The sequence below is a fragment of the Phocoena sinus genome, chromosome 13 (assembly GCF_008692025.1).
Source record: "Phocoena sinus isolate mPhoSin1 chromosome 13, mPhoSin1.pri, whole genome shotgun sequence".
NCBI lineage: Eukaryota > Metazoa > Chordata > Mammalia > Artiodactyla > Phocoenidae > Phocoena > Phocoena sinus.
This window is the reverse complement of record NC_045775.1, coordinates 51606391-51713194: the sequence shown is the minus strand read 5'-3', so window position 1 is coordinate 51713194 and position 106804 is coordinate 51606391. Positions and strand designations below refer to the sequence as shown.

At 36.7% G+C, this 106804-nt stretch overlaps 2 protein-coding genes across 10 annotated transcripts; one reads left to right on the top strand and one right to left on the bottom strand.

Annotated features, from left to right (window-relative positions):
• Window positions 1–1441: 1441 nt before the first annotated feature.
• On the bottom strand, window positions 1442–37586 carry PEX13 (peroxisomal biogenesis factor 13). The gene is made up of 4 exons (XM_032652786.1): window positions 37337–37586; window positions 20213–20907; window positions 6756–6881; window positions 1442–4408 (listed from the first exon to the last, which is right to left on the bottom strand). Exons 1-4 carry the CDS (start codon window positions 37426–37428, stop codon window positions 4110–4112), a joined length of 1212 nt encoding a protein of 403 aa, XP_032508677.1. The 5' UTR covers window positions 37429–37586; the 3' UTR covers window positions 1442–4109.
• Window positions 37587–37593: 7 nt separating this feature from the next.
• Window positions 37594–106435, top strand: PUS10 (pseudouridine synthase 10). 9 transcript variants are annotated; one of them, XR_004352836.1, is made up of 19 exons: window positions 37794–37953; window positions 40838–40978; window positions 43501–43764; window positions 44509–44595; window positions 75568–75602; window positions 78830–78941; window positions 81371–81432; window positions 81728–81773; window positions 83817–83881; window positions 85393–85478; window positions 86536–86661; window positions 91474–91530; window positions 92403–92479; window positions 92573–92628; window positions 93671–93788; window positions 97318–97460; window positions 100199–100298; window positions 102415–102517; window positions 104242–106435. XR_004352836.1 is itself a non-coding variant. In XM_032652782.1 (18 exons), the coding sequence occupies exons 2-18, from the start codon at window positions 40853–40855 to the stop codon at window positions 102451–102453; spliced, it is 1599 nt and encodes a 532-aa protein (XP_032508673.1). In that variant the 5' UTR covers window positions 37594–37670; window positions 40838–40852; the 3' UTR covers window positions 102454–103308. The 9 variants fall into 9 exon arrangements, 8 of the variants coding, with proteins under 8 accessions (XP_032508673.1, XP_032508669.1, XP_032508675.1 ...); XM_032652782.1 differs by lacking the exons at window positions 37794–37953; window positions 104242–106435 and adding an exon at window positions 37594–37670 and having other exon boundaries at window positions 102415–103308; XM_032652778.1 differs by lacking the exon at window positions 104242–106435 and having other exon boundaries at window positions 102415–103308.
• Window positions 106436–106804: the final 369 nt, after the last annotated feature.

The window sequence follows — 106804 nt, the reverse complement described above, 5'->3', positions numbered from 1 at the left end:
AATCCATAGACTGGAAAACCAGAATGACTAAAAAGCATATGCTTAGACTTATTAGTAATCAGATAATGCAGATTAAACAAAATACAATTTCATACATTATCAGATTAACAACAATCAGAAAATATCAAGTACTGCTGAAGATGTAGAGAAAATGAAATCATCATGTCTTGCTGGTGTAAGTGCAAATTGGTACAACCATTTCCAAGAACAATCCAGCATTACTAACTGAAATTAAATATGCATATACTCAAAACCCCAGCCATTCTACTCTAGGCCATATATACCAAAGAAACTACAAGGCAGAGTCATAGGAAGAAATGTACAAGTTTGTAGAAGTGGGAACAGCTGGAAATAACCTAAGTATCTATGACTAGAGGAAAAGATAATCTATGGTATGTGAATAAAATAGAATAATATGCAGCAGTCAGAAGTATGCTATATACAGTAACATGAATAGTTCTTAAAAACCTAATATTTTATAAAAGTTAGAAGCAAAATGAAATTTATATCATAATATCATTGATATAAAATTTAAAAGTTATACAAAATAAATGTTATTATATATTTTTTCAAAGAAATATATCAAAAATTTGGAAGATGGCTTGGAAGGATAAACATTAAATATAGTAGAGAGTGGGGAGTATGGAATTGCAGCCAGGAGATGAAGAAAAACTATTAAGGTAAAATGAAGCAGAACAAAAGTGTAGGTTTTCTAGACCAATGATACTGCTGTCATTAATAAAGAGTATAATTAATGATTGAGTCAATGCTGAGCACATGAAATCCTTAAAAAAAAGAAACGATTTATATGAGGAGAGAAACACAGTTAAGTCAGACTAAAACATTTCTTCATTAAATGTGAAAAACTATCCATAGGGCATAATATAGTAAGTACCCCACAGGATTTGTGAGTTAGCTGTCTTTAAAAGAAACAGTTCATTCTCCCAAATAAGATAAGCTAAATAAAAACAACATACAATATGAAAGGACACTTAAAGGCAATGCTTAAAAAACAAAATTTCTTTGTGTTGAACAAATATTCCACTGCATTTTTCTAGGCTGTTCTGGTATTCAGCAAAATAATTTAAAATTACATTTTGGGCAAAGTTATAAGTACAAGTGAACTAATTTTAATTATGTGTGAATCTGAAATTTTACATTGATATAAATACCTTGTGACATTTTAACAGGATGTAAGAAGTTTAAATATACATGAAAAAATTACAAATAAGTAGTTGTCATAATCTCTTACTTTTGACTGTGCTTCATATTTTAAAAAAAGCACTCTCATGTGAGGCAGATGTAGTAGCTATCTCCAATGTTATCAATGTGGAAACTGAAAAATAATCTTACAGTAAGTAAGTAGTGGTGTCCAGACTAGAATCTAGGTCTCCCAAAACCTAGACTTGAGGCCTTATTTTTATTTAACTCACCTTCTAGATAATTTTTATATAAATGTAAATTTAATATTTTCTTTAAATCACAAGGAAATAGAGCAGACACATTGGTTTGCAGTAGTTAATATACACAATGATATGAAGACAAATACAGAGACTTTTACATTAATTGCAATCCTGAAAAGAGTTAAGTTTGTCTTCAAAAAATGTCAATCAAGTTTAATATATTTTTATTTGTCCAGTAAAAGCAACTTAACAATCTATTAAAAATAAAATTTTAACTGCATTTAATATCATTCTTTTTTCTATTAAAGAAAGCACAAGATAAAGGACAGCAGTATTCAAGTAAATATATAATTATGACACACTGATAGACTAAATCAAGTACCTAAATGAAATGTTAAAACATGAAAATTTATAGTCCTCCTACCTTTTCCTTTCTACACTGGTAAACTACAATCAGAAAAAATTTTTAATGAAACCTGTTTTATTGTTGTAACTTGTGATTTATTATTTTATTAATTGAAGTGTTTAGTTTCAGTTAGTAATTTCTGTAAAGTAGCAGTCCTTAAATAAGTTCCTAAAAATAACAATATTGGAGCCTTAAACATTACATTTAGTCATCTAAAAAAGGTTACAAAATGTCTCTGCTTGTTCTAGTCCTAAATTCCTTTTCTAGATTCTTAATAGAAAAGGAATTTTCAAACACAAATAGTTACCTGTCAGATAATATACATTGCAATTTAGCATTCTTAACCAAAAACAAACAAACAAAACAAAACCAAAAACACCCTAAGAAAAGTCAATTTTTTTCTTTTTTTGGTCATGCCATGCAGGCATGTGGGATCTTAGTTCCCCGACCACCAGGGATGGAAGCCACGCCCGCTGCATTGGAAGCTCAGAGTCTTAACCACTGGACCACCAGGGATGTCCCAAGTCAAATTATTTTTGTCATTCATTCTGTACTATACTCTTCTCCCTATACATCTTTAATAGCAATCACAAGTACTATCTTAAAGACCCACCTTTTCTAATCTAAACAGCGCCGACTCAACATCTCACCTCTACTTCACTTCTAGTATTCAATTTAGATGTCTCAATGCCAAATTTATTAATTTATGAAAAATTGTTTCAATAACAAAATTTCCATAAATTACTTTCTAACAAACAAAGCAGAACCTCTAGTTGTAGAACACAAATGGAAAATAATATATAAGTAACTTAATCTCCTTAACTTGAAGGTTTGAAGAACCGGGTGTTAGAAAAATATGCCTAAGATAAACAGATTTTACTATCTTACTACTTTTTCTGCACGGGGTCAACATTTGTACTTTAAATGATATATTAGTTATTATATTGTCTCAAAAGAGAGATTCCCAAGAAGCCTTTAGTAAAATTCTATGTTGATTATACACATACTTGGTTCCTAATGTTTTAGTTTGAACTGTTCTAGAATTACTTACTTGTTGAACATAAAGTCTGTAAGAAGAAAGATAAAAATACTAAATCAAAATATCAAATAATTCCAAGTTTTCAACAATATATGTAAATGTATTCTTGTACCCTGTATTTCTGATAGTATTATTTTTGTAGTATGATCACAGCAAGTACATGAATTTTCCAGTTTTGTGGGGAAATATTCAGTGTTCTGAAATTTAACTAGATTTAAAATCATTATTAAACAAAAAACAAGTCGAATAGCACTATCATATTCTAAATGGCAATTCAGCATTGTATTTATAGTCTCAGTGGTAAAAACCACACCTAAAAGAAATGTGTACCCAATGTGACACACTCTCAATGTTTAAAGAACAGCCTGAATATGGAATTTTAAAAAGTTAATTATATTAGGTAGAAGCAGAGAATCTATGAAAAGATTTAAAATCGTTGCTGCTGGAACTGAGTTGGAAACTCAAAGGACTTGAGTCTTGGCTGCTGGAAAACAAAGTAAATCTTTCATATATGTATTCTGATTCACCCAGGATGAAAACTAATCATACTGTAAAGGGATATGATCCTCTGAAGAAATGGAAATAATCTGTAAGAAAGATAAATTATAGCCTCTTTATTAGCAGGGAAAACTAAATTAGGGCTATATGTCACCCTGGAACCATTTCCTTCACAATGCTTCTAGTGACTTTTCCAAGATAAATTTTTAAAAAATACAATAAAAGATAAAAGTATCAATTGTCAGTGGGTGAAAACATTACTACTGCCTAAAAAAACCCAATACTGGATGTAATACACATCAGAAAATTTTTATTATTCTGTTTAAAGTTGTAGAAAAATTAGCCTTTTTGCCTGTTCTGATATTTATATGTTGTCACTCAACTTCTGAGGATTCCAAGTCAATTAATCTAGAATTTTAAAATGCATTAGTGATCCCTACTGTAGCAAACTGTGTATTCTATAGTTCATGAATCGTATTCTTTCAATAAACACAGGGTTTTAAATTAGATGATAATGATAGTCTCCATAATCTTAAAATCTAGGTAAAACAAATATCCTCATAGTCCAATAACAACTTGTAAAATGTAACCAGGTCACTAGACCAACGTACTAGTGTACAACTTTAATAATTTCTAGCAACAAAACATCTGGAATAGCCATTAACAAATGTTTTCATTGGATTGAAGATGAATTTCTTTGTAAGAAGAAACTTTTTAAAAGTACTCTGAAGTATAGTTCAGCTGCAGGTAAACATGAAAGTTATCAAAGATCTTGTTTATCTCCATTTTTCCCAGTGGAATCAAGTGCAACTGGAACCTTATTAGTTTCAACAAAAACAGATTCAAAGGCAGCTTCCTGTTCATCCAAAGAATCAGCAGCTGTTGCTCCTTTAATTAGTGTTGTGTTGGTAAAAGACTGTTGCTGCTTGGAAATTTTACTGGATTCCACTGTTTTTCTACCTCTTCTTTTACCAAGAATTTTGACATAATTAGCAGGTATAAGTCCTGTTGTTTGACCATCAAGACTGGCCAGAAGCCAACCACGCACTCTGGGTTGCTGTTCTGATGGAAGAAAAGACAGCCTTGTAATTATCACATACTTTGAGGGTCCAACAGAATATTGATAATGAAATGTTAAGTAAAATCTCTGTTACACTTATATAATAAAATACATAAACAAATAGTGTACATGAATATTCAAAAAATCAAGATGAGTAGGTTTAAGTCTAGGATCCCTTCTTACAACTTACACTTTTAATTTTATATTTACTAAATATTTTTTCAGCCTTGAAGAACATGAAGTTTACATCAGTTGGTGCATTCATAGAGTAAAACGATTCAGTTCTATCAAAAGATGAAAATTAACATCAATGTCTTTCATATTTTAAATTGAAATTTAAGGAATGAATATCTCATTACTTCTCAATAGGATAAGTTAGGGATAAGTATAGAAAATAAATATATACATTTACATAAGGCAGCTTTCTTTATATATTTTTAGCTGAAATATAAAATTCATTCTATATGATTGTGATGTATAATCCTGAAGGACAGTGAATGTTAATTTTAATCCAAGGTGGGCAAAAATTGAAGACCTCAGTTAACTATAGCCACATAAGAAAAAGTTAAAGGCAATACTCTAAGCTTAAAGTAGGAAAGATTATTTAAATATTCAGTTTTGTATTTTGATATTCTCCCACCTATTTTATCCATGTCTTTAAAAACCTGTTTAACTGTTAAGTTTTAGTTCAACACTATAATTTAGGCACAATATGACATTTTCATGTTTAATACTATTCTATAATAATAATTTTTAAAAAGTTAAATTAACCATGTCTGCGACTGATTTTGTTCTAAATGCCCACACATATTTTAATTGAGCAATGGAGGAAAGCAACAAAGCAAAGCCAAAGTGTTAAAAGGCACTATTAGTTGAAGAATAATCTGATATAAAATTTTTCTGGAATATTATAATTTAGTTGAAAGAAACCACATTTGATCTTTACTCTTTAATTAGATTTATTAAAACGAATTATCTGTATTTTCCTCTAACAATAAATCTTAAAAAGAAATAATTCTTTTGAAATCTAAAATAGTAAGTTACTATTTTCACTAGAAGAGAAACATGAGTATAATACCTAAAAGCCAGGATTTTTGAAAAGTTACATTTTATTTTATTATTTAAAAATTTTTATTGGAAGCCTAGGTTTTGTGTGTGAAGAGATGAGGCAGAGATTTAGCAAGTTTGATCCAAAATTTTCAATTATTTACACATTAAACTAATGATTTGAACATTGAAGGTATTTTTCCCTTATGTAAAGAGTGACTAACACCAATAAAAGGCTAAAGTTTCCATTAATAGATCACATGGAAATCAGCCAAAGTGGTTAAAAATACAGGTTCTGAAGTTAGATAAACCTAGGTTCATAGTCCAGCTCCAACACACAGGACAATTTACTCATTCTGAATCTCGCTTTCCTCATGTGTAAAGCAGGAACAGGATAATAACAGTACTCACTTTACAGCATTATTATAAGGTTTAAACGAAATATGTAAAGTACAGTGTCTAGTACATTTTTTTTCTTTTTTTTTGGCCGCCCCATGGCTTGCGGGATCTTAATTCCCCAACCAGGGATTGAACCTGGGCCCTTGGCAGTGAGAGCGTGGAGTCCTAACCACTGGACCGCCAGGGAATTCCCCCTAGTACATAATAAGCAGTCTATAAATGACAGCTGTTATTATTGTTATTAGTATCTTTACCAACAAAATGTGACTTTTCGTGGCAAACCCGAATCCCAACAAATACACAAAAAATCTTTTTTTTGTAAATCCACAAAAATTCTGATCATTACTGGGGAAAGGTGGAGGAAAAGGCCATTTTGTCTGGAGCCGTTAAAAACTATTAGTGACCTCGTCTGAAAATTAACCTGAATGCCTATAAATTTCTTGCTGAGGTTCTTTAATACGTCATGACAGTAATTCCTAAATATTCATGTTGAAGTTTCTGAAGTAAACATTATTCAAGTAAAAAAGAAAGCAATACTAGTCCCAGCAATAAAAGACCAATAGGGATGCTTAGATGATGCTAGACAATTACTTTGGTTTATTAGATTTGTTACACTTAGCGCTAACCTCATGTTTTGGGGTGGTGATTAAAAGTGTTTTGAGTTCAGAAGAGATTATATAAACAAAATTTTTCCTTATCTCAGTGAAATATTATTGGAACAACACTGTTGGGACATTTTTCTCCCACTCCCCCAGATTTAGAAGGTCTACATTGACAAAAAGAAATCCTAGTAACTACTTCTGAGTTAACTAACGGTGACCAAGATCCTTTAATGCAGTTTTTAATATTACATTTACAAATTCTAAAAATGCAGATAATTCCAATTTATTCATGTTTTGTTACCTTTGAGAGCTAAGTTTAGCATATCACCAGCACGGAAAGAAATTTCTTCTTCGGATACAGCAACAAAATCATATTCTGCTCTAGCAACTACATGGTCATCCTCACCACTTGCCCAGTTGGTATTGTCTATAAACCAAATTAAGAATTAAGATTAGGTTAGTAAAACTTAAAAAAAAAAGATATTTCAGTGGCTATGTTTTGCAAACTGTATAAACTTATTTGCCAAGAGAAAAGTTCCCCTCAAAGTAAATTCCACAATTAACACTACGTAAAATCAACAATATGTTCATTACGATACCTATTATAAACTTTTTCCTATTAAGCTCCAAATTCTAGTTCCCTTACTTTAAGCCAGGGGTCAGCAATTTTCTTGTAGAGTAAAAAGATTTTTGATAGTAAATATTTTAGGCTTTGTAGGCCATGAGGCAAAATTGAACATGTTGTGTAGTTTCTTATATAAAGAGAGAAAAAAATTTTCCATAAATTTTATGAAAAATTCAAAATATAACAATTGAATTCTTTTTTTGTAATATAGGTCTACTACAAAGAACGGAATCTTTTGGGGATAGGATAATATTTCACTTAATTTGGGGTTCAAAGGTAGTGTTTTCTATCATCAGTATCAATTGCAAATATTCATCTGTTAATGCTAATTTGTAATGAGATTTGAGGTATTTCATTTTGAAAATGTTTTTTCACATAGATATGTATTGCCAAATTCTGATATCAATACATTGAACATGTGGTTTTAATTGAGCATATTCATCCTAAGAAGATGAATAGAGTAGAATTCTGTTAAATTCCTTCAATATTAACCTTTTAACATGTCCTTACATTAGATACTAATCACTTCCAAATGAAGACTAAATGGAAACTCCTCAACGGCAGTTAAATGGATTTTGAAATATGGACATTTCCTTCGCACTTGCATGGAGGTCCAAAAACACTTCTGAATTGTAGTTTGAGCTTGAAAAGTCTATCTGCTGCAAATTTATGTGGGAAGGGAAATCTTGTTTCTTTAACTTTTGACAACCTGGGTGGGGGGTGTATAAAGCAGTGTGACATTATTTGTGATTCAAACAATATTAGTTGTTGTCAAAATAACTTCACTCCAATGTAAGTTTCAAAATATAATTGCTATTCTGCCTTACAGTTTTAGGTTGAATTCATTAAGAAGATTACCAAATCTGCAGCAAAAGCTGATTTCCAAAGCCATTAAACGTTTTCTAAGAGTGGCTGATGGCGGTTCTTGTTTTTCAGAAAAATATCAGTCTTGGTCTTGATCCCTCAAAAAGAGTAATAAAACTTAACCACTGACTGCTTAGCCATCTAACTGCTGTGTGGTAGGGCAAGTCAGGATCTTCAGCTTCTACTTCTGACAAAAATTCAGGGAACTTACAATAGTTATGTCCACAAGGGTGACTGAAATTCACCGTTGACATTACTAGTTCAGTAACACATGACAAATTCAAGTATTTTCTGCAATGTACCTGCTGATGAAGAATACAATGAATAACTATAGGCTTTAAAAACCTTATATTTTCAAAACTGTAAATTTTGCCCAACTAAGCCTTTTTCTGTTCCACACAAATTTTTACCACCATCAGTCACAACATATCTTTGCAGATTAGTTTTTTCCAAATTCTTTGAAGATATTCTTGTCTGTAGTTGTTCCATGCAGACTATTCACAGAGGCTACATCTTCAGCCACTTCAAATTCAACACTGACTCTTCCAATAAACCACTGAGCAGTAACCATATCTACTGGGTCATCATGAGCCAAGTAAATCCATTTGAACTCATCTGCCTTGTTTTAAAATGACTATTAAAATGATGTTTCAAATACTCTTTAAGAAACTGTTCTCCCTGAAAGGTTAACAGTCTTAAACAAGTTTACTTTCTCTGACACATTTCCTTGGCTGTTGCAATAACCACTGGTAAACAGATTTCCTTGCTAATCTGACAAATGAGCCTCTCAGAAACTTATTTTGGTTGCAGGCTTATTTTTTCTTCTTTTGCTTATTTATTTGTTTATGGCTGCGTTGAGTCTTCGTTGCTGCGTGCCTGCTTTCTCTAGTTGTGGCGAGCAGGGGCTACTCTTTGTTGCAGTGCACAGGCTTCTCATTGCGGTGGCTGCTCTTGTGGAGCACAGGCTCTGGGCGCACGGGCTTCAGTAGTTGTGGCACACGAGCTCAGTCGTTGTGGCTCGTGGGCTCTAGAGCACAGGCTCAGTAGTTGGGGCACACGGGCTTAGTTGCTCTGTGGCACGTGGGATCTTCGCGGACCAGGGCTTGAACCCATGTACCCTGCATTGGCAGGCGGATTCTTAACCACTGTGCCAACAGGGAAGCCCCTTCTTTTGCTCCCTCCCCTGACCCCTTTTGGGTGAGGAAATTCTGCTATGATGAGCTATTCCATTTTAAATTTTCTAATTTTTCTGACTGTTGACTTCCTGTGAGTTGGGAATATTGTGATGAGTGCTCAGTCTGCTAATGTTGATGTACTGGGTTGGCCAAAGAGTTTATTTTTCTGTAAGATGGCTCCAGTAGTGCTTAGTTGTCTTTAACTTCATTTGAAACAATTTTGTTAGACTGTTTTGTGACAGCTGTTATATTAGCAAAAAAAAAAAAATCAAAATTGGTGAATTTTTGTGTAGCCATTTTAATATTGAAGATGGAAGGAAAAAAGCAACGTTTTCGGCATATTATGCTTTATTATTTCAAGAAAGGTAAAAACACAACTGAAGTGCAAAAAAAGATTTGTGCAGTGTATGGAGAAGGTGCTGTGACTGATCGAATGTGTGTCAAAAGTGGTTTGCAAAGTTTCGTGCTGGCGATTTCTCGCTGGATGATGCTCCACGGTCGGGTAGACCAGTTCAAGTTGATACCCATCAAATTGAGACATTAAGTGAGAACAATCAATGTTACACCACGCGGGAGAGAGCTGACATACTCAAAATACCCAAATCAAACGTTGAAAATCATTTGCACCAGCTTGGTTATGTTAATCGCTTTGATGTTTGGGTTCCACGTAAGTTAAGAGAAAAAAACCTTCTTGACCATATTTCCACATGTGATTCTCTACTTAAACGTAACGAAAGTGTTCCGTTTTTAAAACAAATTATGATGGGCAATGAAAAGTGGATACTATACAATAATGTGGAACGGAAGAGATCGTGGGGCATGTGAAATAAACCACCACCAACCACACCAAAGGCCGGTCTTCATCCAAAGAAGGTGATGTTGGGACCTCTCTGGTGGCGTGGTGGTTAAGACTCCACACTCCCAATGCAGGGGGCCTGGATTTGATCTCTGGTCAGGGAACTAGATCCCACATGCATGCCACAACTAAGAGTTCACATGCCACAACTAAGGACCCCATGTGCTGCAACCAAGGGGTGGGTGAGCCGCAACTAAGGAGCCCGTGAGCTGCAACTAAGAGCTGGTGCAACCAAATAAAAATAAATAAATATTAAAAAAAGAAAAAAAAACCAAAGAAAGTGATGTTGTGCATAAGGTGGGATTGAAAGGGAGTCCTCTATTATGAGCTCCTTGCAGAAAACCAAACGATTAATTCCAACAAGTACTGCTCCCAATTAGACCAACTGAAAGCAGCACTCTACGAAAATCGTCCGGAATTAGTCAACAGAAAACACATAATCATCCATCAGGATAACGCAAGACCACATGTTTCTTTGATGGCCAGGCAAAAGCAGTTAGAGCTTGGCTGGGAAGTTCTGATTTATCCATGGTATTCACCAGACATGGCACCTTCATTCAGATTTCCATTTATTTCAGTCTTTACAAAATTCTCGTAATGGAAAATGTTTCAATTCCCTGGCAGACTGTAAAAGGCACCTGGAACAGTTCTTTGCTCAAAAAGATAAAAAGTTTTGGGAAGATGGAATTATGAAGTTGCCTGAAAAATGGCAGAAGGTAGTGGAACAAAATGGTGAATATGTTGTTCAATAAAGTTCTTGGTGAAAATGAAAAATGTGTCTTTTATTTTTACTTAAAAACCAAAGGAGGACTTCCCTGGTGGCGCAATGGCTGAGAATCCGCCTGCCAATGCAGGGGACACAGGCTCAAGCCCTGGTCCAGGAAGATCCCACATGCCACGGAGCAACTAAGCCCATGTGCCACAACTACTAAGCCTGCGCTCTAGAGCCCACAAGCCACAACTACTGAGCCCATGTGCCACAACTACTGAAGCCCATGTGCCTAGAGCCTGTGCTCCTCAATGAGAAGCTACCGCAGTGAGAAACACGTGCACCACAATGAAGAGTAGCCTCCGCTCACCGCAACTAGAGAAAGCCTGCATGCAGCAACAAAGACCCAATGCGGCCAAAATAAATAAATAAAATTAAAAAAAAACACAACAAAAACCAAAGGAACTTTTTGGCCAACGCAATATATTGTAATCCTTTAACACAGCTATGTTGTCACTGCATAATAAATGTAATAATGGTTTACCACCTAATTCAGTAACAAAATAATCCAGACTATACTGTGCCTTAAAAGTGTGACTTTCAAAGTCCACTTCACTCTTCTTTTCTTGTGTGGCATGTACGTACTCATAATAAAAATATATATTGGAGTATAACAGTACATGTGGCACTCAACACATTGCCAAGTTATGTTACTGAGATCTGCAGTGTGCAGAACAAGTGCAAAGCAATGAGAGTGCCAACATAGATAGGATCTCTATGTTACAAACTACTCAACTCTGGTCTTTCAGTACAAAAGTAGCCATAACAATACATACATGAATGAATGTGGTTGTGTTCTAATAAAACTTTACTAATGGACACAGATATTTGAATTACATATAATTTTAACATGTCACAAATAGTACTCTTTTGGATTTTACTGTAAAAACCATTCTTAGTTTGTGGGCTGTACAAAGACAGGAGCAAGGCAGATCTTGCTGACAGGTTATCGTTTGCTGACCCCTGTCCTAAGCAGCTAAGAAGTCATAGGGCCTAAGCTTCCTCAGTTCCGCTTTTCCTCAAAAATCTCTTAGTATCATTACCCATTGCTCCCTCTTTGGCCTCAGATAAAAAAATCGCCCCTCCTTTTCACCTGCCTTGGATCGTATCTTCTCCCACCTCTTACAGGAGGCTTCATCTTTTGACTCCTGTTTCTCCCTCCTCGACAATCAATCCTTCTCTACAGACTCCTTTCTTTCAGCCTAAAAACATTCCCAGATTTCACTTCATAAAAGACAAAGCACAACAAAAAAATGGAAAACTACCACATCAACTTGCTTTTACCCAAGCAGCCTGTTGATTTTTCTTCCTCCATTCATTGTTAATCTTTTCTTTTTTCACACCTTCTGATTTTATATACCCTTTATACTCTTCCATGGTTTCTGTCTCCTCTACTTTACTAAAATTGCTTGCTGGAGCTGATGACCTCCAATTGCCAAATCCGATGACCTTTTTTCAATTCTCGATCTTATCTTACTACAGCATCTGACACCAGGCATCATCCTTCTCCCCCTTCTTGAAATTTCCTCCTTTCACCTTCACTTCTATAACACAGGATTAACATAGTTCTACTTCTGCTCTTCCTGGTTTCCATCTTAGCTCCTCTTTCTCTCTACCACTGTAATATCATCCACTAACACTATTTCAACTCTCACTTTTATGTGGATGACTCTTAAATATTTCATTTTTCACCTCTTTCCTAAGATCCTTTCCTGCCTTTTAAACTGCTTTCTGAAACTTTCTCAAGTTCCATTTGAATGTCCCACTGGCACAACCAAACTCAATATAGCTCTAATGAAATGAATGATATTCACAAACCAGTTGTTCCATGTGATTTCTCTGTATTTATTTTATTGACTTTTACCTTCAAATAAATATCCAGAATGTGACCTACCTCAGAACCTGCATCACTGTGACCCAGAGCCAAGCCACCACCATTTCCCACTTGAATTACTATAACGGCCTCTAGATTCTCCAGACTGGTCTCTGTGGCCCTAGCTCTACCTAAAATTCATTCTCAGGAAAAAGATTTTTTTTTAAACCTAAGTCAAATCATATCACTCCTTTGCTCAAAATTCTGCCATGGCTTCGCATTTCAGAATAAAAGCCAAAGTTCTTTAAAATGTCTACAAGGCTTATACCATCGACACTCTGTACTCTTCCCTCCTTCATCTCCTGGTACTCTGACTTTGCTCCATTCGTACTGGCCTCCTGTCGTTCATGTGACATGCCAGGCACACTGCCACTTATGCAGTTCTGCTGTTCCCTATGCCTCCAGCAGTTCCCTCATTCAGCTTACCCCCTTTATCTCCTTCAGAGAGGCCTTCCCTGTGTGTAGCTCTGTAACCCCATTTCCTACCACTGGCACTCTGCAACACTCTTCCCTGCTTTATTTTCTTCCTATGGCACTTATTACCTTGTGACTTACTATATATTTGACTTAGTTGTTTATTGCTGTCTCTACCCACTAGTCACAAGGGCAGGAATTTTTAAAATCTGTTTTACTCACTGCTATATCCCTAGATCCTAGAACTGTGTCTGGTATGTAGTAGGCACTCAACAAATATTTGTTAACAAATAAAACATTATCCCTCTCATAACTCAATTTAAAAGGTCTAGGGCATTTCAATTACTCCCTTCCCTTTACGAACTCCATCTAGCTAGTAACTAAATCTGTTACGTCTATTATATCTTTGCTGCTTTTCACATACCCTAGTTCAGGTCTTCATTATTTCTCATCCATTCAAATGCAAAAGCATCATAAGTGATGTCCCTAAATTAATAAATATTTATTAAGCACCTTGGATATGCTGGTCAGGTTGTTAGCTTTCGGGAATACAATGGTAAGTATAACCCAAAATTGTTTATTAATCTTACCATCCAATTTCAACCTGTGTTAACCTGCACTGACCTATTTTAAACACTTAAGACAGACTGACCTCTTTACAGCACTGTTTATATGTACGTCACAAGCCTGCTTTAAAAAACAAAACCAAAAGCAGACAACCAAAAAACCATCTTTTCCTTACTAAATGAAGATTAAGTATTGTCATGGAAATTAAGATCTTCCATTACTAGGCTCCAATCTAATTTCTCAGCCTTACTTCTTAATATCCTTCTATTCAATACTATAGGACAGCTGATGAACAAATCTCATATTTCCTACCTATATACTTTTGTTCAAGCTACTCCATCTGCTTCAGTCTTTTTTTTTTTTTCCTATGTAACTGATGGAATGTTACCTATCTTTCAAAAATCTAACTTAGATGCTACTTCTTTCTGGATACGAAGAGCCAAAAAATGTCAGCTTCTCTTCTGAGCTGAGATAATACTCTGTACCAGTTGACAGAGTAGAGGCTTAACAGTCAAATATGCCTGGTTTTGTTTCTGGTCTGGCTTATTAAAGATGTGACCTTAAACAAGAGACTTCTCTGAACCTCAGTTTTATCACTTGTAAAATGAGGATAATTTCTCTTAGAATTGTTGTAAGAATTAAATGAGTAAAATACACAAAATACTTAGCACAGTGTCTTGCATATAAAAAAGGCTCAATAAGAAGGAAGAAGAACTACAGTCCTGCAGCCTGTGAAACAAAAACCACATTCACAAGATGAAAAGGCAGAGGGCTATATACCAGATGAAGGAACAAGATAACACCCTAGAAAAACAACTAAATGAAGTGGAGACAGGCAACTTTCCAGAAAAGAATTCAGAATAACGATAGTGAAGATGATCCAGGACCTTGGAAAAAGAATGGAGGCAAAGATCGAGAAGATGTAAGAAATGTTTAACAAAGACCTAGAAGAATTAAAGAACAAACAGAGATGAACAATACAATAACTGAAATAAAAACTATACTAGAAGGAATCAATAGCAGAATAACTGAGGCAGAAGAATGGATAAGTGATCTGGAAGACAGAATGGTGGAATTCACTGCTGCGGAACAGAATAAAGAAAAAAGAATGAAAAGAAATGAAGACAGCTTAAGAGACCTCTGAGACAACATTAAACGCAATAACATTCCCAGTATAGGGGTCCCAGAAGGAGAAGAGAGAGAGAAAGGACCCGAGAAAATATTTGAAGAGATTATAGTCGAAAACTTCCCTAACATGAGAAAAGAAATAGACACCCAAGTCCAGGAAGCACAGAGAGTCCCATACAGGATAAACCCAAGGAGAAAAACACGGAGACACATAGTAATCAAACTGGCAAAAATTAAAGACATAGAAAAATTATTGAAAGCAGCAAGGGAAAAACAACAAATAACATACAAGGGAACTCCCATAAGGTTAACAGCTGATTTCTCAGCAGAAACTCTACAAGCCAGAAAGGAGTGGCATGATATACTTAAAGTTATGAAAGGGAAGAAACTAAAACCAAGATTACTCTACCCAGCAAGGATCTCATTCAGATTTGATGGAGAAATCAAAAGCTTTACAGACAAGCAAAAGCTAAAAGAATTCAGCACCACCAAACCAGCTCTACAACAAATGCTAAAGGAACTTCTCTAAGTGGGAAACACAAGAGAAGAAAAGGACCTACAAAAACAAAAACAAAACAATTAAGAAAATGGTAATAAGAACATACATATCGATAATTACCTTAAACGTGAATGGATTAAATGCTCCAACCAAAAGACACAGGCTTGCTGAATGGATACAAAAACAATACCCATATATATATATACTGTCTACAAGAGACCCACTTCAGACCTAGGGACACATACAGACTGAAAGTGAGGGGATGGAAAAAGATATTCCATGAAAATGGAAATCAAAAGAAAGCTGGAGTAGCAACACTCATAGCAGATAAAATAGACTTTAAAAAAAAGAATGTTACAAGAGGCAAGGAAGGACACTACATAATGATCAAGGGATCAGTACAAAAAGAAGATAAAACAATTATAAATATATATGCACCCAATGTAGGAGCACCTCAATACATAAGGCAACTGCTAACAGCTCTAAAAGAGGAAATCAACAGTAACACAATAATAGTGGGGGACTTTAACACCTCACTTATACCAATGGACACATCATACAGGCAGAAAATTAATAAGGAAACCCAAGCTTTAAACGACACAATAGACCAGATATATTTAATTGATATTTATAGGGCATTCCATCCAAAAACCGCAGATTACATTTTCTTCTCAAGTGTGCACGGAACATTCTCCATGATAGATCACATCCTGGGGTCACAAATCAAGCCTCAGTAAATTTAAGAAAATTGAAATCATATCAAGCATCTTTTCTGACTACAACGCTATGAGATTAGAAATGAATTACAGGGAAAAAAACGTAAAAAGCACAAACACATGGAGGCTAAACAATACATTACTAAATAACCAAGAGATCACTGAAGAAATCAAAGAGGAAATCAAAAAATACCTAGAGACAAATGACAGTGAAAACACGACAATCCAAACCCTATGGGATGCAGCAAAAGCAGTTCTAAGAGGGAAGTTTATAGCTATACAAGCCTACCTCAAGAAACAAGAAAAATCTCAAATAAACAATCTAACATTACACCTAAAGGAACTAGAGAAAAAAGAACAAACAAAACCCAAAGTTAGCAGAAGGGAAGAAATCATAAAGATCAGAGCAGAAGTAAATGAAATAGAAACAAAGAAAACAATAGCAAAGATCAATAAAACTAAAAGCTGGTTCTTTGAGAAGATAAACAAAATTGATAAACCATTAGCCAGACTCATCAAGAAAAAGAGGGAGACGACTCAAATCAATAAAATTAGATGAAAGAGGAGAAATCACAACTGACACTGCAGAAATACCTAGGATTATAAGAGATTACTACAAGCAACTCTATGCCAATAAAATGGACAACCCGGAAGAAATGGACAAATTCTTAGAAAGGTATAACCTTCCAAGACTGAAACCAGGAAGAAATAGAAAATATGAACAGACCAATCACAAGTAATGAAATTGAAACTGTGATTAAAAATCTTCCAACAAACAAAAGTCCAGGACAGATGGCTTCACAGGTGTATTCTATGAAACATTTAGAGAAGAGCTAACACCCATCCTTCTCACACTCTTCCAAAAAACTGCAGAGGAAGGAACACTCCCAAACTCGTTCTATGAGGCCACCATCACCCTGATCCAAAACCAGACAAAGATACTACAAAAAAAGAAACTTACACACCAATATCACTGATACATATAGATGCAAAAATCCTCAACAAAATAGAATCCAACAACACATTAAAAGGATCATACACCATGATCAAGTGGGATTTATCCCAGGAATGCAAGGATTCTTCAATATATGCAAATCAATCAATGTGATACACCATATTAACAAATTGAAGAAGAAAAACCATATGATCATCTCAATAGATGCAGAAAAAGCTTTTTTTTTTTTTTTTTTTTTTTATTAATTATTTTATTTATTTTTGGCTGTTTTGGGTCTTCGTTTCTGTGCGTGGGCTTTCTCTAGTTGCGGCGAGCAGGGGCCACTCTTCATCGCGGTGCGCGGGCCTCTCACTGTTGAGACCTCTCTTGTTGCAGAGCACAAGCTCCAGACGCGCAGGCTCAGTAGTTGTGGCTCACGGGCTCAGCGGCATGTGGGATCTTCCCAGACCAGGGCTCGAACCCGTGTCCCCTGCATTGGCAGGCGGATTCTCAACCACTGCGCCACCAGGGAAGCCCCAGAAAAAGCTTTTGACAAAATTCAACACCCATTTATGATAAAAACTCTCCAGAAAGTGGGCAAACAGGGAACCTACCTCAACATAATAAAGGCCATTTATGACAAACCCACAGCAAACATCATTCTCAATGGTGAAAAACTGAAAGCATTTCCTCTAAGATCAGGAACAAGACAAGGATGTCCACTCTCACTACTAGTAGTCAACATAGTTTTGGAAGTCCTAGCCATGGCAATCAGAGAAGAAAAAGAAAGAAAAGGAATACAAATTGGAAAAGAAGAAGTAAAACTGTCACTGTTTGCAGATGACATGATACTATACATAGAGAATCCTAAAGACGCCACCAGAAAACTACTAGAGATAATCAATGAATCTGGTAAAGTTGCAGGATACAAAATTAATGCACAGAAATCTCTGGCATTCCTATACACTAATGATGAAAAATCTGAAAGAGAAATTAAGGAAACACTCCCATTTACCATTGCAACAAAAAGAATAAAATACCTAGGAATAAACCTACCTAGGGAGACAAAAGACCTGTATGCAGAAAACTATAAGACACTGATGAAAGAAATTAAAGATGATACCAACAGATGGAGAGATAGTCAATGTTCTTGGATTGGAAGAATCAATATTGTGAAAATGACTATACTACCCAAAGCAATCTACAGATTCAATGCTATCCCTATCAAATTACCAATGGCATTTTTTACAGAACTAGAACAAAAAGTCTTAACATTTGTATGGAGACACAAAAGACCCTGAATAGCCAAAGCAGTCTAGAGGGAAAAAAACGGAGCTGGAGGAATCAGACTCCCTGACTTGAGACTATACTACAAAGCTACAGTAATCAAGACAATACGGTACTGGCACAAAAACAGAAATATAGATCAATGGAACACGATAGAGAGCCCAGAGATAAACCCATACACCTATGGTCAACTAATCTATGACAAAGGAGGCAAGGATATACAATGGAGAAAAGACAGTCTCTTCAATAAGTGGTGCTGGGAAAAGTGGACAGCTACATGTAAAAGAATGAAATTAGAACACTACCGAACACCATACACAAAAATAAACTCAAAACGGATTAGAGACCTAAATGTAAGACCAGACACTATAAAACTCTTAGAGGAAAACATAGGAAGAACACTCTCTGACATAAATCATGGCTAGATCTTTTTTAATACACTTCCTAGAGTAATGGAAATAAAAACAAAAATAAACAAATGGGACGTAATGAAACTTAAAAGCTTTTGCAAAGCAAAGGAAACTACAAACAAGACGAAAAGACTACCCTCAGAATGGGAGAAAATATTTGCAAATGAATCAACGGACAAAGGATTAATCTCCAAAATATATAAACAGCTCATGCAACTCAATATTAAAAGAAAAACAACCCAATTCAAAAATGGGCAGAAGACCTAAATAGACATTTCTCCAAAGAGGACATACAGATGGCCAAGAGGCACATGAAAAGCTGCTCAATATCACTAATTATTACAGAAATGCAAATCAAAACTACAATGAGGTATCACCTCACACCAGTTAGAATGGGCATCATCAGAAAATCTACAAACAACAAATGCTGGAGAGGGTGTGGAGAAAAGGGAACCCTCTTGCACTGTTGGTGGGAATGTAAACTGATACAGCCACTATGGAGAACAGTATGGAGGTTCCTTTAAAAAAGTAAAAATAGAATTACCATATGACCCAGCAATCTCACTAATGGGCCTATACCCAGAGAAAACCATAATTCAAAAAGAAACATGCACCCTAATGTTCATTGCTGTGCTATTTACAATAGCCAGGTCATGGAAGCAACCTAAATGCCCATCGACAGACGAATGGATAAAGAAGATGTGGTACATATATGCAATGGAATATTACTCAGCCATAAAAAGGAACGAAACTGGGTCATTTGTAGAGACGTGGATGAATCTAGAGACTGTCATTCAGAGTGAAGTATGTCCGAAAGAGAAAAACAAATATCGTATATTAACACATATATGTGGAACCTAGAAAAATGGTACAGATGAACCAGTTTGCAGGACAGAAATTGAGACACAGATGTAGAGAACAGAAGTATGGACACCAAGGGGGTAAAGCAGTGGAGGGTGGTGGTGGGGTGGTGGTATGATGGATTGGGAGATTGGGATTGACATGTATACACTGATGTGTATAAAATGTATGAGTAATAAGAACCTGCTGTATAAAAAAATAATTAAAATAAAATTCAAGAAAATAATAATAATAAAAAAAGGCTCGGGCTTCCCTGGTGGCGCAGTGGTTGAGAGTCTGCCTGCTGATGCAGGGGACACGGGTTTGTGCCCCGGTCCGGGAAGATCCCACATGCCGCGGAGCGGCTGGGCCCATGAGCCCGCGTACCGCAAAAAAAAAAAAAAAAAAAAAGGCTCAATAAGTCTTATGTTTCTCCCCAACTGTCGTACTACTTACACTCTTTATGCCTCATTACAATTACCTATTTATGTGTCTCGCCCACCTCTCTCCCAGTAAGTTTTAGAAAGATAAAGGGATTATGCCCTATGTTATCTTTGTATCTTCCACAGAATCAAGTTCAGTGACTTGTGAACAGTAGTTAAGTAATGTGTGCTGTTAAACTGAAGTAACAAAGAATAAATCAAGAAGCCTGTTTTTGCTACATGTTCCTCTTCCAGTTTTGAAGTTCTTAACTGAAAATATAACTGGATCAAAATATTAAATACAAATGCATAAAGAAAGCTAATTTAATCTATTCTTGAAATTGTTATATGGTTTTTGAACCCATTTTATTACTCTTACCTGTTACTTCGTCACTGTGAGTAGACAGCAATTTCCAGATGAGGTAAGGACCACCAAGGATAACAGCAAAGAACAAGAATATTGGCCAAGATTTTGCTGAGTTAGTTCCTCTGTCCTCAGCACCAAGGCAAGCCACAGTTCCTTCACTTTCTGCCCACAGGTCCTCATTCTCAGAGTCTCTTCTTAAACCTATCATCCACTGTAACCGTCTGTAAAGATACCTTATAGTCCTAACTAATGCAAAAGCTGAAAAAACCTTTGTGAAGTGTATTTTTAATCGGGAAAAGTGGTTTGCTACATCCAATACAGCCCTGAAACTGTTATAGACAGCTGAAAAGGTAGCATCCATCATCATGCTGACAGAGGCAAATGCATGCACAATACTTTCAATGGACTGAAATGCACCTCTGCTGCTTTCTTCAGCTTGCTGAACAAATCTACTAGGTGGAAGATCATCTATACGAAGGCGGTTATAGCCCAACCCATTATACCCATAACTATAAGGGCTATAGCTTCCATAAAATGAATTTCCATAGGCACCATATCCAGAAGAAAATGAACTGTAAGCAGGTCTGAAAGTGTTCACGTTACTGCTTCCTGTCTGCTGGGATGGCCTTGGAAGAATAGGCGGTGGCACTCTGGTAAGTGTTGGTTGTCCAGGTCTTGTCAATAAAGTAGGACCCAAATCAGCAGATCTAAAACCAAAAAGGATTCAAAGTTGTAATTTAAGCACACAATAAATTCATTCAAAGTTAACTATTAAACACTTTGTATATACCTAGTGTTATGACAGATCCTACTAAAGATGTCTTAAAGTAAGGAATAGTCTCTAATATCCAGATGCTTAAAATCTGTGTTAAGACAAAATGGATAAGATAAAATAGCTGACTGAACTCTATATTCTTGTTTACTTATGCTGCATTATTAGTAGTATCTTCAACCTTTGGTTTCTTTTTAAGACACATGTCCATTTCCTCAGGGTTAGTTACAACTCGATATCTGTCCACCCTTACACCTAAATGGCACTATCTTAATTACTATAGTTTTATAATAGGTCTTAATATCCAATAAGACAAATCTTCCTACGCTATTCTTCATCTTCAGGAGTGTTTTGGCTATTTGACCCTTTGAATATCCATATATATTTTAGAATCAGAGTTTGAAGTTCTACACTGTTCTCCCCACAAAAGCCCTATTGAGATGCTGGTTTGGGATTACATTAAATTCGTAGATTAATTTGAGGTAGTTGACATCTCCATTATATTGAGAGTTTCAATTCAATATAACATATCCTCCATTTACTTATGTCTTTTAAAGATTTTCCTTAATAATGTTTTTTTAAAATAACCACTGAGGGACTTCCCTGGTGGTGAAGTGGTTAAGAATCCACCTGCCAATGCAGGGGACAGGGGTTCGTGCCCTGGTTCGGGAAGATCCTGCATGCCACAGAGCAGCTAAGCCTGTGAGCCACAACTACTGAGCCTGTGCTCTAGAGGCCGCAAGCCACAACTACTGAGCCCATGCACCACAACTACTGAAGCCCGCGTACCTAGAGTTTATGCTCTGTAATGAGAAGCCACATCAGTGAGAAGCCTGCGTGCACAATGCAACAAAGAATAGCCCCTGCTCACGCAACTAGAGAAAGCCTATGGGCAGCAATCAAGACCTTACACAACCAAAAATAAATAAATTAATTAAAAAAATAAAATAACCACTGAGTCTCAATGTTTTATAGTTTACTGTGAGGTCTTTCTTTAGATTTATTTCTATATATTTGATTTTTTTGATGCTATTGTAAACGGTGTCTTTCTAATATTTCACTTTTTTGCTGTTATATAGAAATAATTGATTAAAAAAATATGGTCCTTATATCTAACAACCTTATTTTGGATTCTTCTTTTGTACTTTCTAGAATCTTAAGGATCTGCAGTCATATTGTATGCAAATAATGATAGGTTATTTCTTCCTTTTTTCAATTCTTACAGCTTTGATTATTAAGGTATTGCATCTAGGACCTGCAGTACAATCTTGAATGGAAGGGATGATAGAAGGTATCCTAGTCTCATTCCTAATCTCAAAGGGAAAATTTTCAAGATGTCACCAATAATTATCATGTTTGTTGTAGGTTTGTTGTAGATTTAGTAGTTCCTTTTCTATTCCTTTTCGATAAAATTTTTTACCACGAATGAATGCTGAATTTTATCAAACGATTCCTTAGCACCTATCAAGATGATTATATGAATTTTTTCATTTACTGTCTATGATGAATTACATTAATTTTCAAATGTTAAAGCCAACCTGCATTCCTGAAGTAGAATCAAGTAGGCCACAATATATTTCTGAATTTGGTTTGCCAATATTTTATTGAAGATTTTTTTATATCTATGTTCATGAATGAGACTGTCCTAATATGCTTTTATTGTAAACGTCTTCGTCAGGTTTGGACATCAAGGTTGAACTGGCCTCTTAAAAAGAGTTGGGGGAGTCTTTCACTCTTTTCTATATTCTAGAAAAGTTAATTATTTCTTCCTTAAAGGTTTCTAGAGTTTACCAGTGAATCATATGGGCTTGGAATTCTCCTACTGGGAAGAATTTTCATTATGAATTTAATTTCTTTAGTATCATGCTACTTAAAATGTGGTCTGTGGACCAGTGCTATTTTATGAACCATTTTATACCAATCTATAGTAAGTACAGAAAACGAGATTGTGTTTAAGTAATTTGACACTGCTATGATATTTTTACTGCATTTTATAAAAAGTATTGGCCATCATCACAAATATTTTGAGAAGCACTGCTTCAAGTGTTAAAGGACTATTTATCTTTTCTATCTGTAAAATATACCTTGCTTCATCCTCTAAATCTCTTCCCTTCCTTTCTGTATTTTCCTGTCCTTTTGTCTCTTTGTACTTCCTTCTAGATATTTTCTTCCCAACTATTCTTTTTTTTTAATTTTAATTTTATTTATTTATTTTTGTCTGCGTTGGGTCTTCATTGCTGCACGCGGGCTTTCTCTAGTTGCTGAGAGCGGGGGCTACTCTTCATTGCAGTGCACGGGCTTCTCATTGCGGTGGCTTCTCTTGTGGAGCACGGGCTCTAGGCACACAGGCTTCAGTAGTTGTGGCACGTGGGTTCAGTAGTTGTGGATCGCGGGCTCTAGAGCTCAGGTTCAGTAGTTGTGGCGCACGGGCTGTTGCTCTGTGGCATGTGGGATCTTCCCGGACCAGGGTTCGAACCTGTGTCCCCTGCATTGGCAGGCGGATTCTTAACCACTGTGCCACCAGGGAAGCCCTCCAACTATTCTTTAAGTCACTGCTACTCAAGGGGCCAATCTGCAAGATAAGGAGCTTGCACTATAATGTAAATCAACAAATTCTTTCTTCACAGAGAAAGTTTTGCTATCAAGAAAATGCCACTTGAGGGCTTCCCTGGTGGCGCAGTGGTTGAGAGTCTGCCTGCCGATGCAGGGGACATGGGTTCGTGCCCCGGTCTGGGAAGATCCCACATGCCGCGGAGCGGCTAGGCCCGTGAGCCATGGCCCACTGAGCCTGCGCGTCCGGAGCCTGTGCTCCGCAACGGGAGAGGCCACAACAGTGAGAGGCCCACGTACCGCAAAAAAAAAAAAAAAAAAAAAAAAAGAAAAAGAAAATGCCACTTGAGTAGTGGAGAGATAAACTGGAAGATTGGGATTGACATATACACACTACTATATATAAAATAGATAACTAATAAGGACCCTACTGTACAGCACAGGGAACTCTATTCAGTACTCTGTAATAGCCTATATGGGAAAAGAATCTAAAAAAGAGTGGATATATTTATATGTATAACTGATTCACTTTGCTGTCCACCTGAAACTAATACAACATTGTAAACAACTATACTCCAATAAAAATTTAAAAGAAAAGAAAAGAAAATGCCAGTTGAACTAAATGGTATGCTCAGGGTCAATTTGTTCTACATTGACACAAATTTCCTATCTTGTTGTGGACTGTTACTACATAGTTCAAAAAATAGCAGCCAGCCCATAGACTCTCAGCAGCTACAGAACACACTTTGAGCAGTACTGCTCTAAGTCACTAATTCTCTATGTAATGGTGTCTAATCTGTTTCTAAATCCAACGAGCTCTCAATTTTGGTTACTGTATTTTTTGTTCTAGAAATTCCTTTCCTCTTTTAATAGTTTCCAATTCTCTGCCAAAATTCTTCAGCTTCTCTTTTATTGCCCTCAACATACTAAAGATAATTTAAAGTCTCTGCTAACTCCAATATCTAGAGTCCCTATGAATTTGTTTATCCAGATGTTAACTTAGCTGTCATTTATGTTACATAATGTCCTTCTGGTTCTGGCTACTTGATTTTGCTGTGCGTCAGCAATTATTATTGTAGCAGTAATTTGAGATTCTGGATGATGTTCTCTTTCTCCAGATGTGTTTCATTCTGGATATTGTTTCTTTTCATTTTTTTAAAAAATTGAAATGTAGTTGATTTACAATGTTGTGTTAGTTGCAGGGGTACAGCAAAGTGATTCAGATATATATATATATATACACACACACACACACACACACATATAAAAGTGAATATGTATATTCTTTTTCAGATTCTTTTCTATTTTAGGTTATTACAAGATATTGAATATAGTTCCCTGTGCTATACATTAGTTCCCTGTGTTATACAATAGGTCCTTGTTGTTTATCTATTTTATATATAGTAATATGTATCTGGATATTGTTTTCTGAACTATTCTCTAATTTGGTTCAGGCAGGCTGCTAAGGCTACTATCAATTCATGATGTCCCTAATTTCAGGAATTGATGATTTGACGCTGGGCTTCTGTTCCTATAAGAGCCTGTCTACTTCTTTTATACCCTTATATCTAGATGTATCTTTTATACCCTTATATCTAGATGTACCTAACATTAGGTATGGGTAATTTATCAGTATCTCGTCTTGGAGGACGTCTGAACTCCAACCATGATTCAAGAGTCTGTCAGAAGTTCTACTCAACTCGCTTCATTATCTAAGCTGCTTCTTCTGAAATCAGCAGAAGCTTCTATGGGAAAAGTGCTTTCAAAGGCAATGCTCACCTTTGTGAATTTTTAACTTTCCTGAATCTGGGCTCCATAAATCTTTATCTTCTTTTTTGCCCTATAATGCCTTCCAGATGTTTTATATTCTGCTTAGCTTTCTACTTGTCCTCAATAGTTTTTTTTCCTAAAGTACTTATTCTGCCATCATCAAAAGTCCTTCCTATAATTCTTTGTCCATATTTTGTACACTATCTTACATTTATTTATACATCTGACTCTTCCTGTAAACGGCAAGCTCCTCAAAGGCACGGGAGCTTTCCTTGTTTCTCCATCACCTAACTATAGTGCTTAGCATATAAATAGGTACTGATACAAACACTATACTGGAGTCTTTCATTAGTAAAATTTAATACACATATATCACACACTATTAATACAGATTTTTCTTTATATATCTTTGTATTATTTCATAAATTATGATGAATATGTAACTTAAAAAATTATAGGGAATTAAATTTAAACATTTGGTAATAAAAAAATAAAGAGCTTTCCTCTTACTCTTGTGTTGTTTTTTTTTAAATTTTGGCCGCCCTGCTCAGCTTGTTGAATTTTAGTTCCCTATCAGGGGCTGAACCCAGGCCTTCGGCAGTGAACATGAGGAGTCCTAACCAGTGGACCACCAAGGAATTCACTCTTCTTTGGTTTTAATGCGGTCTGTTTCTGGCATACACAAGCGCATTCAGTGTGCATGTACAGTCTTGCTTTCTGTTACAACAAGCATAATGAGAGCTAAAGAAGCCTATGACTTAGAAGAACAATGATTTATTCTCATTGCTGAATGTGCAAAATCTCCCCCACCCAATTTTTTATCTTGAAAAGTTTCAAACAGGAAAAAAAAAACTGAAAGAAAAGTACAATGAATATCCACATACCTTCTATCTAGATTCAACAACTGCTATAATTTTGCCACATTTGCTTTCTCTTTATCACTCTCTAGTCTTTTAAAACTTCTTGAACTATTTGAAATTAACTTGTAGACCTAATAAATTACTCCTAAATGCCTCACAGGCATTTCCTAAGAATAAAGATATTTTATACAAAAACATAATACTGTTTTCCCATCTTTGAAAATTAATAATTCCATATCTATTACCCAATTGATATTCAAAACATATCCATTACTCTCAAATATCTTTGTCTAAACAGCTTTATTGAGTTAAAATTCACATACCATAAAATTCACCCATTTAAAGTGTAAAAAGCAACAGTTTTCCATATATTCACAGAGCTGTACAACTATCACCATATGCAACTTCAGCACACTTTCATCATCCCAAATAGAAATCCCGTATTTATTAGCAGTCGCTCCCCATTTCTTACCCTCCTCCAATCCTGGGCAATCACACTAATCTACTGTCTGTCTCTATAGGTTTGCCTACTTTGGACATTTCCTATATAATCGATTCTTGTTATTTGAGATAGTTATGCTCTATAAAACTGCAAACAATGAATCAGCAAATACTGAATCACTGCTCCTGGAGGAAACAAAGAGTTAGGTTCCTTCAAGCCTCTGGTCACAACATTTTCATCTATCTACTGATCAATACATATACTTTTTTATGTATGTTTCTGTTTAAAGATACTTTATCTAATTACATTGTTGACTCATTAACAATGAACTCATGGCCAAAAGCACCACAACTCATGTCTGAACAAAGTTTATCTAATGCTAATATTTTCTCCATAAGGCCTTCTAGGAACACTTCAGCACTATGCTTAGGGGCCATTTAAAGACAGTGAAATCATCAACAAAAATGTGAAAAACGTGGCTGGCACTTAACTGATTTTGAAAAGGACACCTGTTTACAGTATGAGAGCTGAAACAAGCCAGAATGTTGCTTTTTTTTCACCCTTAGCTGAGAGACGACTCACATCTTTCACTGCTCTATGTGTGTCTGAAAAGATCATGAAAATGCTTCAAGTACTGATTTTAGGGTTACAAATAAATTTCATCGAGTAGGAGAGTTTGCAAATACTGAATCTGCAAATAATGAGGATCTACGGTAAATGAAACTTACAATATGTAGTATTTTGTGACTGGCTTCTTTCACTTAATGTTTTAAAGGTTCATCTATGTTGCAGCATGTACCTCATTCTTTTTTATTACTATATTATATTTATCCATACATCAGCTGATAAACATTTGGGTTGTTTCCACTTCTGGGGTATTATGACTAATGCTTCTATGAACATTTATGTACAAATTTTTGTGTGAACATGTGTTTTCATGCTTCTTGGGGATGATACTGCTGGGTCATATCATAACTCTGTTTACCCTTTTGAAGAACTGCCAAATTGTTTTCCAAAGCAACTGTACAATTTTACGTTCCCACCAGCAGTGCATGAGGGTTTCAATTTCTCTACATTTTGTCAACACTTGTTATTATCTGTCTTTTTTACTATAGCCACCCTAGTGGGTGTGAAATGGTACATCACTGTGGGTTTGATTTACATTTCCCTAATGGTTAATGATCTCGAGTATCTTTTCATGTGCTTATTGGCCAGTTTTAGATCTTCCTTGGAGAAATGTCTATTCACATACATTGCCCATTTAAAAAATTAGGTTATTTGTCTTTTTATCATTGAGTTGTAAAAGTCAAAATGTCTTTTTAGGTTTTTTTGAAACAAAAATTCAATTAAGTCTCACATATTGCATTTGGTTGGTTGTGTCCCTATTCTCATCTAAACAGAACAATAATGTCCTGGACTTTTTGAAGAGTCCAGTCAATTTCTTCTAGAGTGTCCCACATTCTGGATTTGTGTTACCCCCAAATGTTGTTTAACTATCCCCTATCCTCTATACTTCCAGTTAAACTGGAAGTATAAACTGGAAGTATGAACTGGAAGTATAAACTGGAAGTATGCATCTAAAGGTTTGATCTAAAGGTTTTGGCAAGCATAAATCATGAGCGAAGTTGTTTACCTCAGATTGTATTACATCATAAAAAAAGGAATAAAACTTTAAAAAGGGTCAGTAGACTACCAAATAGTGTAGTATATTCAGGTTTGGATGAAGCAGCTCTGAGGGTAAGTGCTCCACTCAAATGAAACTAGTTCATTGCTTGAGGCTGGGGACTGGGAAGTGCCACCTTGCCTCATAAAAATTTGCTGACAGTGGTAAAAGAGATTATAAAATTTGCTGACAACACTTTAGGATTTTTAGAAAGTCACAAAACTAAGAATGGGGGAAGACTCTGATAAAGCCTCAAACTCAGAAAATGAAACAAGTTAACAACTGACTCAATGACTTAATCTGCGATATCCTTAATCTAAGCCACTTTATATCAGATTCTTACATGGAGAGTGGATGCTGAGAGGGAGGTACAAGCAACAGGAAGCCTACTAGATAGAAAGAGCTGAATGTAGAAGGAAAAGTGAGACAACAGAACCCCAAAATTCCCACTCAAAATGGACATGTCAAAAATACTACACACAAGAAGAAAAAAAAAACACAAAGAGACCAAAATAACAAAAATTAACAATAAGAATGAAAAGTCATTCAAGGAAAAATTAATTTTATATAATAGCTCATCAAAGATTCTAAATATGTTTAAAATGGTCAAAGAGATAAGCAGAACAAGAATAATATGAGATTGAATGAATGGATTTTAAAAAGTCAAAGAGATAAATGTAGCAGTAACATCTGTGAAATAAAAATTGAAAAAAAACCATGTAAATATGAAAAAAATTTCATTAGAAATCTTATACACAATGCCCACAGCCACAAGGCATCTTATAACTATGAGGCAAAAAGAAAATTAGTTGTTGTACACTAAGGTACAGAGTAGAAATATGGAACTTGTGGAATTCTACTTCAAGTAATGATATTCTAGGTAATCAGACCAACTCCTTCACAGAAAACAATTAGAAAGCTAGAAAAAATATAAAATTATCTGTTTAAAGCATGAGAAGACAAGACACTGAGGAATTAGAGTCAAGATCCAGGAGTAGGAGAAAATCTAGAGAGCCCATTTTAGATGTTTCTCAAGGGAAGAGGGCCAATTCCAGAAGAGATGGCTGACAGGATGAGAAGTTGAGTAGAGCTTTTAATAGACTCTCTGGGCTAAGGAGACAAAAACTAGAATTCAGAAGTCCCAAAAGAGGGACAAGATAAATGCCCACACTTCAGACTGGGACTTTAAACGGCCACATGCTAGGAGTAAGGGGAAAAAGGTTAACAAGAAATAGACTAGCCCTGGGAGAAACTGAAAACCACAATTTCAAGTTAGCTCAAATTTGAAATTATTAAAATGATCTTAGATTGCTAGTGGCCCAAGGTGCCTATCAAAAGTAAAACTCTCTGGAGGAAGAGACCATCCTAGGCCTCAAATCACCTTAAATTATCTATATACAATGCCCAGCTCTCACTGAAAAATAATTGAGCCTCTATGATGACAAAACTACATGTTAAAAAAAAATGAGTGACATTAGCCAATATAAAATGATCCTATGGATCCAGATAATGGAGTTATCAGGTGGAGACTTTAAACAACTATGCTATACATATTCAAGGAAAAAAAGGCAAGATTGAGATTTTCAGCAGAGAAGAGAAACTATAAAGCAGGACCAAATGGAAATTCTGAAAACTAAAAGAATAAAATACCTGAAACTACGAACTCAATGACTGATTCGTTTACTATCAGATTAGACACACTGAAAGAAAAATACCGGTGAACTAGAAGAGTTCAGAAGAAAATACCCAGAATGAACGCATGAGTAACAAAAGGATACATACAAAATGAGTGTAGATACAGAGTGTATAGTGAAATATAGAGCTATATATGTATGGGGTCAGAGAAATGAAAAGAGGATGGGCAGAAGAGATATTTAAAGAAATAATGGTTGAGCCTTTTCTGAAATCAATGAAAGACATCAAGTCAGATTCAAGTATCTCTATGAATCCCACCAAAAATAATATAATGAAAAATACACTGAAGTCCAACAAAGTATAACTGCTGGAAAAAAACAAAAGAGATTCCTTTCGAAGGTGCAAGAGTAAGACAGAGATGACTGAAAATGCCAGAAAGCTGACAGACAAAAAGGAAGCCAAGAAAAATGTAGGTCCCCTGATGACAATGGTGAGTTAGCAGATCTCTAGACTTCTAGTCAACTAAACAATAAATGCCTCTATAGTTGAAAGCACAGAAAGTCAGATATTGTTACTTGGAGCAGACTATTCTGATATGTTTAATAGTAGTTTCCAGAAGAAGAGATGGAAAGAATAGTGCTCAAACAATATTTAAGATAGGATTCGTGAGAGTTTTCCTGAATTAAAGGACAGATGTGAATCCTCGGATTCAACACTGTGGGTACTGAGCATGAACATTGTAGCTGCTGGAGCAGGAGGAAAATATATACATGTACATATGTATATCTGAATATTTGAACCTAGATAGAGTCTAATAAAGCTGTAGAGGACCAAGGTAAGGGAAAATCTTAAAGGCTGCTAAGGAGAACATAGTCTGTAAAGGAATAAAAATTAGACTCAATAGAAAAATTTCTGTAGCTACAAAACTTCTGACACCAAGCCAGAAAGGTATAATACAAAGAAAGAAAATTATAGGCCAATTAGGAACATATATGCAAAGATCCTTAAAATATTAGATTTCAACACTGTATTTTAAAAAAAATCAAAATTTAGCAGAGTTCATCCAGAAACCCAAGGATGATTCAACATTGGACAATTAATTGATGCAATAAACCACATTTTCATATTAAAATAAAAACACATAATATCCCAACAGATGCAGAAAAGTTATTCATAAAATTAAATACCCTTCATAATAAAAATCTGAGCAAGGTAGAGAGATAGAAGTTTGATAGGATATCTATCAAAACAAAAAGCAAACATCATAATTTATAGTGAGACTTCAGAAGCATTCCAATGAAAGCCTGGAACAATACAAGGATGTTGGCAATTTATGCTGGCTTATTTGTAAATGACAGGATTGTCAACATAGGACTCAAAAGAATTTCAACCAAACCATCAGAACAAATTAAGAGTCTGACATTATGCTGGATATAATATTTATATCTTATAAACGATGGGAAAGGACTTCATGGAAACAATTATAAAACACTACTTAAAGCAAAAAAGAATGTCAAAATCTCACCAATTGCACCTTACACAATACTGATGGATAAAAAGGCTTACTTGATCTTTACATAAAAGTTCCAATAAAATATAAAGTTCTAATAAAAATCCCAATAAGTCTTTTTATAAAGGCTAAGTGCAACAAAGGCAATTATGAAGAACAGCAATGTGTGGAGGATCTTGACATACCAAATATCAAAACTTATTATAAAGACAGTGTGGTGTTAGCATAAGAATAGATAAATACAGCAACAGAACATATTATAAAGTCCCCCAAACAGAACCACACATTTAGGAGAACTTGGTGTGATATAGATGGCATTATAAAGTAGTATGGAATAAACTACTTAATAAATGGTGCTGGGATAATAAGTTATCCACATGGAAAAGAATTGAATTCTCTATTTCACACTGATTTTTATACAACAAAGCCAGTTCCAGGTGGATTAAAGATATGAATGGGGGGCTTCCCTGGTGGCACAGTGGTTGAGAGTCCGCCTGCCGGTGCAGGGGACACAGGTTCATGCCCCGGTCCGGGAGGATTCCCACATGCCGCGGAGCGGCTGGGCCCGTGAGCCAAGGCCGCTGAGCCTGCGCGTTCCGAGCCTGTGCTCCGCAGCGGGAGAGGCCACAACAGTGAGAGGGCCTGCGTACCGCAAAAAAAAAAAAAAAAAAAGATATGAATGGGAAATGAACAGTTAAAAGAAGATATAGAGAAAAATTTTCCTGATCTGAGGTAGAAAGGGTTTCTTAACCAAGACAGAAAAAGCACAAATAAAAGATGAAAAATTTGGCTATACTAAAATTAAAATATCTGTACAACAAAAATGAACATGAATGTAAATAAAGCAATAAGACAAGCCAAAGATTGAAAGATAAAAACAAAACAGGATCAGTACAAACAATAAAGTAGTCCTACAAATTGATAAGCAAAGATAAAGCCAACATAAAAGTGGGCAAAAGATTACCAACAGAAAAAATTTCAAATCAACATTCAAAAAGATCCTCAATTTTATTACTGATCAGAGAAGTACAAATTAAATACCATTTCACATCTATTTGATTGGTAAATACAGTACTACAAAATAACATCAAGTGTTGGAAAAAATGTAGAGAAATAGAATACCTTGCTAGTGAAAATGTAAAAATTGGTATACGACCACTTCGAGGAGCACCTTGATGATAGTCAGTACTTGAAGATAAGCATACCCTTCCAACAAGCAACTCTCCTCCCAGAAAACCTCTTGGAAACGTGCACAGGGAGAAAGACACATGAATGTTGACTGCAGTAGCTTTAAATATTTAACAACTAATACTCTAATATCTATAACAGAACAAATAGTTTGCTTTTATATAACAGAATATCCTATGGCAGTTAAAACGAACTACAGGCATACCTCATTTTATGATGCTTTGCTTTACTGCGCTTTGCAGATCGTGTTTTTTACAAATTGAAGGCTTGTTGCAACCCTGTGTCAAGCCCATCTATCTGCACCATTGTTTGAACAGCATTTGCTCACTTTGTCTCTGTGTCGCATTCTGGTAATTCTCACCATATTTCAAACTTTTTCATTACTATTATATTTGTTATGGTGATCAGTGATCTCTTATGTTACTATTCTAGTTGTTTTAGGACACCATGAACTGTGCCCCTATAAGACAGCAAACTCTCAAAATAAATGTGTGTGTTCTGACTGCTCCAGCGACCAGCCTTTCCTCCCAAGTCTCTCTCTCTTCTCGAGATTCCCTTATTCCCTAAGACATAAGAATGTTGAAATTAGGCCAGTTAATAACCCTACAACGGCCTCTAAGTGTTCAAGTGAAAGGAAGAGTCACACGCCTCTAAATCAAAAGCTAGAAATGATTAAGCTTAGAGAGGAAGGCATGTCAAAAGTCAGGAGAGGCCAAAGGCTAGGCCTCTTGCACCAAACCGTTAGCCAAGCTGTGAACGCAAAGGAAAAGTTCTTGAAGGATATTAAAAGTGCTACTCCAGTGAACACGCTATTGATAAAGTGAAACAGCCTTATTGCTGACATGACGAAAGTTTTAGTGGTCTAGCTAAATCAGAGCAGCCATTAACATTCTCTTAAGCCAAAACCTAATCCAGAGCAAGGCCCTAACTCTTTTCAATTCTGTGAAGGCTGAGAGGTGAGGAAGCTGCAGAAGAAAAGTCTGAAGCTAGCAGAGGTTGTTTCAGGAGGTTTAAGGAAAGAAGCCATCTATCATAAGAGTGCAAGGTAAAGCTGCAAGTGCTGGTGTAGAAGCTCCAGCAAGTTATCTAGAAGATCTAGCTAAGATAATTAATGAAGGTGGCTATGCTAAACAACAGATTTTCAATGCGTACAAAATAGCTTTCTATGGGAAGAAGATGCCATCTAGGGCTTTCATGGCTAGAGGGAAGGCAATGCCAGGCTTCAAAGCCTCAAAGGACAAGCTGACTCTCTTGTTAGGGGCTAATGCAGCTGGAACTTGAAGATGAAGCCAATGCTCATTTACCATTCTGAAAATCCTAAGGCCCTTAAGAATTATGCTAAATCTACTCTGCCTGTGCTCTATCAGTGGAACAACAAAGCCTGCATGACAGCACATCTGTTTACAATATGGTTTACTAAATATTTTAAGCCCACTGTTGAGACCTAGTGCTCAGAAGAAAAGATTCCTTTCAAAATATTACTGCTCACTGATAATGCATCTGGTCACCCAAGAGCTGATGGAGGTGTACAATGAGATTAATGTTGTTTTCATGTCTGCTAGCACAATATCCATTCTGTAGCCCATGGATCAAGGAGTCATTTCGACTTTTAAGTCTTATTATCTAAGAAATAAATTTCATAAGGCTATAGCTGCCATAGATAGTGATTTCGCTGATGGACTTGGGCAAAGTAAATTGAAACCCTTTCTAAAAGGATTCACCATTTTTAGATGCCATTAAGAACATCTGTGATACATGGGATGAGTTGAAAATATCAACTTTAACAGGAGTTTGGAAGAAGTTGATTCCAACCCTCACGGATGACTTTAAAGGGGTTCAAGACTTCTGTGAAGCAAGTAACTACAGATGTGGTGGAAATAGCAAGAGAACTAAAAATAAAAGTGAAGCCTAAAGATGTAACTGAATTGCTGTAATCTCATGATAAGACTTTAACAGATGAGGAGCTGCTTCTTATGGGTAAGCAAAGAAAGTGGTTTCTTGAGATGGCATCCACTCCTGGTGAAGAAGATATGAAGACTGTTGAAATGACAAGGGATTTAGACTACTATGTAAATTTAGTTGATAAAGCAGCATCAGGGTTTGAGAAGATTTACTCCAATTTTGAAAGAAGTTCTACTGTGGGTGAAATGCTATCAAACAGTACTGCATGCTACAGAGAAATGTTCGAGAAAGGAAGACTCAACCAATGTGGCAAACTTCATTGTCGTCGTATTTAAAGAAACTGCCACAACCACCCCAGCCTTCAGCAACCACCTCCAATGAGTCAACATCGAGGCAAGACTCTCCACCAACAAAAAGATTACAACTGGCTGAAGGCTCAGATGATGGTCAGCATTTTTTTAGCAATGAAGTATCTTTAAGGTTATATACATTGTTTCTTTAGACATAATGCTATTGCACACTTAATAGACTACAGTAGAGTGTAAACGTAACTTTTATATGCACTGGGAAACCAAAAAACCTCATGTGACTCGCTTTATTGCGATATTCATTCGCTTTATTGCGATATTTGATTTACTGCAGTGGTCTGAATCCAACCTGCAATACCTCCCAAGTATGCCTGTACAGTTACAAGAATGAACAAGATAAATCTCAAAATAAATAATACTTAGTGGAAAAACACTTTGCAAATGATACATACAGTTCGAATATATTTAAAGTCAAAAATATACTGAATAATAATACATACATATATACATATGTAATGTACATACAAAGCTAAATACTGAAGTATAAAAACATTGTGTACAATAAAAACCAAATAGGGACAGTAGTTACCGTAGGAAAGAAGAATGGGAGGGTTTAACTGTTGCTCTAATTTTTATTTTTTTAAAAATCTGAGGCAAATCTGGTAAAATGTTAATATTTCTTAAAGCTGGGAGCTAATACACAAGTATTTATCATCTTACTCTCTACCAGTCTCTAGGTGTTTAAAATACTTCACATTTTCTTAAAAAGTGGGAAAATGGTTAATCTTACATAAACAGAACTTTAACAGATGCAAAAATAAAACGTCTCTCTTCTAAAGAGCAGTCCAAATTTTTAAAGAAGGTCAAACCACTCATAAAAAAAGGTAGCAGATGCTACCTTTATATTAGCAAAAAATGCTAATCTGCCTGCTAATGCAGGGGCCACGGGTTTGAGCCCTGGTCTGGGAAGATCCCACATGCTGAGGATCAACTAAGCCTGTGCACCACAACTACTGAGCCTGTGCTCTAGAGCCCGCGAGCCACAACTACTGAAGCCCATGTGCCTTGAGCCCATGCTCCGCAACAAGAGAAGCCACTGCCATGAGAAGCCCACCCACCGCAACGAAGAGTAACCCCTGCTTGCTGCCAACCAGAGAAAGCCTGTGCGCAGCAACGAAGATCCAACGCAGCCAAAAATAAATAAATTTATTTTTTTTAAAGTAGCATAAAGTGTCATCCTAACTTAATAGCAAAATTAAAGCTTACTACTTATGTACCTTCATTATTAAATAAAGTAGCAATTGTGTTCAAACACCTTAAAAAAACATTACAAGATTTTAGAACATAGCAGAAATACATTCCAGTATGTTGGGGATTTCTATGTAAGTAAACCTACCACAGTAGGCAATATGACATTCGAGTCTCACCATCTGAATTAAAATGCCCAGATCCACAGACTTAGAGAACAGAACTTATGATTACAAGGGCGGAAGGGATAGATTGGGAGTTTGGGATTGACAATGCACACACTGTTATATTTAAAATAGATAACCAACAAGGACCTACTGTATAGTACAGGGAACACTGCTTACTATTCTGTAATAACCTAAATGGGAAACGAATTTGAAAAAGGATACATGTATGTGTATAACTGAATCACTTTGCTGTACACCTGAAACTAACACATTATTAACCAACTCTGCTCCAATATAAAAAATTTTAAAAAAAGGTGTCCAGATCCACCCAACACAAAACACGTTCTTCCTGGCAACAAGAACCCATTCTCTATGTGAAATTCTTCTCTTTTATTCTATTTTAGCCTTTTTTGAGTTGTAGATCCATTTAACACTGATTAAAACCAAACAAAAAACCACAGGCCTTAGAAAAAAATCACACACTATCTAGCACACAAAGGCCACTCGTAGGCCTCAGTTTTTAACTCCCGCTTGTTGCTTTTCCAAATCTTTATCCGAAACATTGCTGAGTTATGCTAGAAAAGAACACAATCTGTACAGGCTTGAGTTCCAGTTGTGTAAAAGTAACCTTTTGGGCTTTCACCAACCTGTCGAGAGATGGTTAAAAGCTTTCGAGAGACTTTGCTCCCTGACGAGCCGGGGCCGGGCAAATGCCTCTCTCACCTGCTACGGACCGAAAGTCTTAACTCTTTAAGGTGGGGGTGGCGGGGGGAAGAGAGTCGTGCAGTTCAGTCAGGGTGTCCCCCAAACAGAAGGGACAGGTGGTACCTGACCCTTTCTTCCAAGCACCGGCACTCAGACAGGAGCCCAGGACTATCGCTACCCACCCCCCCGGAAACGTCGCTGCCGAGAGCCGCCGAGTCAGAAACAGCTGTCTGACACCGAAATTCCCCTTGCAGGCGCCCCGGCGTCACTTCGACCTCCCTTAAGACTAGGAGTGTGGGTGGGGGCTGGTTGAGAGGGGGAGGGGATACTTCACACCCAACAACGGCCTCAACCGCCTCCTGCCAAGTCCCCGCTATGGCCCACAAAACTCGCGGCCTGAAAAATCGCACACTCACTGGAAAGTGGTGCCGGGTCCTGACCCCGGCCCGGCCCCCGGAATCCGGCGGGTCTCCCAGGGTTTCGGGGGAGGCGGCGGCTGGGACGCCATCTCCGCCTCCTCTCAGATCCCGCTCTGCGCTGGGACTCTCCAGGCCCGAGGACACCAGCCGCTTAAGCGCCAGGCACAACACGCAGAGTGCAGAGCCCTCCACCCGGCCCTCCCCTGCAGTCAGGATGTGGTTTGTGGTGCTTTGCTGGCTGGTATTACAGCCTAGGAGGATGCCACTAACCTATGGGAAGAAACGCTTTCTTTTTATTTGCCTTGGAAAAGAACTTCCATTCTAACAGAGGGTAAGAGCTCATCGATATTTCTGGTGGCGTCTATAATGTCCTAGACGTCAGAGTCCCAAGGAGGCTTCCTGGGACAAGTCCTGCAAGCGGCCGAGAGTACTGCCCCACACACCACTCCTCCACCCGCGGGGCAGGCAGGGTGCGTGGCGGCCGGCCAGGTATCTTGACTGGTTTCCCTGCAAACAAGCAGGGGAGAATTCACTCAGTCCTCGCGTGAGGGAGCTGGTACTTTTTGTTCTATAGCTCTCGTTTCCTCGGGGAACAGAATTGCTAGACGCAATAGGTGCGTTGTCTTTAGTCTTCCCCGTTCCCTCTGAGGGCTGGAAGGGGTTAAATCTCTAGCTCCGGCGCCGTGGGAGAAGGTGAGGCAAGGGAGGTCTGAGGAGAGGGGGTGAGGACTGCATGCCGGAGAGGTGTGGTTGGAGGGGATCGTTTCCTTCCAGTGGGAGAGGTTTTGTTAGCAAGGAGGGGTGAGTGGGAAGTGTTTGGGGACCCGACTGAAGGTGAGAAGGGCTTCCTTGGTTGGCCAAAGGAAAGACTGGAGGTTAGACCTGGGGTTGAACTTTCCAGAAATCTAGAGTAGATTCCACTGCTGAGTGTATCGGTAGCGCGATGAAGTTACGAGCGCCTTTCTTTAAAAATCCACACCCCACCCCCACCCCACAAGACGAATGACACCCTTCTGTATGAAAATGAGTTTTAAAAGATCCCGGGATGTGAGACTCAGCCTGGTTTTTTTGCCTGCTCCTGGCCTGTTTGTAATAAATAGTTTCTGTAATCGTCCGAGAAGTGAAAAGAAAAACCATCTTCTCTGGTAAACCAGAGACGGGGCTAGTTACCATTGATTTGTGGAGCAGGGACTGGATCGCCGTAGGATCCTGACACCTGGGAAGAGATTCTGTTGCAATGATATGTTCCAGTTCTTCGGGTAAAGTAAACACGTAAACGAAAAACAAACATCTTAAAGGCAACTGATAATGAAAACCTTACAGTACGGGATGCATTTCTCAGGGCTTGGTTTCAAAGATAATAAATCTAATATGGAACAACTGATTTCTGATGTCTTATGAAATCCTGGCATTTCAGCGCTGTACATCAAGATGAAACAACCAAATTTAAGAACGTATTTTTTCCTAATGTTAACGCGCTTGGGAAGTCGCTAGATTGTTGCTAGGTGAAAGTGATCTTGAGAAATTTGTAATGCCATTCGATTACTGACATAATTACGGAAGAGGGTTTGTAAGACCTCTTCAAATTACTCAAGACAGGAGATTTCCTAATTCTGAACGGGTTTGGAAACTTTAGAGCCAAGAGAGTATAATGTGTCATTTATTGACTAGCGTGATACCTTTGTTCTAGTGAACCTATTGGAGAAACAAACATTGTCTTTAAGCCAACGGGGGGGAAAAGCATACATTTTAATACAACTATTTAACTTAAGTCTCCTGGGAAATCTTTGATACAAAGTGCCCATCTTAAGCACTCAGTCCTGGATTTATTTATTGGACAGGAGGGTTTATTGGTTTCTCTTTCTGAGTTAAAGGTTAATTCTCAATTAAATGAAATCCTTGGCTTTAGCTAATGGAAAGGCGGAGATAAAAAGGACGAAATAGAAACAGTTTCTCTGTGAGGGGAATGCAGTTGGGATACACTTTAAATGCTGATAATCAGCTCCTCAAAGAATCCCAACCCCTTATCAGCATCAAACTATTAGATTAAATAAGCTGGGGGAAGGGATTAAGATCGTTTGTAAATAACAATGGTCACACAGAGCTTCGTTATGCAGAGGTTGTTCTTTACATATTTTGTACTTTCGGAGCTCAAATTTACTTAGGCAATCCTAAATCAGTGTTTCCCAATCTGGGTGTCTGAAAGTTCTCACTGGTGTGTCCAGAGAAGCTTGGTTTTCTTCCCTTTCCCTCCCTGACAACTTACATATTCTGGTACCTGAATTAGAACCCAGCCACAGGCAATCTGGTTTTTGTAGTCCTGCTTGATGACCTTATTTTTATGGTGAAGAGTTCCATAGTCCTATCTGTTTTCTGTCAAGGATCTATTCTTGATAAGTGGCCACAAACATTTAGAAACTTGAAAGTAAGTAGTGGGTTTTAAAGGGTTAGAAAACACTAATTCTAAGAGTCACATCTTTATAGTAAGCAGTTGGTAAGAGCTTCACCCTCCACAAATACTAAGTTCATTTGAATTATGAAAATGAACAAATTAAAGGTGCCACAATCTTTTATCTCTATGACCTCAGTACCATAACCATGCAATCATAGTTTTATAAAATATCACTAGTTCCTCATTTTAAAGTAATGTGAGCTGATTCATTAATCAGAAGACCTTTTTTTCCCTCCAAACAGAATGACTACGAAATTTAATTTTCATTACCCCACTCCTTCCTGGCAACAAGAACCCATTCTCTATGTCGTATTTACTTCCAAGTGAGTTTGTTCAAATTGCAAAAAAGTGGCAACTTGTTTTAGATAATAATTACTCTAAAATATTTTGCACTTTATTTGTTTTTGTTGGAGTTTTTACTTGTGTATGAAAGGAAGATTTTTCTCATTTTGCTAATAGTTGGCTTTTATTTAGTTATTATTTCATCAAAGTAAAATTGATGTTTTTGAATCTGATCAGTTTGCTTTGAATACTTGACTGCTTAACTATCATTAAGGGCAGTCAAGTATTACATAACGTAGACTGATCTGATTATTTTTTCTAGCAAACTCATTTCTTATTTCTAACAGGAAAGTTTATTGAATTTACAACTCTGTGTTCTCAAACAATACTGAATGGTACAAAATAAAAAGCAAAATTACACTCTGTATTCTTGTTTTCATTACCCTCCTTAGAGATAGCCATTTTTTATTAGTTTTTATTTCTTTTGATTGATTTAGTTATGTTGATGCACTTTATCATAATCCAGAATGTTAAAGTCCTTGACAATTAGAAACTTTTACCTGATCCATCTAATAAATTGCCTTCAAGTTTTTGTTTCAATATGGATATAATGAAAGGGACATTATTGGAGAATACCAAATAGTGATTTTCAAATATAAATGTTTTATCTTTAAAGATTTTTATCCTTAAAGGTGACCATATATTTGTCTGTGAAAGTAAAACACAAAAGGTGCTCATTAGTTTTACTTTTTCTTTTTTTCTAGTTGTAGTTATTTAATATGTTTCCACTGACTGTGGAAAACAAGCATGTGGCCCAGTTGTTGCTCAGTACTGGTACCTGTCCAAGATGTATCTTCAGATTCTGTGGTGTGGATTTTCATGCACCATACAAACTTCCCTACAAGGTAAGGGTATTTTCTTTCTTTCTCTCTCTCTTTCTTTCTCTCTTCCTTCCTTCCTTCCTTTTTATTTTAAGTTAAGAAAGGGTCTTAAATCAATACCTGTGTATTTGAGGGCAAGTATCTGTTCATAACTCTTCATTAAATTTTTAAAAAAACTATAATAAAGTAGTTACCGATAATGGTAATTTTGGAATTGCCATTACCATATAAAATGTAAGTTCCTTCTTAAGTGATTATATTTAACATTTAATGTAGTGAGATCTTTGTGAAGCAATTCACTGGTGCATTTAATGTTTGCATAGATCTTTCCTAAAGAATATCTAGACAGAATATCACAAAATAGTGCATCTCACCAGATATTAGTAAAATGTAATGGGGGGGTGGAAGCATGGTGGGTTTGGTTGCCTTTTTTCTTTTTCTGTTTTCTGTATTACCACTTGTATTTACAAATAGGTGTTTGCAACTCTCTAGAAGTAAATGCTTATTATCACTTACCACTATTAATAGCAAAAGTAATATACTGAGGTCTTTGACATTTATGGTAATATACAGAGAGCTTTGACATTTAATAGAATATTTCATATAAAATATATAACATTTTGTGAAATATATTTTATTCTAACAGTGATGTTCTTTTCAGAGGCAGATAGTAATTATATACATATGTGTAAATATGTACTTATAAACAGTACGAATACACCGCACACGCACACGCACACGCACACACACACACACGCACACACACACACACACACATACACATTCAGCTTCCTATAATTTAAAAAAATTGCCCAGGAGTTAGCAATGGCAGTCATTTCTCCTATGTATTAGTTTCTATTATTTTGGAAATAATTATATCCAGTATTCATATAGCATTATTATATGTCAAGCTCTCATATAATCCTCACAATAACCTATTAGGTAAGTACATACTATGATTGTCTCTATTTTCAGATGAAGAAACTGAGGCACAGAGAGGTTAAGCAACCTGCCCAAAGTTACACAGCTATTAAGTGAGCAAGCTAGGATATGAACTGTCTGTCTGAATCCAAAGCCTAGAATTTGGAGCTAGAAGACATGGATTTGAATCCCAGTTTCACCACTTTCCAGCTTCAGTTTTCTTCTCTTAAATGGGCGTGATGATAACATCCACCTCTCAGGATTTTAAGGGACAATATCTAATAAAGTATGTGAAAACACTTTGAAAACTGGAAATGGTACATATGCTATGATGATTAATATACACATCTATATTTCTTTATACGCATAATGACTATGAAGTGATAAGATTGAGTTTGTGTAACTTGCCTTACAATTTTTTTCAGACACACTTATAATCTATTATTTTATACATATGTTGTAAGTTTTAAAATATATATTATAGAAAGACGCTTAGTGTTACCGACTTTTGTATCATTTTATGTAAATAAACATGAAAATATCTGAGGACTTTTCTGGGTAAATATATTTTGATATTTTCTATTCATGTGATATATGTACACATGCATGTATCTATACGATGTTATATTGACATTATAGGTCTTAGGTAATAATAAACATATTTGTGTGGGCCATAATATGCCTGTATGTGTATATGTGTATGTATTTCTCTGTTAAAGATTTAATAGGAGAGCTCATGTCTTAATAAAATGAATTAAATTTGTTTGAGTGAAAGATTTTTCCCTTTAGAGTCAGTAAATTGTAATATGAGTGAATTTCAAAAGGATATTTATTCAACAACTGAATAATAAAACCTGCCCAATTTAGACAAAACAGAAGAAAAGTCCTCTGAGTATTTAGATGAGTGGAATGTCTGAAATATTATAGTGGTTTGAAAGGAATGCCACTTTTTACATTCCAATACAAAGAGTGACAGAAATTAGGCAAACCAGAATGTAGTAGAGGGCTTTTTTCAATTAATGCCTGTAAATGGTTTGTAATTATGATGCCAAATTTCAGCATTGCCAGCATCTGTTTGCCTTTGTTTAGTAAATTGACTAGAAATTATTTTTACTTAATAGACTTCTAATCTATGTAATTTTTCATATTTCATATTAAATATTGTACATATGAAGTTTTAGTGGTTGTGAGATTATTAAATAACCTAGCATAGATGGAAATTCAGTTTGCATTTCTATTTGCTAATAATTAGAGTTGAAGTTGGGTTTTTTTGTTTTTGTTTGTTTGTTTTGCTGAAATTAGCAAGTGAATGACCCTCACAACAGAACTACAGGCCAAATTAATAAATTTGTTAATGGAGCCTTTCCATCTCAGATTTAGGATTTTAGCTTCACTGATGTATGAAACTCTTTTGAAAAAATAGTCACACATATATTATAGGAATTAGGTATTCTCTTTTAAATTCTCCTGAAAGCCAGTGCTGGCTAATAAAACTAACTGCTCCAGAACTGATATAAGTCAGCATTGTATAAGTCTGTGATGTATCATAATTTTCACGCTTCATCTTACCCTTAAGGACATTGTTAAAGGGTCATTACTTTTTTTTTTTTTAATTAACTTTCCAGGAGTTGCTCAATGAACTGCAAAAATTTCTGGAAACTGAAAAAGATGAATTAATTTCAGAAGTTCCAAACCCACCTCCCAAGAAAATTCGACTACAAGAACTAGAAGATGGGATTGATGGGATGGATAATCTGAGTCAAAATGGAGAGGGAAAGATCTTGATTATTGAAGATGGAAGCATTGCTTCCAAGAACTCAAATTTAAATGTATGCAATGTATGCCTAGGAATTCTTCAAGATTTCTGTGAAAAAGAGTTCATTAAAAAGGTAAACTGTTTTTTTATTAATGTGCGATTCGTAAAGATTTTCAGTTCTAAGGCCTAGAATTCTTGTATCCAAAGGAACAATGCCATTCGTTTCAAGTTGTTTCACACAAATGGATCATTAGAACGTTTTCTTAATTTTTTTAAAAAAAGCCTACTATTCTCAAATTACCTTTTTATCAACATGTCTGAAAATTAATGAAATATGTATCCATGTATTTCAGTTATGAGTGCTGTTCAGTTGAACAAAAATGTAGCAGTTTTCCCTTTGCTGTTTAACATAGCTAAGGAGTTAGAGAAAAGTTCTTCTTTAGTCATACCTTTTAGTGTCTAGAAAAGACTAGTGTTACAGCCTTGAGGAAGGTACATGATTGAAGGTGGGATTGCTTTTTGTTTCCAGGTATCAAGAGTGCCTATTTGGCTTTATTTTGTTTAAGATCTTTTCTGAATTACCAGGTGACTTAATAGAAAAGTATTTTGACATTCAACAGGTTGTTCTGCAGGTGAGTCCTGGCTCTTTTGGCACCTTGTGATATCAGTCCTCAGGGTCATAGTTGGCAAATATTTGATTTCAGGATGTTTGTGAGAGTTCCTACTCAAAGGTAAAAGTGTAGAAGTTTTGCAGTGTCATCTCATGGACCAAAAATTCATGTTATGAAGATTAGTGTAAAAATTTGAGCAGTTCCTGGGAATTTATATAATACTTTTTTATGTAATAAAAAATACTTTTTATGTAATACTTTTTTAGGTGTGCCAAAAGGTTGAGGCCTCTGGGTTTGAATTCACCAACTTGGTATTGTCAATCTCCTTCCCACCACAGCTATCTGTAAGAGAGGTAAGGTCATTTACATACATAAAACTATATGTGAAGTACACAATAGAAATTTCTAAAAATATAGGAAAGTATAAATATTCCTTCCCATATTATATTTTCACATTTTATGAATTTATTGAATGACTGAAAGCATTACATTATTATAGTTGCTTAATGATGTTGAGTGAATGGATGAGAAAAGGAATTATTGGTTCAAGTTAGTTTATTCATCACAGTACTGCCATCTTTTTAAAAGGTCCTAATTCAGTAGCAACATTCATTGAGTGGCATGTTGGTCAGAGAAAGATATTTGACCAGGACTTCAGAGATCTTTTGGGGCAGATGTATATGTTTTATAATGGTCCTAGGATAAGATCATTTTAATTTTGATGAGCCTTCTCTTTTCCAGAGTAAAATATAAAAAGACGGCACCTCTTTTAGTCAATGGAAAAAGGGAGAGAAATAGCCTCATACTTATTTTAACTTTTTTCTTTTGGTAAGTGAAAAAAATAATAGTAGTCATTATTGTAATGTTCCTGTGTGTAGAAACTGATGTGAAAACACAAAACTATCTTTGTTAATACTGTTAAATGTAGTATAGAGAGAATGGCCTCTGTAACCTCAAATTATAATGAGCTGTAAACACATCTATTTATATGTATGAGGTATATTTTCCCTAAGAATCCCAAAGCATCACCTTATATCTTATACCATCATTTTCTTTGGGTGAATATATTTATTAGTCCCTAAAAGGCTAAAGATTGACTTAAGACTTGTTGAGGCTAGATAAATGATAGAGAAGAGCTGGGAAGTGAAAAAGAGTAGAGTGATTTTAAGTAGTATCTCTGTTGATGACAAGATAATGGAGCAAATGGAAGAGTAAAGGCAGTGATAATGATAATACTGAGGTTTATAAACACTTAAAGTCATTTTCTAGTCAATCATCAGTACATTTCTCACAGATAGGTCATCTCCAGGGTCCAATTTTGGTGGAGAAAAACAGACTTCCAAAAGCTAAGTGACTCACAAAAGCTTTCAGTGTTTGAGTAACAAAAATAGGAAAAGAAATATATTTTCTAAGTGTGGTTATATATCTTACTACCAATCTTCATCTCAAAGTTTATATTTTTACGTTAAAATTTGTATTGTCCATTTTTACCACATGTGATGATTTTAACAATATTAACTTAATATTTGTTAAATACTTATGAAGTATTTATATTCCATATTAGAAATAGAAGATGCTGTTTTAAAAAATAGAATTATTCTGCATAAACTCTTCTTGCTTTTATTTATTTATTTTTCGCTGCGTTGGGTCTTCATTGCTGCATGAGGGCTTTCTCTAGTTGCGGCGAGCGGGGGCTACTCTTCGTTGCAGTGCGTGGCCTTCTCATTGCGGTGGCTTCTTTTGTTGTGGAGCACAGGCTCTAGGCATGCAGGCTTCAGTAGTTGTGGCTCGCAGGCTCTAGAGCGTGGACTCAGTAGTTGTGGCTCACAGGCTTAGTTGTTCCACGGCATGTGGGAATCTTCCTGGACCAGGGCTCGAACCCATGTACCCTGCATTGGCAGGCAGATTCTTAACCACTGTGTCACTAAGGAAGTCCTTAAACCTACATTCTTATACTTGGGTTTAGAAAAACAACTGCCAAGTAAAGGATGAGGCAGGAGTGGCTTGAGCTATGTTTAATTGGAAGATTGGGATTGACATATACACAGTACTATATATAAAATAGATAATTAATAAGGACCTACTGTATAGCATAGGAAACTCTACTCGATACTCTGTAATGGCCTATATGGGAAAAGAATCTAAAAAAGAGTGGATGTATGTATATGTATAACTGATTCACTTTGCTGTACACCTGAAACTAACACAACATTTTAAATTAACTATACTCCAATAAAAAAAAAAAAAGAGCTGTGTTTATAGTGATGGCTTAGGAGTTTTAGTTAGTAGCCCAATGAGAATTATGGGTGTGATTAGATAAGTTCTCTGGATTTTCATCCAGATACTAGAAGTATAGTATCTGAAAAGATGAAGGTGACAATCCTTTTTTACTCAGTGCTGACCATTCCTAGAGTACCATAGTCAGATGGAATGTTCTACTTTAGGAGGAGCAAATACAAATGGGAAGGCATTTTGTAGTAGTCCCCCAAACTTGTGAATATGTTATTTTGCATTTTTAAAAAAGGGACTTGGCGGAAGTAATTAAGGTTAAGGATGATGAGATACAGAGATTATCCTTAATTATCTAGGTGGGCTCAACCTAATCATGTGAGTCCTTAAAAGTACCCTTCCTGGCTGAGGTGATAGTAAGAGAAAAAGGTGATTGTTTGAGAATGGTCAGAGAGATGCAGTGTTGCTCACTTTGAAGATAGTGGGAGGGAGCCATGAGCCCAGGAAAATGAGTGGAATCTGAAAGCTAGAAAAGGCAAGGAAACAGGTCCTCCTAGCCTAGAGCCTCCAGAGAAGAATATGGCCCTATTGACCCAGTGAGACCAGTGTCAGGCTTCTGACCTAAAGTACTGTAAGATAATAAATTTGTGTTTTAAACCACTAAATTTGTGAGAATTTGTTATAGCAACAATAGAAACAAACACATTTAGATGAGTGCATTTAGAATGTTGGAGACATCTGAACCCTGGTCACAGGAACTGCTGCCAAAGGAACTTGGGTTATTTAATTTGGAGAATAGATGATTTAGTGGGACAAATTTGCCCTGCTTAAATATTTGAGGGGTTTTCTCCTGGAGAGATAGAGTAATTTTCAGCTGTAAGGAGGATTATCCAAAACAGGATAGACTGTTTTCAGGAATGGTGAGTTTTCTGTCACCAGAATGTTTAAGCCAAGACTGGGCAACTACTTGGCAGAGATATATATATAAGGAAGTTGTGAACCTATAGTTAGTTAGACTAGAGACTTTGTTCAGCCTTTACAAACTTTAAGATCCTATATAGTTTTAAGAAAAATATTTATTATAGTAATTTTTAAATGTTACCTTATATTCATGATTGATTCCTCTAAACTCCTACACCACATTACATTACTGCCACACTAAAATTACCATAGAGTGAATAACCCAGACTTATGCTAATATTAGGCTAACCTGGTATTGATGGGAAAAGAGCATTCCAAGTAGGTCCTTTTAAAAGTAAGCACTTTAAAGTCCTGTTCTTCTAGGTTTATCTTTACTAGTACAGTTCAGTAGGGGGCAATATTGTACTATCAGTTTGGCCTACTGGCCCCACCTCAGGAGCAGCGTGTGGGAAACAGTTGTTTACTACTGACTTTTTGGGGTTTTGTTTTTAATTTTTATTGGAGTATAGTTGATTTACAATGTTGTGTTAGTTTCTGCTGTGCAGCAAAGTGAATCAGTTATACATATATCCACTCTTTTTTAGATTCTTTTCCCACATAGGTCATTACAGAGTATTGAGCAGAGTTCCCTGTGCTCTACAGTAGGTCCTTAATTACTATTGACTTTGAATGTTAATTGTCCCTTAAATGTTACTTTGGTCGTTTGAAACACCTACTTCTCTATATGCAACTTGGTATAGTTTGGGTTTTATTTGTCAAATCAAAACCTTTTTTCTCTCATTTGTTATACTTTGTGATATTTCCATGCTTTGCACTAAGTACTATAAGTTATACACAGCCCTAGAAAAGTAGCCAAAAATAAAAGCAGTACCATTTCTGTGGTAGCAGTTTATATTTACAAAGTTGTTCTTTTCTTAAATTCTGACAAATGGGTATTCAAAAGACTTTGGATTTTTACTTAAATCGGTGCGGTCTTAGCCAGTTTGGGACCATCATCTCATTAAGAATCTAAAGAAAGCAATGACTCCCTTGTCCTAAAAATGCATGTATTCAGAATTTTGCATGTATTTATATAGGCCTCTCAAACTCCCAGCCATTAACCTAGGATCTTTCTTAATTGGACACTCCAGTAATTTTCCCCCTCTGTAATTGATTGATGTGCTTACTTTTTCTAAAGGGCAATGCTTTTTCTAATTATGATTAGCTCATAGTACAGAATTTGATGAAATCTCTGACTTCAAGTACAGAGAGCTACACTTTTCAATTTCATATTGTATGTGTAGGCCTGAGCTGGCTATCTTCATTCATTAACCCAACTCTCTAATTTAGCAAGCATATTTTCTACGTTTTATTCATTTTCTGTGACTTCTCAATTTTTATTTTGTATGACAACACCTTGCTTAAATCAGTTTTTGTTCTCTCTTACCCACCATTTAGTACCAACTTAAGGTTCACTTCAATCGATAAACTTTCTCGGCTTACTAAGGCGTTTTCAGACTTTGTAACCCTATTTTTTGGTTAGGTTAGTTAGTTAAGACTTGCTTCAATCTTTATGTGGTCCATTTATCCATGCAAAGCATTTTTACAAGGTTGCTGAATGAGGCACTGAAAAACATGCAAAATTATAGCAATCACTGTCTCGGCCTCTTAGGGAGTTTTCAGTAGATTCTTTATGGATGGGTTGAGGGGATGTAACCTTGCTGATGTTTTGCATATACAGGCTGCAACATTTTAAGCCTTTCAGAGGACATGCAGCAAACCCATCTTCCTTATGAGAGGTGACCCCAATAGCATACCTCTGTGAGCACAACATCAGTATATGGAAGTCTGCATGATCAGAATCACAGAATCATAGATCTGTAGGAGACCTTGGTGACCATCTAGCCTCATTGAAAAATGACATGTATATGGTTGTGATTTGTCAGAGCTCTGCCCATGCCACCATCTCAGGTATAAATCCCTTAAAACCTACTGAGAATCTCTGATGGAGTCCAGGAGTTCCCAACCTTTTAATCTCTGAAAATTTAACGGATCCCCGGTGTCTGTGAATTGGAAAGAAGGTGTGTTTGGATGATTTTTTTCAGCCTCACAGATTGGGATTACTTCACTAATCATCTCACTCATCTCATGTGAAGGGGGGAAGACCAAACCTTGCCCAATGTGTCACATTTATTGGAATTTGGGTTTGTCTCCCTCATTCACGCTCTTTTTTTTTTTTTAAATCCACACCATCTCTTATACTTAGGCATGTTTTATTTACTTAACTATCTTGGCTCTATGGGCATTGCCTTTTCTTAACTACTGCACTTGTTAAGCCATACACTCGAGAAGGATCAGGGGACAAAAGAATGATAAAATCTAGGCAGAGCTGTTGCATCGGGGGAACATGGGACTAGACATGGGAGCAGGTTCAGGATTCTGTTACTCCATCTACAATTGGGACGTGTGTTCCAAGGAAGAAAGGATGAGTGACCTGTGATTAGTCAAGGTCTTTGTAGAACCCAAGTCCTGGTTAGTTTAGGGTGGGCAGTCAGCAGTCCAGCTGTCAGGGAGTCAGAGCAGGTATTGAATAGGTTTAATAACTCACTATTAGAGGGTACAGTTGCAGGGAGACCAACAAATAAAGCAAGAACCCTTTCCTGAAGTCACTGAGCCTTGTAGCAAGGAAGAACAAATCATATTCCCGCGAATGAGATGCCATGGTGAAGTAGGACAAGGAGCAAGGCTAATTCTAAAAACCATCACAATAACGTATACTGGATTCAGGAATGCAGTTGGCGGAGTATTCAGACATATGTTTAAATACTTGAAGGTGCGTATGTTTACTTCCTAGCTTTGCTTTTTTCTTGGCCTGAACCAGCTAAGTATAGGCAGAGGAGGCAGCAAGAAAGAAAAGGTTGCTATGGCTAATCCACCAGTGTGGGTGGTTGAGAGGTAGCAGGGTGTGTTAAGAGCATGAGGCAGCCTTAAAATTTTGAAGTTTATGTTTTAATTTGTATGGTCTTATTCCATGAATTGTCCCATTCTGCATCTTTAAAATTTTTAGTGAGAAATGGTTATATAACAGAGTTAATAGGAATACAAGATGAAGCAAATCCTTTTTCTATTTCCCCATCAAATGCAACATATTATCACATTGCTACTTACCAACTGTTGAGTTCCTTACCAAACTTTCCTTTTTTTCATTCAGTTTTAGGACTGCATGGCCTAGTGGACTAAGTTTCAGAAAAAGGGAGCTTCTAAATTAGACTCTATTTCAGATTTCTTTTGTTACATAGAGAAGTCATCTCAATTACCCTTTTTGCTGAGATCACCACCATGTTTTAGACTTACTAATTCTCAACTACTATTATTTTTGAAAAATCATTCATAATAATTTATATATATAATATATGTATATAAAGTGATAGTTTATATGTGAAACAGCCACACCACCACAATGTGTGCTTATATTTTAGGAGCAGTGAGATACAACCCCTTTCTTGGAAAAAACAAGGGGCAGTGGCTGCCACCATTTATTATTTGTAGGAGAGTGTGCTGCCTGTGCTGTCTCATTTAATCATAACAACCCCTTGAAGTAGGCAGTGTTATTATTTCTGTTTTACAGATGATGAAATTGAAACTCAGGGTTACACTGCTAATAAATAACAGAGCTAGGATTTAAACGCTCATGTATCCAACTCCAAAGTATATGCTTTTGATTATTGCTGTGCCCTACTTACTACCTACACTGTGATTTGGTCAGATAGATATCAGAAGTGGGTTATTGTGTATCTGTGTTTACAGGAGAGGCTTAGTCTAGGTTTTGACCTTTACACTCAAATGGTGTGGTATCTTCAAAGTTAGGGAAAGGATTCTTGGTAAAAGTATATATGTATATATATATATGGAACCAGAGCTCTTGTAATATTTTAACAAGAGTAATAATTTAACAAACATGATGATAAATCACCAATTTATTTGGTGATTCTCTAAAATTACAACTTTGAAAGTAAAATTAAAATTACATTTTTTAGCACTTTCCGACCACACTTGAGGTCAAGTTTTGTTATCAGATAACTGGAATAGGTACAGAAGAGGTTTTAAATCAAATATCTTTTTACAGCAGATGTCTTAAAATAGAGGAATTTCCATTCACTTTTGTGAGGAGCTACTTCTGTTTTTCCTTTAATCTTAGAACGATTGATAGGTGTGTGTGATGATGAATTATTATGTTATTCCCTTAATAATTAGAGGTGGGCATGTCAGGATTTCAGCCATGTCCTTTTGTCATGTGTACTTCCAAATATCCAAAAAGAGGGAGCTGGTGCCACCCTGAAGTCAGACAAATCTAACTTCATTATTGACTTCTCAGAAATCTCTTCCTTGAGAAGTAGTACTGCTACTTTCTTACCTTTAAAAAAAAAAAGAATTAGTAGTATTGATTAATGGTAGTGCTACAGCTGCTCCTGCTTCTTTTTTAAAAAAAAAATTAGGTTGTACTGCTTAAAATATTGGATGTTATCTTTACAAATCTTTCCTTTTATTTTTTAAAATATTTATTTATTTATTTATTATTTTGGCTGCACTGGGTCTTAGTTGCAGCATGTGGGATCTTCATTGTGGCACATGGGCTTCTTAGTTGTGGCATGCGAACTCTTAGTTGCAGCATGCATGTGGGATCTAGTTCCGCGACCAGGGATCGAACGCGGTCCCCCTGCATTGGGAGCACAGAGTCTTACTGACTGGACCATCAAGGAAGTCCCACAAATCTTTCCTTTTAAACGAAACTTTGTTTTTCCTTACCAGTATTAATACAGGATCAGTATTAGTGGAATCTATTTTCTAGAGTAAATACCTTTCAAGGAAATGGTATCTGAGAATTTTTTTTCCTAAGAAAAACTGGGTATCTTTTTCCTTGCCGTTATTTTTTATTATGCAGAGTTATCTGATTTTTTTAATATGATAAATATTTTTCAACCAATTTGGACACTCATCATTTATAAAACTCTCATGTGAAAGGCCTTAGTTTAGCATTGGATTGTCATTTCACAGTGTTACTTCCTTTTTATTGCTTGTAGCTTTGGGTTTAACAGTTAGTGGGTCGGAGATCAGATGGGTGTACAGCTGTCTCTACAACCTTGACAAGAGTGCTCAGAGCAGGTACTGGCAGAAGGAAGAGGGCAAGTTTTTTATTTAAGAGGTATATAATTATATAAATTTTTATTTAAATATTTATATGTATGGCAAATTAAAGAGTCCTATATTATTTTTATTATCATTTAAAAGCTATTCAGAGAATTCCCTGGTGGTCCAGTGGTTATGACTAGGTGGTTTCACTGCCGTGACCCGGGTTCAATCCCTGGTCAGGAAACTAAGATTCCACAGGCTGCGCAGTGCAGCCAGAAAAAAAAAAAGACAAAGAAAGTTATTCATATAAGTAACTGTTGAAGTATTGATGTGATTGAAACTCTTGATTCTTTCCTCTGGTGGAATCTCAGTTTATCTCTGAGGTGGTTGTTAAAATGTTATTGTGAGTATCTGGGCAGGTATAATGTGAGGGGAACTAATTTGTGGGGAAAAATAAAATGGATTTTATTTAGATGTGGTCATGAAGTATAAAAAAGGAAATGAAATAATGAAATAGATGCGTTGGTATCAACACAGGTAGCCCTTTTGTTCTTATATAAAGAATCATGGGCTTCCCTGGTGGCGCAGTGGTTGAGAGTCCGCCTGCCAATGCAGGGGACACGGGTTTGTGCCCCGGTCTGGGAGGATCCCACATGCTGCGGAGCGGCTGAGCCATGGCCACTGAGCCTGCGCGTCCAGAGCCTGTGCTCCGCAGCGGGAGAGGCCACAACAGTAAGAGGCCCACGTACCGCAAAAAAAAAAAAAAAAAAAAAAAAAATCATATCACACCTATTAGAATGGTTATTATAAAAGAGACAAGAAATTGCAGGTGTTGGAGAGAACGTAGAAAAAGGGGAACTCTTGTACACTGTTAGTGAGAATATAAATTGGTGCAGCCACTATTGGAACACAGTATGCGGATTCCTCAAAAAATTAAGACTAGAACTATGATATGATCCAGCTATTCCACTTCTGGGTATTTATCCAAAGAATACAAAATTACTAATTTGAAAAGATATGTGTGCCCCTATGTTCATTCAGCATTATTTACAGTAGCCAAGATATGGAAACAACTTAGATGTTCATTGAAGGATGAATGGATAAAGAAGATGTGGTATATGTATACAGTGGAATATTACTCAGCCATGAAAATAAGGAAATCTTGCCACTTGCAACACTGTGAATGAAACTTGAGGATATTATGCTAAGTGAAATAAGTCAGAGAAAGACAAAACTGTATGATTTCACTCATATGTGGAACTTAAAGAAACAAATGAACAAATAAAGCAAAACAAACTCACAGGGGACTTCCCTGGTGGTCCAGCTGTTGAGAATCTGCCTTCAAATGCAGGGGACATGGGTTCGATCCCTGGTCAGGGAACTAAGATCCCACATACTGCGGGGGAACTAAGCCTGCACACCACAACTAGAGAACCCACGTGCCGCAACTACTGAGCCCACGTGCTCTGAAGCCCATGCGTCGCAACTAGAGAGAAGCCGGCACACCACAACGAAAGGTCCTGTGTGCCACAATGAAAGATCCTGCATGCTGCAACAAAAAGACCCTACACAGCTAAAAATAATAAATAAATATTTTTAAAAAACCCCTCCAAACTCACAGATACAGAGAACAGATTGGTTGTTATCAGAGGGAAAGGGGGTTGCAAGATGGATGAAATGGGTGAGGGGGGTCAATTGTATGGTGAAGGATGGTAACTAGACTATTGGTGCTGATCATTTTGTAGTATATACAGATGTCAAATTATAATGTTGTACACCTGAAACTTATATAATGTTATATACCAATTTTATCTCAATTTAAAAAATCAGGGCTTCCCTGATGACACAGTGGATAAGAATCTGCCTGCCAATGCAGGAGACACAGGTTTGATCCCTGGTCCGGTAAGATCCCACATGCTGTGGAGCAACTAAGCCCACGCACCACAACTACTGAGCCTGCTCTCTAGAGCCCGTGAGCCACAACTACTGAAGCCTGTGTGCCTAGAGCCCGTGCTCTGCAACAAAAGAAGCCACCGCAATGAGAAGCCTGTGCACCATAACGAAGAGTAGCCCCCACTCACTGCAGCTAGAGAAAAGCCCGTGTGCAGCAACGAAGACCCAACACAGCCAAAAATAAATAAATAAAATAAAAATAAATTAAAAAAAACTTAACTCATTAAAAGAATCATAATATAAAATAGTTTCTATTTAGAATTCAGTTCACATCTAGGATTTAAATTTTTTGTGAAGCTGGGGTGTTATGTGTATTGATAATATTTGTTCATTTGGTATTATCACTATAAATTCATATTAGAAACTGAGAGAATGATTTTAGTGAGACTTTGGATCGTATTTCTGAAAGCATTACCTGGTAGAATCTCTCCTTATGAAGAAAGTGGGCATGTACACTCAAGCCCTATTGAATAAATCAGTAACCAGGAACGAATGCTAAATTGGTATTCCAAAAGATTTTTTTAAATGCAGACATGTATTCAGGGCACTTCTTTTGGATACATTTTTATTCATGATGCAACCTGAGTTATTTTGTAAATAAGATTAAGATGCCCCACATGTGTCTTTTGAAGGGCTTTTAATCATACTCACTACAGGTATAGTGTAATGAATCAGAGTGAGTGTTCAGATAAACAATATTCAATTAGCATAGAGACTTTTTTTCTGAGCTTTTGATATAGTACATCTATTGGATAGCTTGTTGGACATCTTAGGTAGTCTTTTTCCAGTTTGTTTTGTCTTTCATGTTTCTCACATTTTAAGTAATTGCCTCATAGGAAACACAGAGATTACATGATGTGAGTCCTTGAAGTTGAAATCTATCCTGGAATAGAAATATTTTCATTTTCTTTTTAGCAATTTATGTTATTATATTCATCAGCATTTAACCCCTTCCTTCTCACAGATAACCATTGTCTTTACTCCGAAAGCTAGAGTTGAAATGGGCCTGATTTTGAACTTTATATAAAATGGAATCATAACATGATAAATCTTTTGTGTATGGCTTCTATCATTTGATGTTATTTTTAAGAGATTCATTCATATTGCTATGTGGAGCTGTAGGTTGTCATTGCTGTACGGTATTCAGTTGCATGAATATACTGCAGTTTATTCATACTACTATTAACGGATATTGAGGACATTTCTAGTTTTTAGCTACTTTCAGCAGTGAAACCATCAACATTCTTGAAGCTTATCCTAGTGCACATATGCAGGAGTTTATGGTATATGCCTATGAGTGGAATTGCTGAGTCATAAGGAATACATTTCTTTGAGTTTATCAGATAATGCCAAACTATTTTCAAAGTGGTTGTACTAGTCTACATTCCCACTTTCATTTATTTTGATCTTTAATTTCTTTCAATAATGGTTTACAGTTTTCAGTGTACAGATTTCACACATATTTAAAATAATTTGTCCCTAAGAATTTCATTGTTTTAGGTGCTCTTGTAAGTGGAATTGGAGTTTTATTGCATTTTCCAATTTTTCATTGCTGATCTGTAGAAATATAGTTGGTTTTTGCAGACTTGTAACCTGCAATCTTGCTAAACTTTTAAAAATAGTTCTAATAGTTTTGTTGTAGATTCCTTAGGATATTTGACCATGTTTTTTTTTATTACAAATTCAGATTCTTCAGTTGATAGTGGGTTATTCAAGTTTCCTATTACTTCTTCTGTCAGATTTGGTAATTTGTATCTTTTGAGGAATTTGTTTCATCTAAGTTGTCAGATTTATTTTCATAAAGTTTTTCATAATGTTCCCCCTTCTTATGGTTTAATGTTTTATTCCATGACAATGGTAATGTGTGTCTTCTCTTTTTTTCCTGTGATCTGTGCAGCTAGAGATTTACTGATATTATTGATCTTTTCAAAGAACCAGTATTTGGTTTCATTGATTAATTCTGTATATGTTTATTTTATATTTCATTGATTTCTGTTCTTTATTATTTTCTTCCTTCTACTTATTATGGCTTTAATTGTTCTTTTTCTGTATTCCTAAAGTTGGGAGCTTAGATAGTTTATTTTGGGTTTTTCTTCTTTTGTGCTACAATAGCAGAGTTGATTAGGTGTGCTAGATGCATATGTCCAGCAGGCTAAGATATGTACTATCTGGTCTTTAACAGAAAAATGTTGCCAAGCTTTGCTCTAGGGGCTATAATAACCATCTTTATCTTAACTCAATCAGGAATATTATAATCTTACAACATTATATTTCTATTTTACTGTTCTTAGTGCAATTGTTGTATATCTGTTATGTCTGTATACGTTTTAAACCTACAATACTGTGTTATAATTTTTGCCCTGAAATACATATCTTTTAAAGATGAGATGAAAACAATATGCCTACCTATTATATTTACCACAAATTTACCATTTCTAGTGCTCCTCATTTTTTCTAGATCCAAGTTGACATCTGGTGTCATTTCCCTTCATGTGACTCATGACCCCCACTGAAAAGACCCTCATTTTACCTTCTCCAAAAAAAATAAATAGTCTTTTAGAGGAGTTAGGGCAGGTCATTCACCTGGCTAAATGAAGTGATGTGGGGGATTTGAAGAGCTGCCTCTTTTTTCAAACAGATTTTCAGTCAAACTTCCTTATTTTGCTCCTTCTATCCCTACTTCCAGAATTCCATGGTGGTGTGTTTACTCCTCAGACTTTTGTTGATTGTGGCGTATCAGTTATGCGTGCTGCCAGTTTAGGTTTCAGCTTTTTGTGTGTGTCTCTGTCCTTTACCATTCCTCTATCTGCTTTCCAACTTCCAGATTTCTAACTACACTCCCACTGTCCCCATCCTGGATTTTATGCTCTTTTAACAAATCTCGTTACTTGTTGTTTTAGAGGATTAGCAAAAGTACATACCTGAATTTGATATTCTCTCTTTACCCAGAAGTCCAAATACATTTGCTTACTTTTAAAATACAATTTTTGCATTTGTCTCATTTTAATATTTATTATAGTTACATTATTTTTATTTACTACATTAAACAAATTACCAAAATCAAAGTATACTGTCTAGTTTCTTTCATCTGTGAGGTTAGAAATACTTTTTTATGTTATAACAACCCTAATGGAAATCTGTCAATTTAGTTTTTATTTTACAAATTAATTATATGGAAAAATATGAAGAAAAAATATTCTTGAAGAAATTTTATATTCTTTTTTGGCAGTTAATAGTAGCGTTCATACCCAATAATGACCTTTACAATGTTTGCATATTTTAAGGTTATATAATGGAGGAGTGGTAGGTGGAAGAAAAGGGTAGAAAAAATTCATTACCAATTAGACTCATGAGTATATTTACTAATCATTTTTGACATCTCATGAACTTAGGCCTTTTTTATTTGTTTAGTTATTTTAGCTTCTATTTTTATATCACATTGTACAAATCAGTGGTAGTATATGAATAACTCATCACACTGCCATTTTCTAGAAATGCACTTGAAATATCCCAGCCACCAAAGCTTTGTCATTAGATCTTGCCATTAGATAGTCTTCACCAAATTATTCGTAGGAATCTGTGGTTCCTTCTTCCTTCTTTTTCTCTCACTGTCTCCATCTCTTTCTCCCCCTTTCCCTCTCCCTTACCTTCCTGCCTTCCCTTGCTCCCTCCCTTCCTTCCAAATACTATATCAAGGTGTCCTAATAAAGATATTGGCAGGATTCAAACTGGACAAAATTTAAGGTCCAAGGGCCCCTGCCTTTCTCCTTTCCCCAGCGTCATACTGCATTTTGTTGTTGGGTATATGGTTTGATCTGCCTTGATCATTTGCCTTTATGTTCTGCACACCCGTTAACTAGCATTCATGGCTAGAAACTGGCCCAGTGCAGATGATGTTCCATTCTCAAATTCACAACAAATCACCTTCCTTAAACTTTTAGACTAAAACTAGAACTGAAAGTTTGGAAGGGGCAAGGCTTGAGGAAATCCCCTTTTTTGTTTAATGTGCATTACTAAACAGAGTTAGGAGACCTGCATTATAAAAAAACAATTAACATTTTGGTATAATATCTCATTTAAACTTCCAATTATGCAAGAAACAGCATTCTCCCTGTTTTACAGACGAGGAAACAAACACCAAAAGGGCATTTAATTGCCCCAAATTACTTGCTGCTAAGTAGGAAGAGAACTTGAACCCAGTTCTTTCTATTTCAGACTCCCATGCTTTTTCCAGGATGCTTTTTGACCTCCTTCCCATCCCACCTCTGACACTACTTAGGCAAGTTCCTGGAAAGAAAAAGTGGTAGGCACACTAAACCTTACCAGATCAGAGGAGTTTGTCATTTATTTGGAAAGATTTTGTTTGAAGTTTTCAGGACATTGTTTTAATAAATTTAGAAAGCCTCCAATATTAATACCTTTACACATAAGCTATTTCTCAAATTATAATAAAATTCATTAACTTGGAGAAAGATTTTTCTCTAAAAATAAGATCATGTTATATGGGGTGGGGGAGGGTGTTGTGTGTACATTTTATAGTTTACAAAACATTCATTCTGTCATCACAGCACTTCTAAAGATAGCTATTGTATTTATGGGGAATGAGGTTTACATTTAAAATGGGCAACTCTTCTCTTTGAATTGATTAAAATTTTGATAAGTATTTCCAAATTGCCCTCCTAAAAGATGTTACCAGTTTACAACAGTGTATTACAACCTTGTACCCTTGCCCAAACTGGGTATATCGTACTCTTTCGTATTCTAAACCACGCAAAAATTATCTTGTTTAATTTACACTTGTTTGATTTTCAAGTGAGGTTTCACATCTCTTTTGCATGTTTATTAACCATTGGGGTTCCTTTTTATTTGGTTATTTAGCTCTTTAAAATTGATTTTTAAGAGCTCTTTGGACATATGGTTATTGATCCTTTGTCTATTTTATTTCTTTCAGCCTGTCATTTGTCATTTATCTTTGTTTATGGTCATTCAAAAAACTTAAATTTCTAATTTTTGTGGAACTTTTCAACTAGGAACAAATTTCTCTACATTTTTTCAATTCTTTGTTTGGGCTTACAATTATTTTACAGTTTTCATCTCACATTTCATAAATTTATTCGTATGTGGGTTTTTTTAACATGTTTTCATTTTTTATTTTAATTGTAATCTGAGTAGGTTTTTTTTTTTAATAACATTTTCTATTTGGTTACTAGGAAAGTAATGTGTGTATGTTTGTGTGTCTTGATATTTATCTTGTAACTGCCCAACTTTCTAGCCTCTATTATTAATTCTAGTGATATTCCTCTAATAATAATTCTATTATTAATTAATTCTGAATTAATTCTAATTCAGTTGGTTATCTAAATATGCTATTACCTTATTTGCAAATAATGATCATTTTTCTACTCTCTTTTCCTACTATTTATGTGTATATTTATTGTATATGTGTGTATGTATGTGTGTGTATTTATCTTATAGACTTGACTAGGACCTCCAAAACATGTTACCTAATGGTAATACTAGTGACCCTTGTCTTGACCCTCAATAATAGGAATGTTTCTAGAGTTTAAATATTAATTACGTTGTTAACTCTTTTCTAATACATACTCTTTATCTATTTAAGGAAGTTTGCTTCCATTCCAAGTATAGGAAGTTTTTTGAATCAGGAACAGATATTTTGTGACGTATTTTTCTCTTTTTAGCTATTATAGTCAAGTAAATGAATTGGTTTTCTTATGTTGAACTTTTGTTGTTTTCCTGAGATAACATTTTTCAGTCATTTTATTTACATAAAAATTTGACTTAGTAATATTTTATATAGGATTTTTACATATATACATAAATATGTATGTATATATATAAATAAGAATAGCCTATTATCTAACATTTTTATGCTACCTTTGGATTGGGTTTTAAATTATGCAATTAGATTACATATTGGATTATGGTTTGAATATTAGATTATGTAAGCTATGTAGATTTAATTATCAGGCTTTCTATCATTTTTTAAAACTTTTTAAATTTAATTTTATTTATTTTTTATACAGCAGGTTCTTATTAGTCATCAATTTTATATACATCAGTGTATACATGTCAATCCCAATCGCCCAATTCATCACACCACCATCCCCACCCCACCCCCGCGGCTTTCCCCCCTTGGTGTCCATATGTTTGTTCTCTACATCTGTGTCTCAACTTCTGCCCTGCAAACCGGTTCATCTGTACCATTTTTCTAGGTTCCACATACATGCGTTAATATACGATATTTGTTTTTCTCTTCCTGACTGACTTCACTCTGTATGACAGTTTCTAGATCCATCCACGTCTCAACAAATGACCCAATTTCGTTCCTTTTTATGGCTGAGTAATATTCCATTGTATATATGTACCACATCTTCTTTATCCATTCGTCTGTCGATGGGCATTTAGGTTGCTTCCATGACCTGGCTATTGTAAATAGTGCTGCAATGAACATTAGGGTGCATGTGTCTTTTTGAATTATGGTTTTCTCTGGATATATGCCCAGTAGTGGGATTGCTGGGTCATATGGTAATTCTATTTTTAGTTTTTTAAGGAACCTGCGTACTGTTCTCCATAGTGGCTGTATCAGTTTACATTCCCACCAACAGTGCAAGAGGGTTCCCTTTTCTCCACACCCTCTCCAGCATTTGTTGTTTGTAGATTTTCTGATGATGCCCATTCTAACTGGTGTGAGGTGATACCTCATTGTACTTTTGATTTGCATTTCTCTAATAATAGGTGATGTTGAGAGCTATCATGTGCTTCTTGGCCATCTGTATGTCTTCTTTGGACAAATGTCTATTTAGGTCTTCTGCCCATTTTTTGGTTGAGTTGTTTGTTTTTTCAATATTGAGCTGCATGAGCTGTTTATATATTTTGGAAATTAATCCTTTGTCTGTTGATTCGTTTGCAAATATTTTCTCCCATTCTGAGGGTTGTCTTTTCGTCTTGTTTATGGTTTCCTTTGCTGTGCAAAAGCTTTGAAGTTTCATTAGGTCCCACTGGTTTTTTTTGTTTTTATTTCCATTACTCTAGGAGATGGATCAAAAGAGATCTCGCTGTGATTTATGTCAAAGAGTGTTCTTCCTAAGTCTTCTTCTAAGAGTTTTATAGTATCCGGTCTTACATTTACATTAAACTCCATTTTGAGTTGTTTTTGTGTATGGTGTTAGGGAGTGTTACTAATTTCATTCTTTTACATGTAGCTGTCCAGTTTTCTCAGCACCACTTATTGAAGAGACTGTCTTTTCTCCATTGTATATCTGTGCCTCCTTTGTCATAGATTAGTTGACCATAGGTGCGTGGGTTTATCTCTGGGCTTTCTATCTTGTTCCATTGATCTATATATCTGTTTTTGTGCCAGTACCGTATTCTCATGATTACTGTAGCTTTGTAGTATAGTCTCAAGTCAGGGAGTCTGATTACCCCAGCTCCGTTTTTTTCCCTCAATACTGCTTTGGCTATTCTGGGTCTTTTGTGTCTCCATACAAATTTTAAGATTTTTTGTTCTAGTTCTGTAAAAAATGCCATTGGTAATTTGGTAGGGATTGCATTGAATCTGTAGGTTGCTTTGGGTAGTATAGTCATTTTCACAATATTGATTCTTTTAATCCAGTAACATGGTATATCTGTCCATCTGTTGGTATCATCTTTAATTTCTTTCATCAGTGTCTTATAATTTTCTGCATACAGGTCTTTTGTCTCCCTAGGTAGGTTTATTCCTAGGTATTTTATTCTTTTTGTTGCAATGGTAAATGGGAGTGTTTCCTTAATTTCTCTTTCAGATTTTTCATCATTAGTGTATAGGAATGCCAGAGATTTCTGTGCATTAATTTTGTATCCTGCAACTTTACCAGATTCATTGATTATCTGTAGTAGTTTTCTGGTGGCATCTTTAGGATTCTCTATGTATAGTATCATGTCATCTGTAAACAGTGACAGTTTTACTTCTTTCCCAATTTGTATTCCTTTTCTTTCTTTTTCTTCTTTGATTGCTCTGGCTAGGACTTCCAAAACTATGTTGAATACTAGTAGTGAGAGTGGACATCCTTGTCTTGTTCCTGGTCCTAGAGGAAATGCTTTCAGTTTTTCACTATTGAGAATGATGTTTGCTGTGGATTTGTCATATATGGCCTTTATTATGTTGAGGTAGGTTCCCTGTATGCCCACTTTCTGGAGAGTTTTTATCATAAATGGGTGTTGAATTTTGTCAAAAGCTTTTTCTGCATCTATTGAGATAATCATATGGTTTTTCTTCTTCAGTTTGTTAATATGGTGTATCACATTGATTGATTTGCATATATTGAAGAATCCTTGCATCCCTGGGATAAATCCCACTTGATCATGGTGTATGATCCTTTTAATGTGTTGTTGGATTCTGTTTGCTAGTATTTTGTTGAGGATTTTTGCATCTATATTCGTCAGTGTTATTGGTGTATAATTTTCTTTTTTTGTAGTATCTTTATCTGGTTTTGGTATCAGGGTGATGGTGGCCTCATAGAATGAGTTTGGGAATGTTCCTTCCTCTGCAATTTTTTGGAAGAGTTTGAGAAGGATGGGTGTTAGCTCTGCTCTAAATGTTTGATAGAATTCACCTGTGAAGCCATCTGGTCCTGGACTTTTGTTTGTTGGAAGATTTTTAATCACAGTTTCAATTTCATTACTTGTGATTGGTCTGTTCGTATTTTCTATTTCTTCCTGATTCAGTCTTGGAAGGTTATACCTTTCGAAGTATTTGTCCATTTCTTCCAGGTTGTCCATTTTATTGGCATAGAGTTGCTTGTAGTAGTCTCTTAGGATGCTTTGTATTTCTGCAGTGTCTGTTGTAGCTTCTCCTTTTTTCATTTCTAATTTTATTGATTTGAGTCGTCTCCCTCTTTTTCTTGATGAGTCTGGCTAAAGGTTTATCAATTTTGTGTATCTTCTCAAAGAACCAGGTTTTAGTTTTATTGATCTTTGCTATTGTTTTCTTTGTTTCTATTTCATTTATTTCTGCTCTGATCTTTATGATTTCTTTCCTTCTGCTAACTTTGGATTTGTTTGTTCTTTTTTCTCTAGTTCCTTTAGGTGTAAGTTTAGATTGTTTATTTGAGATTGTTCTTGTTTCTTGAGGTAGCCTTGTATAGCTATAAACTTCCCTGTTAGAACTGCTTTTGCTGCATCCCATAGGTTTTGGATCATCGTGTTTTCACTGTCATTTGTCCCTAGGTATTTTTTGATTTCCTCTTTGATTTCTTCAGTGATCTCTTGGTTATTTAGTAACGTATTGGTTAGCCTCCATGTGTTTGTGTTTTTTTCGGTTATTTTCCCTGTAATTCATTTCTAATCTCATAGTGTTGTGGTTAGAAAAGATGCTTGATATGATTTTAATTTTCTTAAATTTACTGAGGCTTGATTTGTGACCCAAGATGTGATCTATCCTGGAGAATGTTCCATGTGCACTAGAGAAGAAAGTATAATCTGCTGTTTTTAGATGGAATATCCTCTAAATATCAATTAAATATATCTGGTCTATTGTGTCGTTTAAAGCTTCTGTTTCCTTATTTCCATTAATTGTGGATGATCTGTCCATTGGTATAAGTGAGGTGTTAAAGTCCCCCACTATTATTGTGTTACTGTCTATTTCCTCTTTTAGAGCTGTTAGCAGTTGCCTTATGTACTGAGCTGCTGCTACGTTGGGTGTATGTATATTAATTGTTATATCTTCTTATTGGACTGATTCCTTGATCATTATGTAGTGTCCTTCCTTGTCTCTTGTAACATTATTTATTTTAAAGTCTATTTTATCTGATATGAGTGTTGCTACTCCAGCTTTCTTTTGATTTCCATTTTCATGGAATATCTTTTTCCATCCCCTCACTTTCAGTCTGTATGTGTTCCTAGGTCTGAAGTGGGTCTCTTGTAGACAGCATATAGATGGGTCTTATTTTTGTATCCATTCCGCAAGCCTGTGTCTTTTGGTTGGCGCATTCAATCCATTCATGTTTAAGGTAATTATCGATATGTATGTTCTATGACCATTTTCTTAATTGTTTTGGTTTTGTTTTTGTAGGTCCTTTTCTTCTCTTGTGTTTCCCACTTAGAGAAGTTCCTTTAGCATTTGTTGTGTAGCTGGTTTTGTGGTGCTGAATTCTCTTAGCTTTTGCTTGTCTGTAAAGCTTTTGATTTCTCCATCAAATCTGAATGAGATCCTTGCTGGGTAGAGTAATCTTGGTTTTAGGTTCTTCCCTTTCATAACTTTAAGTATATCATGGCACTCCCTTCTGGCTTGTAGAGTTTCTGCTGAGAAATCAGCTGTTAACCTTACGGGAGTTTCCTTTTATGTTATTTTCATTTTTCCCTTGCTGCTTTCAATAATTTTTCTTTGTCTTTAATTTTTGCCAATTTGATTACTATGTGTCTTGGCGTGTTTCTCCTTGTGTTTATCCTGTATGGGACTCTCTCTGCTTCCTGGACTTGGGTAGCTATTTCCTTTCCCATGTTAGGGAAGTTTTCGACTATAATCTCTTCAAATATTTTCTTGGGTCCTTTCTCTCTCTCTTCTCCTTCTGGGACCCCTATAATGTGAATGTTGTTGCACTTAATGTTGTCCCAGAGGTCTCTTAAGCTGTCTTCATTTCTTTTCATTCTTTTTTTTTTTTTATTCTGTTCCGCAGCAGTGAATTCCACCATTCTGTCTTTCAGGTCACTTATCCATTCTTCTGCCTCAGTTATTCTGCTATTGATTCCTTCTAGTATAGTTTTCATTTCAGTTATTGTATTGTTTATCTCTGTTTGTTTGTTCTTTAATTCTTCTAGGTCTTTGTTAAACATTTCTTGCATCTTCTCGATCTTTGCCTCCATTCTGTTTGCAAGGTCCTGGATCATCTTCACTATCATTATTCTAAATTCTTTTTCTGGAAGGTTGCCTATCTCCACTTCATTTAGTTGTTTTTCTGGGGTTTTATCTTGTTCCTTCGTCTGGTACATAGCCCTCTGCCTTTTCATCTTGTCTACCTTTCTGTGAATGTGGATTTTGTTCCACAGGCTGCAGGATTGTAGTTCTTCTTGCTTCTGCTGTCTGCCCTCTGGTGGATGAGGCTATCTAAGAGGCTTGTGCAAATTTAGGCTTTCTATCTTTTGTCTTTGGAAAATTTTAGCAACAAAGGAGTAATCTGTTTCTGTTTCTTGAAGTTCTGATAGACTACACTTAAGAAAACATTTTAGGGAGTACTAAGGGGAGATCTTTATTACTTTTTCCGTTTATTCTGTTGAAGGTTATTGGTCTATATGTGTTTGTTCATTCATCTTGAGTCAAATTTTAATTATTTGTATGTTTCTTCAAAATTGTTCATTTCAGTCACATCAGTAGTTCTCAGAGTGTTGTGTAGGGACTACTAGGCGTCCTTGCAAGAGATTCATAAGACCAAAAGTATTTTCATAATATATATAATTATTTGCCTTTTTCATTCTCATCCTCTCAAGTGGAGTTTTCCAGAGGCTACATGATATCTACTATTGCAGCAAATTGAATGTAGAAGCAGATATGAAAAGACAGCTATCTTTTTTTAAGATATATACTGAGGAAATTGCAAAAATGTACTGCATTCCCATTCTTCTAAATTATTTTGTTTGAAAAATATAATATTTAAAAAATGTTATTTATGTTAGCATGTAGTAGATTTATTACTTTGTTATCAATTTTAGATGAATTAATATTTTTAAATTTTTTAGTTTTAATTACTAATATTATAAATATTGATAGATATAACCAACATAAACAAAAGCTATATTGGGTTCTCAAAAATGTTTAATACTGTAAAAAGTCGTGAAACCAAACTGTTTGAGAACCACTGATCTAGATTTAATAATTTAATTTTTTTGAAAATACATGTACTTATCAGCTATGTTTCTTAAAATCTTCTTTGAATAGAATATTCTGCCTTCTGCCTTATGGGTATGTTTATATATATATATGTATATATACGCAGACACACACACATACACACACATATATATACATACATATATATATCTGCATCTGTACGTACACATACGTATTTGCTGCATCTTTGTTTTTTACATATTTATTGTGTGTCTCTTCATGTGTGCTTGTGAGCAGAACCCCAATGTAGATAGAAGAACTGGCCCACGTGGTATTTTGGATCTTCTTTGTGGCTGATTTTGTCCACAGGCCAAGTTTACAGAAGTGACTTAGGTATGTGAACTGGCAGACTTCTGATGGTCGGCCTGGATGAAAGGCATGGAGTTCCTGATCTGTAGCAGAAAGAGTGGGAGGCTCTCCCAGGGAAGTTGCTGTCATAGGCCAGCCCTATGCTCTGATGGTTACGTTGGATTTCTTTTTTTGTGGTACGCGGGCCTCTCACTGCTGCGGCCCCTCCCGTTGTGGAGCACAGGCTCCGGACGCACAGGCCCAGCAGCCATGGCTCACGGGCCTAGCCACTCCGCGGCATGCGGGATCCCCCCGGACCGGCGCACGAACCCGTGTCCCCTGCATCGGCAGGCGCGGAGTCTCAACCACTGCGCCACCAGGGAAGCCCTACATTGGATTTCTTGAAACCCATATTGTGTCCAGGGTAGGAATCCAGAAAACTCCCTAGACTGAGTCTGCTATATACAGGATCCTGGCCACTATGAATCCCATGGTCAGAACTTTTCTGGGGCCTGTAGTCTATGCATGCCAGCTGTCTGTCCTCAGTGTACCCTCCTCCCCAGTCCCATCAAGATGGACTATTTGATCTTCTTATCCATGATGACTATCTAGAAGCCTCTGGCTCTGAAGGCCAGTGCCTGTGGAGATGTACTGCAGGGCACAGATGAGATGCCTGGGCCTGGTACCTCCTGCCTGCTACCTGTGCACTGGGAGCTCCTTCTTGGAAGGGAATAATCCAGCACAGTGAGGCATAGGGTTACAAGCCAAGACCTAGGACAGGGTTTTAGCTGTTAAAGCCTCAACTTATTCTTTCAGCAAAAGTGCTGAGGACTGTTGAACAAGGGTTAGTTTGAAGGCATTGAGATCCAAGACTGGAAAAGACCCTAATCCTTCTCCTTGCTGTACCTGTCAAAATCATTTCCTTTATCCAGAGGCAGGTTGAGCAATTGCTTGGATTTTTTCAGTAGCCTCCTAAAAGCTGTCCCTGCTTCCATGCTTGTCCCCTACCACTTTAAAAAGTAAATCAATTCATGTCCTTCCTTTGCTTACCCTCCTATGTCTTCCCATCTCCCTCAGAGTAAAATCAAAGTCCTTTAATTGCCTACAAGGTCCTATACTGGCCCTGCCCTACCACTGCACCTTAGTTCTTTGACTTCATCACTTGATACTTGTTCTCTTTCCTGACTGTTCCAGCCACATTGGACACAACAGGCACACTTCTGCCTCAGGGCCTTTGCATTGCTATTCTCTCTGCCTAAAATATTTCTCCCTCAGATATATGTATCGCTTATTCCCTCACCTCCTTCATATCATTTTTCCTTCTCAGTGAGGCTTTCCCTTACTACCCTGTTTAAAATTGCAAATTGCTCTTCTTCCATTCCTCTTTCCTGTCTGTTACTTTTCTCCACTCTATTTATCATTTCTCATTGCATTTATCACATAAAACAGCATGTGATTTGTTTACTTATTTTGCTTGTTTTCTGTTTGACTATAAATTTTGTAAGGACAGGGATTTGTGTCTGTTTTGTCTACTAATATATGCCTACCACACATGGACACAATGTTATTTGGCATTGACTATAGTCACTCCGGACCATATCCAGCATGTCTTACCCAGGTTCCCAGCAGCAGCAGCAGTGGCAATTTATATCTATCCAATGATCAGAGTAAGAGGAAGAAAGGGGGAATGGGAGGAAGGAGGTTTTTCCTTCTCCTCTGCTCCCCAGGGACCCTCATACTTTTTTTTTTTTTTTTTGCTGAAAAACACAAAACCTTTGAGGTTGAGATAATATCCTTAGAGAAAGAGAGAGAAAATTACGTTCCGCAGTAAATAACAGTTCTATACTTTTTAACATGCTATATAAAAAGAACAGAAAATTAGAAAATGTCTGGCTTCATTTTCGTTTTTCTCAACCCTGTGGAGAAAGAAAATGTAGAGGATTGGGGTGGCTTTTTAATTACGGCTAACAGGACATTTATTTATCAAAAGAGACATCCAGACTCAGTGTGTTAGTTTTACATCACAGGTCTGACATCCGAGATTCTGGGGAAAAGAAGAGTGGCAGGGAGGTGACGGTGGTGAGGAGACATGGGGATAGCTAAGTGGAAGAGTCTAGAGGGGTTCTAGGAGGATATTCTCCCTACCTCTCTTTCTGCCACCATTCCTGACACCAAACCTGACCCAAGGTGAAGAGCAGGCAGATGTTCAAAGTGTTGCAGACTGCAGGGTGGGGAGGAGGAGGAGGAAAGCTCAGGCAGTTTTGCTGGGTAGGAAGAGGGAATAAGAGTTTCTGTTGTTACTAACATCATTATTGAGCCTAGTTCCCAACTGGCTATTTGTATGCAAGAAAAATACATGAGAGAGAGAGAGAGAGAGAGAGAGAGAGAGAGAGAGAGAGTGTGTGTGTGTGTGTGTGTGTGTTGGGAGAAGAAGAAAGAGCAGGGCGTAGTACTTATAGCTGCCCACACAACTATTGTCATTTCCCTGTTGGTGCACGTCTATATTTGCTTTACCCTTGTAATTATAAATGAGTCCAAGAGATGTGTAGGATTCAAAAGACTTCAGAGTTTCAAGGGCATTAGTGGTAATTTAGAAACCCCAACACCACTGTCGATCACCAAGTCCTGCTGGTCTGTGTCTTTATTGTCTCTTACAGCTGCCCCCTCCTCTCCATTCCTACCGCCACTGCCATATGTGTTATTTCTTACTTGAATTACTGCTTTTGTTTACGAAACGTCTTCATTTCCCTTAGTTCCCATCTTCTTCCTCTAGTTCCCACTGCAACCAGAGTGAGCATTCCTGATGACAAATGTGACCATGCTACTCCACTGCTTAAAATCCTTCTGTGGCACCATATTGCCTTAAGTGTAAAATCTAAACCTCTTAGCATGGGTACACTAGTTCTATGACCTTAGTCCTGCTTCCTCCTTCGCACTTCGCAGCCACACATCCTCAGCTCTTTAGGGACCACTAACCTTTAGTTCCCAGAACCTTCCTCATGCTCCGTGACCTTTGCACAACAGTTTCCTCTGTTTGGAATGTACTTTCCCCACTCTTCACCCAGTTAATTCTCAATCCCTGATTTTTCAGAGCTCAGATTAGGTGTCACTTCTTGATAACTCTAATGCCAAGGCTGAGCTGAAGATGCCCTAAGTGTCCACTCAGAATATGTCCTTGTCACAGCCCCTACCATTCTGTATTTTTATTTGTATTAATATTATTAATCATTATTATGGTTTTATTATCATTTTACTTACCTTTATTCTCTCCTAGTTCACGAGTTCCCTTATGGGCAGAAACTAGTCTTTCAGGTCTGTTTTCTCAGTAAAGATATCACCACATAGGAGGTACCCCCCAAATAATGAAGTGTTGAGCCCCTTTATCTTATAGTTGAGAAACCAAGACTCAGAGAGGTAAGCCACCTTGCAAAGTGCTCACACAATATTTAGAGTCTAGTGTTTGTTTCCCTCTGTCAAGAATTACAGATTCAGGTGTCTGTAAGGGCCAGATAGGCAACAAATATGAAAGAAGTGGATTGTCTTTTTTACGGTCATTCTGACATTTTTCTGAACATATGCCTGTTTCACACTGTATTTTCCTATGTGTAATAAAGAAATATTTTTGTACAAGAAATACTTTATTTTTCTCTTAAGCTACCGCATAAGAAAAATGATAGTGTGAAGATGATGGTTATATTGTGACTTGATCAATTATAGAAGATCAAATGTGCTGCCATGGGAATTTGTATACACATAATGTGGCACTTCATGTTATGGTTTCAATCTTTGGATTCATGCCCTAGCTTGGCACTCAAAATCTGCTGACCTTTCCAGTTTCATCTCTAGTCTCTGAACCCCTACTCACATTTATGTACACACATACATACCCCAAGCTCCAACTTTACTGAATTGTAGTTCCCCAACATGCCTTTTTTTCTTTTTATTGAAGTGTAGTTGATTCACAGTGCTGTGCCAATCTCTGCTGTGCACCACAGTGACTCAGTTTTATACACATAGACGTGATTTTCTGTATGCTTTTCCATGATGGTTTATCCCAGGAGATTGGATATAGCTGCCTGTGCTATACAGTAGGACCTTGCTGCTTATCCATTCTAAATGTAATAGTTTGCATCTACCAACCGCAGACTCCCAGTCCATCCCTCTCGGCAACCACAAGTCTGATCTCTATGTCAGTGAGTCTGTTTCTGTTCTGTAGATAGGTTCATTTGTGCCATATTTTAGTTTCCACATGTAAGTGATATCATGTGGCATTTGTCTTTCTCTTTCTGACTTCACTTAGTGTGATAATACTTGCATCCATGTTGCTGCAAATGACATTATTTCATTCGTTTTTTACAACTGAGTAGTATTCCATTGTATATATGTACCACAGCTTCTTTAGCCATTCATCTGTCAATGGACATTTAGGTTGTTTCCATGTTTTGGGTATTGTGAACAGTGCTGTTAATGAGCATAGGGGTGTATGTACCTTTTTGAATTATAGTTTTTTCTGGGTATGTGCCCAGGAGGGGGTTGCTGAATCATATGGTAATTCTAATTTTAGTTTTCTGAAGAACCTCCATACTGTTCTCCAGCAGTACAGCTTACATTCCCACCAACATTGTAGGAGGGTTCCCTTTTCTCCACACCCTCTACAGCATTTGTTATTTGTAGACTTTTTAATGATGGCCATTCTGACCGGTGTGAGGTAGTACCTCATTGTAGTTTTGATTTGCATTTCTCTAATAATTAGTGATGTTGAGCATCTTTTCATGTGCCTATTGGCCATCCATATGACTTCTTTGGAGAAATGTCTATTAAGGACTTCTGCCCATTTTTCAATTGGGTTGTTTGCTTTTTTGTTGTTGAGTTGTATGAGCTGTTTGTATATTTGGGAGGTTAAGCCCTTGTAGGTTGCATCATTTGCAAATAATTTCTCCCATTCTGTAGGTGGTCTTTTCATTCTTTTTATGGTTTCCTTTGCTGTGCAAAAGCTTGTAAGTTTGTTTAGGTCCCATTTGTTTATTTTTGTTTTTGTTTCTATTGCCTTGGGAGACTGACCTAAGAAAATATTGGTACGATTAGAGAATGTTTTGCCTATGCTTTCTTCTAGGAGTTCTGTGGTGTCATGTCTTATGTTTAAGTCTTTAAGCCATTTTGAGTTTATTTTTGTGCATGGTGTGAGGGTGTGTTCTAACTTCATTTATTTACATGCAGCTGTCCAACTTTCCCAGTGCCACTTGCTGAAGAGACTGTCTTTTTCCTGTTTTATATTCTTGTCTCCTTTGTTGAAGATTAATTGATGATAGGTGTGTGGGTTTATTTCTGGGCTCTCTATTCTGTTCCATTGATCCATATGTGACAACATGCCATTTTTAATTCCTCCCCTTCTCTCTCTGTTCTTCCTTCCTTCCACCTCTGCTTGAATCAGCCTCAATCCCTGGCCTTACTGTAACCCACTCTCATAGTTTGGTGCTGGATGCACCCCCAGCTCAGAACTCTAAGCTTAAAAGCCATTCCCTGGACTTCCCTGGTGGCGCAGTGGTTAAGAATACGCCTGCCAATGCAGGGGTCACAGGTTTGATCCCTGGTTCAGGAAGATCCCACATGCTGTGGAGCAACTAAGCCCCTGCGCTGCAACTACTGAGCCTGCACTCTAGAGCCCAGGAGTCACAACTACTGAGCCCATGCACCACAACTGGTGAAGCCCACGTGCTCTAGGGCCCGTGGGCCACAACTACCGAACCTGCTTGCTGCAGTTACTGAAGCCCACACGCCTAGAGCCTATGCTCCGCAACAAGAGAAGCCACCGCAACAAGGAGCCCATGCACTGCAACATAGAGTAGCCCCTGCTCACCACAACTAGAGAAAGCCTGCACACAGCAACAAAGACCCAACGCAGCCAAAAAAAAAAAAAGGAAAAAAAAAATTCCCAGGCATAGAGTTTCCATGATGTGTGTATACAGGTATATGCTTATGTGTGTGTGTGTCTGTATGTCTGTGTATGGCCAGAGTGCACAAGCACTTTTAGCAAGCACGTTATTCAACTGCCCCATTTAACAAAGCTGAGCCCAGGATTAAATTCTGTGGTTTCTGAATTTTCAGGAGGTGACATGCTGCCTTTGGTATCAGATTTGATTAAACTTGATAACTATAATGCCATTTGGTTCTGTTGCGGAGGAAGAATTAAATTGCTTACTCTAGAGAATGAATTTTTTCCACTAAGGAAAAGAACATTTATTAAAATTATCTTGGTGACTGAAAGGGGGAAATGTACTTCTTTTTCCTCATCAGAAGCAGGTCAAGGCATTATTAGCACGTGATAAAAATTGAATAATTGAGCAACACTGACTACTTGGGGATTCAGGTTTCCAGCCCCTGCTGTGTGATTAGTTCAGTCCAACCTGCTGGCGTGCTTAAGCAGGGAGCCTGCAAAGGATTAGGAAGGAAAAACCCTTTAACAAATCTCAGGTACTGAAGACATTTGATTTAATTTTACATGTTACACGTGGTAATCTGGTTTCCCTTGGCAACCTCCAGTTCTACCCTACTTTATAATCAGAGGATGGCAGGTGGATTACAGACTTGATGGCATCATCTGGAAGTGACCATAGGGAACAGAGTTTGCCTCAAAAGAGGAGAGAAAAAGGTCAATATAAAAGGACAGAAGAGTCTGAGTTCCCTTAAAAAAAGGACAGATAGTTCTCTATAGCTCAGATACCCATGAGGGTTTCATTGATGAGGGAGGTTCCAGAACTGCTTATAGCAGAGCAGTTTGGGACGTGAGGGAAAGGGATCAAGCCTTTTAAGTCTTTAAAGGGATAATAATTTTATTACTTGTGAAATACAGATGAGGTTTTAATTCAAAAATGACAGTAAGGGCTTCCCTGGTGGCGCAGTGGTTGAGCGTCCGCCTGCCGATGCAGGGGACACGGGTCGTGCTCCGGTCCGGGAAGATCCCACATGCCGCGGAGCGGCTGGGCCCGTGAGCCATGGCTGCTGAGCCTGAGCGTCCAGAGCCTGTGCTCCGCAACGGGAGAGGCCACAACAGTGAGAGGCCCGCGTACCGCAAAAAAAAAAAAAAAAAAAATGACAGTAATAGTTACCATTTATTAAGTACATGCCAGGAATCTTACTTGGTTCTTTACATATATAATTTCATTAAATCCTTATAATATCTCTGCAAGGGGAGTATTAATATCCCTTTACAGATGAAGAAACAAGTATTTATTGATCTGTTAAATAAAGTATGGAGGCTGAAGGAAGGTGGGGTAACATTGAATACGAGGTTTCAACTTTAGTCGATTTATTTATTTTTTTATTATTTATTTATTTTTTTCTATGATCTCAAAGTCCTATAAGTCTTAATAGCCCCTGTTACAAAACAGTATACTAAGTAATGTCCATTAATGATGACCTTTAGCCATCCAGAAAATTTTAAATTACAATCATCTTAGTCTAACTCTCTTATTTTATACATTAGGAAACAGAGTGCCAGAAATCTGGTAAAGCCTAAAGCCAGGTCTTCTGACAACTCATAATTTGTGTATTACACCATGCCCGTGCACTTTCAGAGAGAGCTTGAGTAAATGGAAGGCAAGAAGGAAGGTGTCTTGCAGTGCTATAAATGGTATTAGTTTGAGCTAGCAAAGTAAACAAACTAACAGATCAGAAGGTACTGATGAGACATTTAGGCATTGGGAACAGTTCTAGTTCTTACCTAGCTAGTGATTAATTTATTCTGCTTGGCTCATGTCTGAACAAAGTAATGCACATAATGTTTCCAAATGATCCTAAGTCTTTAGCAGTCTCTGGTGCCCCACCAGCCACTTGAAGTTTAAAAGGACAGGGTTCTACATATGAACAACAAAAGCTGTCTCTCTCTCTGTCTCTCTTTCTCTTTGTCTTTGTCTCCCTGTCTCTCTCTCTGTGTCTTGCTCTCTCTGTCCCTCTCTTTCTCCAGGTCTTGAAGTGGATGTGACTGGCCATTTTTGTGACATGTAGAAGCAGAGACTACTTATGGCATTTTATTGACTTACACACGTATGCTTCTGTCATGTTCACAGAATGCTGTATATACGAGGCAGGCCATGTATTACCTTTCTTTAAGGTGAAAGCTGTGGGAGTCTAATGGCAAACTGAGAAATCTTACTGTCACACACTTACCATGCAAAGCATTTTATATGAATTTCACTTAATCCTCATAACGACCATGATTGTGAATGTTATTGTTTTCATTTTAGCAACTTTTTCAGTTTTTTATTAATCCTTCCCAGAACATTCTCCCTAGCATTTAATTATGAGAATTTTCAAAACTATATTAAAGTTGAAAGAATTGTACAGTGAACACCCATATACCCACTTAGATTCTATACTTGTTGCTATTTTTCTTTATTTGCTTTATTATATACCTATCAATTTATCCAGCCACCCATCTTAGTTTTTGTTGTATTTCAAAGTGAGTTATAGACATTAGCACATTTTACTCCTAAACACTTATATGTGGATATCATTAATTAGAGTTAAAAATGTTAGCTCTATTAAAAAAACAAAACTGAGTCCTTTGGAGACATAGTATGTACTCCTCAATCACTTTGAGCTTTCCCCTATGAAATAGTAAGATATTTAAAAATATATATATAAGCTACCCATATTAAAAAACACTTGTAACTCATTAATGAGAAATAGAAATCTGTGGGGAGGAGGGGGATACCACCGTTGAATTCGTAGGCCACAGCAAGCCAGCACTACAAAGTGGCATCTTACCTCACTTCTGATTTTAAATGAGATTGAGGTCATTGCTGCATTTCTGAACACTAACTCCTCTCCTGAAAAGGAGAGTTTGATTAGGCAGTTACTTAAGCAGTTTACTAATGATATTGGAACCAAATTTCAATGAACATTTTTTCCCTTTTCTTTCTGGGTGTGACTAAATTGCCTACAGCATGCTGCATGGTTGCTGGTAAAACAGGAAATGGGGTAAGTAATTTAGGTAGGGAATTTTTACTACCCTTTAAATATAAGCTACCTGATTCTTAAAGTACTTTTACTACTACTATCTCTTTTTTTAGACGGAGTTCACTAGCTGCTAGAGAAATCGGCACAAAGAGGAAATTTTTATTGTATATATTTAAGGTGTTAACCTTGTTTAATTGGTTTATTTGCACAGCATATTAGTAGTCTATTAAAGCAGACTCATTTTTTTTTTGGTAGATTTATCATGAATGTAAATGCATGTAGTTTGGCAACTTATTTTAAAGGAACACATTTTATACTGGTCTTAGAAACTAAATTATAAAACTAATTATGCTATAAAAGATACATAGTAAAGTCCTAGTTAAGGCAGAACAACAGTGAGTTTATACATAGATAAGACATAGAAAACATAGGTCCACAATCCTTTATCTGAAACCCTTGGTGCCAAATGTGTTTTGAAATTTAGAATTTTTTAGACTTTGGAAATGTAATGCAGTATAAATACCATATATAATATACCCGTCTCCTCCAGGGTCTGGGATTGTACTATATAATCAAACATTAATATTTCTGCAGTGAAATATATGAATAGTCACAATAAATTTGATAAACAAAGTCTAAATAAATAGCCTCACATGTTCAAGTCAGAGTTTGGTTGCCAACTGAGTTAAGGAAAAAAATCTTTAATTTCCCAGAGCTTTCTGGATTTTGAAATTAAAAAATTTATACCAGTATGAAAAGGACCATGTGACTACTGGAGTTTCCTGTGTACTCTGGAAAGAAAACCACAGAGAGAAGTATAAATTTCTGTATCAGAATCTCATACTTGGTGTTTTGTAGAAAATTAGTTGATTTGGCTTTTTTGTGTGTGTTGTATTTCACATCTGCATTTTTAAAAGGGTAATAACCACATATTTATTAAAGGTTTGGGGGTTCTGTTAGGTTATGTTAAATTAGTCTCAAATGCTTGTGATTCTGGCGTAATAAAATTTGATCCTGTGTTTGTTAGAAATTTGTTAGCATAGTCAAGTCAGAGCATGCTATTTTTTAAATGTTTCCAATTTGCATCTACCTTGCTTGCTGTTGTTATTTCTTATTGAAGGATTTTAAACTAAGCTTAGTTCTTCCAAAAGATCCTGATCAATATAGGGATACTAGAACAGAAAAAAATATAGAATAGTAGTCTTTTCTCTCAGTGTCCCTAGTTCATTCTAATATCGAAAGGTTGTGGAGGAATTGCCGTTAAAGAATTGATTCAAGGAATTTAGGGAAAAATGTATTGGATATTTTGGTTCATGTTTGCTTTAGAATGGTTATCCTGTTGTATCTATAGCAAAAGTGATCCTAATTAATATCCTCATCATTAGTTATCTAGCAGAGGAAAGAGGGAAATGCAGTTACTAAGTATTAAATTGGTACTGAATTTACCTTAAGACTACTGATTCCCCTAAAGGACCATCAGCCATAAGCTAAGGACCTTTGTGAAAACATTCACCCTAAATTATATTAGAAAAGCTATTAGCCACATTCAACTTGCAGGATTGAAAATATGGAGTTTTAAGTATTATATTTTTGCCTTAAATGTGAGGTTGTTTCCAAAACGTCTCTTAACGCTTTCTTATAGCTCTTTAATCTGGAAGGAAAAAATTCCTGTTGAAGTTTTTAAACTGGATTAACATGCTTTAAATGTTTTTCAGAGACATGAGGGACTTAAAGTATCAGTTTTCTTAAATATATAATGAGTCATGTTTTAATCCATTTTTAGGATTGGCTTTGGCTACAATCCTTTGTACTCTCTAGAGTCTAAACAATTTTTGAAGGGTTTTCTGTTCTTGTGTTTTCTGTTTCACCTTTTTATTCTTTAAAATGTGTGCTCATACCTTAATTATTTACTTTTCAACTGCGATGCTATTTTATGCAAACATCATTAGTTAAACTGTTGATACAATATCAAGATAGTCTGAAAATTTCTAAAATGTTTCTGATAGAGAACTAGGAACAGTTTATGAAGCTAAAACGCTCAGTGTTTGAATAAGTTCTTAAGTGTAAGGAAGTAACTTAATTTTTTTGTCAGATGTAGGGCTTATCAGAGTATTTCATTGTTAAACCACAATCCCAAAGCATATGAAAGCATTCTGTTTAACCAGTTATTCTCAGCTGGATAAGAATGGGTAGATCAACTATTTCTTAATTTGCATTTTTTAGAGGGACAGTGGTCTTTATGTGTGTGTGTGTGTGTGTGTGTGTGTATTTAGATCAATTAAGTTTAGCCATTAGCTAAATTATTTTTTGTTTTCTACCTGTAATTCTTAGTGTCTTTTGGTCTTGAGGAATTAAATTACAATGGATATTGACTATATTGTCCTTTCTAATAGTGAAAATAGGACATTGAAAGAAATGATTCACAAGTTGGCCTAAACACCTCTTTTGTTAAAAGCAGTCCTGTAAATAGCTATAGGACTGATTTGAAATTTTAATTATTTGAATGATACGGCCTGTTTAATAGTGATACTGCAGAGTAGGACTGTTTAAATATTACCATACCATGTTTTTCTTTCCTTTTTCTTCAGTTCCTTTCTGTCTCATTTTAGGTTACAAACTAAAAGCTAGAACTCATAATTGGGATTTCCCCAAACCTATTTATTGGCTCATGAGTAGATTTTGGGGGAATGTAAAATATTTATTGAGATATTTATATGTTGTTAAATTGATGAGCATTCTAGAACACTGATACTTTAGGATTTGATACTTCTTCTTTACCAGTAAAGAGAAGTACAGCTTTTACATTGATTTCCCAAAAGTAAGCCCCCATTATCAGGAAGAGAGTAGATACAAACATTTTTGGTCTGAGATTATTGTAATACACAGTTTGTAGTTTCTAAGCAATAAATAATCCTCTCTATTCCACCTTTCCATCTTCTGATGTATAAATCCTGGAATCTGGCAATTCTATCTCAGAAAAACCTCATTTGTATGCTTTTGTCTTTGAAGCTTCAAAAACTGTCTTATATGCCATTAAAAAAAAGCAGTTTCTTGATTCTACTAGAATATAGGTCCATGAACTGAGGAATTTTTGTCTGCTTTGGTCTCTGCTTTCTATCTAATGTGTACAATAGTGCCTGGGACATAGTAGGCACTCAATAATATATACTTTTTAATAATCACATAAATTCTTACTTTCATAAAAATGAAGCTTTTCATGTCAGTGAATTAATTTTTATGTTATTCAGAAAGCAGAGTCTGTCGCTGGAAAGAAATGATACAGTTCAGCTAAAAGAAGCCTACAAATGGATAACTCACCCCCTGTTTTCAGAGGAACTGGGTGTTCCCATTGATGGAAAGGTATTGGGTCATCAGCATTGTTAATTTTATTCTGTGGTTTTACTAGTTTTATTTCATTAAATGGCAGAGTTTTGGTTATCCAAAAGAATCTTCTCTTTCAATAATCCAATGAAGGCTTTTTAAGATTTTAAAATGTTAATTTCTAACAGTCTTAAATTGAGGTTAAAGTTTTTCTTTGCGTCTTTTTTTTTTTTTTAAAGATTTCTTTGTGATCCAAGACACTTATAACAGGTGTAGTGTATCCTAATTGACCTTAAAAGGTTAGAAGTGAATCTTTGCCTTTAGTATATTTATAGTTTAATTAGATAGACAGATTTACTGATACAAAGCTAAACATAAATAACTAGGAACAAGTGTGGAGTCATCTCTAGACTGTTTAATTTTGGTTATCTGTGGCTAATTTTGTTTTCAAATATGCAGACAGACCCTATTCAACTACAGTGAGCATGGGCTCAACCTATCCCACCTTGTTGGTATCTCAGGTCCCTCTGTTTAATTTTAAGCAGACTGCCTTTGAAACCAGAACACTTACCATCTCCCCTATTCCAAGGCAGACCTTGCCTCAGCCTTTGAAATGGATTGAATTTTAGGGAAGAGTTCAATAGGTTTCCAGAGATGGAAAGAGGACATATTCCCAGCTCCTCTTAAATTAGACTTTAATAGTATGGCCTCATTGCTTCATCATTTTGCATGAAGGAAATTCCCTGAATATCAGACACACCCCTATTCAAGTAAAGTCACAAAACCATCTTTCAAAGCTAAGTAATTAAAAAATTTTCCTCGTTCTGAATTATATAGCTCTGTTTCCCTCTGTTAGTAAGAGTAAGCTCTGTCCTTTAAACTGAATACTAACAGAATAGAGAATAAAACCACTTCACCGATAGTATGAAGAGGAAATGAGATGATGAAAGTACTTTGGAAATTAGAGAAGTCATTGATGCAAAATATTTTAACCTCAAATTTCAGTTTGAAGCACAGATAATTTTACATGTTGAATCAGTGAGAACAGAAAATAAAAAACAAAAGATGCGGTAATGTTCTAATGGATTCAGGATGAATGAAGTTTTCTTGAGTAAAAGGAATGTGTTGCAATTTTAATTTTATTTTGTAGATTAGAGCAAAAATCTAGCTATTCACTATTGTGATTATAGAGTCGCTAATAGGCCTGCTGACGATCCAATGCAATCAGTAAATATAGAACACAATAAAAAAGGAAAAATTGTTATATGGTATGATATTTATATATTTTTCTCAGTGTGGAATTTTGTATAATCTCCATGGAGGTAAATGTATATAGAGTATGAACTTGTGCTTTTTTGTGTACAAGGATGTTCATTGTGGCATTTTTTAAAAACAGAAAAAACTTAACTACAACTTAAACGTCCAACAGTCCCTAGAGTGGAAAAGATGTTCATGATGCAATATTAATTGAATTAAGCAATTTTCCAAGTCTGTTTAATATACAAAGAAGTATATACATTTATGTTTATATTCATAAAAATGGCTAGAAGGAAACATGCCAAACTGTTACTGGTTCTACCTCAGTGGAATGGGATTGAAAACCCATCCTGTTTGATTATTTTATAATTTATTATGATCACTTTTTTAATAAAGCAAAAAATTAAGATCTTGCTTTTAAAAGTCAAATCCGTTAAGAAGTTTGAGCACTTAAAACAAGCCTCATACAGAGTTTTTTTTTTTTTTTTTTTTTTTTTTTTTTTTGCGGTACGCGGGCCTCTCACTGTTGTGGCCTCTCCCGTTGCGGAGCACAGGCTCCGGACGCACAGGCTCAGCGGCCATGGCTCACGGGCCCAGCCGCTCCGCGGCATGTGGGATCTTCCCGGACCGGGGCACGAACCCGTGTCCCCTGCATCGGCAGGCGGGCTCCCAACCACTGCGCCATCAGGGAAGCCCTCATACAGAGTTTTTAAGCATGTGCATAAAGTGCTATTTGCTTTGCTAATAATTCTAATCATAGTACTGACAGGAGTAATTCTTCATTTCTTTCAGTTATCCCTTTCCAATTCCCTGAATTCTCATTCATCTTCATACCTAATTGTACATTTATATATTTTTCTCAGTGTGGAATTTTGTATAATCTTATACAAAATTTATACATGTAGAAAAAATATACTTGTACAAAAATGTATACATGTACAAAAAATCATACAAATTTATTTTAAAATTTGTTTTAAACTTGTTTTTTGTAGGATCACTGATGATTGAGTTTTAGAAGTTAAAAAAAAAAAAAGACGATTTCCTTTACAGCTGCCCTGTGAACAAGCTGATATGAAAACAGTAGTATTTCCAGTTTTTCTTGTCACTCTTTTTCTGAGCCAACCTTTGAGAGTTAATTTCTGTTTCCATTCATAAGTTGTTAGATGTTAGTTTCCTTTTGCTCATCTTTAAACTGTCTTTATAATTTTTAGAGCTTGTTTGAAGTGAGTGTGGTCTTTGCTCACCCAGAAACAGTTGAGGATTGCCACTTCCTGTAAGTTACAATGTAAACAACAATGCCAATTGTGCAACATTGTTAATATTTTTTGATTTTCATGAAAATAGTATTGCTCTTCTTTCTAATGAGCCTGTCAGAACTTGTCATGTCTTAGTAGGTTGTGAGCTGTCTGACATAAGGGTCTAGGCAAACCAATGCAGCTCATATAGGGTTCATTTTGTCTGCTTCTGATATCCTGAATTTAGCAGCCATGTTGTATAAAATATATTTGAATTTTATCCTCCCCAAAATAAACTCATTAATCTTTTATATTACCTTGAATTTTACTTAGACGTGCGATATGCCCAGATTGTTTCAAGCCAGCCAAAAACAAACAGGTAAGGATTCCTGCTTCTTACTCTTTAGTGAGTTTTGTCTGAGCTGAATATTCAAATTAACAACAAAAAGGATATGCATTACAAATGTTGGCAATCTATTATACTAAGAATCAGTCTTTAAATATTTCTATTTGCTACATTTATTTCCATTTTTTCAGTTCTCAACACCTTTGCCTTTGGCTGGGAAGTCGTAACACACAAATGTTCTCATGCTTGTGTCAGTGTCTGGATTGTTTCCCCAAGATTATGTCATCTGGGAAAATACCTGTTCAGTATCATCACCATTCCAAACTTTTGTCTAATATTTATTTTCTAGAAATCGGTATTTTGAAAATATAATCCAAAGTAAATTATTTTATTTAGAACAGTCCTGAATTAATAGCGCCTATTTCAGGCTACATTTGCCAAAAGGTATTTTATTTAAACTCTCCTTTACTGTCTGATGTGAGCTGGTCTTCGTGTTAATGAGAAAAATTAGTTAGCATGTACTTTTAGTTTCTATTATGCCTGGATAGAATAGCATGGTATGATATTGGCAAGCTTTCACACCCCAGTTACTTAACTGGTTTTGTGTAGACTCAGGCATTCCTAGTTTTACCGACATCCATTTCGCTGCTGTGGTTGTTAAAAAGAATATAAGTTTATTGCCAAAGATACATCTTTTGGTCTTTCCTCTTGCCTGGGGTGGGAGGGGAGGGTTGGGGAGTTTGTAACATATGCCAAATACCCTGTGTGGAAATAATCAGAAATGCAGGGAGCCTAAAACACTTCTTGCCTCCTTTTCTCACATCATGGTATACCTAGAACATTACCATGTTTGGCCAGCACCCTGAGGTTAACAGATGAAGTTGCTCTAAGTTGTAAGCAATAGGCCTGGGGGTTCTCATTGTTCCAGGCCCTGCCCCTCAGCCCTTGTGAACTAGAGGGATCTGGGCACAACTGTGGCCCAGTGGTATGCTTTGCCATACCACTTGGGAAGCTCTGCCCAAATGAGCTGTAAGCCATATTTATATTAAAGATCTAGTTTTATTTGTTGTTATCTTTGAGGAAGTATATAAGTACCAGCATCAAATAATAGAGTAAGGAAGTTTTTGTCAAACGATCATGGACACCACGCCATTTGGCCAGTAGGTGTTGTATAGTCTTAAATGTAGTTTTCCTGCCTTATGGCTGGGAATAATTTGAATGACCTTTTGAGATTCTTTCAGGCCTAAGATTTCATATCTTAACAAACAGGCACTTAATTTTTAATTCTAACCCTACGACACCTTAGGGCTCCCCAGAATATGGTTTAGAAAATCAGTTTTTGATGATAAACTGTTTAGATACCTACATTATTCTTCTTTTCAGTCAAGTATAATTTCTCATAACAGAAGAAATAATTGTGATTTATCATAATGACCACAAATATATGCACTAATTAGTTCTAGCATGTCTACCATGAGGTTTGGCTTTTCTTATTTTAAAAAACCCAGAGTGGGACATTTGTAGATGCCCTTTTATTCAGTATAGTGGATTCATTTACTTTCTCAGAGGTTGGTGAGTGATATTGAATTGCTAGATGCCAAGTCAGCCTGGTTGGCTCTGTTTTACCCCTTACCCTGGCAGCCAACTCCTAAACTATATACCGTGGCCCCTGAAGGGATGTAGGGAAGAAAAGGTAGATGGGTCAGTCTAAATTTCTTTTGAGGTCTAGGAAAAAATATTCAAAGCACATTTCCTGCAATGTCATCATTTTTGTATTTGAAGAATACCACATTTTGAGGGGAATGGGAGAGTGCAGTGAAGAAGACATTCTGCTAGATCCACCTGGTATTATAGACATAGACTAGATTGAAGAGAAGGGTTATAGGGTCTACCAATCACAGAACTGACAGTATGAACACTTGTGCTTCATTTATTTTCTTGAAGTTTTTAAGTATTTCTCCCTTTTAAGTATGGTTTAAAATGATATAATTTCTCCAACCATGTTCTTTGTTTCAACTCTGATGTTTTCTTATATAGGTGATAAAATGTCTTTTCTTTTCATTTTACCCTATATAGTCAGTATTCACTAGAATGGCAGTTATGAAAGCTTTGAATAAGATTAAAGAAGAGGATTTCCGCAAGTAAGTAGAATTATAGAAACAAGAAATAATCATGGAATTTTAGAATAAAGGGAATGTTAGAAATAATCTGCATTATCTCTAAAACAAGACTGGATATATTTTACGGAACAGGATTGTGTCTTAATCTTTATTATATCCCCAATCCCTGGCTCAGTATCTGGCATGTAGTGGTGTTCAGTAAATGTCAAATTAATATTTGAATTTATGAATCATGTCCAACTTCTTTATCTTTTAGAGGAGGATATTGAGGTCCAAAGAGGGAGTTGACTTGCCTAAGATTTCAACTGGGCAATAGAGAGTGGACATAGAGCCAGGTTTCCTGATTCTCCAGCCTACTACTGGCCCCATTACATCCCTCGTCCTGGATTTCCTGTTATTGTACATCTCCAGAAGAGGGAGAAAAGGGCTCCTGAGTTTCCTTTCTTATTAAAATATACTGAACTACAGTAAATCTTAGATTTAATTCTCAGTGTGTTCATTTTATTTAATAAAATATTATCATAGTTATCCTTCCAGAAGAAGTTATGGCGAAGGTTTCATATATTTTTCTGACTAAACATGAGTCTCAGAATGGAAATATTTTTATTAAAAAAAAATTTTTTTTTTGGCCACGCTGCATGGCTTGTGGGATCTTAGTTCCCCGAACAGGGATTGAACCTGTGCCCCTTGCAGTTGAAGCACAGAGTCCTAACCACTGGACTGCCAGGGAATTCCCTATTAAACTTTAGGAAGTAAAGACAGTTACTCTCTACAAGCAATAGTTCCTGAGTTTCTAAGTGCTTTCTTTGTTAAGACATCTTGGGAAACGGAATGAAAACTTTAAGACAAGCATTTTGGATTAAGTCCACATCTAGTCATTTACAGGTAGATTCCATTCCATGGCTTTGGAATTTCTCAGATGGTGGACAGAGAATAAAGCCATACATTGCTCTTTCTGGTCTGTCCTCAGCTGGATTGAAGTTTCTTAGCTAAAGTACAGACTCTGCCATATTCCACTTTTTCTGGCTCTGTGGTCTGATTCCCAAGGTCATAGTTGAAATGAAGAGGAAAAAGAAAAATGTTGGAGTACCCTCGCCACAGGTGGGACATGCTCATGTGGCCAGTCTCTGACTGCACACCAGCTTTACCCAAATGACTGAGGACCTTGTCAGCCAGCAGCAAGTGTTCATGGATAGCAAAATGAACCTGGAGAGGTTTCCACTACATATAGATGCATTTTTTTCCCCAAATCTCCAGGTTGATTTTGGAAACTGTCATTTGGGAACATGAGGCCTCCTGAGCATGAATGTTATTAGCGAGCCCTTATTTACTTAGTGCCACTCTCATGTATGAAAAGTGGTACTCCAGAGGCCTAAGAGACCCTTATGGTTCCAAAACTTAAAATTAGGGAGAGGCTTAGTCCTTGAGAGACTCAGGCTCTGTGTAACTCAGACAGTGCTGATTCATCTTAGTTATGTGTTTCAATATCATGTCTGGAAAATAGTAGCTGTAAAATTTATTTTGTTTTGCAGGCAGTTTCCTTGTCCTCCAAACTCACCAAAGGCTGTATGCAGTGTTGTTGAAATTGAATGTGCTCATGGTGCTGTTTTTGTGGCTGGTAAAATATTTAGTCCAGGATATACTTACATTGTCAATTTTCTCTCCTTTCTGAAAAACTCAACTAACTCCTCCTCTGTTTCCTTCTTACTGTTGTTATTAATTTCTGATTAGTTAACTCTTTTGAGAACTAGAGCTGATAACCAAGTTTATTGTAGGTTCTGTAGACATTCTTAAGGGTCACTCAGGAGATTTGTTATTTAAAATGCCATGTTGAAGGGAAATGATACTTCCCAGGTTTAATAGTTTTCATCAGAGATGGCCAGGTAAAAATATGGGTACATGTACAGACCTGAAACTGGTCAGGAGAAGGGAGAGGATGTTTTATAACATGAAATCAATCCTGAAAAAAGTTATTTTATTATCTGCAAAATGACTAAACATTTGGCTTCTGCCTGGAAAAAGAAATTGTTGCATTGACTTTCCCAAGAGGTAAATCGGGTAGACAGTTCTTGTTTTGAAAGCTACAGCTGTTTCATAGTAATAGCTGAAATGAAATTGCTCTTTAGTCTTGAGTATAATACCCTGCCCTGGTGTAATAAAAGCTACCTGCCTTGGAGTAGCTTTTTTCATAAAACAGTGAGTCATATTCTGTTAGGGTTTTTTTTTTTTTTGCTTACAAAAACTTCAAAATTTCCTGTGTTTGAATTCTTTGGAATACATTATCACCAATGACTATTACACTGAGAGTGTTATTAACCAGGCATAAAAACAGTAGTTGCTCTTTTTTTAAGTGATTCATAGTGTGTTCCATACTATTGTAACTTGTTCAGTCAGCCAAAAAGATTAATAAGTATATTGAGCATTCCTTTAGAACTCATTTGATGATTCATACCGTGTCTTTAGCCATCTGTTCTATTGCTACCTTAAATTTTTTCATTTAATTATGTGTATGTGTTGACTCTCCAAATTAGATTGTAAGTTAGTTGAAGGCTAAGCCTTGTTTTATATCATAGCACCTAGGATACTGGCACTCAATAAATAGCTGTTGCTTTCCTTTTTATCCTATTGTGTTAAGCACACATTCCATCCAGGTGACCTTTATATTTCTTTGGCAGGGAGATATAATAAATACTCCAGGAATCTACCACAAACTCCTTGGATAATTGATGGAGAAAGGAAGCTGGACTCTTCAGTGGAAGAATTAATTTCAGACCATCTTTTGACAGTGTTCAAAGCAGAGAGTAAGTGTTATAATATCCATATTTTATTTACATTGTCATTCATGAATAGACTTCTTGGAGGTGGCAGGAAAGATTTCTATATTTTGTAAACCACCACCAAGTCTGGGCCCCTTGGCTGGCAGCTTCCTGTGAACAGGGACCGCTGTGTCCTGAGCTCCTCTGCCCTGGGCTGGATTTGAGCCAAGGTGCCCTAGGATTTCTCTCCTCTCTCAAGATTACGCTTTTTCCTGGGCAAATTCAAAACAATTGAAACTACTTTAAATGAATGCACTTAAGCTCTGACCTTGGGACACCTTGAGCCTCTGCCTCTTTTTGGGAATATGAGGTAATTAAAATACAGCTTCCACATCAAGTGCTGTTCAAGAATAATCACTGGCAAATGCCCAGCTTCCATCTTAACGGCTAAAGTGTCCCAGAATAAAGTTCAGGCCTAGAGAAAATAGATCAATAGCTACCATTTTACAAAGACTTAATAGTAGTTGTGTTGTTTTAATTTCCTAAGTATTAATGAGCCCAGGTTTGTGGGGTGAGTCAGATCCTGTCAGGCATATGCTTTCTTTGCTCAATAGGACTATCAGGTCAAAGGAGTAAAAAACCTTGATTTCACCTAGGATTAGACTAGAGGAAAGGGACTAAGATTTCAATCACAAGAAACCATGTTGTACATCAGGAGAAACTGTAGACAATGAGTAAGTATATCATACTCTTTGGAGTGGGTCTCCTAGCATAATTAGAACACCTTTTTAAAAAATATTTATTTATTTATTTGGTTATGCTGGGTCTTAGTTGCGGCAGGCAGGCTCCTTAGTTGCGGCATGTGGGCTCCTTAGTTGCGTCAGGCAGTCTCCTTAGTTGTGGCATGTGAACTGTTAGTTGCGGCAGGCATGTGGGATCTAATTCCCTGACCAGGTATTGAACCCGTGGCCCTGCATTGGGAGCATGGAGTCTTAACCACTGCTCCACCAGGGAAGTCCCAGAACACCTTTTTTGAAGGACCAGATAGACCAAGACATCCATCTTTTTCTCTGACAAACCTTAAGACAAGCCTGCTTTAGGAATGGCGAGCAGGTGACCAAAATGAGACATGGCTATCCCGTCCAGCTCTCTGCTTGTTAAGAGGAAAGAGAAGCACTTCAAAAACCATATCCCTCTTATAATTTGTTGCCTATCAGGTAGGTGGGCCCTTTTAAAAAGGGCCTTTAATAATTGTTTACTGAATGGAGAAGAAAGTAACCTAGCAACGTAATATTTTTCAAAATCTTAGCTGTAAAGGGCTATTGCCACGAGCTTTTACCTACTTGATTTAATATTTACACGCTGATTATCTCCTAAGACTTATCCAAGTTACGAAGAAGTGAAAATAAAGCGTTAGTATGAAAAGTGTCCTTCAAACTCTTTTTGGGGGGCTACCTTATTCCCTTTCTGTAAGAAAATTCAAGATTTTGTTCTGATTATTTGGGTCCCAAGGAAGCCTCCATTCCCAAGAGGGATGTTGGGGGGCTCTGAAATAGCTATATGTTTCCCCCTTGAAATCTTTCATGAAGGTGATTTGTTGTCAATTTCCATTTGAGGAGGGAAAAAAATTTCTCCAAACTGAAAATAAAGCAAACTGTGTGTTTAGCATCTGTAATTGTGTGCTGAGGAAATTTATTAAGAGCCGCTTGAGAAAAAGCAGAGCTCTGGGCCTCTGTGCTAACTGGCTCCTTGTCGTGAAATAAAACCTTGTTGTTCGAAATGCCTGATTAATAGCATCGATTTGCTAAACTTGTGCTTCTCAGATACATTACTCGTTACTTCTGTGATTCACATCTGACAACTCTGGGAAAATGGTTCTGACTGTTGTACCTCTGTGCTTTACAGCTCTATGAAAATAAACCAGTATTGCATGAAGCAGCCTAGCTACTTCTATAAAGCAGAAGTAACTAGTACTCCTTCCCCTCAGTGGGAGATACAAACTTGTTTCTCAGCCACTTCAGACTGACACATCATATTCTCTACTTGCCAGTTCTCTAGTTAATAAGTAAAACTTTGACACACTCTCAAAATCAGTATGTCTAAGAAGTGTTTTCCTAATACATTTATTACTTCACTTATGGAATAAATATTTGTCATGTCAGTTCCCTGCTGAAAACTGGTCAGTGACTAGCTACAGGGTAAAGTCCAAACTATATAACTTGATATTCTGAGACCGTCATCATCTGGCCTCTGCCCATTCTTCAGTCCCATTGTCTATCTGCCCCCAGGTATGAGAGCCACTACAGACTATTGAACCCCTTACAGTTCCTGATCATTCTTGCCCTTGGTTTTGTCCTTGTTGTTTGTTTGTTTGTATGTTTGAAATATCTGTTCCATTGAGCAGAAGTCTGTAGAACTCACAGGATTAGGGGGATAAGGCAAGGCGTAATGTGAGTTTAGAAAAATCAACTAAATTTTAAGCATATATTTCCTCATACTTAAGGCAGTGACTCCTTTTCCTTTTTTTGTCATTTATTATTCATAATTGCAAATTATTTTTTAAAGTTTGCCGCCTGAAGTATTTCTCAACGTAGGGTCCAAATTTGCAACATTTTTCTGAAAGATATAATAAATACCCCTTCTCCCTTAATCTGGATTTAATGTTTCTTTGGACTTCTCAAGAGCCTAGTTTTCTGTACTTTTTTCTTATTGATGGGCTGGAATTTGTGGGAAGTTTTATGGGCTAATTTATGAATATGAGATTTCTGGTCTGATTGAGTAGTCACTAGTAGATCTACCTCTTTGTGTCCTGTTCATTCCCTCCACCCCTATCAGTCACAGGTTATGGCTTAGTCACTGTAGGGTCCTGGTTCCCCAGTATTATGCCTGGATTAGAGATGGAGGTGGGCAGGTATAAGACAAACTACCGCCCCCCACTCCCACCCCAGGGAGTATCTTTCAGCTTCCCAGATGCCATTTTGAACTCTCCATGTAGCTATCCATCCCTAGTTAGCACTACTCTTGAGTCTGTTGACTCTGACTAGAAGCTGCTGATGTTGCTATAGGTTTATTCGCTGCTTGACAATGGAGTATAGACATGGAATGGAGGGTTCTTTGGGACTTAATGGTCTGCAGAATCCTACTACCTGCCTGGTGTAGATTCTCCCCCTGGAGAAGAGCCTGACATTGTGCCCCTCATGGCTGCCCGCTTGGCTAGTCCCCAGGTGTTAACACTGCACAAGTTACCCAGACCTCTAAGCAGCTTGAATTCTAGGCCGACCTTAGATACCTAGGCTTTACCTAACCAGTCCTGGGTTGGTCCTCTCTGGGAGACCCACAGCTTTGGGCCATGTTGGGCCATGAAGTGGGCAGAGCCCACTTCACCTTGGCAGTGGGTGGCAGGCAACAGCTTGGAGCCCATGTTTCCAACAAGCGTTGGCCTTGACTTGCTAAAGGGATGTCTTAAAGGTGAAGGAAGGGTGAAATCTTACTTTCTTCACAGCTAAACATCCTAGAAAGGAGAACTAATCTTCAGTGTAGTTTTTATAGCGCTTTTCAAGCCTTTTAGCCTTCCTTTTTCTAAAATCTACATGGGACCTTTGCATATTGAACCTTTCCTAGGAGAAAAATGTCTGTCAAAATGGTACAGACCCTCCTTCCCTTCTACCTTTCCTGTCTGTCCTTCCCAGCAATCTTGTCCTTCCTCATCTTGTGCTCTCCAAAGTGGCTGAACTATGGATTGACCAGGGTTTCCAAAACATCCTAGTCTTTCCCAATCCCTGGTACAAGAGGACTGATTGGTCTTGCTTGTCCCAGTTGGCACGAGTCTGAGCTCTTCCAGCTGTCTTTGTGGTGGTGCAGTGTAGACAGTGATTAAGAGTCTCTGGAGCCAGACTGCCAGCCTGGTTCAAATCCTGACCCTACCAATTACCAGTGATGTGATCCTAGGCACGTTACTTATGCTGTCTCTGTCTCACCTTCTTTATAAGTAAAATGGGGATAATGATAGTATCTACCTCATAGTGTTAACATATATGAAGTACTTAGAATAATGCCTGCTCATGGTAATCTTTCCTGTGGTGAAATCATCAGTTATTTCTGTATCTAAGAAAGTTATCATGGAACCACTTCCCCTGCCCACCCACACTGTATTGACCACTTTCCCATTCCAATATTAGCAGCTTTTAGTCTGTGATGATCCATCTATCTTAAAGTGTATACTAGTTATATTGTGGTTCCAGCTTAGGTTTGCTTACATAATGAATTTCCTTTTAGAATCAAACCTTTTTTTCCCCCTCCTCTTCCTTTCATAGAGTTTAATTCTCAAATAATGTTTTTATTTTGTTTTCTTTTGTTTCAAGGAAAAGACGAAAGATAGATTTTTCACCATAAGTTTGTAGCCAGGGTGGTAGTGGGGCCTTCCTCCAAACAGTGCCATGCCTTTGGCTTTCCCATGGAATGGTGGGCTGGGATGATAAGTAAGGTCTGGCTTTGACATCAGAAACATCTAGCTCTGCCATTTAATCATGTTCCCTTGGGCAAAGTACTTAACCTTTCAGAAGCTTGGTGTTCTTTTATTTAATACCTACCTCATAAGGTTATAAAAAGGATTGAGTGAAATAATGTATGCAGAATTTTAGCTCAGTACCTGGTATGTAATAAGTGCTCAATAAGTGGTATTTATTATTATCATTGCTATTTTTAGTAGAGATTGGGATTAGAGGTGTGATGATGACTATTCCTTGGGATTCTCTTGTAGATTGTTTAAGACAAATTGGGTTTCTACCAAAGGATGGGAATGAAAGTCTTAGCACTGTTATGTCTCTGATTTTTTTTTTCTTTATCTGCTTTCCAAAGGCTTTAATTTTTCATCCTCTGGGAGAGAAGATGTAGATGTGAGAACATTAGGAAATGGTAAGATTGTGACAGTATCACTTGACTGGAACTAACTTTCAGATTATCACCCTTTTCAGACAGCAGCTTTTTTGTAGTCACTTAGTCATAATCAAAGTTGGCAGAGCCCAGAGCTTCTCCATGTGAGGAAGCCTTGTGGATTATGGAGCTACCCTTGTAAATTATATGACTATGTTTTAACAGGGATCATTTCTTCAGAGGCCATCTTTATTGAATACCTGTAGGTTATAAGGGACTTCTATGTGCATTAACAAAGAGGTGCCTGATTTTTTCCAAAACTTTGATAATTAATTGTTCCTTTTAATAACATTTCAGTACCAGTACAATTTTCAAAATGCACCTCATTTAAATTGCAAAATGTCTTCATTTAAAAAGTGCTTCTGCTCTCTTAGCCTTCATTTCTCTCATTTTACATTGTTGCATTACAAGAAGGATGATGAGAGTAATCCTCAGGTATTCGAGATTTATAGTCCCTTCTTCTCATGGAATCTCAGCTTTTCATTTCACTAGGCTAGGAGAATGTATTTCAATTTGGTATACCTGGGCATAGCTGCATGTGACAACATTATGTTAGTGTAACCAAGTCAATTAGTGGCTGTTTGGATTTGATTTTGTAATTAACACAGGCTTGTTCATGGACTTTTGGGAAAGCAGTCGTTTTTACATATTGCCTGTCCTGGGGTTTAGCAGCCCCCAAAAAGCCCCTTGATTCTTTTCACACATTCTTCTCTCCCCCAGATGTAGTCATGTCACTAAACTTTCAGTCCTCTAGAGCTCACCTCGTTTTTTCACACCTCCTAACCCTCTTGCATTAGCCCAAATGTTAACTCCATCAACACGTTTCTGTTTCATGACGGGGTGTGTGCTGCCAGGAAGGCCCTTTGCAATTGAGCTGGTGAATCCTCATAGAGTACATTTCACTTCACAAGAAATTAAGGAACTTCAGCAGGTAAACCACTTCATGACATGGAAATTGTCATGTTTCTGCAACTCTGTAACTGAACTAGAGTTGCTAATTGTTTTTCTTTCTCTAATACTACAGAAAATTAATAACTCGTCTAACAAAATCCAAGTCCGTGACTTGCAGCTTGTCACAAGGTAAGGGTAGGATCACTGGAGATGTTTTCAAGAGGGGAGTTTTGGTTGTATATCATTTATCTGATAAGGGATTTGTATCCAGAATATGTAAAGAACTCCTACAACTCAATAATAAGAAAATAACTCAATTAAAAATGGAGAGATGATTAAGTGAACATTTCTCCAAAAAGGATACACAAAATAACCAGTGAATACATGAAAAAATGCTCAACATCATTAGTCATTAGAGAAATGCAAATCAAAACCACAGTGAGATCCCACTTCACAAAAAGACAGAAAATAACAAGTATTGGCAAGGATATGGAGAAATTGGATCCCTCATACATTGCTGTGGGATTATAAGTGGTGCCACTTTGCAAAACAGTTTAGCAGTTTCTCAAAAAGTTAAATATAGAGTAACCATATGGCCCAGCAGTTCCACTTCTAGATGTATACCCACGAGAAATGGAAATGTACATCCACACAGAGACTTCTGCATGAATGTTTATAGTAGCATTACTCATAATAGCAAAAAAGTAGAAACAACCCAAATGTCTATGGATGAACAAAATGTGAATGTGGTATATCCATACAGTGGAATATCATTTAGTAATAAAAAGGGATGAAGTACAGATACATGCTACAACATGGATGAACCTTGAAAACATTATAAAGTGAAAGAAGCTAGATATCAAATATCACTTATTGTGTATTTTACAATATTCACATTTTAATATATGAAATGTTCAGAGTAGGAAAATCTATAGAGACAGAAAGTCAACAAGTGGTTGCCAAGGGCTGGGGGAAATGAGGAATGAGAAGTGATTGCAAATAGGCGCGGAGTTTCTCTTCTGGGGTGATGAAAGTGTTCTAAAGTTAGATTGTGGTAATAGCTGCACAACTCTGTAAACGTACTAAAAATCACTGAATCGTTCAGTTACACAGGGGAATTGTATGTAAATTATATCTCAATAAATCTATTTTTAAAGAAAGAGAAGTTTGGGGCAAGTCTTGTCTGTATTTTATATATTCAGACAAACTTTCTTTTATTGTTTTTGTTTAGAGAGGCAATAGGTCATATGAAAGAAGGTGAAGAAGAAAAGACCAAGACCTATAGTGCCTTAATATGGACAAATAAAGCAATACAGAGGAAGGACCTTGGATTCCTAGATGACATAAAGGTAGTTCAGTGCTCTAATTCTTTTATTTTTCTACTGCCTATAAAAGAGTCCTTTGTCTTCTCGTTTATTACCAACAAGTCATAGCGCATAGGCTTTGGGGACTGTGAGACCTGGTTCTAAATCTTGCCTTTGCCATTTACTAGTTAAATGACTGGGCAATTCATCTAACCTGTGTGAGAAGCAGTGTTGCTAGTGATTAAGAGTCTGACTCCAAGGACAGATCGTCTGGGTGCAAATCCTGGTTCTGCATTTCTTAGTTGTGTGACTTTGGACAAGTTGCTTAGCCTCTTAATGCTTCAGTTTCTTCATCTGTAAAATTAGTTAGAAGAATTAAACAGGGTTAGCCATATAAAGCCCTTAGAATAGAATCTGGCACATAGAAAACACTCAGCAATGCTATTATTATATTTGGCCATTTGCAAAAAGGAAATAGAAAATAGAACTTATCTAATAGAATTGATGCTCAGATTAAGTGCATAAATAAAACATGTTGTTAATAGGGCTTCCCTGGTGGCACAGTGGTTGAGAGTCCACCTGCCGATGCAGGGGACACTGGTTCGTGCCCCTGTCTGGGAAGATCCCACATGCCACGGAGCGGCTGGGCCCGTGAGCCATGGCTGCTGAGCCTGCGCGTCCAGAGCCTGTGCTCCGCAACGGGAGAGGCCACAACAGTGAGAGGCCCGCGTACCACAAAAAAAAAAAAAAAAAAAAAAGAGCAACTCCAAATGGCCAAGAATCATTTGAAAAGATGTTCCACCTCCAGATTGAAGTAACAATAAGACATCACTTTATTCTTCTGAGACTAAAAATACCTGTTGGTTGGAGGGAGGAGAAGGCTAGTTATATACATTTTCAGTAGAAATGTAAGTGTTTCAGCCTTTTTGGAAAACAATGTGGCAGTGACTGTAAAAATAAAAAACAGACTGGTCTTCTACCCAGTACTTCCACTACTGGCAGGACAAGAAATAAAACTCCAGTGCATAAGGATATGTGCACAAGGATGTTTGTTGACTTTGTTCAGAGTGACAAAATCAACAACAAAACTGGAAGCAAAAATGAATTTCCTTCAATAAGGAAATGGTAGAACACGTTGGAATATTATGCAGCTGTTTAAAAAAACTAAAACAGCATGTGATCCCATTTAATTTACATTATTGTGTGTATATATGCCTAAAACTGTTGGAAGAAAAGATAGAGGTAGGTCTACATCTAGGACTTGTAGGAACACCCATGATATTACCGGAAAAAAGCAAGGTGCAGAATAACGTTTATAGTATGAGTGTTTTGGTGAAAACATACATGTCATTAACCTGCTTAGAGAAGTTTACCTATAAAATGAGGGGTGGACTAGATGATCCCCAGTGGGCCCTCCACTTCTCAGGTTCTGTGATTCCAAATCTAAGGCCTTCTGGCCTTTGGCCCTATTATCTAGGGTCTTTAGGATGATAGTTATGCTATAGACAGATATCCTTAAGATTGCAAGACACATTTGTAAACCTCTATTCTATCACATGTGTACATGTATACAGCTCATTTAGAATGCTGTGGGGAAAATAAAAACTCATTTTAAAAATAGATTTACAGTTTGGGAGTAGCCATAGAGCTGATTCAGAAATGATGCTGAAAGATGATTGTTATAGGTACACACTAAGTAGTGAAAGGGTCTGATTTAATGGCCCACCGCCCAATTGGACTGATGAGACTAGGTGACGTCTAATAATTTTTTTAAAGTGTTAGGGTTAAAACATTTTTCAGATATTCCTATTGGCATCAAAAATAAAAAAAACTGAGTTACTGCCCCATTCTGAGAAAAGGTCACTTCAGACTTACCACTTGCCTCCTTTTTTTTTAAGGGCAACCTACTTCTAAGGAAAAAAGTCACCTGCGTATGTTTCTGAAAATTCAGTATGGGGACAGCAGAGTGCAGTGTTGGAGTAAATGAAGCGGTTTCCTTTCATTTGCTAGACACAAGCAACCAAAAACGACACGCAAGTGTGTTGATCTGAGTGTTATGTTGGAAGCAGTGGTGCATCTACTAGCTCAGTTGTACCTCCATTGACTGCTCCTGGGTCAGAGTCCAGGGAGTGACTCGAGGTAAAGGAAACAGAGGGGAAGGGCACACCTTAGCGAGTCACTCCTTTAAAGGCCAGCTGGTTCTGTGCTCTTAAGTGGAGGCCATATCTTTATCGATTCTATAATAATTCAGCCTTGTCCTTTTTTTGGTCTTTTTGGCCAGAGTAATGTTAAACGTTGTGGAAACAACTTATCTCATCAGAACAAAGTGCTTCTAAAAATCAAAGAATTATAGAATCGTAAGGAGGAGTCACTGACTCACTGCTCTGATAAAAGCAGTCATACCATTTCAAGTGTACTCTTTGTCAGAACCTGCTCTTCTTTCTTGGTACAGAACTTGGTAGGGGGAGACCAGACAGAAATCTTTCTTTTCTCAGCATGGCTTTAGGCACTCACTAATCATGTAAATCAGGCAGGAGTTGTTCCTACAAGAAATTTCAGAGGATTCAAAGTTCTTATGAGCCTGAGTTGCTGGTTATGCCCAATATCTTTTTTTTTTTTTTTTCCCGATACGTGGGCCTCTCACTGTTGCGGCCTCTCCCGTTGCAGAGCACAGGCTCCGGACATGCAGGCTCAGCGGCCATGGCTCACGGGCCCAGCCGCTCTGCGGCATGTGGGATCTTCCTGGACCGGGGCACGAACCTGTGTCCGCCGCATAGGCAGGCGGACTCCCAACCACTGCGCCACCAGGGAAGCCCAACCTCTATTTCTTAATTTATATCTTGTGACATAAAAGGACATCTCTAATTGTGAGAAAAACAAGACTTTGTCCCTAAAAACCTGAGTTGTAAAGAAACATGCAGTATTATTCTCAAGTAACCTGAACTGGGCTAACAAATATTGAGAGGTCCTGGTTTATTGTACGCACTTATTTGTAATTATTATTTGGAAATACCACCCTAGACAGAGATGCAGCTGTTAATTTTCCAGATAAGTCCTTTTGTATAACCAAAAAAAAAAAATTCTGTGAGTAGGTATATGGCTCTCCCTAAAACATGGACACTGCCCAGGCACACAGGTGATGCTCATGTCCCACCTTCTACACCATTTCTCACCTCAGTCTGAAATCCCCACTATTAGGTCACTCTGTTGGGTTAGGGAAAAAAAAGGTAAGAACATTATCTTTTAGAAGAGCTCTATTTAAAGGGCAGGATAAGACTCCAGGGTCCAATCAATTTGTTAATATTAGAGCAAAAGAGACCTTGGGTATCATTTACTTCAAAGCCTTTTTTTTAAATGGCATACTGGGGCCCAGAAAATGAGTAATTGTGGCCTAGGTTATAGGAAGTCTCACAGAATCTGAACCTTAGAGGATACAATTTATGATAGTATTAGTTTCTATCCTGACAGTGATAGATGGGGGTGCCTGTAGTGAGCCATGGATGAACAAAGAAGATGCTAAAATGGGCTTCGCTGGGCGGCAAAGCTGACGCATGGTTATCATATCCTCCTCTAGGACTTAAAGATTGACCAGAAGACACCTTTACGGGTCCTTCACCGGAGGCCCCTGGCTGTGAGAACTCGCATCATTCACTCCATGGAGACACACTACGTGGATGAGCACCATTTCCGCCTCTACCTGAAGACTCAGGCAGGAACGTATCCTTTCACCGTCTTGTGTAGCACTAATCTAACCAGAATCATATTGGGAAAGTTCATGCTGCCCTAGAAAAGAGGTTCAACCTTATCTCGGAACAGTTCGGGAAAGGTTTGGGCTGGAGAAGAATCCTTTTTGTTTTTTTTTTTTTTTTTTGGTCTGGAGTGTTTTTACCCGTTAAATTTGTGTTTTTCAAGATGACATATTAAACCACGAGGCAGCAGCGAATTCAATGTGAACCTTAAAATTTTTAGTGTCTCACATCATGCTGAGGTGCTGAGGGCATAGTAAGTGCTCAGGGAACACTTTTAATTGATTCATTCATCGATTCATGTCTTTACACATTTTGCAAGGCACATATTCATGACCACATTTGAGTCCTTTCAGCATTTCGAGCATTTGCCCCAAATGATTAAACAGGGATGGTAGATGGGAATGGCCCTACTTTACATGTAGACCATCACATTATTTGGCCACTGGCCCAGAACAAGAGAATAGTCCCAGTTTGATCACTTGTTCATAACTTACCCTGCTTTGTGTGGTTTTGTATCATATCTTAGTTTCTGGTTAAAATATATCAGGGAGCTGCCATAGTCTTAGCTTTAGTTTAGTTTTCAAAGGTGCTCCTAGTTTTTGTTTGTTTCTTGGCTTTATATTATTTTGTGATCCAATAGCATGAAGCATGAAACCTTCTAATTAGTATAAAACTAGTGACATACTTATTGGATACAATAGAGGGAAAAGTGTCATTTTAATCACCAAATAGCATTCTCACTATATTGCTATAATTAGTCTGCCTCTCCTTTCCCATCAACATTCTCTCCCCTCTTCTTTCCCTACTCCACCCCAGGACTGACTAAGCTGAAACAGGTACAGGTTATTTACTCCTAAAATCTTCTAAATTTTTGCAGTTTGGATCTATTTAGACCAGTGGGCTTGGAGCACATTTGCCTATTGTAGATGGAATGTGGATGGAATTTCAAAGAAATCACAGATTTTAAAAACATTTTTACCTAATTTCAGCTTTGGTTTTGGTGTGCTAGGAAGAAATGCAATGGTCTTATGGAGAAGCTAATGTCTTTTCAATCTCATTAACATATTTTAGAACCAGCCATGTACATGTACTTAAGGCATTAGCTAAGAAAGGCTATTTGGTAAAACTTTATTTTTTTATAAATTTATTTATTTTATTTAGTTATTTTTGGCTGCGTTGGGTCTTCGTTGCTGCACGCGGGCTTTCTCTAGTCGCGGCTAGTGGGGGCTACTCTGTTGTGGTATGTGGGCTTCTCATTGCGGTGGCTTCTCTTGTTGCAGAGCACGGGCTCTAGGCACGCGGGCGCAGTAGTTGTGGCTCACGGGCTCTAGAGCACAAACTCAGTAGTTGCGGTGCATGGGCTTAGTTGCTCCATGGCATGTGGGATCTTCCCGGACCATGGCTCAAACCCATTTCCCCTGCATTGGCAGGCAGATTCTTAACCACTGCACCACCAGGGAAGTCCCTATTTGGTAAAAGTTTAGATACCACGTGGTTATACACAGAAGTATGTGAATTTTTTTCGTATATTGCTCAGTATAATGAAGTAGTTCATTTGACTTATACCTCATAAAAAACATTCTGGACCTGTTAACTGGTTATTCTGGGGCTTTTTGGTCATCTCCCCTCATCATTGCTACTTAGAAGTAGCACTCTCTAAAGAAGTGAGAGAAAAAGGACAATTGTTGAGTAATTATGAGTTTAGCAAAGAAGACAGTTAATAGATAATTATATGCCTTATGCTTGAGTCAAAACATTTGGTGAAAGTATAGTAAACAAACTATCAGAAAGTGAGGAGGACATAATGTCAGCATATTATGGTATTAACTTTTTATTTATCATCTGAGAATAAACTTTTTTATATTCAAATTATATTAATTTTTATACTAAGTGCTGCTTTATAGACACAACAATGCTAAATGAGTGTTTACTGAATGCTGGCAAAAACACATCTTTCAGATAAAATACTGTTAAGATTATAGTAGAGTTCTGTGTAAGGAGTGTTAAGGTCATCTGAATAATTCTAGGATCAGTCATTGACTTTGAAATTTTGAAGATCTATGAGGAAAACACACACAAAAAGAATTAGGTCTATTGCTAACCATGCAAGAGTTGCAAACAACTAAAATTTACGTCCTTTGATGATCCTTCTGAAGGGCCTTCATCAAGTCTAAATTAATAAGTTCATTTTCTCTCCCATCCTGTTGCTGTTGTCACTGGATCATGTTATAAGGAAAGCCATCATTGAGGTCACTCTATGAGTGACCCTGTGAAAACCTACCATTTGGCAGCCGCCTGCTGTCATTATCGAAAAATGATGAGACCAAAAAGATGACCAAATAGAATCTGTGGCAAAAAAGAAAATAGCTGAGGGTTTTTTTTACTATAGTTAATTTAAAAAATCCATATTCAAACCTTGGCACTTGGAGATGAGCCAAAAGAAAAGTCATGACTCTTGGGAAGTTTGACATGGGCCCTAGGTCCCAGTGTTGGCTGCCAGGCTGGTAGGAACCAGTTTGCCATCCTTAGTTTATTTATTGCCATAGCTGTAATTTCTAAGACATACATCCCAAGTCATGGCTCAGAAATAAACTCCCTTTTATAACCTTTCTGCTTTTGTTTGTCATTTCCCCTTCAACCTGTCAAATCTCATCAAACAGTTGGTGTTGCATGGTTATCTTCATTTTTTCCTTAAACAAAACCCAGCTACATTAAAGAGTTTGTACATGGAGACTTTGGAAGAACGAAGCCGAACATTTGCTCTCTGATGGATGTGACTGCAGATATTCTTGAGCTGGATGTTGAGGTAAACCATTTTATTGTGGAAATGCCTGTTTGTACACTGAATCAGCCAAGGTTATGCTTTTTTAGCATTAAACCAAATAGTACTATTCACTTTAATAGGTATTTGAAAACAGTCAAAATCTCACAGTAGCATTGAATTGCAGGGAGGGACTATCTTCAGAATTTTTATTTTTTAAAAAACACAAGGTCTCATTTATAATCCTTGCAAATATATAGCTAATTTACTAACTGTGCTTTACATATGACATGAGATCTAAACCCTTAAACCAAGCAAGGAAATGAAGTTGTAAGTGCCCTTCATATATCCTTTGGACTCTCTTATAAAGAATTTAAGGCAGCCTCCTCAGAAACATATATTCAGGACAGGGATAGAAAATGGGATGAGCTAATTGTTATAAATAAAAGCAGTTCTATAAGGGTTCTGTGATGTGGTATAAGAGAAATTCTCTGCTCTTATAGTCTAAATTGAAATCAGATTACATTCTTAAGTAATTAGAAGAATGGAATGAATGGATCTTTCAGACAATTCTCCATAAACATTTTTCTCATTTGAGCATCAATAGGTATTGAGTCACGAGTTGTGCACTTTGGTAAATATCTGGTTAAGAACAGCTTCCCCACACCCCACACAAAAAAAGGAATTTTTGCACTTGGGAATAATCTCAGTATAAATAAAAAGAAGTGGGTATAATTGCCTAGTATGAAAACAGCCATGGTAATCAAATGATCACTGGAACGTCATTGCTTTACCAGCACTTCTCTTGAGCGCGTTCAGATTAGATTTTATACACCTGTGGTACAACCAGTGCTAGCATCTTCAAGGTTGCAGGGAGTCTGCTTAGTAAGACTATCATTTTGAGGAAGACCACCTTCTCTTAAAGAAAATCCCAAATGCATTCATCTTCTTTGACCTTAATTCTTAGGACAGCTTAGGAGTGTCAAAGAGCCAAAGGCTGGGGTTTCTCAGCCCTGATTGTCCATTGCAATCACCTGTAGAGTTTTTAAAACCCTACAAACATGCCTACCTTCCCCTGACCTCAACACATACAAGATTGTGATCAGTAATGTTTGTTTTTCAGGCTTGAGAAACCACCCATTAATTTATATATGGGTGTTTGTTTTATGGCTATATTCTGAAACAAAACCAAAGTATTTCTTGGCATCTGTAAAAGATACACACACACACACACATACTTATTTGGGCTTTTCTAATAAAAATTTCCAAATCTGGTAGTGACTCAGATTAATTTTAAAAATAATTTGTAGTAAATCATTTCAGGTTTTACACTTTAAGTCTCAAAAAACGACATGGGTATGGTAGTTATTTTGTTTTTCTTTGTTCGTTTTTTGTATTTTTTTGTTTTAACTTCTAAATTAGGCCCTCTACGGTAGTTAAGGCAAAGTGCAATTTCATACTTCTAATGCCTGGGACTTGATTATTTATGTGGAGACAAATAGTCTGCTACTGTAATTCCATTATGACTTAAAGATCAAGGTTTCGTTCTAGAAGTGCCAAACCAGGATGAGTAGAGATAGATAAATTCAATTTTAAAAGAAACAAAAATTCTGCTGAAGTGACATGCAAAGATCTCTAATCCTTTTCTAGTTGCAGGTGATCTTTCATAACCATTTATTTCACATTTAGTTGCTAAGTTACAAACAAGATTATAAGTATACAGACTACTTGAGTACTGTTAAATGCAAGATGGGAAAATGAAAACAGTCAGAAGACTAAAAGTTCCTGAGACTTCTGAGGGAAAGTTGGTGTTGGCCCCTGCATTATTTGCTACTTTTCCCATAAATAACATTTGAAAAATTTAAACATACTCTAGTCTTGTATTGACCAAAAGGTACAATTAATAACTGGCTGAGTAACCAAATAGTGATTTCAGGAACAGACCTCAGGCCCAAGAATCCTATGTCCTAGAATGGATTTTAGAGTGTGAAATCGTGGTGTTCAATGGCTCTTTTCTTCCAATGCAGTTTCTTCTGTTGCATTATATTAAAACTGCTAGATTTATACAGCATTACCGGCAAATGCTTACTAGAACAATAATGTTTTTTTTTTGTTTTTTTTTTAACAATAATGTTTTAATGACTTGTTTTCTTCTTTCTAGTCTGTAGATGTCGATTGGCCCCCTGCTCTGGATGACTAGCTTTCAATGGGAAACAAAGAGTAGGGTTTTCCAGCAAAATGTGGACGTCCATTCAGCATACACTGTAAGATGGCTGTTTTTACCCACCATAACGGTGTCTTGGAAACCATTTGGATCATGTTGATCTATGTATTTTTAAATTTGTTGTAACATCTCAGGATCTATGTACATGTATATTTTGTGTTGAATTGTTCTAAGGATATCTTATGATTTTTCTCGTTCCTTCTCCAACCCCCCACAAGCCAAACTATGAATAATGAAACCGTTCATTCAGAGAGGTACACAAACAGGATACATTCTCTGAAAATCTGAGAAGCTGTAATTTCTTTCAGCAAAATTGCCCTCCACAGGACAGATACCACTTTTTTTTGTTTTGTTTTTGCGGTACGCGGGCCTCTCACTGTTGTGGCCTCTCCCGTTGCGGAGCACAGGCTCCGGACGCGCAGGCTCAGCGGCCATGGCTCACGGGCCCAGCCGCTCCGCAGCATGTGGGATCTTCCCGGACCGGTGCACAAACCCGCGTCCCCAGCATCAGCAGGCGGACTCTCAACCACTGCGCCACCAGGGAAGCCCAGATACCACTTTTAAAATCAGGTTTAAAATTTTTAAAAGGATCTTGATAAAAGTTACATCTAGATTTATGCAGCACAGTATCCTTGTAATATTCTAAGATACCCAATGCAAATCTGACATCATTAATATTTTTCCCAGTAAGCTTCAAGCAAGCTATTACCAATAGAAGTGTGTTTTGGTACAATTTGTCACAAACCTTAATGACTCCAAGCTACTCTTTTGACAATCTAAAATTGTCAGTACATTTCCTGGGGGAGAGAATGTGAGACCTTAGGAATTGAGGCATACCATAAGAGACTTTCATAAATCTTTTAAATAAGGAGTCCCAAGTGCCTTCAATGACTTCAGTCCCAGGGATAAGATTTTGAAAAATTGACATTGCTAAAGAAAGGTAAGCTGATATTATTCCAGAGTGCTTCAATGTATTATCCAATTTCAAACATCTTCATCTGGTAGATAGGGTATTATCTCCACTTTATAAATATGAAAACCAAAGAATAGAAGTGAACTGACTTATCTAAAAATTGTTAGTTACTTCCATATCTAGGACTAGGACTGAAGTTTCCTGGTCTCTAGGGTCTTTTCTAATAAATCTTATTATTGAGCATCTGCTACATGAAGGAGGCAACCAAGAATGTCATTTTAATGGACATAACCATGAGAATTGACTTTTGGAATTTAGATACCAAATCAGGCTTACAAAAAAATTGCCCAAGTAAATTTCACATGAGCTCATATGATTACCATTTGTTAATTAATCATTAGTTGGTAATACGAAGAGGAAAAACATTAAAGAAGCAAAGAAAATGGATAGATCATTAAGAGAAAAGTTTCAGAAAAGAGTCTCATTAAAATTTCAGATTTAAGTGCAGTTTCCATCACCCTGATTCAACTTTCTGAGCTTATTTTGGAACACATGACTTGGATAGTATTGGATTATTCAATTTCCCATCTCTACATTAAACATAATTCAGAGATACTAAGTTGTATCATTCACCTTAAGAATCAGGAAAACAGTTTAAATGACATGAAGAAATTTCATATGTGAATAATAGCAAATAACTTTTTCATTATTTTCAATGCCGGTAAATGAGAAAGGGATAATAGAAATAAACTTGATAAAAAGGTAAGAATGTTTGTGTGAATGTTTCTCAGTTTGGGGGGAAACTTTGCTACAAAAGAGATTTAAATAATTTGGGAAATCGTCTTTTGCAGGTTTCTTTTTGGCTCAGCTTTGAATTTAGTGGATCTGAAAATGGAAGAATTAAGAATCTCCTTAGCAAACTTAAATTAGAAGACTTGTTTCTTAAATTTCTATTCCTGGGATTACACAAAATTTCAAGAGTAAGCATTAGCTGCAAATACTTATTCCAAATATCCATATGAGACATAGGTTGTTAAAAATTAATGTAGTCTTTATTTAAGCAGAACAGAAGACATTAAGTCATGAGAGTACTACATAGTTTAACTTTTGCCTATATAAAAATATTTTTAAATTACTTTTGTGATCTTCTATAGCTTATTTAAAAAAAAACCAAAAAACAAAAAACACTTAAGAGAAAGGGCCCTTTGTACTTTTAGTATCTCTTTCTCCCAAATATAGTCCGTGGTTTAGTTTAGGAAAAACACCGAGTACCTGGAAAAATGGGGAAAAAAAATTTTTGGTAAAATGAAAAATTTCCCAAGTAAGGTAACTGGTTTCATTTACAAGTTATATGAAATAAATTTAGAAGTTAAATTTCTATTTCCAAAGAGAAAAAGGCATCTTACTTAGATCTTTTGGGGCTTTACTCTTTGATCTTTAAGTCCATATGAGAATGAACTTTGATGTAAGCTTTCTTGAGTTGATTTTTTTAAATGCTGCCCTTTATTATTATAGGGAAAATAAAATTTTCAATTCAATTTTTTCATTTTGAAATAACTTCAGACTTGCAAGAAAAGTACAAAGAATGTTTTTCCCAGAAATGTATCACCCTGAATGCATTAGTAATTCCTACAAACAAGGACAAATTCCGACAAACAAGGACATTCTTCTACTTCCTCACAATGTAACTATCAAAATCAGATTAACACTAACATTACTATTATGTAATCCACAGGACCCCCCCACCCCCACCCCACTCAAATTTCACCAGTTGTCAAAAAATGTCCTTCATAGCCAAGGGATGATACTTTGTATTTAACTATGTCTGTTTAATCTTCACCAATCTGAAACAGTTTGTCTTTCCTTGACTTTCGTTACTTCAACATTTTTTGAGGATTTCAGGCCAGTTATTTTGCAGACTGTTCCTCATTTGGGCTTGGCTGATGTTTCCTTATAATTAGATTCAGTTTGTACCTTTCTAGCAAGAATACCACAGAGGGGAGATTATCTTCTTGCATCTTCTCAGATGTCACAATTTTGATCACTGCAGTTACTGATGACTGGGCTTTGATCAGTTAACGAAGGTGGTGTGTGCCAATCTCCTTCACTTTTACGGTTACCCTTTTTTCCCTTTAATAAGTATCTTGTAGGGAGACCTTCAAACTTTCATTCACTAGTTTTAGCATTTATTGAATATTTTCACCTGACTCTATTACCACAATGATTATCAAATGATCTTCTAATTCCACCATTCCTTTTGGCATTACACTGAAAGGTAGAGCTTTCCCTTCTTCTGGATTCGTGGCGTCCTATTTTATTTGATGGTTTATAATCTGTTACTGACATTTATTTTGATTTCTAAGTGTTGACGTGGCCAGTGGGTGCCCCTTCAAGATGGCTCCTTTGTCCTTGTGACATGTCCCCATCATTCTTAGAGCATGTTCTTACTTTCTAATACAAAGACATTCCAGGCTCATCCTGTATTTCATCTGCACCAGCCCTGGAATGGGCTATTTCTCTAAGAAAAACTGGTTCCTTTTCATGGAAAATGATAGAAAAAAGATCTGGGCACTAGGTGTGCTCACTGCTGTTGTGGCATTGCTGCTACCAAGCCCTCTCATGGCATGCATGCATGCACACACCCCTATATACTTATCTACATATATTGAAAATTATGAGTTTATACCAGTACTTCCGATTCCAACCTTATTCTAGTTTTCCCCCTTTCCACATTTGTAAGTCCTTTCTGAGTGAGAAATCTGGGTCCATTAGCCTTAATATTTTCCTTAATAGATCATTCCCCCTCATAAGTAACCAATCTCCTGTTGCTGCATCCTTATTTCAGATCACTGAGACTCTCCTCCCTACTGCCCTCAAATGTTCCCAGGCTCCACACTGTAATCCCACAATGGGCCACCATCTTTGCCCCCTGTGGCAATAGGTAACTGTACCTTGCTCAGAATAAGCAAATGACTTTTGTCCTGAATTGTTCAGGAAGGGAGAGAGGCAGGAAATAAGTCAGGAAGGCAGAAAATGAAAATCTCTTTAAAAGGCATTTCAATACTCTACAAAAATTATCATTTTATTTTATTTATTTGATTTTTTGCGGTACGTGGGCTTCTCACTGTTGTGGCCTCTCCCGTTGCGGAGCACAGGCTCTGGACGTGTAGGCTCAGCGGCCGTGGCTCACGGGCCCAGCCACTCCGCGGCATGTGGGATCTTCCCCGACTGGGGCACGAACCCGCGTCCCCTGCATCGGCAGGCGGACTCTCAACCACTGCGCCACCAGGGAAGCCCCAAAATTATCACTCTAAAGGACAGTTACATATGTAAGTATATTCAGATACAGCATTCCATAAAAATGTCTAATGTTTCTAAGCAACCAAAACTGCCTTTCTCTTTAAGGAGGATGCT

What these genes read in the sequence shown, in the direction of transcription:
- PEX13 (XM_032652786.1), bottom strand. Translation starts at nt 37,428, where the DNA reads ATGGCGTCCCAGCCGCCGCCTCCCCCGAAACCCTGGGAGACCCGCCGG. An exon ending in GGACCCGGCACCACTTTCCA is followed by an intron (nt 20,908 to 37,336) that starts GTGAGTGTGCGA and finishes TTTTGGTTTTAG; the next exon opens with ATCTGCTGATTTGGGTCCTA. An exon ending in TCACAGTGACGAAGTAACAG is followed by an intron (nt 6,882 to 20,212) that starts GTAAGAGTAATA and finishes TTTGGTTTATAG; the next exon opens with ACAATACCAACTGGGCAAGT.
- PUS10 (XM_032652782.1), top strand. Translation starts at nt 40,853, where the DNA reads ATGTTTCCACTGACTGTGGAAAACAAGCATGTGGCCCAGTTGTTGCTC. An exon ending in AAAGAAGAGGATTTCCGCAA is followed by an intron (nt 83,882 to 85,392) that starts GTAAGTAGAATT and finishes TTTGTTTTGCAG; the next exon opens with GCAGTTTCCTTGTCCTCCAA. An exon ending in AAATTAAGGAACTTCAGCAG is followed by an intron (nt 92,480 to 92,572) that starts GTAAACCACTTC and finishes CTAATACTACAG; the next exon opens with AAAATTAATAACTCGTCTAA.